Below are 144,179 nucleotides of genomic sequence, written 5' to 3' on the forward strand. Positions count from 1 at the left end.
TGCCCGGTTGGAGGCTCAGTGGCGCAACCAAGCGGTCGGTCTGCTCTGTCAGACCCTGCAGCAGTTCGTGGGCCGTGTGCCTCTTATCTCCTAAGCTGAGTAGTTTCAGCACGGCCTGCTGTTGCTTGCCCACCGCTGTGCTGCCACGCCGCGCGACACCGACTGCTGGCGACGTGCTGCTGCTGCTGACACATCTTGATTGCGAGACAGAGGTTGCGTTGGAGGAGGAGGAGGGTGGTTTAGTGGAGGAAGCATACACCGCCGCAGATACCACCACCGAGCTGTGCCCTGCAATTCTGGGGGTGGGTAGGACGTGAGCGGTCCCAGGCTCTGACTCTGTCCCAGCCTCCACTAAATTCACCCAATGTGCCGTCAGGGAGATATAGTGGCCGTGCCCGCCTGTGCTTGTCCACGTGTCCGTTGTTAAGTGGACCTTTGCAGTAACCGCGTTGGTGAGGGCGCGTACAATGTTGCGGGAGACGTGGTCGTGCAGGGCTGGGACGGCACATCGGGAAAAATAGTGGCGACTGGGAACTGAGTAGCGTGGGGCCGCCGCCGCCATCATGCTTTTGAAGGACTCCGTTTCCACAACCCTATACGGCAGCATCTCCAGGCTGATAAATTTGGCTATGTGCACGTTTAACGCTTGAGCGTGCGGGTGCGTGGCGGCGTACTTGCGCTTGCGCTCAAACACTTGCGCTAGCGACGGCTGGACGGTGCGCTGAGAGACATTGGTGGATGGGGCCGAGGACAGCGGAGGTGAGGGTGTGGGTTCAGGCCAGGAGACGGTAGTGCCTGTGTCCTCAGAGCGGGGTTGGATCTCAGTGGCAGGTTGGGGCACAGGGGGAGAAGCAGCGGTGCCAACCGGAGGCGGTGAACGGCCTTCGTCCCACCTTGTGGGGTGCTTGGCCATCATATGTCTGCGCATGCTGGTGGTGGTGAGGCTGGTGGTGGTGGCTCCCCGGCTGATCTTGGCACGACAAAGGTTGCACACCACTGTTCGTCGGTCGTCTGCACTCTCAGTGAAAAACTGCCAGACCTTTGAGCACCTCGGCCTCTGCAGGGTGGCATGGCGTGAGGGGCCGCTTTGGGAAACAGTTGGTGGATTATTCGGTCTGGCCCTGCCTCTACCCCTGGACAGCGCACTGCCTCTTGCAACCTGCCCTGCTGCTGCCCTTGCCTCCCCCTCTGAAGACCTGTCCTCAGTAGGCGTAGCAAACCAGGTGGGGTCAGTCACCTCATTGTCCTGCTGCTCTTCCTCAGAATCCTCGGTGCGCTCCTCCCTCGGACTTAATGCCCTTACTACTACCTCACTGATAGACAACTGTGTCTCATCGTCATCGGCCTCCTCACCCACTGAAAGGTCTTGAGACAGTTGCCGGAAGTCCCCAGCCTCATCCCCCGGACCCCGGGAACTTTGCAATGGTTGGGCATCAGTCACGATAAACTCCTCTGGTGGGAGAGGAACCACTGCTGCCCAATCTGAGCAGGGGCCCGAGAACAGTTCCTGGGAGTCTGCCCGCTCCTCAGAATGTCTCATTTTTATGGAGTGAGGAGGCTGGGAGGAAGGAGGAGCAGCAGCCAGAGGATTCTGAGTTGCAGCAGTGGACGGCGCAGAACTGTGGGTGGACGATAGGTTGCTGGAAGCACTTTCTGCCATCCATGACAGGACCTGCTCACACTGCTCATTTTCTAATAAAGGTCTACCGCGTGGACCCATTAAATGTGCTATGAATGTGGGGACGCCAGAAACGTGCCTCTCTCCTAATCCCGCAGCAGTCGGCTGCGATACACCTGGATCAGGAGCTCGGCCTGTGCCCACACCCGGACTAGGGCCTCCGCGTCCTCGGCCGCGCCCACGTCATCTAGGCCTACCCCTACCCCTCAGCATGCTGTATTACCAGTAATGCAGAAACAGAACGCTGTAATTAAATGTGCCGCTTATTGGCCTGTGGTTGGAGGCTGAGTTCGCTTACGGAACGCCAGGAAATAATTTGGCGCAAGCCTGCTGTAACACTTAGCTGGCTGCGTATGATTTTGTAGAACTACTACACCCAGCACACACGGACCCAGAACACTGAGCACAGTGACAGGCAGGCCAAATAGATTTTTTGCCCAATATTTTTTAGAAAAGGCCCACTGCGTATATTCAATCAATAATATATGTCTTCTGTCCCTGCCTCCACAATTCTGTCCCCGGAGTGTGTCACAGAACTGCAGAGTGTTGCACTGTTATTAACTGCAACAGAGCGGTGATTTCAGAGCCAGGAAATAATTTGGCGCAAGCCTGCTGTAACACTTAGCTGGCTGCGTATGATTTTGTAGAACTACTACACCCAGCACACACGGACCCAGAACACTGAGCACAGTGACAGGCAGGCCAAATAGATTTTTTGCCCAATATTTTTTAGAAAAGGCCCACTGCGTATATTCAATCAATAATATATGTCTTCTGTCCCTGCCTCCACAATTCTGTCCCTGGAGTGTGTCACAGAACTGCAGAGTGTTGCACTGTTATTAACTGCAACAGAGCGGTGATTTCAGAGCCAGGAAATAATTTGGCGCAAGCCTGCTGTAACACTTAGCTGGCTGCATATGATTTTGTAGAACTACTACACCCAGCACACACGGACCCAGAACACTGAGCACAGTGACAAGCAGGCCAAATAGATTTTTTGCCCAATATTTTTTAGAAAAGGCCCACTGCCTATATTCAATCAATAATATATGTCTTCTGTCCCTGCCTCCACAATTCTGTCCCTGGAGTGTGTCACAGAACTGCAGAGTGTTGCACTGTTATTAACTGCAACAGAGCCGTGATTTCAGAGCCAGGAAATAATTTGGTGCAAGCCTGCTGTAACACTTAGCTGGCTGCGTATGATTTTGTAGAACTACTACACCCAGCACACACGGACCCAGAACACTGAGCACAGTGACAGGCAGGCCAAATAGATTTTTTGCCCAATATTTTTTAGAAAAGGCCCACTGCGTATATTCAATCAATAATATATGTCTTCTGTCCCTGCCTCCACAATTCTGTCCCTGGAGTATTACTGCAGGGCGCAATGCTCTGCACGGCCGATATACCAAAAAAAAAAAAAGGGCAACACTGCAAAAAGCAGCCTCCACACTACTACACACGGTTAGATGTGGCCCTAAGAAGGACCGTTGGGGTTCTTGAAGCCTATAATAACTCCTAACACTCTCCCTATAGCAACTCCAGCAGGACAGCACTTTCCCTCAGCTATGTCACAACGCATCTGTGGCGAGCCGCGGGAGGGGCCGATTTTTATACTCGGGTGACACCTGATCTCGCCAGCCACTCACTGCAGGGGGGTGGTAAAGGGCTTGAACGTCGCAGGGGGGAAGTTGTAATGCCTCCCCTGTCTTTCAATTGGCCAGAAAAGCGCGCTAACGTCTCAGAGATGAAAGTGAAAGTAACCCGAACATCGCGTGGTGCTTGTTACGAGTAACGAGCATCTCGAACACGCTAATACTCGAACAAGTATCAAGCTCGGACGAGTACGTTCGCTCATCTCTAATAAGGACTCTTTCACACTAGGAAATTCGCGCAAAACAATCACAATTATTAGGAAATTCGCGCAAAACAATCACAATTATTAGAACCAATGGTTTCCTATGGAAACACTTAGATGAAGGAATTTTAACTGCACCAAAAACTGGCACCTAAAAAGATAGGACATCAGTGACTGAAATCCATGCAACTCAAATTCCCGGCTGGGTGAAAAGCTAGGACCTGACCTATCTTTGGTGCGCGATGTGCAGGAGTTTCCATACACTACTACGGGACAAAAAGAAAGGGGGAGGGAGTTCTGCCACACTGCAAAACCCAGAAGCATGATTTAAATGTCCCGCTGTATGCTTCTGTTAGTCCCTGCTGGATGAGAGGACTCTTCCCGTGGGTACCCTTCATCTCCGTGGCGCTGGAGCGATTTCTCAGCAGCGAGAAGACAGGGAGTCCCTGGAGAACCCCCCTCATCGCTGGGGACTCCCTTGATCTCCATGAGGCTGGATGGATCTTCCCTTAGCAGGGAGAGAGGGATTTCCCTGCAGCGGAGATGGAGGGATTTCCCTGAAGCTTGGGATATCCCTCCAGCTCCCCTGCAGGAGAATCCCTCTCTCCCCGCTAGGGGGGTATCTCTCCAGCTCCACTGCAGGGGAATACCTCCATCCCCATTGAGATGAAGAGAGTCCTCAGCGATGAAGGAAAGCCCCGCAAGGCTTTCCTTTATCTCTCTGTCCCCTCTCGGAACAGCAGCACATTTTTTCAGCGACACGCAGCTCCCGATCATGTGAATGGGCAATTTCACTGCTAATTAAGCTTGGGATTTAATAGTGGAAAATCATCCATTCATGCGATTTTCTTGTAAGTTAGCCACAATCATTTGCGCGGTTAACTCCTGTGTGATTTTCGCACCCATGTGAATGAGTCCTAAATGTCACACTGCCCTATTCTGCCAAATGTGGGCAAAGTACTTAACCCCACTCATGTAGTTCCTGGATAATACCATCATACAAGATTCCATTAAGCCTTCCATGCCTTCCCCAATGAAAAACATAGTAACATAGTATGTAAGGCTGAAAAAAGGGGATATGTCCATCCAGTCTATTACCTCCCAATGTTGATCCAGAAGAAGGTAAAAAAACAATGAGGTAGAAGCCAATTGTCCCCATTTAAGGGAAAAAATTCCTTCCTGACTCCAATCTGGCAATTGGAATAATCACCGGATCACTGACTCTTCTGAAGCCATTAATGATTATAACATATAATAGAAGATATTTTTCACATATTTTTAAAGAGTTACCTTAGAACAGAAAAAGCCTCTGGTATTTCATCTTAAAGAGTATCTGCACTTGAATTTTTTCCTAATATGCAGATAATAGACTATTATAAGTGTTTTTGCAATAGGTTTTTTTAAGCCTATTCTGCACACTTTTTGTACAAAATCCCTCTGCAGCTTGTGCTGAAAAATCCATCTTCAGCTAGCTACTGTACATGCATAACTAAAAGGGCGCTCCAGCTGTGCCTGTACTGCTCTCTCTAGTGCAGGCACAGCTGTTCCATATAAGTTTATATTTTATTGCTTTTTACAAACATACTTGCTCCTGCCTGTGCCCCATGATCTGTTCTCCAACACTGGCAGGGTCTCAAAGCGTCAGATGTATAGTATTGTATGTCACAACCTGATGCACTGACAAACTAATAATGCATCAAGTCTGGCGGAGAACGGGCGCATTGTGGAGGGGAGAAGCTGCCTGCAGCACAGAATAGCTTCTGTCTATGCAGCGTCAGGGTATGGAAAAGTGACGACAGAAGACTAATAAACACAGTATTACGGAACAGATACAGGCAGGTACAGGCAGGAGCAAGTATGTTTGTAAAAATCAATAAAATATACAGCAGGTTTTATTAATGTGCTGCTATATGGAACAGCTGTGCCCGCACTGGAGAAACAGGACGGGCACAGCTGGAGCGCCCTCTTCAGCTATGCAGTTAGCTGAAGACAGAATTATCAGCACCCTCTTCATCTAGCTGCATAGCTGAAGAAGGGTTTTAGATGAAAAATGTACAGAATAGGCTGATAAAACATATTGCAGAAATGCTTAGAATTGCTTATTCTGCAGATATTTGGAAAAAAAACACTTTAAAGTGCAGTTACTCTTCAACTGTATGCACTTGAATGGGGCCTACCCTTCTGTAACCACAGGTTGCTCCCTATGAAACCTCGTAGGTCCTGCAGCCCAAACTTAAAGAGGTTGACCCACTTGTAGCTGTTTTCAGACAGCTCGGTACATGGTGCAGTGGCCCAGTATCAAACCCGACCGCCGCACAATGCATGGAGCTGTCTGAAAACAGCTACAAGTGGGACTGTGCTCAGGATTAGAATAAAGTTTTTTTTTCCCCTGGTGATGAGGACCCCCAGGCCAGTAGTCCTCAGGCAGTACTTCTCTAGACTTATCGAGGGGGAGACCGCAGAGCACACCAGTTTTTCCTTTCAGAGCAGCACCAACTTTTGAAGAAGCGCCAGTCCGCCAATCTCGAGTATGTGGAAGAGCTGATTACTGTATGCTTCTAAATCTCTCTTCCGTTGCATTTCACAATCAGGGCTCCTTCGCATGGATGTATTTGCACACGTAAAATTTAAGTGCGCAGTACACAGAGAATAAAACGCATCAATGACAATGGGTTCCTACACATTTCCAGAAACATTTGCGTGAGAACTGCTCTATTTTTGTGCACATTTGCATACCAAAGGTTCCCAATGGTCTATGGGTGGTGTGTAAATGTGCTTACAGATGTGTAGTATGCTGCGCAATTTAGTATAAAAAAGCCTACAGGCTTTCTCTTGCACCACACTTAGACTCCTTTGCGTGACCTTTGGTGGATGATTTTGGTATCCTTAGATTTGTGAAATCCTCACCATCGCCATAAAATCATAAAATTTGAGTTTAATACATGTAGTGACTTGTCCGACCAGGTCGAATTCCTATGTTAAGTCTAGCAGCGCCGTTGTGCTTCAGCCATCAGCGCCGCTAGGGACAGTCAAGCATTGCTAAGTGACATTCATATCAAGTGCTTACCAGTCTGACTGCAGCCATGTCCCCAAAATATGGAAGACCAAGCTGTGGACGGTGAAGAGTTCAAGCCGAATCCGCGGCTCGACAGTTCTTAAAATATTTACAACTATTTTACAGACATTTTATGTTCGTGTAGCGAATATCGGGTCAATCTAGTTCCATGAATAAAAGAACACATTTGGAACTCATTAGGTGAAATAGACATTTAAATAGAGGCGCGTCTGCCGCATGAAAATTAAGATGCCCTGCATGCACTAAAAGTACAGTAAACTATGCCGATACACATGTAAAAATTCCTTGTACATAGCGCAAATACATTGCACTGAGGCATGCGCAAAAACAAAAACATCGTATGAAAGACCTGAGGGTCTATTTAGATCTGACAATTTTTCATTTGAACGAGAGGACAATGTCTGAGTTCACTCAGGCAGCCTGTTTATACATCAGTGACAGAACCAAACAGGGACTGTAACGATGGGCCAGCGCTCCCCTCCCCTATTTCATCCCTTAAGGGCGGTCACACACGACCGGATTTGAATTGTGAAATACACAACTGTCACCTGTGCACTCATAACAAAGATAGAACATTCGCATATCCGCTTAGATGAGAGGATAGAGATGGCAATGCTATTCCTTGAATGGCCGAGAGCTGCCTGTGCTTGGCTGAGCGCCTCAGCCAATCAGAAGCAGCTCTTTCAGCAGGCAAATATTTTAATTCCCCGTCTGCTGAAAGAACTTCAGTGCAGAGCCGGGGACAGCGGAGACAAGATGCGGCTGAGCCCCGGCAGCTGAAGAAAGGTGAGTATGATTTTTTTTTTTTAAATACCAGTTTGGGTTATTTTTCAGGGAAGGGCTTATATTTAAAGCTCTTCCCTGAAAAACAATAAAGGGGTGTCGGCAGCTGGATCCTCTACTGCAGCTGTCATCTGTGACAGCTGCGCTAGGGAATTCTTCATTCCCCACGAGGATGAAGAAAACATCTGTCGCATGTGGCAGATGTGTTCTTCATCCCCGCGGGGGACACGGTAGCCCAACCAAAATACTGGTCTGTAGTAGGGCCGGTAAAAAAAAATACTGGCACCGGCCTGGCCGGAAAAATACCGGCCAGGCCGGTGAATTACCAGCTGGGTGGCAACCCTACCTGCGGCGCATCAGCAATTGACATTACGGATAGGCCGCAGATACATCATCGCCTAGTGATGGTGCAGGAAATACAAATACAAATATTTAAAAAAAAAAACATCTCTACTACGCATGACCGATGGCGAGCGTCCGTGGTCATCTGCAGTAAAGAAATTACAGGTACGCGGGGTCACCGGCTGCGGTCAGAGTTGGATTCTGCAACCGATTCCCACATGCGGAATCTGACCCGTCCATGTAAGACTGGCCTTAGTGTTTGCATGCCAGATGTCTAGCCAATCTATAGAGATGGTAAATGTATGTACAATATATGTCCTTGTGTGTAGTATAGATGTATAACGTATGTATATTTGTGTAATGTGCACAGTCTGACACAGATTGTAATAACACCTCTGTTAAATCAAAATTTTTATTTTGTGTATACATGGAATATCAAACTACCTGCACTACACATATACGTATGTGAACAGACAGAGTGGACTGCTGCAGCAATTACAGCAGGGGGCATGATATTACATACACACACAAACACTACATATATACTCTGTTTCCCTGAAAATAAGACCTTCACCGGAAATGAGCCCTAGCAGGATTTTTCAGGATGTTTGAAATATACACTCTACTCCAAAACTAAGCCCATAGTACCTATACAAAAAACAACGATGTAAAAGCCAATTTTCCTCATTTTAGGGAAAACAAATTCCTTCCCGACTCTAATGTGTCAATCAAAATAGAACCTGGATCAACAATCCTTCTGAAGTAATCAGTGACTATAATATGTAACATTGATACATGCAAGAAAGGCATCCAATCCCCACTTGAACACTCTTAGCAAGTTCACAATCCCCACTTCCTCAGGTAGAGAGTTCCAATAGTCTCACTGCTCTTACAGTAAAGAACCCCCTTCTATGTAGGTGTAGAAACATTCTTTCCTCTAGACATAAAGGGTGCCCCCTTGTTACAGTCCTGGGTATAAACAGATGATGGGAGAGATCTCTGCATTGTCCCCTGATATATTTATACATAGTTATTAGGTCGCCCCTCAGTCATCTTTTTTCTAAACTGAATAACCCCAATTTTGATAACCTTTAGGAGTATTGTGATCTGCCCATTCAATTTGATTCTTTAGTTGCCTTTGAACCCTCTCAAGCTCTGATATGTCCTTCATGGTGCCGTACACAATATTCCATGTGTGGTCTGACCAGTGACTTGTAAAGAGGAAGAACAATGTTCTCGTTATGTGTCTCTATACCTCTTTTGATGCACCCCATGATCCTATTTGCCTTGGCAGCAGCTGCGTGACATTAGTTGCTCCAGTAATGTTTACAGTCCTTTTCCATGTCAGTTTTATCCAGATCTTCTTGTAACATATACTGTCCTCTCTTGTGTTAATTTCTTTAAATAGTTTCGTATCATATGCAAATATTGCTATTTCACTGTACAATGCCTCTACAACAGTGTTCCTCAACTCCAGTCCTCAGGGACCACCAACAGGTCATGTTTTCAGGATATCCTATAGTAGGAACACCTGTGGCAATGTGTGAGGACTGACGGTAATTACATCACTTCTGCAATACTGAGAAAATCCGGAAAACATGACCTGTTGGCGGTCTCTGAGGACTGGAGTTGGGGAACACTGCTCTACAAGGTCATTAAAACATATATTAAAAGAATAGGACCCAGTACCGCCCACTGTGGTACCCCACTAGTAACAGTGACCCAATCAGAGTATGTACCATATGTAAAGCCCTTTCTAATGCTAAGCCAGTGTTACGAGCGTGTGGGCAACCTAAGCACGGGAGCCCACACGATCGTACCTAAAACGGGGAAGAGAATGGATGGGATGGACGTACACAGGTAGCACAAGGGTCACACAGGATTCACACAGGTTTCAGGCAACTGACCCTGTACTCCGCGGGAGGATGGCAGTGGCCCTACCTAAGCGGGGAACGTTGCCCCAATAAGGGCAGCCCAGCGGTCTTCGGATCTGGGCCCTAGCTGATCCTAGGAACCACCCCACAGAACAGGAGACATACACATGCTACATGACAGAGACAGAACCACAGGATACACAGCATACAGCAGCCACAATGCAACCACTAGAACAGATGAGCTGAATATAAATACCACGTATTGGTTGACATTTTGTACAAAACATGGAAGCTAGTGGGCCACTTCATGGCTCCTGGTTATACCGCTAGTCCCTACACTAACCAGGAGTCCAGCAGAACCGGACAGAGTTCACACAGAAAGCTGCAACAGGACAGGACACAAATAGCAGGTCACGCACAAACTAAAAACAAAACTGACAGAATTTAAACATACAAATGGACATGAACCAGCAAGACAGATCACTCAGCAAAGCTTTCAACAGGACAGAACAGAGCACTGGACACACAGCCAGCTGCATCAGGAACATGACAGAGTACAGGGCACACAGCCAGACAGACTTCACTCAGAGATCACATGCACACAGATGAAACTCACAGCAAGTCTATGTGTCCTCATACCAGGGGGAATAGACAGTGAACTACACAAGCTCACATAGGGAACAGTGTCCAGTTACACCAAGTGACACCCAGAATAAGACATAAGACCTTTGGAGGCTGCACCTGTACAGGGGGAAGGAAAAGGGGGCTGCATGTACTGCAGACTAGGACTACAGGTAGGTGTCCAAACAATCTTGGGGAAGCAGAGAGACAATAGACCTACTTGCAAACACAGATCAGAGTGGGAACAAGCTGACCATGACTGATACAAGTTACAGAACACAGAAGTAACATGAGTGCTCACCTGGTGACCCAGCCAGACTGACCAGGAGCTGGGTTTATATGTGAGCACAGATCCAAGAGATTGGCTAGCAGGAAGTAGCACACCCAGCCAGCTCAATTAACCCTCAACCACCTGACTGTGCTTGTAGGAGTACATAGTACCACAGATCCCAGCAGCACACGTAACAGTCAGTTACTTATCCACATATATTCTTGGCAGACCAAGCCTTCTCATTTCATATACCAACCTTTTATGTGGTACAGTATCAAAAGCTTTGGAAACATCAAGGTATAACATCTTTTTACTATTTATATAGTCAAAGAACAGTTTAGGGTTAATTTTAAGGCCCATTTAGACGGGACAAGTGTCGGTCATCATTTGCCTGACACTCGTCCCCGCACATACTAGCTCTCGTGCATCCACTCATAGCGAGGTGCAAGGAGGAAAATTCTCTCCTCTCTCTCCCCCACCCCTCTCCATTAACTTAACATAGCGGCTCATCCATGCAGCATAAACAATGGGCGATGAGCTGATCACTCAGTGTAAACAGTAGCCATTCAGTATTGAATGGCTGCTATGTTAAGTCGACCCAGTTCTCCAGGAATCCAAATCCCTCCTTCCTGTACCAACTTTTGAGCCACTTGTTTACCTCCCTAATCTTTCGCTGCCTTCCTGGTGTGGCATGTTGTAGAAGTAGTATTTCAGAACATAGTACTTTGAAGTCCTCACCTTAAGCTTAAGGCCTACGACCTTATACCTGCCTCTAACTTTATAATTGGTGCCAATGTGCACTATCACCATTGGGTCCTGTCTAGTTCCCCCTAGTAAACTATCAAATCAATCCGTGATGTGTCACACCGGAGCACAAGTAAGACAACATGACCTTCAATGATCCCTGGCTTTGTGACAGGGTGCCCTGTATGTCACCCTAATAATTGACTCCCCTACTACCAGAACCTGTCTATCCTGCCCTGCGCTCCTATTCCCCTCCTTACTGGAGAAGTAATCCCCTTGGCAGTCAGAGGCTATGTCATGCTGCAGCAGCGCAAACCCTGTAATGGCATTCCCCTCATCTGCTTACTTCGTAAACTTGTTGGGGTGTGCTGGATCAGGAGAAGCCTCCTTGGGACTCTACAGCTGTTCAAGGAGTTCATATGTGGCACAAGATGTACACTTGATGGAAATGTCAATCATGGCGCACATTCTAAATGAGGATTGTACAGATAGGTTAGATAAAATTATTTTTTGCAAGTGAACATTTAAATAGATGGGCAGTAAATATAAGTGACTTTTCTTACATCCCTGAATCTAAAGTCACTAATCTCAAGTCAAACACTTAAAAACAGCACACTTTAAAATACAGCTCCCATCTTCATCGAAGGTAATGAAAAACTAACATAAAATATATCCTTTATTAAATATATAAAAATTCTGCGAAGTATAAGTATATATAAAGTGACCAATTGTCACTAATCCTCACAATACTATTCATAATTCATCACTCAATGATAACTGAACTGTGCAGGCCCAGAGTATCTGTATGGACTCAGGGAGATGGTCCTGCTGCTGGACCCAATCTCGCAGATATCCTATCCAACGGTTAGACCATACACCTTCCTTAGATATTAGTACTCATTTGAGACATGATAATAGCTCCTAAAGGGACTCCACTTGAATCATTGAGCCTCTTTAAATTGACATAATCTATGAATTGTTCACCCTGACATCTAATTCAAATAGCTGTATGGGCAGCTCTATTGTAGACTCAATATTAATAGGAAGTGATATCTAGATCTAAATTACACCTAGTTAAGGATTACTCATAATTAGAGATGAGCGAGCACCAAAATGCTCGGGTGCTCGTTACTCGAGTCGAACTTTCAGTGATGCTCGAGAGTTCGTTTCGAGTAACGAACCCCATTGAAGTCAATGGGCGACTCGAGCATTTTTGTATATGACTGGTGCTCCGCTAAGGTTTTCATTTGTGAAAATCTTAGCAAATCACCAAAGTCATGTAAAAAACACAGAAATGGATAGGGCAGGCGAGGAGCAACATTCAGGGCTGCATTTCGGGCTCAGAGGTCTCACTATTAAGCCACAATAGTGGCAAGAGTGAGACCTCCCCCCCCCCCCCCCCGCACTGTCAGCATAAAGATCGTTCTCCTCTGCCACAGCTGTAACAGCTATGGCAGAGAAGAACGATGTTAGCCCATTGAATTCAATGGAGGCGGCAATACAGCCGGCTCCATTGAAAGCAATGGGCTGCCGGCGAGCGCGGGATGAATTTTCGGGAAGGGCTTAAAAATATAAGCCTTTACCTGAAAAAGAAAGATTTTAGTGTAAAAAAGAATAAAAATGCAGGCATTCTCTTCAATGGAGCCACTGCTGCTGCCGGCGACTCCATTGAAGACAATGGTCCACTGGCACACCTGAATTCTTTTTCAGGGAAGGACTTTACATATAAGCCATTCCCTGGAAATGAATTAAAAGTGATTTAAAAAACAAAAAAAATAGATACCTCCCTTCAGCTGCCGGGGAACAGCGCGTGTTCTCCTGCTGTCCCCTGCACCGTGGTGCTGAACTGCTGTCATTCAGCTGAGAGCTGCGCTGAGCCAATCAGAGGCAACACTCACCCATTCATGAATTCATGAATGGGTGTGAGTGAGATCTGCCTCTGATTGGCTCAGCTGAGCCAATCAGGGGCATGTCTGACTCACACCCCCTTCACACCCACTGCAGGCCAGCCGCGCTGAACTCCGTCTGCCGGGACAAGGTGAGTATATATATATTTTTTATTTTTACACATTTCTGGATGAATTGCAGGGAAGGGCTTATATATTTAAGCCCTTCCCGACAATTTATCCCGCGATCGCCGGCAGCCCATTGCTTTCAATGGAGCCGGCTGTATTGCCGGCTCCATTGAATTTAATGGTCAGTGCTCGTTTAATCGAGACGAGTACCGCGTGGTGCTCGTCTCGGGTAACGAGCATCTCGAGCACCCTAATACTCGAACGAGCATCAAGCTCGGACGAGTATGCTCGCTCATCTCTACTCATAATATGTCTTCCATATGCGTATAACTGTGCTTTTATTAATATGGTAGGTCTACTGCACAAGATTGTATGTAGATACAGGAGGCCTTTTACTTATGAGCTAGGGAGACCAAAGTTATCAATATCTATGGAAGTAGAGTTAGATCATAGGGAATAATCATAAAAACAAAAAAGCCCCCGCGCTCGCAGACTCCTGGAGTCTGCGAGCGCAGGGGCTTTTTTTTGTTTTTATGGTGTTTTTGTTTTTATGGTGCTTCATGTCACAGTCGATCCAAAGGCTGTTAACCCACTGACGACTCTCCGGTGATCCGGATTCAAGACCCAGGGAGGGCTGATAGGCGATCGTGGATAAAGGGTGCCGGTGGGCTCTCGAGGCAGGGAGTTCCACTGGGCACCAGGTGAGTACATTTTGTATTCACGAATGCTGAAACCATCCTGATATAGTAGGCGCTGATCTTGTTTTCTATGTCATAGAGAATAATGAAATTCCCATGCGCTCATATTCAATGACCTACTCTCCCTTATTTAGATGCCATCATCTATGTCATATTTATCTGACGCCGAATCAAAGAATGCTCTTCATAGATGTCTAATGAAAATAAAGGATGTATATATATATATATATATATATATATATATATATATATATATATATATTTATTTATTTGCTTATCCCTAATCTGAAAGCCTGCTAGAAGGGAGAAATTCACACAACCCTGACGTGTCCTCTGTCAAGGGTGGCATCTAAAAATTAACGTGATTGTCCGAAATTCCAAAGTATCTCTCATAATGGATGATCAAATAAAGAGCAACATGCCATGCTCTATCAGAGACATATGTATCACAATATATCCAATCAAAGGGATAAACTGCCACTATTATTTAACATGACAGGCAGAGAGAGCCTATAAAGGTCACTCCCACAGGTTATATTTTATGCTAGCTTTTCATTTCCTTCGGTGATTTCAGTTTTTTCTGGGATTTTTTTCCGCCAACGGTGACAGCTTCCATACTAAACTCACACAGTTATTTTGCTTGCTGTATATAGCTCTTATATTACCCCTATTCCTCCTCTGTTTGGAAAGGACACAGGAAGATCCACAGATGCAATTTATCACACCCTGATTGGGTAACCCCACCCTTAATTTATCAGACCTGTTTTTAAATGTAACACTGTATAGCAATATATCCCCTCCATATACCCCCTCAGTACAATGCATTTAATCTCTAAGAAGAAAAAAAGAAACAATATAGCTACAATGTATAAACTAAAAGATTACTATGACTTGATATAAAACACAAATAGATAAATGCAAATAAAATAGGGAGAATTGCACTCAGCAATGTCAACTATTCTCAAGTCGCACACTTAAGAAACAGCACACTTTAGAATACTGCTCGCACACTCGCTTTTGTTTACTTTATATAACTCTGTTCTGTAATATTTCTGCTCCTCCTCTGTCTGGAAAGAGCTCATTAAAGAGTACAACACTCTGAATTCAGACTGTGAAGGAAAAAAATATCCATCATGTTACAGGGCCTGGTAAAACCCCTTTACACTGAAAAAGCACCACTCTTGACCATGTCTGGTATTGCAGTTCATCCCCAGCATAGACAATGGGGCAATGCCACATACAGCTTATTGACAAGAGAAGTGCTACCGTATTTCTGGGGGGGGGGGGAGGTTACAGCTTTCGTCCGTCCTGTTATGCCCTTTTATTAACACTACACTTGGTCAAAGTTGTACAATCAGCATGGATTAAAAAAACAGTAACAGATGACTAAGCTTTCAAATATTCTTAAAGTGCAAATACTGATCATAAATCAGAGCAGCCCAGAGCACCTGCGCTTAACCAGCTCCTTCCAGCCTCTGATCACTTTCTGGTCACTTTCTGATTTCCTAAACAAAATATGGACCTCTGATTGTGATAATAAAATATCACCTAACTGTCTCTGCTTTCAATTCTTGCTCTCTGCTACCACCTTGCTTATCCTTAATGCTGCAAAATGAAGACTTACAAGTGAATTAAAGGACACTGACTAGTTTTCAATATATCAAGTGTGATTGGGCATCTAGCATTTGGAGATGCACATCTGGAATAAACTTTCAATAATTGTTTAATTTTAAAATATCTGTTAACTGGAAGGCTGATAGAAGGAAGAAACTCCAGAGAGGATCTTATTGATAGAAGTAGATGCTAATTCACTCTAAATTAATCAGCAACACACAACTTACATGTATAGCATCCATAACTCACTATTAAAATGATCTAACCAGCATTATTACAAAATATGCACTTCTTAATCCATGCTCCCATATTACTAGACCAAGTACAAAGAGCTGCCAACTTTCTCCAAAAATCTGACACTACTCCCAGATCAACTTCCACATTTCCTCAAGTCACTGGATATCTTATCCATCACTGAAGGGACAGGTTCCCAAAATGTTTCACTCTGCAAACGAGAACGCACAGCAGGTAACCCATTACTCTTGCCAGGAATATGCTTTGCCCTAATTACTCCCAAGGGCATAATTAAAAAAGGCTGGGTTTCAATGCAAAGTTTGGAATGACCCCTAAGCATGAATATTTACCAGTCCTATGCAAAAACGTAAGTAGAGTTCGGTTAAGGACACACTTTTCTGCCAAGTCACGTTTAGCAAAAAAGAAGAGGCCACTAAGTGTGTACTTACCCTTACAGGTTTAGGAATACTGTAAAAAACAGCTAAGCACCAATTTGTTATCCCCAATCAGACGCTTAAATTCATTCAGACCCCAGACCAGACCCCAAAATTATATTGCATACTGTATATACAAGGTGCAAATATTATCACTCTTTATATTACCTCTATGGTATCATTAAACAACTTCACCAATATATTATATAAGCCAAATAATACCAACACACCATGATCACATGATCAGTACCACATAGTAATGGAGTAATACCACCACTAAATAAAGACCACTACAAAGATCACTATTACCAATAATGACATTATTGCAGCGTCCAGGATCAGGTCATGGATTAAGGAGTCAGCGGGGAACAAGATGATGGGTCACAATGGCTTTGCTGTCTCCTTCCGTTACCTCCTGACGCAGCCTGGCCCAGCTACATGCAGGCATAAAAGTTAGCGGTCTTGCTAACAGAAAGAATAACTTAACTGTTCACGTGACGCCAGTGCCTTTGTGGAGAATTGAATCATCAGAGTCCAAAAATCAAAGTGTAGTTTGAACCGGAGGCAGATGGTTCTTATTCCATATTTTCAACTTTTATTTTCCAAGTGTAAACTGCGACAGTCTAAAGTACAACACTTCTGGCACATGTTTCCCAATAAAGTCTTCATTACACTTGCATTAGCCATACACTCCTTCCCCGTAATACAGTCGTCATCAGTCACTGTTATCTGATGGGAATTCTTGGGAGAGCGTTGCTGACACGGAGGGGAAAACATGAACAGTCTCTCACCACTCATTACGCCGCTTCCTCGCTGAACTAGCAGCATCTATGAGGCAGTCACTCATACCAGGCTTGTACTCCAATATGAAGCAGCAAAGTCGGTACCATTTCCCTACTTCATAGTTAAGCAGGGAGTGTGCAATGTTCACCGCTGACTCCTTTTCCCAAAGCTGATTCTCACTGAAGGTCCCCGAAGGGGATGCATCCCACGGCTCTATGGAATGCACCTGGGCTTACCCCAAATGGAAGCTTCAGAGCCCCAGCCCCAGCATCTCTTCCACACATCTTCCTTTACCAACTACATCTCTCTTGCTCGGATTCCCACCAAACAAGAGAACAGGCTTCCTGTGTCTACCTATCTTCCTCACTGCATCCCCCACAAGTGCTGGGACCCCCAGCAATCATTTTTTATATCAGTAAGTGACATGATGTTTAACTTCACAACTCACACACACAGTCAGCCAGGTAGGAGGCCCAAAGGGTGAGGGTCTAGTAGTCCTGAATCAGTTAAGGTCCAGGAAGAAAATTCACTGATGAAGGAGGAGATGCAGAACCAAACAGGCAGAGTAAAGGTGAACTCACATCACTGCTCTGGGACTCAAGTGGAAAAGGAGTGTCTGTTCTGCAGGGTGGAGTTAGGACCTCCACACAGTATACTACAGTCCAATGTAAATAGCATCACTATTCTCCCTTCAGTGCCATCCACTATACAGTTGCATGTAAATAACATCACTCCTGTCCCTGTAGTCCCTTCTAACATATAGTCCCATGAAAAGCATCATTCCACTTTCTTTATCCACTTCCAAAACAGTCCCATATCACTCCCATCCCTTCAGTCCTCTCCAACACAATTCATTTAAATAGCATCACTCCTTTCCAGCATATAGTACTATTTGCAGTACATCAGTCCTCTCCATCATACATTCCATCAGTACTTCACTCCCCTCCGCTGCATACACATATAAACAGGCTCTGAGCTGTTCTTAAATCTAACTTCACATCCACATCAGCAGCAGGAGAAACTGGGCCGCCCAGTCTCTGAGCAGCAGCCCAAACAGCTAATTGCTGTTGCAGAAACTGGAGCCCAGAACACAGCTCATCTTATAGTAAGCTAAAACAAGTGACTGCTGCTAACAGAGACATTCAGTTTGCTGGCTCTGGTGTCTGCAGTACCAATTGGCTGCTTTGGACAGTATTCTTCCTTGTCTATTGTGTGCTGGCCAAGGCCCCACCCCTGCTTTCCCTGGTGATACCACCTGGGGCACATGCCCCGCCTGCTTCCCGTCCCCCAGCTACACCCCTGGGAACAGCCCTTTAAGCAAGTTACTCCAATTTAAACACGTTAAAGTAAGATATTCCAATAATTTTCCTGCTTGTTCTTTCATTACAGAAATTATTATTAAAAAAATTCCTTTTTAATTCATGCCTAACAGAAGTCTTTTATTCTTAAACCTGCTACCCAACAACTGCAAGGCCACAAGCACAGGAAATTATTCAGTAACACTAGATTTATATTTGCACCTGCAACCAGCCATAGATTATGACATGATTGGCACCCGTGATGATCAAAATACACTCTTAATCCTAAACATCCTTCCTTGGGTGTGTGCATAAGTATCACTATTTCTCGTTATTATATGACCTATAGCTTGCATTTATCATCAGTTTGGTTTGGAGTCTGTATTTTTGAGGGGGCTGCTCTGGGGTCTATTTGAGTTTAGGAGGACTGGTGTGTTGTCTATATTTATTTTGGGGTGTGATGAAGGAGCTCATATTCTATTTAAGATTCAAATGACATCTATCGAGGGCATGTCCTATATAAATGGTTGGGACATAAATACCAAAAATGTTGTTCTTTATATTCTTCCCTTTAGAATTGCCTCAATGTCTCTTCTCAAAAGTGGTATACAAAGAGATTTAATTTAATCTTACAGTAAAGTTCATTGACGTTAAATGGCAGCTCAAACACGAAAGTTAGTGTCTATATTAGGGAAAACTAGCTTCACCTGCCAAACCAGTCTTTATAGCACACATTAGAAGGAAGGGCCAAAAACTCTAAAGTCAGTTTTAGAAACACGTTACACAGCAATAGGCTATATGAGACTGATAGAAGATTGGAGGCAAAAATAATAAACAGGTAGGACTTTATGATCTAAATGTTAAATACTGTTGTCATACTACGGTATTTATGGGAATCTGTCACATCAAACATAAAGTCGCTGAGCAGCACTTTACAGACCAGGGGGAGCAGAGCAGATTGACAATTAGCTTGGTGGGAAAAGTTTCAATCTAAGAGTACAGGCACACGGGCAATTAAAAAGTTACGCCCAAGAATCTCGGGTGCAATTCACTTCGGACAACACTTGGACATCCGATGTGCTGAACACCACATAGCAAGTAAAGCGTGTGGTTACTGTGGCTCAGTCATAATGTGTGATAGCACCCTTATGGTTTATAGCTCCCGGATTCAGTGCAATCAGCAGCAGACCCTCATTTATGGACTGGGTTGTTCCGATAGGACAACCTCTTTAATTAGCCAGTAACTCCGTAGACCTCAGCTTTTAAATTGGCGTATACTTTTTAGAATTTTCTGATACTCTTTCTCTAGTGAGTCTGGCTAAAGTTTATGTTTAACTTGTCTGTATTATATTTCCTGAAGTTCTTTTCTTGGTTTTACAAAATAGTTTTCTGCTCCCTCTTCTACTACAGATCACATACTGAATTCATTTATTTAGAAATGTTCTGCCAAGATTTATTTCCTTCAACTGGGAGAGATTAATTTATTGGCAGCAGAATTACTTGCATAATAAAAGTCACATCCCAATAATCTGGTGTTTTGTAAAGTTTAAAGAATACAATTGTTATGAAACATTTTTTGCTTAAAGCTTTGATTTTTGGAACAGTTATGGTTATCTAGCATTACACTAATAATCATTAACAGGTAAAGCTCCATTTAGGTGCACAAAGCTTGTGACCTTAGAAAACCCCAAACTGAGATGAAGGAAAGACTTTGATTCCTATAGTTTTCTCTCACCTTCATTAATTACAGGGTTCGAAAACATGGCTGACTTCGCCAAGTGACGGCACTGTCTATGGCTAATGTCTGCTTTGGCACAGATATCAATGTCACAACCAGCAGCCAGAAATTGCTTTACATTTCTAAAATACATTCTGATCATTTTCTTTTGAGTTTATCGATTTTTCACATGGTCATGAAAATACATAGTCAGTCTTCATCGATCTGTATTCCATGATGCACTTTAAGGGTTAATTCACACATAGCAGAATTTGTGAAGATTTTCTGCAGTAGAAAATCCCTGGCAAAAACTGCATCAAAAACCAAGTCAAATTCCACATCTTTAATTGAAAGAGACTCTGTTGAGGATCCATATTAAAAGCCATGTCAAAATCTGCACCAAATGGTGTGGATTTTGACACAGATTTTGGTGCAGATGCATACCAAAATCCACTACGTGTGATCATGTGAAAAATATAAATATAATGCATACAGAAAGTTTCACATTTTTTTCCCCATCATTCTGCATCCAATACCCCTTGTTGACAAAGTGGAAACAGAATAATAGAAATATTTGTAAATGTTTTAAAAACGACGAACTAACATTTTGCATTGACACAAGTATTCACACCCGGCACTCAGTACTTAGTTGAAGCACCTTTGACAGTGATTACAGCCTCCAGTCTATTTGGGTATGATGCCTCAAGGTTTGCACCTGGATCTGGGGATTTTCTGCCATTCTTCTTCATAGATCCTTTCAAGCCCTGTCAGGCTGGATGGGGGCCATATGTGGACAGCTATTTTCAGGTCTCTTCAGGGATGTTCGATTGGGTTCAAGTCAGGGCTCTGGTTGGGCCATTCAAGGACATTCACAGAGTTGCCCCCAAGCCACTCACTCCTGTGTTATATATAAACAGTACAAAATCTTAATCCCCAGTATTATGCCAAACAGCCAAGCTCCAAAGAGGGGAGTGCACAGAGAACAACACTAAGCTGGGTTCTCAGGAATGCAATATGGAAAAGACAATGTATATAGCTCCAGCACTTCTCATAAAGGAAGAAATCTTTATTAGACTATGTCCATAAAAAAGTAAAAACCCTCACATGTGAGAACAGGGACCTATGCATTTCAGGAAAAAAAGCCTTAATCATAGCATATAGCCTGTACAGAAGCAAATAATTTATAGGTAACAGGATGTGACATATCAAATGCACGACCACCTCTACTAATGAATAATTAATGAGGAAATGAAGCACATAAAAAAGAATATTAGTTATTCCAAACATCTTGCAAAAAATATGAAGGCCACTTTGCTCTTTGGATCTTTCAGTGCAGCAGAAATGTTTTTGCAGCCTTCTCCAGATCTGTGCCCCCACACAATCGTGTCTCTGAGTTCTATAAGCAGTTCTTTCCTCCTCATGGCTTAGTTTTGGCTCTGATATGCATTGTGAGCTGTGAGACTTTACATAGACAGGGGAGTGTCTTTTAAAATAATATCCAATCAACAGAATTTACTAAAGGTGGACTCCAATCAAGATGTAGAAACATCTCAAAGATAATTAAGAGAAATGGGAAGCTCCAAGAACTTGATTTCAAATGTCATACCAAGGGGTTTGTTCTGTTAAGGCTAAATGTTAGTTTTTCCTTTTGTTTAAAAAAAAGTTTTCTAACATTCTGTTTTCACTTTTATTCAAATTTATTTTTTAATTTGCACAAGACCACAAAATAATAAAATGTAAAAAAAGTGAAAAGGTCTCACGACTTTCTGAATGCTATAAATATAGCGTTACAAGGACAATTCAAACTGCTTTACTATTGAATTCAATGTATATGCAGTATATAGTGAGCTCTGAGTGGGCATGGCTTGGGCTGAAGTAACCCTTAGTATTCAGAGCAGAATCTAAAATCCAGTATATGATTTGTCAATTTTATTGCCATGTTTTAATCAACATTGGCAGAATGTCTGTACAAGTTACCCCCTGCTCAGAGTTTCCAGACATGTTGTGCTGCCCTGAAAACTGCAATCTATTCAAACAAATTTCAGCTTCAAATTAGAGGACTAGAAAAATTAGAGGACTTTTGGATGAATATACTAAACAATATGCAACCACTTGGTCTAAATGAAAACCTGCAAAATAGTTAAGCTTGTACAGAGAACACATTCTTCATGATGCATGGAATATTACATGTCTACATGCAAGCCTATATGTATACTTGTCACTTGGAATAAAGTTTTTATTCATGTGGCTGGAGCCTCTTATTATGGTGTCAAGTTTTGTCAAACATGATAAAAGGGCTGGTGTTTATATCCATCATGATCCTTGGGCCAATTCTCCATCCCTATGATTGGTAATAATGCATCTTCTCTGAAGAGGAGAGGACAGGTTCTCACTACCCACTAACAGAGGGGGCTTCACCAACCAAGGCTGGGTGGTGTCTCTTCAAGGGCCCATTGAAGCCCCATAAACAGCTTCCTTAGTATGTATGCCGTTGGCTTTGAGCTAAAAGAGGTCCTGCCTTGTCCTCTGATCATCCTGGCTGGCTGTATAGCTTTTCCCCACCAGCTCTATTGCATCTCTTCTTTCCACTGTGTCTTAGTGAACAGTGAGTGATACAGGTACCAGGATACGAAGTAGACAATTGTGTTATAACTAGAGATGAGCGAGCGTACACGGAAAAGCACTACTCGCTCGAGTAATTAGCTTTATCCGAGTATCGCTGTGCTCGGGTCTGAAGATTCGGGTGCCGGCACGGAGCGGGGAGCTGCAGGGGAGAGCGGGGAGGAACGGAGGGGAGATCTTTCTCTCCCTCTCTCCCGCCCGCTCTCCCTTGCTCCCCGCTGCGACTCACCTGTCAGCCGCAGCGGCACCCGAAACTTCAGGGACAAGCACAGCGATACTTGGATAAAGCAAATTACTCGAGCGAGTAGTGCTTTTCCGAGTACGCTCGCTCATCTCTAGTTCTAACAATTGAAATTTTTATTACAACTTATGAATAAGCTGCAAACAGTTATTAATTAAGATATCAATATTGCACAGCAGGAGTAGAACAAACTGTGCTTTCTTAGCAATCGGTAAACCAGTAATTTTGTGGCTTGTCAAACATAGTCCGTAGATAACCAGAAAAGTGTCTGCAACTAGCAAAGTATTTAAAGCAAAGTTCCCAATGGTCTCAGGCTAGTTTATAGTATTCTCAGTACCTCCACAGAAAGTTCAAGCCAAGCATTTCCTAGTATTCCACAAAATAGCATTATACGACCAGCCGGCCTGTGTAGGCGCTAACAGTCACTACATGTGTTCACACATTCGGCTTACCTCACTTATGACTTTTCCAAAGCTTGATAAAGGCGCTTTGAGCGCAGAAACGCGTTGCAAAAAAAGCCATTGGCAACTTTATTTTAAGTTTGCTGGATTTTCTGTTCATTCATTGTCTTTTTGCCTATTTTACCCCTGTTGGTGGGGATATTAAACGGTGTGGTATCATCATTTTGGAGCACAAGAGATTTTTTTACTTCTTTTACAATTCATTATCCTCCTTTGGGACTTGATCCATGATAAGCAAGTCCAGTGTCAAGCGTTCTGCTTGAAAAAGGCCAAAGCAGTGGCCGAAACGTCGCTGGTCTTCTTTTAATGGAGGAATAAAGGTTTGAAAGCTATTTTGAAAACTCATCTGATGCTGCCTGGTCTACGCTTTGTAATTCTGATGACTATGAGGTTGTGATCCGGACCTAACTGGGCTGCTGCATCCATTTGCTCCTCGCTGCTGGACTGGACTGTATCCATGTGAGTGCTGCAGTTGATTTTCTCTGTTTAAGCGTTCTCTTACTGTCACAGATGGTCATAACTTGGCAAACATATCTTGGTGACGGCCCCTGGTATAGCCTCTCTGCAGCATCCAGCCGTCTGCCAGCAGCGACTCTCTCTCAGTGCTCAAATACTGAGTATATTCTGGTGCCTCATGCACCCAACTTTCTTGAATCTAGCCCATCTTGTTCTTCACTCCACTCTTCTATGTCTCCGGAGTGGCGGGCTTATAACTGCTGATGTGGCCGCTCATTGGGTTGGCTGGAGAGGCTAGTCAAGTGAGAAGGGTAAGTCTAAAGAGGACTTGCCATGTCCTCTGATCTTCATGGCCAGCTGCATAGCATACACACACAAATACTCCCCCCCCCCCCCATGACCTAGGGTACCGTTACACTGAGCAACTATCATTCATCTAGTTGCTCAGAAAAGTCGCTGAAGTGTATAAATTACAGTATAAAGGTACATTTAGTTCCAGCATTTGTAATAATTCGAGTGAGCAGTCTCCTTCATTCATTGTTAAAAGAAAAGCAATATAATATCTCTATGGGATATTTATCACTTCTGACCTGTGGAGGGTACTTGAGCACTTTAACTGAATGAGTTACACATTTTGCGGCTTCCACACAGTTGTAGGGGAGCAACTATAAGTCTACAAATTGGTCATCTATAACAGTTGCATTAGCAGTTGAGAGACCCATGAATATTGTAGCAGTGAGTCACTATAAGTGTATCATGATTTTGAGTGAAATTACCCTTTATATATAGAAAACGTTTAGAGTTAAAACTACTTTTATTGTAGCCATAAAACAGAAGTGGCTTCATAAAAACATTTAATCCAGTTAATAAATGATGTTACAACCCAGCAAACACCTCTTGTCCAATTTCCTAATTTTACTTTAATATGTAAACTATAAACTAAAATGAGGGTTTAGCATCTGAGCAATGCTATAAATCAGTAAATCTATATTAGTCTAGGGTCATCTTTCTGTAACTGGTTACAAGTGTTTGTAATGAAAATGTAAAATGTCTTCCGCTCCTTTTATATAGGGAGCTTCGGGACTCCTATTCTCAGGATCAGTGGTGGTTCTGGCAATTGGAACTCCACCGATCAGAATGTTATCCCCTACCTGTGGATAGGGACTAACTGACAGGGTGTGGACAAAAATATGAAAATGCCTATGAAATGCATGGGATTTTAATCATTAGCACTGAGCTACCCTTTTGACCCCTGCTTGGCTGAGAGCTTTCCTGCCAAATTTGTGTTTACTTCACCTCTTGCCCTGCTCCAGGTAGTTTTGGCAGCCAGCTGGTAACAGCAGCAGAGTGGCTCAAAACCCTGACCAATGGAATCTTGTTCCTCGGGCAGATGCTCTCTTCTGCCCGGCAGCATCTGTGTCATATTACCTCCACTTAAAACCAGTCTTTACGTGTGTTATTTAAATATGATTTGTAATCCCACGTAACATAAGGCATGCATTTCATATGGTGTTTCCATATTTTTGTCCACCCCTTGTATGTAACTTAAATACAGGAATGATTAAATCCCAGTCATTGTGCTGTATATTATTTTGCTGCTTTAGGCCAATTTTTTATAATTTGACCCCCCCTCCGCTCAAGCAATCTTAAAATGCTGGCAATCTCATTCCGGAGCATGGCAGTACAATAAGCATCCAACTAGAAAAGGTTCATATATATATAGTTCTGTTCACACCTGCATTTGGCTTTTATTTCCAATTTAAAAAAAATTGTGTTGTTGCTTATATTGATTAGCACAATGTCGAAAAGAAGCTTCTGTTGCATTATATGGTGTTGGAGATAGAGAGTTCCAGATGTGGGGGGGAAGGTTGCCAAACCGATTCTTTGCCCCGGGTGAAAGAAAGCCTAGCTACGCCTATGCAATACCGCCACTCTCTAAGCTGTGTGTTATTATTCACTAGGAAAGGCTGACAATCATGAACTAGTACTGGCATTAGCATAAAGCAGATGACACAAATACTGCTTCATCTGCCAGGAGAACACATTTGTTTTGTACATTAAAACCTTTGGACTGGAAGAAAGCAAATACACATTTTCAAACGCTATGTAGTTGTCTCTGCAAAATAAGTACTACAGTATACCTGCACAAAAAAGGATCTACTGTTGCTAAAACGTGAAATGGGAAGAGTCCAACTAGAAGAATTTGTAGCAGGATACCTTGGAGGTAGGTGAAAATATGCTGTTTTTCTGTGATTTGCTTCAGGACTACTGCTGCATGAGTGAGCATAGAGCACAGCGAAGCAGACGGAAGCATTTACATATTCCTGACACTACATGTAATTCTAGAACTCGGAGAAACTTCAGTAACTTTCAAAACATTACTAAAAGGTTTAAAGGAGATATTAAGAACTGAATAGGGACAAGTAGCTTCAGCGTAGAGGGTGGATACATTTTGTAATGTTTGCTACATGTCCATTTAACCACAATCTTGTGGACAAAACTGTGTTGATGTCTGTCTATTGGCAGAAGCAGTATCAGGGGTAATCAGCTCACCTGTCAGCTGTTCTAGCTCGGAGTAACTTTGGAGTTTTTAGGTTGCCATAGTAAAATATAAGCAAAACGTCCAGCATGGAATTCTCCTAAAACTTCATCAAGTTTTTATTTGTAATCCAAAAAATAAAATATCACATATAAAAGATATGCCCCTGGAATGTTACTACCCTACACATTTTACATATGCTTTATACTCATTATATGAGGAAGGAACATATCTAAAACAATGGTATTGAGAAGCTACAATGTTTTGAGTAGGAAATATCTCCCTAAAGCGATACTGTACAGAGGCACCATAAGGCAGTACAAGCAGTGCCTACAGTACTATCACACATATATCTATATGCTTCCATATAGGCTCATAAAACATGCGAATAAGTGCTAAAACGTAGAACTATTGCTCTATCCAGAATCGCCCTCTACTTGTTATTGCCCACTCCTGAACAGCCCCCTACTTTTGAAACCAGTGAGTACTAAATATTTCTATCTCTTATAGGGGCTTCTAGTGTTATTGTGGGACACCCCTTGGATACTGTAAAGGTATTTGAATTATGCTTTATATGTACAGTATTTTAATGCTGCTTTTAATTATATAATCAGTCCCCTTGTGTTGCAAAAAGGAGTTTGCAAACTACAAACATATTTAGAAACGCGACGAATAAACATACATTGGTAAAGAACATACAAAATGAGTTCTTTGTATCAACTAGTACAACTAAAGGCGTATCCTGTACCATCCAATCAGGGTACTGCTTTCATTTAATTGGTATGGGAGGTATCTCTGCTGTCTATGACCACCTATATTCATAAATATTAGTTTAAGAGGGATCATCCCAGTGAACCAGAACCAGACATTGCACTTATTTGCACTAATTGCAGATTTTCTGGTACTATAAGGGAGTAGATCACAGCAGTGCTATCTTCTTGTATAACCTCACACCAGTTACATACTGTTGTTCAATCAGTTCAATCATCTCAGTTCAGTTATACAAATGAACATTTGGTTTCTATCTGTAGGGGCAGATAGGCTATGGGTGGCGGAGGAATACATGGCACAGTAAAGTTTAATGTTTAACTATTTTATTTATGCAGTTTTAATTGCATAGATTGCAGCTTATAGGGGTTGTTCAGTTGCAAACTATTAATGGATCTATCCATAAGGGTACCTTTACACGTAGCGATAAATTGTTTGCTGGACAAATAATGGCACAGTTTGCTCAGACGGTCAGTTTAAACACAAAGATAACTTGCTTAATGTTTTTTTACAGGATTGTTCAGTCATTCAATTCTCTGTAGCAGTGAATAAGAATGACTGAATGATCAGTGTTTAAACCAAACGATTATCGAACGAGTTGGCTGACCGGGTGCTTTTACACCGTAGGAATATGCCCATCTGATCTGATGCATCAGATCGTAGCGTATATTGGCCAGCAGTGAAAACAGCGGCTGATATATGCTCGTGTGAATAAAGCCTCATTTATACTTCTCTCCTCTCCTGGCAATGTCTGTTCCTCTGTTTGCTGTATGTATTATGCTGTACTGTTTATTCGTGTAATCATATACTTGCTATGCATAGGTCACAAGATTATAAAAAGAGCTTGCAACTGTTTCTTCTAGGAGGTCTGTAAGCAGGGTAGTCTGCTGATTTTATTTATTTTTTGTACCTACATTTTTGAACATAAGAATGTTATACAATAATAATTCAATGTTACAATTAGAGATGAGCGAGCACCAAAATGCTCGGGTGCTCGTTACTCGGGACGAAATTTTCGCAATGCTCGAGGGTTCGTTTCGAGTAACGAACCCCATTGAAGTCAATGGGCGACCCGAGCATTTTTGTATATCGCCGATGCTCGCTAAGGTTTTCGTTTGTGAAAATCTGGGCAATTCAAGAAAGTGATGGGAACGACACAGCAACGGATAGGGCAGGCGAGGGGCAACATGTTGGGCTGCATCTCAAGTTCCCAGGTCCCACTATTAAGCTACAATAGCGGCAAGAGTGCCCCCCCCCCCTGTCAGCGTAAAGATCGTTCTCCTCTGCCATAGCTGTAACAGCTGTGGCAGAGAAGAACGATGTTTGCCCATTGAATTCAATGGAGCCAGCAATACAGCAGGTTCCACTGAAAGCAATGGGCTGCCGGCGATCGCAGGATGAATTGTCGGGAAGGGCTTAAATATATAAGCCCTTCCCTGCAATTCATCCAGAAATGTGTTACAATAAAAATATATACCGGCGTATAAGGCGACGGGGCGTATAAGACGACCCCCCAACTGTCACCTTATACGCCGGGAATACAGTGGAGCAAAGAATAAAAATCATTACTCACTTCTTCTGACGTTCTGCGGTGCTGCTGCAGGCTGTCGCTCCCTCCTGGTTCCCGGCAGAGCATTGCTTTCTGGACGCAGGGCTTGAAATCCCCGCCTCCAGAAACACAGCCAATCACAGCCATTCAATGACGTCATTGTCATTGGCTGTGATTGACTGAAGGCACGTGTGTTTCTGGAGGCTGGGATTTAAAGCCCTTCGTAGAGAAATCAATGCTCTGCCGGGAACCAGGAGGGAGCGACAGCCTGCAGCAGCACCGCAGAACGTCAGAAGAAGTGAGTAATGATTTTTATTCTTTGCTCCACTGTATTGCCGGCGTATAAGGTGACAGTTGGGGGGTCGTCTTATACGCCCCGTCGCCTTATACGCCGGTATATATTTTTATTGTAACACATTTCTGGATGAATTGCTGTATTGCTGGCTCCATTGAATTCAATGGGCAAACATCGTTCTTCTCTGCCACAGCTGTTACAGCTGTGGCAGAGAAGAATGATTTGTCTTCTATATGTTCTCAATCGGGTCGGCGCTGCTGCCGCCGGCCCCATTGAGCGCATATAGAGAAGAGAACAGAAATCGCAGATCGCACATAGGTGCGATCTGCGATTTCTATGGCCTTAAGAAGGACCGTTGGGGTTCTTGAAACCTAAAATACTCCTAACACTCTCCCTATAGCAGCTCCGTCACCAACAGCACTTTCCCTGAACTAATGTCAGAATGCATCTGTGGCGAGCCGCGGGAGGGGCAGATTTTAATACTCGGGTGACACCTAATCTCGCCAGCCACTCACTGCAGGGGGGTGGTATAGGGCTTGAACGTTGCAGGGGGAAGTTGTAATGCCTTCCCTGTCTTTCTATTGGCCAGAAAAGCGCGCAAATTTCTCAGGGAAGAAAATGAAAGTAACCCGAACACCGCGTGGTGCTCGTTACGAGTAACGAGCATCTCGAACACCCTAATACTCGAACGAGTATCAAGCTCGGACGAGTATGCTCGCTCATCTCTAGTTACAATAATAAAGAGTATCATAATGTCAATATTGTATATACATTTCCATCAAAATGCTCTTAAAATATTTTAACTTTATTCAACTTCTAGGGGGAAGGGGGTTGGGAGAGGGTAGAAGGAGGGGGCACAGGAGAGTGGGGGGGTAGGGAGGATTGGGATTCCGGGTGAGACTCCTACTCAAGGAAAGATGATTTGCCCAGACACACTACTTGGTTGCTAGTGATCTCCAGCATAAGAGGCCTAGGGATGAGTCCCAACAATAAAGGGGGGATGCTCAAATCATATTATTGGTCAACGTCTATGGGTCGAGAACAAATCTGCCAGGGATTCCACATGGTATTGAATTTTCCATGTGTTCTTGAAGCCCAGCTTTGGATTTCATTCACCTTAGCTATCCATTGGGTGACCAATGAAGGGGGATCAATAATAATAATAATCTTTATTTGTATAGCACTGACTTATTGCACAGCGCTGTCAAGCATGGGAGAAACACAGATAATACAACAATTACATGTGATATACAATCAGTTTGAAATAAACAGGGTAGGTGTGATAACAGGAGGTACAAGAATGGGGGGGCTTGAAGCATGGGGGAACACAGGCAATATGAGAATTACATGTGGAAATCAATTAGAAAGCAAATGGAATGGGGGTGGTAAGGAGGTTCAGGGGTAGAGGTCGTGTGCGATAGGCAGGGTGGAAGGTGTGGGGAGCCATAGGGAGGGGCAGGGGGACTACATCAGGGGTTTGGTGTGCCTCCCTGAAGAGGTGAGTTTTTAAGGCGCATCTGAAATTTCGTGCATTGGGAGTTGTCCGGATGCCTTGGGGTAGAGCATTCCAGAGGATCGGTGTTGCTCTGGTGAAGTCCTGTAGATGAGCATGTGAGATTCATATTAGAGGGGTGTTTAGTCCAAGTGTGTTAGCGGATCATAGTGTGAGAGCTGGGTGGTGTATAGAGAGGAGCGAGGCGATGTACGGTGGTGCGGCACCATGGAGAGCTTTGTGGGTGAGGGTGAGGAGTTTAAATTTAGTTCTGCAGTGGATGGGCAGCCAGTGAAGTGACTGGCATAGTGCAGAGGCATCTGAGAAATGGCTGGATAAAAAAATGAGCCTAGCTGCCGCATTTAGTATGCATTGGAGTGGAGCGAGTCTGGTGCGGGAAGGCCAATGAATAGCAAGTTGCAGTAGTCAAGTCGGGCGTGGATGAGGGTGGCCATGAGTGTCTTTAGCGTTTCCATGGTGAGGAACAGCCGGATTTTAGCAATATTTCTGAGGTGCATGTGGCATGTTTAGCCACCATTATGAGGTGGGTAATTAGGTTAGACCTTGAAGGTTTACACTCAGGTGAAGGTCTGGACAAGATCACACTATCTAAATGTACTTCCAGCTATATTTTTTATTGTTTTTTTCCATTTGATCCCAAAATGATCTCAACACTGAATATGTCCACCAGATGTGAATCAGGGATCCCACATGTTCACCGCAGCGCCAGCATAAATTAGTTTCAGAGAGTTTATAGGTAAATAACTACTCAGGTGATTTGTACTATTTGTAAGTAATTTATAGTGGTTTTCTTGAAGTCTGACGCATTTAAATGACCATGTGAGGAGCCTAAAATCACTTTCACTTCTCTATTAGATAGTTTGATATTAAGCTCCTTTTCCCATGAAGCAATGAACGCTGGTCTGGGTACCGTCTGTGATGTGATAAATTTCTTTTTAACAAGAGATAACTTTCTACTGGAATTGCAGCAAGCTAAAATAATACGTTCAAGCTCAGAGGATGGGCGAGAGGAAAGGAGCCCTTTAATAAAGTGCTTGAGACTTTTGGTTAGGTGGAGATTTAGTAGGGCGTTGGGAGGGGAGATTTCTGCTTGAGATAACAGATTCTGTAGTAATTGCCTGCTCTCTCTTTTCCCAGATCTGTAAATATGGTTGATGCCATGTTTCTGAGCCCATCCGAAGCATGTGATTCACGGAATCCTTTAATTTTGATATTTCGCCTCCGACTCCTATTCTCTTGATCCTCTATTAATACCACTGTTCTATCGATTTGGTCTCTTTGCCTTATTATGCGGTCTAATAGATCATTGGTTTGAGAGATGATATTTGAGTATCAATTCTCCAGCACCCCCACTCTGTCGCCTATGGGCTATATTTCTGTTTTATATCGTTTAGCTCTGAGAGGACAGGTCGTATTGCTTGTGCAAGAGCCTTTTTAAGGAATTCTTTGGATATGCTTGATCTCTGAGCATTACTTCGCTCCATTTCCGTATCACTGTCTAAGTCTGAGTCTGCGGGAACGTCTCTCTCGTTTGTAAGTGACATATTCTTTTTGAAGGCTCCTGCTGGAGAGTGGGCAGGCCTCTTTTTTTAAGAAGTGTTGCTTGTCAGCTTGATTTTTAGTAGCTGATTGTTATCCAAAGACTGGGTTAGCTTTTTCTTTTCCTAATTTGACTATCATCTTACTTGAAATCTACTGTAACCACTGCGTAGGGCATAAGTATGTTGTGTCCAGAGCATAATATCGATGTAACCCAAGTCACTTCTAAGAATTACTGTTTCTAATAGAATGGACTTAGGTCTCTGTGTGAATTAGTTCTTTGTATTCCCGTATGGCGTATTTTGAGGAATAATTTTCTAAGTATGTTCAAGCAGGAGGGGAACGGGGTATGGGGGTTTGTGACCAGTCACCAGCCAGGGGGACAGTTCTCTTGCCAATTTAGGTGAAGTCAGGCCTCAATGAGTAGTTTAATTATGTCTACCGTTTGTGAAGATATTTGTAAATTGGGTACTGGAAAGTGTATTTAAGTTGAATCAGGCTTGATTAGAAATTAGGTACTGTCTCTACACTGCCAATTTGCAGCTGCTAGATAGTAATGATTGAGCACAGTGAGGTGGACTTAGGCTGCAGCCTCAGAGTTTTTGTGTCAGGCTTCCCTCTTCTGTGCTATAGATCCTGCTTCTCTGGAGCTAGAGTGGAGTCTTGGGTACTAGGGCAGAGGGGGTTAACTTGCTGGGTCTCCAGCCCTCGCTTCGCTGTGTGCAGCTCTGAGGTGATTCCCTCCCCATTGTTATTTTCAGCAAGCGAATAGCCACTGCAGCGTCTGACCCCTTCGCCTTAGTGGACAAGTTCAGTGGGTTTTGGGATCCCGGGCAGGATGCACGGCGCTCCACTGGCAGATGTAATTACCGCTAGTCCTCTGTCTCTGTCACACCGCTCGGAGACTGGAAGTGTCAGCTCGCCGGGCCAGGCGGCTAGGAAAGCCCGCAGCTTCAGATGGCGAGTAGACTGCAACTCTCTGGGACTGCCTCAGGGCACCAGCAGTCTCTCTGCTCGTTTCTCTCCTCACCAACTACCTCAGGCAGCTGCTGATTGCAGTCAGATGTCAATCAGATATTGAAAATAGGGATTATTTGTGTGGGTCCCTAGGAGATGATCCACCTTGCGTCTTCTCTCCTCTGGTGCTAGGCCACACCCCACTGATTTTAGATGGTCTGGTCTGGAATCTAATTTTTATTGGGCTTGAGTCTGTATATTTTAGGAAGTCTGGTTTGGGGTTAGTCATTTTTTGGAGGTCTTGTCTGTAAATTTCATCCGGATGCAGTCTGGGGTGTGTAATTTTAGCAGGTCTAGTCTGGAGTCTAGAGTCTTTGGGGGCTCTGTATACATTGCACTTCTGGTACACATGGGTAGCTTGACTGAGTGTCTTCTATGCTCCCAGGTTGCCCATGTCATAATAGTGTTCTTGTCAAAACCAGATATCTTAGGAGAAATGACATAGATCTAGTGACACGCAGGTGACAATGTCTGGTTTGAGGCAGCCATAATGTGAGCACATTGTAGCATTTGCATTACAACCACAATATCCAGACCTCCTTCTTTCTTCTGAACCAAATTTAGAACATCATAGCGTTGTAAAGCAAACATGATTGCTGAAGTGCAACAATTGAAGTATTAAAGGGACAAATCAAAATTATATTTTAGCAGAGTGATACTGTACTACTACTGAATGTTTTAGTGTTAAGATATTTAACCCTTCACTGCATGAATTTCCAAAAAACATGACACAAATTATATTCTATATAATCTGCAATTGACCAACTATAACATCTAGTGGCTGCTCTGAGAACCATGTAGTAATACCATGGAGGGTCTCATATATGTTACACCATGCAGTAGAGAGGCAGAACCATTCCGTTTAGGAAATATATGGAAATATGTGTAGTGTATCATATTTGATACAAAATGCAGTGAAGGGTTAAAGGGGTTGTCCAGTTATAAATCTACTTTTTAAAATTAGAGCTAAATGCCTTAAAATAATAAAACAAATAGTACTTACCTGTCCTCAGCCCCAGCAATCCAGTGCTGTAGACCCACAATGTTCCCTTACAATGGAAGTCAGGTGACCACTGCCTGCCAATCAGAGGCTACAGCTTCGCCTCCCATTCTTCTGTCATCAGTGCTCACATCCTGGGCTCCATGATGCCAAGAGCTCAGAACAGTGACGCTGCAGCTTTTGATTGGTAAGCAGCAGGCACCTGACTTTTGCTGTCAACAGAGACCTGGAAAATTGCAGCGCAGTAGCGCTGGATTGCCAGGGTTGAGGACGGGTAAGTACTGTTTGCTTTTTTGTTTCAAGCAATTTGGCTCTAATTTAAAAAAAAAAGAATTTGTAACCCAATATCCCCTTTAAGGCTCTATTCACTTCAGCTTCATAACTTTAATTCTTAATAGAGACAGCTTTGATGAATACTTTTTGAAATGGATCCTAAGGAAAACTAACAGATCCAATTGAAATACTATGGGTCCTTCAGGTTTCCATCTTTTACAGCAGAAGTAGTGCTGCCAAAAAGAAATAGAAATCTGACTGAACAGAGATGAGCACTAATGTGAATACAACTTAGGACTGTCTTCTAAGAGCAAACAGTGGCTTATATATACTGTAAGAACCAGAGATGAGCCATGGATGAGAGCACAATAACCCCTAATCCACTATTTTCACAGGCCCGATTACAAGCTGGCCAAGGATATGGATCTACATTTAACTGTATTTTCACAATTTACAGAAATGAAAATGTGAGTAAGATCGGAAAATTATAACAATATATGTTTAACAAATATCAGCTAAAGCAATAAAAAGGGAAATTATTGTCACTAGCCTTTTGTTTTTGTCTGCTCCTTCCCTGTTCATACTGTATCTGCTTAGTCTTCTTTAATAATTCAGCTTTGTTCTGCTTGGTTTTCTTGTCTTTGAGTCCTAGTGTCCTCTCCTTGTTGTCATGGACAGCGGTGTCTGGTGTGAGGGTCAGTACCATGGATAGATAAAGACTTAGGGAAAGCTAGCATTAGGGTCAGGGTTTGTTAAGGTTATTTTTCTTCCCATTACCCATCTACTCCATTATCTGAGTATCATCTTCATCCAATTACCATCACCATTCTATTCACGTCATCTTTTGGTGAGTTCATAGTTGGTGCTGATATGATCTTCAAATATTTGTTCCTTCAACTGTATGGTTGTTACATAATTTTCCTCTACTGTAAGTTTTGGGTTTATCTGACTATCAGGAGACATCATTAGTATCCAGAAAGGTCAACTGTCATCTAGTTTCCAGCCAGAGTTACACTTGCATGGAGATCAAGTCCAAAACCTTTATTAAAGTAATATTGCAAGATGCATGTAACAAGTTAGTAGAGATCGGTTATTGATCCAGAGATTGCTCTGCTATTCTGAGGGTTGGAGGTTCATGTGCCTTAAGTGCTAGTGTGAAGAGAGAAGGTGAGGAGACTTATAAGGCCATCCATGCTCCTCTGGGTAATATGCAAATAGGGAAGATGGACCATTACCTCTGCAGCGCCACCTATTGGATGGCAGAATTCCTTCAAATCAATGCTTGACCCTTTATACAGGTCTGTAGAGCAATGTTTGGGAATTGAAAACCAAGACAGAATCTGGATGTGTTACTGATAGCATTCAGGGATTCTTCACACAAATGGACACATGGGCAAATTGGAAGGCACAAATTTGCACACAAATCAGACAATAGAAACCATTGATTTCAATGCATTCGTCCTAAACCTCCATTTTTGTGCGTGCATTTCATGTGCGTTGGAAAAAAAACACACCATGCTCTATTTTAGTGCACATTTGCACACCAAAGGTTCCCTGGGAAAGTCTATGAGAGGTGCGCAAATGCAAAATCAATACGCTGTGCAATTCCGTGAAAAAATAACACATCTGTACCTCAGTAGGCTAAATAGCCTCTTTAATCATGGCGAGAGTGTGTCCCGAGCCCATGTGAACACGCCCTGTGAACACAAAAAGTATAATAAAATGCGCCGGTATGCACGCAAATGCACCTCATAAATAGCACAAATGCATTGCGTTGAAGAATCCCTCAGAGTGAATAAACCAAAAAGGGCTCATACACACGGGCATAAGTTTGATGGACAAATACGCAGTGAATATGCTGGCCAATTCACTTCTATGGTCTACTTTGTTATATGCACCAAAATAGGACACACTGCATATTTTTTCACACAGCTAAAAATCATGTGAAAAATACGCACACGTGAATAAACCCAACTAAGTCACCAAAAATATATATATGCATTAGTAACCCCAACTCACGGAAAAGCAACAAGTGCTCATAGGTAATGCCTATCGGAGATGAACCAAGTCCTCAGATATCTGTATCATGTAAGTGCTAAAGACAGAAGAAAGAAAACAGACACGGGGACTCCCAGACTGAAGTCAAATCTTTATTGGTAATCAATGCCCAACATATTTTTGGGAGAACTGCTTCATTGTTCTGCACATCTGATGAAGGGGTTGTCCTCGAAACGTGTTATGGTTAGACGCTGATTACCAATATAAATTTGACTTCACTTCAGTTTTTGAGAGCTCATGACTGGTCTTTTCTTTAGTCTTTAGACCTGTTGTGTAATGACCTTGTAAGGCTGATGTGTGACCTTTCGGAATATCATGGACAACTTATTTAATTGTACAACAACTGCTTGGGTAAAACGCTAATTTGTATTAGAATTATACATTCTTGTTTGACTTATTTTTAAATTGTGCCTACTTTTTACCACTTTACACTTGTTCCTAATTATTCAAATTACTTGCATTTTCTTCTGCCAGATTGCCGGATTCTTTAAAGGATTGTCCTTCCCTTTGGCTAGTATTGCAATTTACAACTCGGTAGTGTTTGGCATCTTCAGCCATGCCCACAGATTTATTAGTCAATATCGAAATACAAGCCAAAGACATCCTCCTGACCTTATAGACTTGACTTTTGCAAGCATGTTAGCTGGATGTGTTTCGGTGGGGATTGGTGGGCCTGTTGACCTGGTGAAGATAAAACTGCAAATGCAAACCCAATCTGCTACCTCAGGTAGGAAATGCATTTTTGCATGTTTTATTATAATAGTTAGCTTTACTAACCTGTATATCACTGCACAGATGATTTTATTGATTTTCAAGGAAAAATGATTTTTAGGTTTGTATCAATGTAGCTGCACAACGTGCACTGTGATGTTGGCTGCTTTATGCATTTCCTCTTTCAAGACATGCTTTCAAACCTTGATACATTACCAATCTTTCTATCAATACGTTGCTAGAGCAGAATTGGAATTGGAGTAACCTCAATTCATATGAATGGTTCCCAACAATATGTTATCACTGGGGGTAGAGGCCAAATGTACATTTCATCTGCTGATGCTCAGTATACTGGCTCCCAATCTGGCTGATAGAGGGGGATCATGCACGGGCCCATTCTCTGATACATTTCCCTCACATCTTCATTGACCATATATTACCATTAATAAATTACATTTGTGATTGTAAACAGCATAAAACATACTACCGTATATACAACTAAACAAAACTGTCTATGTAGTAGAATGACACTTCTGTAGTAGTGATATACAGTAAAAGCTTTCCTGTAAAGATAATGTCCACCAGCAGAGGGCAGTAGGAACATTGCAGAATATAGAATAAGAAAGTCCCTTAGTAAAATGTAAGAGAGACCAAGTAATCTTCTAGATATGATACCTTTTCATGGCTAGCAAAAAGACATGATGTCATAGAAGGCTTTCAATTTTAGGCTTAGGGTTCTTCTTCAGGCTTAATGGAATAGATTCAAAGAACTATATATATATATATATATATATATATATATATATATATATATATAATGTTTGTTACTGTGTTAGAGCAAAATGTGATTGTTGTAGATATGATACCAACGCAGGGTTCTTCTTCAGGCTTAAATCACTTAAACCTGAAGAAGAACTCGGAAGCTCGCATTAACATCATGTATTTTTGGTAGCCATTAAAAGGTATCATACCTACAAGATTAGGTGGCTTCTCTTGCTGGGAACAATCACATTATATAGATATATGAAAAGGCACAGACATGGTGTAATTAATTTGCACTTCAAACAACACCAGACAGGATGAAAAGAGGAGTAAGTACTTAATTAGTCTATTGATAAGGAGTGTGAAAGTTTATGGTCTCTGAATTAGTGTTAGGGGTCACCAGGCTAGAATGTTATGTCTGGTATAGATTTCTCATATTCTCCAATATTCTCCAATGATGCATGAAGCCACTTGCAGTGTCGATTCCTGTTTTGAGATTGTCAAAGATGGTTATTAAGTTATACTCCGAAATTCTTAAATGACATTGAGATTTTTAAATCAGGGCTACCATCCTACCTCAATTGATGACCAAATCACCAGAGCCTCCAGGATACTCAGAAATCAACTGCTCCAATACACGAAGAAGGAAGACCTGTCTGCTGCATTTGACACTGTCGACCATGACCTCCTTCTCCCTATGCTCTGCCTCCAATACCATCTTTACGCTGACGACGCCCAACTATACACCTCCTCTTGTGACATCTCTGAACCATTCCTCCAAAATATCACCGACTGTCTGTCCGCTGTCTCTATGACTATGTCCTCCCCTTTTTCTCAAACTTAATCTCTCTAAAACTGACCTCCTCGTCTTTCCACCTTCCAACCAACCTCCCCTCAGCATCTCCATTCCAGTGTCTGGCACCATCATAACCCCCAAACAGCATGTCCGTTGCCTTGGGGGTCACACTGAACTTTGACCTCTTCTTTACCCTCCATATTCAATCTCTGGCCCAAACTTGCCACATCCACCACAGAAATATTGCTAAAATACAGCCGTTCCTCACCACGGAAACACTAAAGACACTTGAGGTCGTCCTCATCCACTCGCGACTTGACTACTGCAAAGTTCAGCAAAAAAGAGGTTTGCCTTCAGAGGTATGGAAAACTTTCGCCCTTATTAATAGTGCCTCCGCATTCAATAAAAAAAGGCGAAAGTTTTCCATACCTCTGAAGGCGAACCGCTTTTTTGCTGAACTTTTCATATGAATTTCATGGAGGACTGCACGACTTGCCAACAAGGTTGGATACACAGCCGAAGTATAACGATCGGGTGAAAACAAGAGAGGATGAGCACAAATGTTTTTTTGTCTTCAGCTCTTGACTTCTGCAACTCGCCACTCATCGGCCTCCCCTGCACCAGACTCGCTCCACTTCAATCCATACTAAATGTGACAGCTAGGCTCATTTTTCTATCCAGCCGTTACTCACATGCCAACACACTTTGCCAGTAAATGCATTGGCTGCCCATCCACTGCAGAACTAAATTTAAACTTCTCAAGCTCACCCACAAAGCTCTGCATGGCGCTGCGCCACCATACATCACTTCCCTCCTGTCAGTACACCACCCAGCCTGCTCGCTCCAATCCGCTAACACTCTCAGGCTAAATACTCCTGTAATACGAACCTCACATGCTCGCCTCCAGGACTTCACCAGAGCAGCGCCAATCCTCTGGAACACTCTACCCCAAGGCATCCGGACAATTCTCGATGCACGAAATTTCAGATGTGCCTTAAAAACGCACCTCTTCAGGGAAGTCTACCATATACCCTGGCCTAGTCCCCCACCCCTCCCTATGGCTCCCCACACCTTCCACCCTGCCTATCGCATATGACCTCTACCCCTGCACCTCCTTACCGCCCCACCCCGTTTGCCTTCAAATAACAGATTTCCACATAAAATTCCCCTATTGCCTGTGTTCCCATTGCCTCACTTTTCCCCACTCCATTTGTTTCAAACTGAACGTACCTTACATTGTAATTGTTGTGTTGTTTTGCATTTATTTACCTGAAAGCGCCTTTAGAATAAGTTGGCGCTATACAAAAAAAAAATTATTATTATTATTACTAAGGAACAACGCAAAACAACTCCATCATACCCTACACAAGGATAACCGTCTGAAAACCATATTTCTGGATCCTCCCCTTCTATGTTACAGGCAACCACCAAATTTGAGAAACTTTATAATCAGGAGTGCATTGCCCTCTGACACAAAAAAGGAACTTATCCCTGTAAGGTAAGGAGCTACAAGACCTGCTTACATATACTTACTGTGGACTGGATACAAATCCTCAACACACAGCAGGACTATAAGAACCTAGGGACATTCACATGTTCCATGTCCAATGTTGTGTACCTGGTCCACTGCAGTAAATGTACTGTTGGGGGCCTTTATGTTGGAGAAACAAGACAAAAAGTGAAAGACAGGATGATAAAAAGAAGGAAGAAAGGAAGGAAGGAAGGAAGGAAGGAAAGGAAGGAAGGAAGGAAGGAAGGAAGGAAGGAAGGAAGGGAAGGAAGGAAAAGAAAGGAAAGGAAAGGAAGGAAGGAAGGAAGGAAGGAAGGAAAAGAAAGGAAAGGAAAGGAAGGAAGGAAGGAAGGAAGGAAGGAAGGAAGGAAGGAAGGAAGGAAGGAAGGGAAGGAAGAAAGGAAAGGAAGGAAGGAAGGAAGGAAGGGAAAGGAAAGGAAAGGAAGGAAGGGAAGGAAGAAAGGAAAGAAGGAAGGAAGGAAAGGGAAGGAAGGAAGGAAAGGAAGGAAGGAAGAAAGGGAAGGAAGGAAGGAAAGAAAGAAAGGAAAAGAAAGGAAGGAAGAAAGGAAAGAAAGAAAGGAAAGAAAGAAAGAAAGAAAGAAAGGAAAAGAAAAGGAAGGAAGGGAAGGAAAGGATTACCTGTGACCAAGCACATTTCTAGCCACGGACACCTTTTGATGTACACCTTGTTCCATATCGAACGATTAAAACATTATACTGAAACCCTCTGGATGGTAAAACTCTTTCGTTGGCCTGCAGTTGTATTGGGAGGTCTCTAGGAATGAGACCTCCTCTGCTAGTAAGTGCTCCTCATCATGTATAGTGTACTTTACCCTACGAGCATCTGACCCTCCTATTTTTATCCTTCACTGCTTATATTAAAAGGCAACTTCAAATCTCAATGTCATAGAAGAAATTCGGAGTACAAGTTTATAAACATCTTGGGCAGTCTCAAGACAGGAATCAACATTGCAAGTGGTTTCATGCATCATTGGAGAATATGAGAAATCTACAGCAGAGATAACACACCAGCCTGGTGACCCCCTAACACCAATTTAGAGACCATACAACTTTCACATTCCTTATCAGAGGACTAATTACTTGCTTTTTTTTAGCCAATTAAAGGTATCATATCTACAAGATTACTTGGTTTCTCTTACTGAGTACAATCACATATTGATCAACAGACTAACACGGTACTAAACTTTTTTCTTAGTCCCATAGTAAAAACTATGCGCACCCCGTCCGCACAAAACTGCTCACTGAACTGCGCAATTTCATGGTGGTATTTGATAACACCAGGGTCTAATTATGCTGCACATCCATTTCAGCTAAGGTGCAGGTGTGTGCAGCGCCAATGTGAACAGTCCCATCATGCACAAAAGGTACAATAAAGAGCGCTGATACACTCGTGAAAGCATAGCATTCCCTTCACAACACATATAGGTCACACCCTTGCGAGCATATATACGGCTACGCTCGTCTGAAGGAGCCCTTAGTGGCCTACTTACCTACTACCTACCTAGGGTACTTTTAGATGAGCTGACTTATTGTTTGAATGCGCAAATTATGCCAGAGTTCGCTCTTGTGTATCCAGTCAGATACATGGTTGGCTCATTCATACAAGAATCATTCCGAATCATTCGGTCTTTTACATTTTCACCGTAAACTGAGTGCTCTGGAACCAATAGGGTTAAAGATTTACAAACTCTGCTGATGGGAAGAATTATTTGGCTCTTTAACCCTTTCCAATCCACTGTCTGACCTCTGAAGACATTATGATTTAAGGCTGTAAGACATCTGTCAGGGTTCTCTTACTGTATATTGCCAGCCTCTCTGCTGTCGGAGCCTATCCAATGTGTCACCTCATGCAGTACTGGCTTTAGCCAGCATATAGCGCCGTTGTATAACAGCAGAAAAAGAGTAAGCCCATAGGAAGACCAGGATACAAATTGGTTTGGAAAGGGTTAAAGGAGATGTCCCGCGCCGAAACGCGTTTTTTTTTTTTTCAACCCCCCCCCCCCGTTCGGCGCGAGACAACCCCGATGCAGGGAAGTAAAGGAAGCTTACCGGAGCGCTTACCTTAATCCCCGCGCTCCGGTGACTTCAATACTTACCGCTGAAGATGGCCGCCGGGATCCTCTGTCTTCGTGGACCGCAGCTCTTCTGTGCGGTCCACTGCCGATTCCAGCCTCCTGATTGGCTGGAATCGGCACGTGACGGGGCGGAGCTACACGGAGCCGCTCTCTGGCACGAGCGGCTCCATAGAAGACTGCTGAAGACCCGGACTGCGCAAGCGCGGCTAATTTGGCCATCGGAGGCCAAAAATTAGTCGGCACCATGGAGACGAGGACGCCAGCAACGGAGCAGGTAAGTAAAAAACTTTTTATAACTTCTGTATGGCTCATAATTAATGCACAATGTATATTACAAAGTGCATTATTATGGCCATACAGAAGTGTATAGACCCACTTGCTGCCTCGGGACAACCCCTTTAATCCCTATTAATACACTCATTGTCAAAAGATTCAAGCGCCTAGAAGGAGTTGTTAGAATGGAATGAAACCTTCTCTGTGTGATTGTAATGTTGATAAAAGTAAGTGACTACAATATCAGAGCAAAAGGATTATAAATTGCGTAAAACAACACTTGAAGAGAGGCTCTAGTACCCTCTTGTACTGCATCTAGCTTGGATACAAGATGTGATACGGCAAGCATGGAGGCTCTAGTACCCTGTTAAACCGTCTCTAGCTTGGATACAATATGTGATACGGGCAGGCAGGGAGGCTCTAGTACGCTTTCGTACCACCTCTACCTTGGATACAAGATGTCATACAAGCAGGTATAGAGGCTCTAGTACCCTGTTGTATTTCCTCTAGCTTGGATAAAAGATGTGATACAGGTGGTCATGGAGGCTTTAGTACTGTATTGCACCTCCTCTAGCTTGGATACAAGATGTGATACGGGCAGGCAGGGAGGCTCTAGTACACTGTCATATCACCTCTAGATTGGATACAAGATGTGATACGGGCATACATAGAGGCTCAATTACCCTGCTGTACCACCTTTAGCTTGGATACAAGATGTGATACGGGAGGCAGGGGGCTCTAGTACCCTGTTGTACCGCCTGTAGCTTGGATAGAACATGTAATACAAGCAAGCATGAAGGCTCTAGTACCCTGTTGTACTGCTTCTAGCTTGGATACAAGAATTGATATGGATGGGCATGGAGGCTCTACTACCCTGTTGTACTGCCTCAAGTTTGGATGTAAGATGTGATACGGGTGGGCAAGGAGGCTCTAGTACCCTGTTGTACCACCTCTAGCTTAGATGCAAGATGTGATATGGGCGGGCATGGAGGCTCTAGTACCCTGTTGTACTGTCTCTAGCTGGGATGTAAGATGTGATATGGGCAGGCATGGAGGCTCTAGTATCCTGTTGTACTGCCCTATTTCTTGGATGTAAGATGTGGAGGTATAGTACCATGTTGTATACAAAATGTGATACGTACAGGTATGGAGACTCTAGTACCCTGTGGCACCTCCTCTAGCTTGTATAGAAGATGTGATATGGGCAGACATAGAGGCTCAAGTTCCCTGTTATACCACCTCTAGCTTGAATACAAGATGTAATACAGGCAGCCAGGGGGCTCTTGTACCCTGTTGTACTGTCTCTAGCTTGGATACAAGATGTGATACAGGCAGGCATGAAGGCTCTAGTACCCTGTTGTACCACCTCTATCTTGAATACAAGATGTGATACAGGCAGGCATGAAGGCTCTAGTACCCTGTTGGGCTGCCTCTATCTTGGATGTAAGATGTGATACGGGTGGGCATGGAGGCTCTAGTACCCTGTTTTACAGCCTCTAGCTTGGATACAAGATGTGATGCGGGCACGCATAATGACCTTAGTACCCTGTTCTCTACCATTTCTAGCTTGAATACAAGATATGATGCGGGTGGGTATGAAGGCTCTACTACCCTGTTGTATTGCCTTTAGCTTGAATACAAGATGTGATGCTGGCAGGCATGAAGGCTCTAGTACCCTGTTGTACCACCTCTAGCTTGAATACAAGATATGATGCGGGTGGGCATGGAGGCTCTAATACCCTGTTTTATTGCCTCTAGCTTGAATACAAGATATGATTTGGGCAGGCATGGAATCTGAATCAACCAAGCATTTGGAAATGGTTCCGACCATCACAGGGACCTGCAACGATGGTGGCACCTGTTTTTGGATGGTGGACAATGAAAACACTTGGAGCTGCTTCTGCTTGTCGGACAATCAGACACTCCTCTCCACTGGTGGTCTGTCAAGGGCGTACTGAAACCTTATCTGCATGCCCTCATGCATCAACTAGTCCCAACATCTCCTAACAGTCTGGTCAGAACAACCCAGGTGGCGAGCAGTTTGTTCAAATGACCATCCAGCTTCTTGCATTCCAATAATGCACCTCCTCTGTTAACTCTATTAATTGAGTGAAATCTCTTTGATTGCATCATAGAGGCATGTAGTGGTCAACAAGCTCTACACAAGTGGAAAAAAAGGTCCACCACACACAAGTAGCCTCTGAGAGCTTTTTATAGGTCAAGATTGAAACCACTTTTAGCATCCAAGGTGGCAAGGCCGTTCATCTAATCACACCACAACTCTAATCATTTACATATCTGCCTGAGATGTACCTGCATGCCGAGTTTTGCAGCAAAACAACAACTTCTAGGGGCTTTCTTTTTTTTTTACGAGTGTATGTTGTGTTATTTCTTTCCAGAGCGTACAGCTGAGAAGGAACATTGGCGTCCACCAGATCATTTACTGGGGTTACAATGGCAAGATTAGATAGATAGATAGATAGATAGATAGATAGATAGATAGATAGATAGATAGATAGATAGATAGATGCTGTAACAATGTTATAAAGTATCAGTAATTTATTATTATATGTATTGACAATGACAATAATCATTTGGATTATCTGATATGTTACAGATGTCGTGTCACTGACTCACAGCACAACCCTGCGTCACTATCAAACAACCTACAAAGGTCCAATACATTGTGTGAACTGCATACTGAGGAAAGAAGGACTTTTGGGGATGTACCGTGGATCAGGAGCGATGATTCTGAGGGACATTCCAGGATATTGCTTGTATTTTATACCCTACATATATTTAAGTGAATGGCTGAAATTAGAGTGTCACACAACGCCAAGTGCTTTGTCCGTGTGGTTGGCAGGTGGCATTGCAGGTATGTAACAACTATATGAGCTGAATGAATGTATGAATATTGTTACATCTAAACAAAGGGGAAAAATTACTTTGAATTATAAATGGATTGATACAGTTTTTAATGCTGGGAAAACTAGTAATAAAAAAAAAACTTATTGTATAATTTACAACATGGAATAAATGCCCAGGTTACAAAGGTTTTGGAATGCATATAATATATGCTAAAAGAAATTCCGTCCCAGGACCGCGACTGCAATATATATTCTTTTTTTACCTCCTAGACAACCTGTATAAACAACACATTAAATAATAATAGGGGAGGGGGGGAGTATAGTGCACTAGCTCTACTAAGCCTTCCCCCCCCCCCCCCCACCTCCCTTTGCCGGCAGCCGTCAAGGGGAGGAGGGGGAAGGGAAGGGGGAGGAAGTTTAGCAGAGTATAACTCTCTCCTCCGGGTCAACGGTATTCCGGGCTCCATACATATGCTACAGCCCAGCCGTCTGCATGGGCGAGGAAACAGGAGATGTAGCTCCGAGTTGGTCATGGCTGCCTCTCATTCATGCGATTTTCGGCTGCGATTTGGGCGTCCCAAAATCGCAATGCCTGTGTAAAAGAGCCGTTAAACAGATGAGAGTATGTCACAATACGCTCACTGCTGCTAATTTTTTTTGCGCAATAAGTGGATGTATTTCGCATGCGTGTCAGCGCAAATACTGTGAAGTGAGACCACTATTTGCAGTGGGACCACTGGAGGTAGTCGAGTTGAGGAGCTCGTCTGTCATTTCTCATAGGGGCAACACTTACACACAGCCTTCTTCTTCGGATCCTCTACTGTGGAGCTTTGATTTTCTGCCTCCTAACTTGAGTAATAAAGAGCAACAGACTGATATAAATTCTGCCAGAAGTGCAACTAGGATCTAAAAACGATCTAAAAAGCTGCGTTCTCCACTAAAGCATGACCTTTATTGGTGTATTTAAAAATTCGAATGAAAATCACAGAATGTCCCACTATTTCTGATTAATATCACTAGGTGGCAGCAAAAGGAAAAGTGCAGGAAGAAAACATGCCTCTCCAAAATCAATACTAGCGTAGTGGACTGGTCTAATAAGAAACTACATCTCGGGCATTACTAGTCACAGTTAATGGGTCAAGGGTAAAGATGAGCGAACGTACTCGTCCGAGCTTGATACTCGTTCGAGTATTAGCGTGTTCGAGATGCTCGTTACTCGTAACGAGTACCACGCGATGTTCGAGTTACTTTCACTTTCATCTCTGAGAAGTTAGCGCGCTTTTCTGGCCAATTGAAAGACAGGGAAGGCATTACAACTTCCCCCTGCAACGTTCAAGCATTCCAATACACCCACAAAATGTCGGTGGCCAGCAGGGTACAAGAGTTAAACTTTAAGATTAGAGATGAGCGAACGTACTCGTCCGAGCTTGATATTCGTGCGAATATTAGGGTGTTCGGGATGCTCGCTACTCTTAACGAGCACCACGCGGTGTTCCGGTTACTTTCAGTTTCCTCTCTGAGACGTTAGCGTGCTTTTCTGGCCAATTGAAAGACAGGGAAGGCATTACAACTTCCCCCTGCGACGTTCAAGCCCTATACCACCCCCCTGCAGTGAGTGGCTGGCGAGATCAGGTGTCACCCGAGTATAAAAATCGGCCCCTCCCGCGGCTCGCCACAGATGCGTTGTGACATAGCTGAGGGAAAGTGCTATCGTGTTGGAGCTGCTGTAGGGAGAGTGTTAGGAGTTAGTGTAGGCTTCAAGAACCCCAACGGTCCTTCTTAGGGCCACATCTAACCGTGTGCAGTAGTGTGGAGGCTGCTTTTTGCAGTGTTGCACTTTTTTTGGAATATCGGCCGTGCAGAGCATTGCGCCCTGCAGTAATACTCCAGGGACAGAATTGTGTAGGCAGGGCCAGAAGACATATATTATTGATTGAATATACGCAGTGGTCATTTTCCAAAAAATATTGGGCAAAAAATCTATTTGGCCTGCCTGTCACTGTGCTCAGTGTTCTGGGTCTGTGTGTGCTGGGTGTAGTAGTTCTACAAATAAATACGCAGCCAGCTAAGTGTTACAGCAGGCGTGCGCCAAATTATTTCCTGGCTCTGAAATCACCGCTCTGTTGCAGTTAATAACAGTGCAACACTCTGCAGTTCTGTGACACACTCCAGGGACAGAATTGTGTAGGCAGGGCCAGAAGATATATATTATTGATTGAATATACGCAGTGGTCCTTTTCCAAAAAATATTGGGCAAAAAATCTATTTGGCCTGCCTGTCACTGTGCTCAGTGTTCTGGGTCTGTGTATGCTGGGTGTAGTAGTTCTACAACAAAATCATACGCAGCCAGCTAAGTGTTACAGCAGGCTTGCGCCAAATTATTTCCTGGCGTTCCGTAAGCGAAGTCAGCCTCCAACCACAGGCCAATAAGCGGCACATTTAATTACAGCGTTCTGTTTCTGCGTTAGTGGTAATACAGCATGCTGAGGGGTAGGGGTAGGCCTAGAGGACGTGGGCGCAGCCGAGGACGCGGAGGCCCTAGTCCGGGTGTGGGCACAGGCCGAGCTCCTGATCCAGGTGTATCGCAGCTGACTGCTGCAGGATTAGGAGAGAGGCACGTTTCTGGCGTCCCCACATTCATAGCACATTTAATGGGTCCACGCGGTAGACCTTTATTAGAAAATGAGCAGTGTGAGCAGGTCCTGTCGTGGATGGCAGAAAGTGCTTCCAGCAACCTATCGTCCACCGACAGTTCTGCGCCGTCCACTGCTGCAACTCAGAATCCTCTGGCTGCTGCTCCTCCTTCCTCCCAGCCTCCTCACTCCATGAAAATGAGACATTCTGAGGAGCGGGCAGACTCCCAGGAACTGTTCTCGGGCCCCTGCTCAGATTGGGCAGCAGTGGTTCCTCTCCCACCATAGGAGTTTATCGTGACTGATGCCCAACCATTGCAAAGTTCCCGGGGTCCGGGGGATGAGGCTGGGGACTTCCGGCAACTGTCTCAAGACCTTTCAGTGGGTGAGGAGGCCGATGACGATGAGACACAGTTGTCTATCAGTGAGGTGGTAATAAGGGCATTAAGTCCGAGGGAGGAGCGCACCGAGGATTCTGAGGAAGAGCAGCAGGACAATGAGGTGACTGACCCCAACTGGTTTGCTACGCCTACTGAGGACAGGTCTTCAGAGGGGTAGGTAAGGGCAGCAGCAGGGCAGGTTGCAAGAGGCAGTGCGGTGTCCAAGGGTAGAGGCAGGGCCAGACAGAATAATCCACCAACTGTTTCCCAAAGCGCCCCCTCGCGCCATGCCACCCTGCAGAGGCCGAGGTGCTCAAAGGTCTGGCAGTTTTTCACTGAGAGTGCAGACGACCGACGAACAGTGGTGTGCAACCTTTGTCGCGCCAAGATCAGCCGGGGAGCCACCACCAACAGCCTCACCACCACCAGCATGCGCAGACATATGATGGCCAAGCACCCCACAAGGTGGGACGAAGGCCGTTCACCACCTCCGGTTTGCACCGCTGCCTCTCCCCCTGTGCCCCAACCTGCCACTGAGATCCAACCCTGCTCTGAGGACACAGGCACTACCGTCTCCTGGCCTGCACCCACACCCTCACCTCCGCTGTCCTCGGCCCCATCCACCAATGTCTCTCAGCGCACCGTCCAGCCGTCGCTAGCGCAAGTGTTTGAGCGCAAGCGCAAGTACGCCGCCACACACCCGCACGCTCAAGCGTTAAACGTGCACGTAGCCAAATTTATCAGCCTGGAGATGCTGCCGTATAGGGTTGTGGAAACGGAGGCTTTCAAAGGTATGATGGCGGCGGCGGCCCTGCGCTACTCAGTTCCCAGTCGCCACTATTTTTCCCGATGTGCTGTCCCAGCCCTGCACGACCACGTCTCCCGCAACATTGTACGCGCCCTCACCAACGCGGTTACTGCCAAGGTCCACTTAACAACGGACACGTGGACAAGCACAGGCGGGCAGGGCCACTATATCTCCCTGACGGCACATTGGGTGAATTTAGTGGAGGCTGGGACAGAGTCAGAGCCTGGGACCGCTCACGTCCTACCCACCCTCAGAATTGCGGGCCACAGCTCGGTGGTGGTATGTTCGGCGGTGTATGCTTCCTCCACTAAAGCACCACCCTCCTCCTCCTCCTCCAACGCAACCTCTGGCTCGCAATAAAGATGTGTCAGCAGCAGCAGCACGTCGCCAGCAGTCGGTGTCGCGCGGTGTGGCAGCACAGCGGTGGGCAAGCGTCAGCAGGTCGTGCTGAAACTACTCAGCTTAGGAGAGAAGAGGCACACGGCCCACGAACTGCTGCAGGGTCTGACAGAGCAGACCGACCGCTGGCTTGCGCCGCTGAGCCTCCAACCGGGCATGGTCGTGTGTGACAACGGCCGTAACCTGGTGGCGGCTCTGCAGCTCGGCAGCCTCACGCACATGCCATGCCTGGCCCACGTCTTTAATTTGGTGGTTCAGCGCTTTCTGAAAAGCTACCAACGCTTGTCAGACCTGCTCGGAAAGGTGTGCCGGCTCTGCGCACATTTCCGCAAGTCCCACACGGACGCTGCCACCCTGCGCACCCTGCAACATCGGTTTAATCTGCCAGTGCACCGACTGCTGTGCGACGTGCCCACACAGTGGAACTCTACGCTCCACATGTTGGCCAGGCTCTATGAGCAGCGTAGAGCTATAGTGGAATACCAACTCCAACATGGGCGACGCAGTGGGAGTCAGCCTCCTCAATTATTTTCAGAAGAGTGGGCCTGGTTGGCAGACATCTGCCAGGTCCTTGGAAAGTTTGAGGAGTCTACCCAGGTGGTGAGCGGCGATGCTGCAATCATTAGCGTCACCATTCCTCTGCTATGCCTCTTGAGAAGTTCCCTGCAAAGCATAAAGGCAGACGCTTTGCGCTCGGAAACAGAGCCGGGGGAAGACAGTATGTCGCTGGATAGTCAGAGCACCCTCCTGTCTATATCTCAGCGCGTTCAGGAGGAGGAGGAGGAGCATGAGGAGGATGAGGAGGAGGGGGAAGAGACAGCTTGGCCCACTGCTGACGGTACCCATGCTGCTTGCCTGTCATCATTTCAGCGTGTATGGCCTGAGGAGGAGGAGGATCCTGAAAGTGATCTTCCTAGTGCGGACAGCCATGTGTTGCGTACAGGTACCCTGGCACACATGGCTGACTTCATGTTAGGATGCCTTTCTCGTGACCCTCGCGTTACATGCATTCTGGCCACTACGGATTACTGGGTGCACACACTGCTTGACCCACGGTATAAGGAGAACCTTTCCATTCTCATACCCGAAGAGGAAAGGGGTTCGAGAGTGTTGCTATACCACAGGACCCTGGCGGACAAACTGATGGTAAAATTCCCATACGACAGCGCTAGTGGCCGAAGGCGCAGTTCCGAGGGCCAGGTAGCAGGGGAGGCGCGGAGATCAGGCAGCATGTACAGCACAGGCAGGGCAACACTCTTTAAGACCCTTGACAGCTTTATGGCTCCCCAGCAAGACTGTGTCACTGCTCCCCAGTCACGGCTGAGTCGGCGGGAGCACTGTAAAAGGATGGTGAGGGAGTACGTAGCCGATCGCACGACAGTCCTCCGTGACGCCTCTGCCCCCTACAACTACTGGGTGTCGAAGCTGGACACGTGGCCTGAACTCGCGCTGTATGCCCTGGAGGTGCTTGCTTGTCCTGCGGCTAGCGTCTTGTCAGAGAGGGTGTTTAGTGCGGCTGGGGGAATCATCACAGATAAGCGTACCCGCCTGTCAACTGACAGTGCTGACAGGCTAACACTCATCAAGATGAACAAAGCCTGGATTTCCCCAGGCTTCTCTTCTCCACCAGCGGACAGCAGCGATACCTAAGCAATACGTAGGCTGCACCCGCGGATGGAAGCATCGTTCTGTATCCCCATCAAAAACGGGGACCTTTTCCCTTCATCAATCTGTGTATAATATTCCTCCTCCTCCTCCTGCTCCTCCTCCTGAAACCTCACATAATCACGCCGAACGGGCAATTTTTCTTAGGCCCACAAGGCTCAGTCATATAATTTTTCTAAACAATTTTTATACGTTTCAATGCTCAGTAAAGCGTTGAAACTTTCACCTCAACCAATTTTTATTTTAACTGGGCTTCCTCCTGGCCTAGTTACCAATTAAGCCATATTAACCAAAGCGATTAATGGGTTTCGCCTGCCCTCTTGGTTGGGCATGGGCAATTTTTCTGATGTACATTAGTACTGTTGATACAGCAATTTTTGTGGGCCCTCGCCTACAGTGTAATCAAATTAATTTTTAGCCCACCTGCATTACAGCTGACGTTACATCAGCTGTGTTGGGCACTGCAATGGGATGTATTTATGTACCGCCGGTGGGTTCCAGGGAGCCACCCATGCTGTGGGTCAAAAGGGAGTTGTAAATGCATCTGTGTCCACTTCTAAAGAACCCCAGTCTGACTGGGGCATGCAGTGTGGGCCGAAGCCCACCTGCCTTAAACATGACATTATTACCTCAGCTGTGATGGGCAATGCAATGGGATATTTTTATGTACCGCCGGTGGGTTGCAGGGAGCCACCCATGCTGTGGGTCCACAGGGAGTTGTAAATGCATCTGTGTCCACTTCTAAAGAACCCCAGTCTGACTGGGGCATGCAGTGTGGGCCGAAGCCCACCTGCATTAAACATGACATTATTACCTCAGCTGTGATGGGCAATGCAATGGGATATTTTTATGTACCGCCGGTGGGTTGCAGGGAGCCACCCATGCTGTGGGTCCACAGGGAGTTGTAAATGCATCTGTGTCCACTTCTAAAGAACCCCAGTCTGACTGGGGCATGCAGTGTGGGCCGAAGCCCACCTGCATTAAGCACAACGTTACCTCAGCTGTGATGGGCAATGCAATGGGATACATTAATGTACAGCCGGTGGGTTCCAGGGAGCCACCCATGCTGTGGGTGCACACGGAATTCCCATTGCGGAGTTGTACCTGCCTGTGACTATTTATAAAAAACCGCGGTCTGACTGGGGCATGCAGACACCTTGACAGAATGAATAGTGTGTGGCACATAGGTTCCCCATTGCTATGCCCACGTGTGCAGCTCCAGATGGAGGTGGCACAGGATTGTATTTCTCATTGCTTCTGTACAGCATTGTGGGCTGTCGCCCCGCCCCTTTTAAAGAGGGTCGCTGCCTAGCCGTGCCAACCCTCTGCAGTGTGTGCCTGCGGTTCCTCTGGCTGACGCACTTATAAATAGACATGAGTGTGGCGTGGCATGAGGGCAGCTGAAGGCTGCGCAGGGACACTTTGGTGTGCGCTGTGGACACTGGGTCGTGCGGGGGGGGTTGGGCAGCATGTAACCCAGGAGAAGTGGCAGCGGAGTGTCATGCAGGCAGTGATTGTGCTTTGTTGGAGGTAGTGTGGTGCTTAGCTAAGGTATCCATTGCTAATGAGGGCTTTTCAGAAAAAGTTGTTGGGGGGGGGGCCGACTCTTGCCGCTATTGTGGCTTAATAGTGGGACCTGTGAACTTGAGATGCAGCCCAACATGTAGCCCCTCGCCTGCCCTATCCGTTTCTGTGTCGTTCCCATCACTTTCTTGAATTGCCCAGGTTTTCACAAATGAAAACCTTAGCGAGCATCGGCGATATACAAAAATGCTCGGGTCGCCCATTGACTTCAATGGGGTTCGTTACTCGAAACGAACCCTCGAGCATCGCGAAAAGTTCGTCTCGAGTAACGAGCACCCGAGCATTTTGGTGCTCGCTCATCTCTAGTCAAGGGCAATTATTATCTTGCCTATCAGCTTGTTAACCCCTACCACCATCCAATATGTATAACTGGGTAGACCAACTTCGTTGGGTGTAGGAGCCTCCTGGCTTGAGGAACTGAATGGATAAAGTTATGAGACCTATTCTATGCAGGTCCCTTATCAGCCTCTGCATATATCTGTGGCTTTGGATTATTATACATTATTGTTTTGTTGCATTTTTTGACAAGGTTCACAGCAAGCAATATGCAGTAAGCTCTATGACACAGATATATGCAGGAGTGCATCGTTAATGGCTTGAGCGTGCGCTGTCAGGCTACAGTAGTGTTGAGTTATGAAGATTGTACCAATGCTAGTTTTGGGATTATAGGCCTGCTGAGTGTTTTGGGTGGGATGGGGGGTGGAGATATTCACAGCCTTCTTACCTCATGTGCCTTGGAGCAGATGCATGGTCTATCGCTATTGAAGGCATGCCATTAGCCAAACTGGATGCATACATAGAAAAATACATTTTTATTGCACATTTTGCAAGCATTTGTTTCACACAAGCCTGGGACTGGATCCTACGCAGAAGAAAGGAGCGAAAGGCTTAGAGCTCAATGTCTAGAGGAAAGAAGGTTTCTACAGCGACATAGAAGGGGGTTCTTTTCTGTAAGAGCAGTCAGACTGTGGGACTCTCTGCCTGAGGCCACAGTGATGGTGAATTTGATAAAGGAGTACAAGAGGAGCCTGGACGCCTTTCTTGAGTGTTACAATATTACATGTTATAGTCACTGATTACTTCAGAAGGGTCGGTGATCCGGGGATTATTCTGATTGCCAGATTGGCGCTAGGAAGGAATTAGGGCTGAGGGCTTAAACACATGGCCGTGATTTCATCCCATTATGCGGAACAAAACAAAACCATTGATTTCAATGGTTTCATTTTCATCAGCGGGATTCTTGCCCATTAATAGTGCAAGTGAGAAATGATAGGACTATTAACTATGTGCAGGAAAGATCGGGCAGGACCTATTTTCCCACCTTTTTTTAATTTTTTGTTTCAAACTCCTGTGCTACTGAATTTGAATGGCCCGCCAAGAAAAAAAAAAAAACATTCATGCACAACTACGCTCCGTAGTTGCACATACTGCTATCTGAAGCCTCCCTCACTATTTGCACAACATATTACGCACGTAATTTTCATTTGCATAATATGCAGTGAATAGAATCCAATTCGTTCACATGTGCGTATTTTTTTACATGATGTTTGGTCGCATAAAAAAAAAAAATATTACGCACTGAAATAGGGCATTGAAGTGAAAGGGCCAGAGCAAATACGCAGGGAGCCTGCATATTCACTGTATATTTGTGCAGTGAATCAATGGGCCCTTCTACGTTTTTGTGTGTGTGAATACACTGCATATTTATGTACACAAAAATGGCAAGAAAAATTCAATATGCAGCGTATTATTGTGACCGAAACAGGCGTATTCCCATGTGAAGTGCTCTAAGGCTCTGACCACATTTCTGTTCTCCTGTTCCATCATGGAACAGAAGAATGAAAGTTAAACTGTCTGCCAGATTTGTCAAAATGATGGAAATCAGTGGATTTGACAGAATTCACTAGCTGTAATGGTAATTAATTAGAGATGAGCGAGTATACTCGCTAAGGCACTACTTGCTCGAGTAATGTGCCTTAGCCGAGTATCTCCCCGCTCGTCTCTAAAGATTCGGGGGCCGCCGCAGCTGACAGGTGAGTTGCGGCGGGGAGCGGGGCAGAGTGGGCAGGAGAGAGGGAGAGAGAGATCTCCCCTCCGTTCCTCCCTGCTCTCCCCCGCAGCTCCCGGCCCCGCGGCGGCACCCGAATCTTTCGGGACGAGCGGGGAGATACTCGGCTAAGGCACATTACTCGAGCGAGTAGTGCCTTAGCGAGTATACTCGCTCATCCCTATAATTAATGAATTGCATAAATAATGGGATATTTCAGTTTAGCAACTAAGCGTTATTGTCAATATAATTAAATATTAATTAGTAGAGATGAGCGAGCATACTCGTCCGAGCTTGATGCTCGTTTGAGTATTAGGGTGCTCGAGATGCTTGTTACTCGAGACGAGCACCACGCGGTACTTGTCTCGATTAAACGAGCACTGACCATTGAATTCAATAGAGCCGGCAATACAGCCGGCTCCATTGAAAGCAATGGGCTGCCGGCGAGCGCGGGATGAATTTTCGGGAAGGGATAAAAATATAAGCCCTTACCTGAAAATAATCCTAAAATGTGTAAAAACAAAAAAATATATATATACTCACCCGGTCCCGGCAGACGGAGTCCAGCCGCAGCCGGCCAGCAGTTCTCCTGAACTGCTGTGAGTAGTATTCAGCAGCCGGGGATTTAAAATCCCCGCCTGCTGAATGAGCTGCCTCTGATTGGTCACAGCCTCACCAATCAGAGGCAGCTCTCACTCACCCATTCATGAATTCATGAATGGCTGAGTGAGTGCTGCCTCTGATTGGCTCAGCGCAGGGACCAATCAGAGGCAGCTCTCAGGAGAACGATCTTTATGCTGACAGTGCGGGGGGAGGTCTCACTCTTGCCACTATTGTGGCTTAATAGTGAGACCTCGGAGCCCGAAATGCAGCCCTGCATGTTGCTCCTCGCCTGCCCTATCCATTTCTGTGTTTTTTACATGACTTTGGTGATTTGCTAAGATTTTCACAAATGAAAACCTTAGCGGAGCACCAGTCATATACAAAAATGCTCGAGTCGCCCATTGACTTCAATGGGGTTCGTTACTCGAAACGAACTCTCGAGCATCACTGAAAATTCGACTCGAGTAACGAGCACTCGAGCATTTTGGTGCTCGCTCATCTCTATTAATTAGCTTTACCATATACTTTCCATAATTTACCACACTGTTCAATACCTCTGCTTGCAGTCACTTAAAGGGAATAACAGTGCTCTGTTTTCCAAAGTCTGGGGCATGTACCATGCACGCATGTGCAGATGAACTGTCCTTTTTGAAGGCATTGGATGACAGCATTGTGCATGCGTGGGACTTGGCAGAGACATGGATGATGCCTACTGCGTCATCCACGTCTGAGGAGACAAGAGGGGCGGACTTGGGGGACGAACAGGCTGCTAGCAGAGACGGTCCAACCTGTCCATGGACCACTCAGCCTCATTTACATGCGACACAAAAGAACGTTGAATTACAATTACAGCCAAAAATACTGCATATTGGAAAATTGCATAACTTTTCATTGTACGAAAATATTGTACATTGTTGCATCACTCCAAGCCAAGATCCTGAACACTGGCAAGAGTTGATAGAGAAATATATTGGAAAATTCTAAAACTTTTTATCATTCAGAGAATAACATTTATTTGCCGATACTGGAAACATGCAAAATCTGCACTAATATTACGGTACATTATGTAGAGGTTAGGCCTCACTTAGAAAGTTGGTTTCATAGACCTATTTTACATGCAAAAGTAGCTTTAAAAATCCTTAGTTTTTAACTAAGGTATCAGTCCAGGTAGCCTAAAAATACAAAATTAAAAGTAAAAAAAAAAGAAGTATGTTTCATCTGTGGTGTTAAGTGCCTGCATTGTGTATGTGCTTCATGTAATGTTCAGCTCTTTCAGGTGGGAATGCTGCATGTCTTGTCTTCCTGCAGTTGGTTAACCACATAAGGGAGTGCCTGTCTGTGCAGGTCAATATTGAGACTCACACAGAACACTTTCACTATGAACTTTCTCCTATATTGTTCTATTTTGCATTAGCTTTAATGAATAACAATTTGACTACAATGGTCTGGTTGAAAGGAAAGTTCACCCAATCTGACATGGATTTGAAAGCAGTTCAGATATACAGTATTATGAGGCCACATTTGTTCAAATCTTAAGAAAGAAGTGCTCAAAGCAATGTTAAGTGTTTTCATGTATTCCTACATAACTTTGTGATTTTAAATGGGAAGATGGAACAATACCTCTGCAGCACCACCTATTAGAAGGCAGCATTCCTGCAAGTCAATGTTAGGCTTTTTTAACAAGCCTTGTAATAATGACTGGGAATTGTGAGCCAAAGCCATAATGTTCTACAGAAGGAGACGATAACCATGCACAGACAGCTGTTTCGGGGTGATAAGACCTAGAAGGTGTGTGAGGAGACATATAAAGCTATCCATGCTTATATGCAAATGGGAGGATGGAACGCTAACTTTGCAGCGCCACCTTTTGGAAGACAGCATTTCTGCAAGCTAACGTTAGACTTTTTAAACAAGTCTTGTAATAATGACTGGGAACTGTAAGCCAGAGCCAGAATCCATACACTCCATACACAGACAGCTCTTTCGGAATGATTGACCCTCATCACTGTGCAGTAGGTTTCTGGCTTGGCTAGTGAGAAGGCTTTAGATGTGGGTCCGGAAGAGTACTAAGAGGAGCATGGGTGGCCTTATAAGTCTTCTCACACACCTTCTAGGTGCTCTCCTAAAGGGGTGCTGTCATTAAAAAAGAAAAATTCTATACTTACCTATTCCTCCACCGTCAGTCTACTTACCAGATCTTCACCTCCCCCATCTTCTCATATCTCTTGCAGTCCAGGGGGAGCCACTTCTCCTTCAGCTGCCTGATTCTTCTCCTTCCTGTGAGGTTACTACACTGCCGGCAGTCTTCTGCCTGCCTGGTAATGTATGTTACGTCACAGCTCACAGGCCAGCAAGAAGACTTCCTATTTACTGCAGAGATTGCTCATGCGAGCTGTCTCTGAAATAGATTACAATTCCTTCCTAGGCAGTGACCGCTACAGCACAGGGATGTGACCTTCACTGACCCAGCCGGAAGGAATGTCAGGAATGCAGCCTTAATAATGAGACGGCCAGCATGCAGTCAGGTGACCCTGGGGCACTGCAGAAGCTCAGCCAGGAGAAGATGTGGTAAGGAGAGTGGGGGGTGGGGAAATAAGAGAGTATAGATTTTTTTTTTTTAATGACAAAACCTTTTTTAAGGAGAAACGATACCCTTTCTGACCTACATTTATAGGCCTCTCACTAGCCGAGCCAGAAACCTACCACACATTGATGAGGGGAAATCACCCCAAAACAACTGTCTATCTATGGATTTCTGGCGTGGCTTACAATTCCAAGTCATTGTTACTACACTTTTTTAAAAGGTCTGACATTGACTTGTGGGAATACTACTTTCCAATAGATAGCGCTGCAGAAGTATTGTTCCATCTTCACATTTGCATATTTCCCAGAGCAGCATGGATGGTCTTATAAGTCTCCTCACACCTTCTAGGTACTTTCCTTAAGGAGAAACGATTCCCATCCTGACTTTTGTTATTTCAATTTATGTAAAGATGAGGACTTATTTAAAGGGGTTATCTGGTTACCAGACGACATCCCTTTAATAGATCTGCCTGCAGTAAAATAAGAAACTGAGCAGTGATTACTCCTTTGCTTGCTTCAGGATCCAGCACTGCAGCTCCACTCTGGCCTTGGCGTTTGATGTGACAGTTGTCATCACAGGAAGTCAGGTGACCACTGCAGCCAATCAGAGGCTGCAGTGTGACATTCGGAAACTCTTGGTATCATAGTGCTCAGGTTGTGAGCGTTGATGTAAGCAGAACAAGTGGTGATGTTCCGGCCTCTGATTGGCTGCAACCTGACTTCCTGTGATGTCACCTGTCACAACAAATGCCAGAACAACAGTGGGGCTGCAGCACTGAATCCCAGAGGTAGCGAAGAGGTGAGTACTGCTCAGTTTATTATTTTACTACAGGCAGTCATTTTAAAGGGATGTTGTCCAGTAAGCAGTCAACTCTTTTAAAGGGAATTTAGAACTATGCCTTGGATATTTAATTTAATTTCTAATATATTTTCACCTTTTGGGCTAGAAGCTCTTTGTACTGTAGATGTTCAGAAATCTCCCTAAAAGGTTTTGAATACTGCTCTTCAAGAGCCTCCTGTGGCACAGAGTGTAAGCTCTCACCTACAACCTGGAGGTTGCAAGTTCAATCCCTGCACAGTTCAGGTAGTTGACTCTGTCTTCCATCCTTCTGAGGTTGGTAAATTGAGAACCCAGCTTGGTGGAGGGTAATAATATATAATAATTACCTGAAAGCACTGCAGAATAAGTTGGTGCTATACAAATAACAAGATTTATTTATTCGGAATGGCTAAGTAATTCTGTCATATAGTGACTGAATAATATTTATTTTTTTAGCATGTTTGAAGGATTTTTTTTAACAAATGTATGAATTGACTCTAGCACAAGTGAGAGGAATTTCCTAAACCTCCTTATGCTTTGATCCAACACCATTTGCATAAAGCTGTTATACCAAAGAGCAGATTTCTTAGACAGATCTCTGCCTTCTTGCTTGGTTGTAGAGAGGTCAATGTTGCATCCCTCGTGGTCTAGGATAGTGGAGGGGTTCACACAGGCATTCCTGGTAATAGACCACCAGGTGCTGAGTGCTTTACTCACCTCCCCAGACTTGAGCAATGTTTTCTGTATCCTGTCTCTCATAGGAAACTGAACATAATGGGTTCAAGTTTCCATTCCTATCCTGGTTATACTGTAGAACTTAGTCCAGGGCAGAAGTACAAAGGACTGTGCGGCTGTCATATAATGCTATGATGGGGTGGAGTACTTCATAAGTTCATTGTCTGATCACTAAGGATGCCTTCACATACTTCGTATTCATCTATAACTAACTTTTTCTTTCTTATACTTTTCTGCCACCAACATATAAATTATGTAGTCTAGTCCAATTTGATTGTATGTAATCTCTAAACTTTCAGGTGCTATTTCCTGGGGCACGGCTACTCCAATGGATGTAGTAAAGAGTCGTCTTCAAGCAGACAGCCTCTATAATAGAAAATACAGAGGAGTCAAAGACTGCATTACACAAAGTTACTGCAATGAAGGTATACAGGTAAACAATATGACGATATATATCTATATATATATATATATATACACATATATATACAGTATATATCGAATATATTCCAATTTTATCTTATCAGTCGTGCCCGACTCTTGGATACTCAGTAGGCCAGTCTTCTGGTGCTTCTTTATTCTCTACGGCTGCTTTCAACTGCCTGATGTCCATTCCCATGTCTTCTTTATGGTTTCAGCCAACGTGTCTTTCCTGTTTCCTTTTACCACTGAACATTCCAAGTAGTATATATATATATATATATATATATATATATATATATACATATTCTCATTAGTTGGGCCATTTTAATGTGAGCGTGTTATGAGCACATTCATGCGCCTGTAATATGGACATTTGTCTTAGTCCGACTGCAGGGTTTACTGACTCAAATCTATGATGGTGACAGTTCAGGTCAGTAAATCTCATTGTCGGGCCTTTGCACACTTCCATATTACGGACACATGAATGCATTCATAATATGAACGAATAAAATCCCTTAAACTAAATTTAGATTGCTCCAAACAGCAGATGGAATTGCAGTGATAATATCAGTGAATGGGTATTGAAGCACTACATTAATGGGGTTCACTAGGGCCATCAATAAAGGAGTTGATCTCCTATGGTTATGAATGCAAGTATGCCTGTTTCTCCATATAAGCCCTTCTACATCACCTTAATAACCCGTATGCTGGTAATGGATATATTTGCATAGGATGCAAACCACAAGGCTGGCCCATGTCAGGTTAGTATAGAAACAGCCCATTAGAGAACGGCAAGAAGTAGGTGCAAACCTTTCCCTCTGGTAGATGCTGCTTTCTCTTTTAAAGAAAATAGTGTTTAAAGAGGATTCTTTATTCCTCTTGTGCTGATCCTGAGTTACATCCTGTATTATAGCCCAGAGATGCATTTATAAAGTATCCATGAAAAACTGACGGATTTTCATCCGTATTTGTCTGTTTTGCAACCATATACATTGTGTGTCCAGTTTTCACTTGCATGTTGTATTTGTACGTCATCCATTTTTCTCAATACATCACGGGTGTCAGCTGTTTCTTACAGCTGACACCCGGGGGCAACAGCCGCGATAAGCCGCTCAGCCAATTGGGGCTGTTAACGCTTTAAATGCCGCTGTCAATTTTGACAATGAGATCACAGGGAGCTATGTAGGTGTCATGGCAGCCCGGGCCTTGGGGCTGTCTTGGCATTATGCCTACTAAGCCATCCCCGTGGTGTGAATTGATAGGCTACCTGTCAGATTGCAGTATGATGTAATGCTTTGGCATTACATCATACTGCAGGAGTGATCAAAGCATCGCATGTTGTGGTTCCCTAGGAGGCCTAAAAGAAAATGTAAAAATAAGAACAATAAAGTTTAACGTATTAATAAAAAAAATGCAATACAAGTTTACAATAAAAGAATCAAAATAATAAAACAAAAATACATATTTGGTATGGCTGCATCCGTAAAAGTCTGATCTATCCAAGTAATGCATTATTTCCCCGCACGGTTAACGTCGTCCAAAAAAAAACAAAAGAACGCCAGAATCGCGCTTTTTGGTCAACTTGTCTCCAAGAAAAAAATGTAATAAAAAGCGATCATAAAGTCATATGCATTCACAAATGGTACCAACAGAAACTACATGTACCACACAAAATGAGCCCTCACACAACTACGTCAACAAAAAAATAAAAAATTTATTGCGCACAGAAGATGGAGACAGAAAATAATTTTTAAAAATGAAATATATTTTAAAAAAATGCAAATAGTACAGCAAAAAAAAAAACTATATAAGTTTGGTATCGTAGTAATCGTACTGACTCATAGAATAAAGTTATCAAGTCATTTTGCTTGCAGTTTCTGCGCCGTAGAAACAAGACGCACTATAGGTGGCAGAATGTCGTTTTTTTTTCCATATCTCTCCACTTAGAATTTTTAAAAAGTTTTTCAGTACATTATATGGTAAATTAAATAGTACCATTGAAAAATACAACTTGTCCCGCAAAAAACAAGTCTTCATACAGCAATGTCGATGGATAAATAAAGGAGTTACAACTTTTTAAAAGGGGGGAGGAAAAAACAGAAAAGCTCTGTCACTAAGGGGTTAACATGGATCGACAGTCCGCATGTCAGGATAGGCCTCATGAGTGTAATAAGTCCATGTGCTGTCTGTATGCAGTCAATATAATGCCACAGAGCATTCCAGCAAGTACAGTATATAACATAGCTAGTGGAATAATTCATGAAAGACTTGATTTGAAACATCTCATTGGTGTAATTACTTGTGTATACAACCACCTTATTTTTATAATAAACAACATTTACATTTGTTCTTATTACTTTTTTAGTGGCCTACTACACTAGGGAGGCAAAACCCAATGGCGAGAAGGCTTCCCATTTTTAAGTTTGTTCGGGGCCAAGATGTTTTTGAGTATTCGGGCCGTCCTAAACATAAACTTTGGTATAGGCAGAATGTTGTTGCATAAATAAGTTTTAGAGGAAGTATATACCCCAATGTTGTGTAGTCTTTTTTCTTGAAGGGATTCTATTTCCTGCTTTTTTTTGTAAGCTTCATTAATCAAACAGTGTGGATATACCTTTTGTTACAATCAGTTTTTTGTGAGGAATCTTTGGTTTTGAAAATCTTCATCTTTTGGGCCATTATTCTTACCCAGTGAAATTGGCCAGAATGGGTGTAAACTTTCCAATTCTTAAAATGGGCACTTTTCTAATATAGCAGGTTGTTGCTATCAACCTTTTAAAAAATGTTTTGATAATAATTTTATTGTGTTCCTGGCTCAAAGTTACATCCAGATAATCAATGGAGGAGTCACAGTCATGGGTAGTGAATACGAGGTGCCAGTTGTTCTTACTGAGATATGTAGTGAAATCCTAGAATTCAGCAGATGATGCATCCCATATGATGATCAAGTCAACAATATATCATTTGTACAGAAAGATGTCACGTGACCACTGGTGTTGAGATAGTATATATTAATTTTCAAATTCACTGACCTATAAGTTCGTAAACCTGGGCATGAAACTTGTGCCCATCGCTGTGCCCTTCGTCTGTTTGACTAGTTGTGAGTCAAATGAAACATAATTTTTCAGAATGAATCTAATACCATCAGTAATGAACTATTTCTGCAAGTGTGGTATGGAATGATCATTCTCCAATATAGATGCAATAATGTAGCAGATAAGATTCACATAGTTTTGTTTTCGAAGGATCTGCGGTCAATTTTATTGACATTGGAAAGTTTGGAGGAAACTATGGTAAAAAGGTTTCTATGTGTTTACCCTTGTGATGCACAGGGTAGAATACTGTTCACAATGTACCGTATGCTCCCACAATGCATCGCCCCCTATCTAGTTTTATTCATTTTACTTTTACTTCTGTTTACTTGCATTGAGCACTAACCACTGATCAAAACTATCATACTGACCATCTTTGATTATATTATGCCTTTAAAAGAAATGCATTTATTATTACCTCTTCTTACTATTTATTATTTTGAAAAGAAGTGTATTTATTGGCTTTAGGGCGCCCACCCACTGGCGTTTGCGATTTTCGCGCGTGAAAAACGCAGCGTTTTTTGCTGCGTTTTCGCGGCGTTTTCGCGGCTTTTCCATTAATTTCCATTGACTTTCATGGGTGCATTAGGAGAAAAATAAGGACACATATGCAACTGACAGTTCCTATGTTAAAAAACGCAACGCAACGCAAAACGCCAGTGGACAGGAGTACATTCAATTCTAATTGCTCTGCAGGAAAAACGCAAAACGCAAAGAAAAAAAAATCGCCAGTGGGTGGGCGCCCTTACTCTAATTTTGTATCAATTTCTCTAATAGTATAGTTTTAAATTGATGCACTCATTCTTTCACTGTTATGTTTTATGCTTTTTTTCATTTTATAAATGTATCAATTTTTTTATTTAATCAGTATATGAAATTCACAAATATTAAGACAACACATCCGCTTTTACATTAATGAAATTCTATTCTTAATGTCATTATTTTTTAGACATTTATTTTTGGTGTAATTATTAATTATCAACATTTACTATTAATTCAAATATTCGTCTCATCTATTGCTCAAATGTTCCATTAAGGTGAATTTTGGTTGATATCGTGTTTTAAACATTTCCCCCTTTCTTCATTTCCCCATCCACTCACTTGCATAAGGGCCATGTACACATTGTACAAAATTCGTTCAAACAACCAAAAATGTGTGATAATTGTTATACCTAAATGCAAAATCACAGTTCATTCATCATCAACTTTCGTTTGTTGCTCACTATCAGTCAGCATAAAAACCATCGCTGGGTCACTGACTTATCACTGAGTGTAAATGCTCCCCTATTTGGATTGCATTACTAGTAGCAGTTGCTGTAACCTTTCCTTCTTTTTCGACACTGTTATTCACTCACCTTCTCATAAAACAGTGTGCCCCCGGCTAAGCTGAGGAGCTGGGTTTTTTTGCCTTGAAATGCATTCTTTGTGCTGTATACTAATCAATAAAAGAGAAGTTAGACTTTCTCAATTTGCCTCAAATTGTAAGATTCAAAAATTTGCACTGCACTTTTTTTGCCTCCTTCTTCCAGTTACTCTAAATACTTCCTCTCCTAGCGGATGTGGCACATCCTCAGGATTGGCAGCACTTCAGTGATCCCCCAACTTGACACTTTGTGAAGCCAATAAGGCTCTATATATTCTACACAGGGGTAGTTCCACACACTTTTTCTCTATACTCTGCCTATCATGCAGTGGGACAGTTAGTTTCTTCTGTTAGATTACTTTTGGGCAAAACAAGAGAGAAAAGCTCTTAAAGGGGTTGTCCCGCGAAACAAAGTGGGTCTATACACTTCTGTATGGCCATATTAATGCACTTTGTAATGTACATTGTGCATTAATTATGAGCCATACAGAAGTTATAAGAAATTTTTCACTTACCTGTTCCGTTGCTAGCGTCCTCGTTTCCATGGAGCCGTCTAATTTTCAGCGTCTAATCGCCAAATTAGACGCGCTTGCGCAGTCCGGGTCTTCTTCTTTTCTCAATGGGGCTCCATGTAGCTCCGCCCCGTCACGTGCCGATTCCAGCCAATCAGGAGGCTGCAATCGGCAATGGACCGCACAGAAGCCCTGCGGTCCACCGAGGGAGAAGATCCCGGCGGCCATCTTCAGCAGGTAAGTAAGAAGTCACCGGAGCGCGGGGATTCAGGTAAGTGCTGTCCGGTGTTCTTGTTTAACCCCTGCATCGGGGTTGTCTCGCGCCGAACGGGGGGGCTGTTGAAAAAAAAAAAACCTGTTTCGGCGCGGGACAACCCCTTTAATAGTGCAGGGGACCTTAACACTGTACTGAAGCAAACAATAGAAAAGTGTCCGCCTGAGAAGAGATGGGTGCACTCACATGTAACATGTCCAAGAGCCTGTAAGCACCTGCAGTCTCTTTGGGGAGAACAGACACTGCCACCTTCAACTTGAATGCCAGAACCAGTAGCAAAAAAGAAGATGTAGTGGTGCTGCTGCCAATCAAGGATGGAAGCCAAGGCCTTGATGTATAGGAAGCATATTATTGAACAGGCACTATATTTCCTTGATAACAAAATTGCACCTCCAATACTATGGGAGGTCACTGATTCTGTTGTTCCTTAGTCATTACAGTAATGGCTGCATAGTCTAACCAAGTAATAGCTTTAATGATAGAATCCCTAAAAGCCATTGGACGTTCTCAGTGTACAATCAATACTAATATTATAAATGGTAAAGTAATTCCGTCTCTCTGTCTGTCTGTTACCTTTTCACGGCTAGACCGCTGAAATCATTTCAATGAAATTTGGCAGGGAGATAGCTGGCATCTTGAGGAAGGACATGGGCTACGTTTTATCCTGAAAATGTATAGAGTTCTCTAGACAGATTTATTAGGTGATGCACAGGCGTACCTCCGCTCCGCCGCCGGCACCACAGAGGGGCAGGGGTGCACATCATAAGCTAGGCCTCCCCAAACGGGCAGACACGTGAGGGCAGGCGTCGTTGCCGCATGTATGCCTTTATTAAGTGCGACGGATGGGACGGGGATGCATATCATAAGCTATGGCTGCACAAACGGGCAGACATCATTGCCGCATGTATGTGATTATTAAGTGCGCAGAGGGGAAGGGGGTGCACATCATAAGCCAGGCCTCCCCAAATGGGCAGACGTATGAGGGCAGACATCATTGCCGCACGTATGCAATTATTAAGCTAGCATTGATACCTGGCGTTGCCCAGGATTAAAACTTGAATGAAAAACACATTAACATGGTTTGAGAGTTTTTAAAGAAAATGTGTGTTGCCCATAGCAACCAATCACACTGCAGCTTTAATTTTACCGCAGCAGTATAACAAATAGCAACCATCGCAGTGCAATGCAGTGTAAATGGGCCTTAAGAAATGAAAGCCGAGCTCTTGCAACCTATCACAGCGCACCTTTTATTTTACCTCAACATTATAAGAAATAGCAGCCAATCACAGCGCGGCTTTCATTTTACCTCAGCAGTATAACACATGAAAGCTGGGCTGTATGACACAAACAGACAGATTTTGCCTTACAACTTGGATGAAAGACACATTAACATGGATTGAGATCTAAAAGAATATCTGTGTTGCTCATAGCAACCAATCACGGCACAGCTTTTATTTTACCTCAGCAGTACAACTAATAACAACCAATCACAGCACAGCTTTTATTTTACCTCAGCAGTATAATATATAGCAACCAATCACAGCACTGCTTTTATTTTACCTCAGCAGTATAATATATAGCAGCCAGTAATACAGGCATTTTATAAGGGAAGTGTCAATGGTAATTGGCTGGATTCTCCAGAAAACTGCACGTGCGGCATGTCTGGACAGTCTATGACATTGTATGTTGAATCTGGTTTCCATTTACAATGGCCTGGAAGAGCCCATTGTATATTGAAAATATTGTATCCTGAGGCCATTGTGGTTTGAGGGATCCCTGCAGTCGGCTCCTGTTGGGTGTATATTCGGTGCTGTATTTGGTATTTGAACTTGCTTAACTTTTCTAACCCTATGATAATTCCTGGTGTCTGTATGGAGGAATATCCAAGGTACGAGATGTATCCAAAACTAAATGTAGTCCTTATTTATCTCATTCTTTAAAAATGCAAAGCAAAACACATTCTAGCCATGCATGGCCGTTGTCAATCAGACATCCAGTAAATACAAGTATAGGAAGCACATGTTGACCTGATCTTCCACTCCTTTTGCTTTTCTTTGGCGTGTCCTTGACTTTCTATGAGTAATAAAACATCTATAAAACAAGTTTAAGACACATTTAATCATTCTGGGTGTTTTATATAGTGCAGTTAATGAGTGTCACTTGCCCCTCCCTCTGATGACATTACTCTTAGTTTGATTGCACATAGAAAGGATTTCTCTACAAACTATTCCCATATGGTGTCATGTTGTCATAGTCACTGATCACGTCTCCGGCCCATCAGCTGTTTTCTACATCATTGAGGTCCACCCATAGATTGTCTGAAGGTTGTCAGGTGTTGATTTGTGCAAAATTTGCACCCATTTTCTGCACAACGAAGTTGACTAAGGCCCAATGTCCAAGGGCGGATCCGATTTGCGGAAGATCCCCAAATCAAACTGCCCATAGGAATACATAAGCGTCTGCAAGTGAAATAAAGCATGCGGATTTGGTCCGCATAAATCCGCAGTGGAGAGAAGAGAAGACCCGCAGAAGACCCAGACAGGTATGTAGAAATCCCGCAGTGTCCACAGCCGCACGCAGGGTTGGATTCCGTTGTAGGCTTCCACATGAGGAATCCAATCTGCCCATGAACATGAGGCCTTAAAATTGAAGACCTTGATAACAGCAATTCCTTAGTTATCATGCCCACTTTTCAAATTTGTTACTTTTGAAAATTGTTAGATGATGAGAAAAGTCAATTTTTGGCATGAATATGTGAATTGCCACTTTTTCAGCACGGTTTACTTGAAAAAATGACTAAACGGCTTTGAAGGAGTTGTACCAGTTCTAGCTATTGATGACTTATCCTCAGGATAGGTCATCAATAGAGATGAGTGAGCGTACTCGGTAAGGCAAACTACTCGAGCGAGTAGTGCCTAATGCGACTACCTGCCCGCTCGTCTCAAAAGATTCGGGTGCCGGCTGGGGCGGGGTGCGGCGGGGGAGAGCTGGGAGGAACAGGGCAGACCACGCTGATCTACTATAGTGACCTTTCCTGAGAATAGGTCTTCAACAGTTGTAATTGGGACCAGTCCTTTAATAAAATGTGTTTCCTTGAGTCTGTAATAGATAATGGGGCATTGCAGTTGTGAAGTCTTTAGGGTTATGAATGCAACTCTTTAACTATAATACAGGCTGTTACTCAGAATCAGAGCAAAATAAGTAATGGAATGTGTTCAACTTTTTCTATAGATTCATTCTATATATACATGGCAATAAAAAGTAAGCAAGCCCTTTGTTATTACCTGGATTTCTGTATTCATTGGTAGCTCAAGTCCCCTGGTGCAAGCACCGAGTCATGACTGACTCCTTGGGTAATGTCACATTGTGGCATTTTCTAGGCAGACTGTTTTGTGGGGTGGTTTGCCATTGCCTTCCCCAATCATCTTTAGGCTGGGTACTCATTTTACCGACCTCAGAAGGATGGAAGGCTGAGTCAACCTTGAGCCGGCTACCTGAACCACACGGGGATTGAACCTGCAACACTCAGGTCGTGAGTGAGAACTTAGGACTGCATTCTGCTGCCTTAACACTCTGCGACACACTTATTGATAACTAATAAAATAATGCTTTTACACAGGTACAAACATCACTAATGAATGGAGATGGGTCAGGCCAGGGATCATTCCGGCCCACTTGCCTCCATTCACAGTAAACAGGCAGTCGTTCATAAGTGAACTGCCTGTTTACACTGAACGATGCGTTGATATATCTGTACCTCTGTATTTTAATAGGTAGGAGTCCCTGTCATCAATAAATGTCGCATTATCCTGTATTTTGCACACAAACCTCATTGAACTTTGTATATATTGTTGTGCATGTTTGTAGAGTTTAGCTCCAACCTCTAAGGTTTTTCCTCATGATTCCACTACCCTGTTATCTTACTTCTTCAGGCCTCACTTCTAATTCCTGAAATGTTTTATGTAGTGTTCGCCACACATTGAACATATATGAACTGGAAAATCTTAGGGCACAGATTGTCTTTTCTTGTAAAACGTCTTGAGTGATTCACATAATAGAAAGTTTTCGCACCCTGTACCATGTAAGGCGTGATAAGATCATGTTAAATCACAAGTCTCTTATCAGATGTAAGCAAAAGTTACATGTGGTTCAAAATGTTCAATCAAAGTGTTTGACTTGTACATTTCTTTTTTATCATGCATGTAGTTGTACAAAAAAAATCCCTTATTTATCAATTCTCCACCGATACATAATTCTGACTGATTCATTTTTATGGAAATTACGTCACTAATTTCTGTTCGTGCCATTACAACCATTTTAGATTTGCTTCTAGATTTCCTTTTGGCTCTACAATAGTGATTATGTTTTAGCCTAGTGTTGCGTTGAGACTTTTGATCACTCTTAAACAAAAAATTGCTCTGATATTGCTGTCCATAGGAATTAGTTGAAAATCTCTGGAAAATGACTTAAAAATCATCACCATTAGGCTGTATCCACACAGGTTCCAAAATCTCGCTACAATGTGAAGCCCATGGTTTCCAATGGGTTCTTTCAGGCTACAAAACATCGCTCATGTGAAAGAACCCATTGGAAAGCATGAGCTTCACGTACATGCGTTTTGTAGCCCGTGCGAAAGGGGCCTTAAGCAAATCATCAGCATTTTCTTGTTATTATCGTTACTCAATTGGATTTCTGACCAAATTGACAAAGTACTAGCTGACAGTTGTCTGCTTCACATGATTGATTGTTGGTAGCACACCTCCTCCTTCTATGTAAACAGTTGTTGCACTCAGCGTTGTATGGCAGCTCCTCTCAATCTCTCTCAGTACTCCTTACTAGTGGCTTGGGTGAATTGGGCCCAGGGCAGATGTCAGGCCATCGCTCAGCCTCTTCCATCTTGGGGATCCTTATAAGATGAGGCACAATTTCTCCTACTCAATAAAAGTTCTTTTTTATCTCCAGACAGGCTTCTCCACTGCTTGCAAAGCATCCTTGCAAACACATAGACATAGTACGATCACATGACATACAACATGATACATTTCTCAGACATAACCCAGACAATAACCCATTCAATGCTGCAGAGGTGCAATACCAACAGGCTTTACACTCATCCAGCTCGTAGCTCCAATCTGGCGGCAGCCACTCCTGAGTCTGTGTCTACTGACCTCTTACCTTGGTGCAGATATTAGCGGTCACAGACTCTGCAGGCGGGGTGAGCAGAACTCCTCTAAAGAGGTTATCCAGGCAGAGCCCACCAGAATACACAGGGTTAGAGCAGAGGCACTGCTCTGACCCCTGTGTAGTAGGTTGGCACTTGTAATTGCAGGTTCAGCTGTATTGAAATAATGGGAGCTGTGCTTGTAATTGCAAGCTGGGGTCCGATTCATTTAAATGAGAGCTGTGCCTTCAATTACAAATGCCAGCCACTACAACGGGTTCAGAGCAGTGCCTCCACTCCAACCCCGGTGTATTCTGGCAAGGTCTGCCTGGATAGCCCCTTTAACCCCTTAGTGACGAAGCCTGTTTGCGCCTTAGTGACGGAGCCAAATTTTGGAAATCTGACATGCGTCGTTCAACGTAGCATAACTCCGTAAAGGCTTTACATATCCAAGTGATTCTGACATTGTTTTTTCGCCACATGTTGTACTTCATTTTGGTTGTAAAAAGAGACCGATATAATTTGTGTATATTTATTAAAAGTACCAATATTGGAAAAATTTTGAAAAAATTGTCATTTTTTCAAATTTTCAACTGTAATATCTCAAATATGTCCAAACATACTGTACAAATTTTTGATAAGATAAATATTTCCATCTGTTTACTTTATTCTGAATGCACACTTGAAAAACTTTTGTGTTTTTTTTAACCATTTATAGGACGTACAAATTTAACATTACTTTTCAGCATTTTGAGGAACACTTTGTTTTCCTGCACCAAGCCAAGTTTGCAAAGGCTCATGAGTGTCAGAATAATAGAAAACCCCCCCAAATGACCCCATTTTAAAAACTACACCCCTTAATGTATTCACTGAGGGGTGTCAGGAGTATTTTGACCCTACCAGTTTTTCTTCAGGAATTAATTCAATTTAGAGGAGAAAAAATAAAATTTCATAGTTTTGCAAATATGTCATTTTAAAGACATATTTTTTTCCTATATTGCGCATGAAAATGAGGATTTACACCCCAAAATGGATACCCCCGTTTCTCCCGTGTTCAGAAACATACCCATTGTGGCCCTAATCTTATGTCTGGATGCACAACGGGACCCAAAATGAAAGGAGTAGTCGGTGTCTTTCAGAACATAAATTTTGCTTGAAGGCGTTTTAGGCCCATAGCACATTTGTAGAGCTCTTGAGCGGCCAAAACCAAAGAGAACCCCCACAAGTGACCCCATTTTGAAAACTAGACCCCTTAACGAATTTATCTAGGGGTGTACTGCCCATTTTGACCCCACAGTTTTTGAATGAATTCAAGCAAAGCAAAAGGAAAAAAATGTGATTTTCGTTTTTTTGGCAATTCTGTCGTTTTAAAAACTGCTTTTTTGGTACAGCACACACATGAATGAAGCCTTGCACCCCAAAATGGATACCCCTGTTTGTCCCGTGTTCAGAGACATACCCATTGTGGGCCTAATCTTATGTCTGGATGCACAACGGGGCCCAAAATGAAAGAAGTAGTCGGTGGCTTTCAGAACAGAAATTTAGCATGAAGGTGATTTAGGCCCCATTGCCCACTTGTAGAGCCCTTGAGCGGCCAAAACGACAGAGAACCCCCACAAATGACCCCATTTTGAAAACTAGACCCCTTAACGAATTAATCTAGGGGTGTACTGTGTATTTTTACCCTACAATTTTTGAATAAATCTAAGCAAAGCAGTAGGAAAAAAAATACAATTTTCATTTTTTTGGCATTTTTATCAATTTAAAAACAGTTTTTTTTGTACAGCACACATAGGATTGAAGACTTTCACCCCAAAATGGATACCCCTGTTTGTCCCGTGTTCAGAACCATACCCATTGTGGCCCTAATCTACTTAAAGGACACATGGCTAGGCCTATAATGGAAGGAGCACCCGTTTGATTTCAGGGTACAAAAGGATAAATTCCAGGCCCCATTGCCCACTTGTAGAGCCATTGAGTGTCCAAAACTATAAAGAACCCCCTCAAATGACCCCATTTTAAAAACTAGACCCCTTAATGAATTCATCTAGGGGTGTACTGTGTATTTTGACCCCACAGTATTTGAATAAATCTAAGCAAAGCAGAAAAAAAAATGACGATTTTCATTTTTTTGGCAATTTTGTCAATTTAAAAACTGTTTTTTTTTGTACAGTTTACATAGGAATGAAGATATTCACCCCAAAATGGGTACCCCTGTTTGTCCCGTGTTCAAAAACATACCCATTGTGGCCCTAATCTACTTATAGGACACATGGTTAGGCCTGTAATGCAGGGAACACCCGTTGGATTTCAGGGCACAACTGAATAAATTCCAGGCCCCATTGTTCATTTGTACGGAATAAAAATTGACTCCCTAAAAATATCCCCCCCCCCTCCGCGCCCTTTTCGGCGTTCCCCAAATCTTAGATAAAAGTAATAATGTGAACTGTGTGGTATTTCCGAAGACAGGGGTAATTACGGAGGCTGGTTGGGATGGGCCCATGGGGCAATAAAACAGTGTATCCCCCCTCCTCTCATGCTTTTTGGGGGTCATTTCTTGACCTCAGTGGTGGGTATAGGGTGTAAAAAGTGGCGCTCTGTGAGTCTCCCTAAGCTTGATGAGGTGCGGCGGTCTCGCACAGAAGACGCTCGACAAGCTGCTCTTGGGCTGCAGGAAGGCGAATGTTCCCGGGGCTTCTTGTAAATTACGTATTACAGGTAGCGGTCTGAATAACGCCGGGCTCACACGGCCGTAGGTGGAATCCACTTGCAGAGGCCTGCAGCGGATCCCAGCTGTGAGCCCGGCTGTGACCCTGCGTACGGCCACGTAATGTACTGCGCATAACTGCCTACTCACGCAGGCGGTCATGCGCAGTACTTTTTATAAATTTGTATTTCCCGCACAGTCACTTAGCGATGACACGGGTACCCGCAGCCCGTATACAATGTAGTTGCGTATGGGCTGCGGGTATATCCGCGACCATGGAGCACAATAGGCTCTATGCTGCGGATAGTCGCGGTAAAATAGAACCTGCTGCGTTCTCTTTTCTGCGAGTGGATTACACAATTCCGACCTGCTAATGTGAGCGGAATTGTATAATCCAATGCGATTGATCCATGTATTTCCGCGGATCAGATGCATGCGGAATCCGTAATTCCTATCCGGTCATGTGAGACCGACCTAAGGTAGATCGCTACCTTTTTATCACATGATCGGGGACCACTCAACGAGGCCACCCGTCACTGCTCCAGGCTCTCAGCGACCGTTGGTCGCTGGGAGCAAGGAGGTTTCAAATTTCCTGTGCTCTCCGACTCCTGCGCATGTGTTCGCTGTTTTGCCGGCGGTCGCATGTGCAGAATCCGGGAAAGTTCACGGAGGAAGATCGCGTCGGGGTGCAAATACGGAGGCCTCTGGTAAAAAGTTTCATCTCCTCTCACCGATCGCATCGTTGAGGGGAGATGAAGCTTCACCTTTTTTTTACTTTTACGTGACCGCCATTATCCATTGGATAACGGCGAACACGTGACGAGGAACCGCTCACTGCGGCCCCCCGTGAAATCTCCAGGCTCTCGGCTAAGTTTTGTAGCCAGGAGCAGGGAGATTTTAAATTATCCTGGCAATCCACGGCTTTTGTGCATGTGTCCGCCATCTTGGCGACGGGCGCGTGCGCAGAAGCTGGGCTAAGGTCCGCGGATAAATCCACGGGCCTTAGGTACGTCATTTCATCCTCCCTCACGGATATGATCCATGGGGGGAGATGAAACGCAAGCTTTTTTAACTTTTTTTTCACTTTTTAAAACTTTTTTTTGTACTTTTACACTTTTTTTTTTCACTTTTTACACTTTTTTTTTACTTTACATGATCACTGTCATCCATTGGATGACAGTGATCATGTCCCCAGTCACATCCCTCTGCTCTTGGCTACACATGGCAGCCAAGAGCAGAGGGATTTTAAATTTCCCGGGGCTCGAGCCCATCTGTGCACGCGCCCGATGTCAATCATCGGGCGCGCATGCGCAGACAGGGATTCGGGTCCCGGGACATCGGGGAGGACTTAGGTGAGTATTTTCACCTCCCTTCATGGATCCGATCCATGAGGGGAGGTGAAACTGACTTTTTTAAAAAACTTTTTTAACTTTTTCGCGATCGCCGCTATCCAATAGCAGCGATCGCGGGCCCGGTACCTTCAGGAGCCGGGAGCCAGGAGATTTCAAATTTGCCGGGGCTCCCGGGCTTCTGCGCATGCGCCTGACGTCATCGCCTGGCGCGCATGCGCAGAAGACCGCCGGCGGGTCCGGGAGGACCCGAACTCCGGGGGACACCGCCGACAAGCCAGCTTAATATCTAACTTTTTACGCACTTTTCTTTACTTTTTTGCGATCGGCGCTATTCATTTTATAGCGCCGATCGCAATGCCGGGGGGGACTGCCCGCATCCTGGGATGACAGCTCCATGCTGTCGGCTACCTGCGGGCACTGACAGCATGGAGCTGTCACGTCCTCAGGCAAGTGGGCATCAATCCAAAGAGGATGCATAAAACTACGTCCTCTAGGATTAAAGCCCACTTACTGAGGACGTAGTTTCCCGATGGGGCAGTCGTTAAGGGGTTAAGGTTTAATGCATGGCTGTCAGGCCATATAAAATGAGGCATCAGGCCGGATTCAGGCCTTGTGTTTGACGTGTGTGCTTTAGAGTGTACTTTATATTGACTGTGAGCTCATATCTAATAACTAATGATAATTTGTAAATGTTATATTTTACAGGTATTTTTCAAGGGAATCACAGTAAATGCCATACGTGGCTTTCCAATGAGTGCTGCAATGTTTTTAACCTATGAACTGTCATTACGAGCTATGAAGACAAGCAAGGAATCAAATTAAACTAATTCCCAGCCAAATTCTACACTATTATTTAGGTTTTAAATATATATATATACTTTTACATAAGTCATAATAATAACATAACTTTTTAATCAATGCCAAGCAATGCAAATGATTGAAGGTCATATGCCACATATATATCATTGAAGGAGAATGATTAATGATTACTCCACTTAATAATAGCAGCGTGAAAGCTCTTTGGTACGTTACTACTCACCACAAAGATAAAAGATAGCGAAGAGGAAAAGAAGTCTTTGAGTTGTTGCGTCACATAAATGAGGTCAAGATTCTAATCAAACTCCTGCTACTGGTACCATCAGATATCAGAAGTGTTCTATGCCATTGTTCCATCTCATTGTGCACTACAAAGGTTGTGAAATGTGTGGGATTATACCTTTGCATTAATTGTTTTTACCTCATATTTGATGGTTGAAAGAGGATGCTGTGAATGTTTCACAAATGTTAGATACTCCACTAATTGCAGAAATTGTTTGTTGCTGGTTATTGTATTTACGTCGATCATGTATATATTCATCAGAGATGACTAATGAAATGCTTACTTGTTAATAAAATGTTATATATACATTATAAATAGTCTGGTTTAGTAACTTTAAGGGGTTTTCCAGAAGGAACATATTGATGGCCTATTCTTAAAACAGTCCATTTTTATTTATCATGGGGTATGATCCCGGATCCCTAACACCAACCAGCAGAATGAAGAGGTTGCAGCCTTAAGAATAGCTATGTGATTGGACCCCCAGGAATGGCCATGGGTGTTTTAATCTTAGAATGCACCTTATAGGACACCTTCACACAGCAGTAAACGCTGCAGAATTTCCACAGCATTTATAGTACAAGTAATGTAGAGGAGATTTCGGAAATCTCCTTCATATGGTGTAGAAAATTTCCGCAATGAAACCACTGTGTTTTTAAAAAAATGCTGCAGATTCTAAATCTACAGCATCCACAGAATTGTGCAGCTGATCTGCAATTAAAAAAGTGCCCCAATCCGCACCATTTAGGTGTGGATTTGGCTACCATGGATTTCCTGTGGAATTGTTGTAGGTATGCCATTGTGGAATGCCCGAAGTGATTTAGCAATGTCTAAAGGTGCCTTAAGAAAGTCATGGTTAAATAGATTAACTGAAAAGAAGGCTAATTTGTGCAGCCGGTAAGTGATAAGAAAATACTTTTTTAAAACTTTTGTAATAAAACATATAGGAACAAAGTTAAAAAACACAGAGGTAAACATGGGAGAGGGGAGCCAGTAGTAGTATAGGGGTATTGTTTTATCCTTTAAGCAACCTGTGACAGATATACAGGAGGTGGACAAAAATATGGAAACATTATATGAAATGCATGGGATTTTAATCATTAGCACTGAGCTGCCCTTTTGACCCCAAATTTCCAGCTTTCCCACTAAATTTGTGTTTACTTCACCTCTTTCCCTGCTCTGAGTTGTTTTGGGAGCCAGCTGGTAACAGCAGCTGAATGGCTCCAACCCCTGAGCAATGGAACCTTGTTGCTTCGGCCAATGTTCACTTCTGCCTAGCAGCATCTGTGTCATATTACCTGCACTTGTTACATGGGATTAAAAATCATATTTCAATAAGACGTGAAGACCGATTCTAAGGCATGCATTTCATGCAGTGTTTCCATATTTTTGTTCACTGCTTGTATCGGTAGCTGTCAGGTGTTTAATCATGTTCAGCAATACATATATCTACCTCCTGGAACTCATCTGTATTAGCCTGAAAGATCGTGGTTGGAGCATACAGCCATTCCTTGCTGCAACTGCTGGGATCAGGGATAGGAGCTACCTCTCTTTGTGAAACACCCTAAATGCTGCAGTCAACCAAATACTGTGGAATCGAAGGGCTTATACATCTGTATACATCTATAGTATATAGCCATCAGCTCATAACCGCCCCACGACAAGATGGCAGGTTGTCGATGGGCTACCATATGAGTCGGGGGTCTAGCAAAGGCCAAAAGGTTTACCATACAGTAAGTTTCTGCCTATTAGGTCATGCCAGAAGCATGGCTTAATGGATTACCCATCAGCACTGACAAGGGACAATGATTTTTTGTGACCAACTGATGTCGCGTAATGTCGCCTAGTGGAATAAAAAATGTTACAGATGGAAGTGCACTGACCTGTAGAATATAAGATGGCATATTAGTTATACTGCACAGAGCATGGAAGCATGGCATTAAACAAAACCTAAAAAATAGTGCATTTGCTGTTTTTTTTTCCTATTCCCCTACCAAAATATAATGTTAAAAGAGGTACCCATAAATTATAGATACCACAAAGATAGTGCTAATAAAAACTAAAACTTCTCCCATAAAAGAAAAACAAGCCCACATATGGCTACATCAACAGAAAGATAAAAAGTTATGGCTTTTGGAAATGCGAAAACATAAAAATGAATCATGTTAGCGAACACAATTGCTTAGTAGTTACATGTTATGTATTCTCACAACAATATCATATACTCGTATAATCTTATGCAGAGGAGGCTTAAGTAGACCACTCTATTGATCAAGGTTACATTGGGACCAGGGATCCAAGGTTTTCCTATAGAAGTTGTGAGTTTAATTTGTCCAATTCGTGAGTTCTTCAAATCTGCGTAACTCATTTACTTTCATAAGCCATTGGTTCACTGAGGGTGAGTTTGGTTGTAGCCATATGAGGGGAAGCAGGGACTTCGCAGCCATAATCAAATGAGTAATGAGATTATTTTTGAGGGGGTTACTTCTTTTGGTTTTGAAGGTGCTGTCTAACCTTGCTTTCTCTACATAGTGCTTTTGAAGGCGTGGCTTTCTCCATTTTGAACATGTACTCCTTTCTATTTGTCGAAGGCTGCTTTTAATTAGAGCATAGTTTAACATGGATCCTACGTGACCTTAGTTGGAGGATTTTGGCCCACAGAGAGATAACATAGTAACATAGTATATAAGGCTGCCAGATGTTGGCAGACACATGAGATGGTGGAGTTGTTCCGAAAAGGAGGTGGAGGTTCTGGGGTCACAGAGTGCCGGCCTCTAAGCTATGAAATTTATGAGCAATTCCATTTTCAAATGATTGAGGATGCTCCCAAAAGGTAACTCTCCTAAGAAATATCAAAAATGTCTGCCTGCAATTACGAGTGGCTGCAGAAAATGGATGTTCCCCACACATGTTTGTTTAGAGTTCATGCGCATTTCTGAGCCCCATAGACTGCTATGGGGCCTTTGTTGCGCAATTCCACACAAAAATAGAGGATGTCAAGTATTTTCGCCACCAACGGAAATGCGCACGGGACAACGGGTTATACTGACATATACCAGCCCAGTGTAGGCCAATAGGACACTCTTGTGCACACAATTTAGTGAAAGGAAGCCCCATGGCTTTAAGCTTTTACCTACTGAATCCAAAACAAGGCAGCAACTGTGTGAATCCACTGTTCCAATTTTTAAACATTGGCAGATAAAAGGTTAATGTATGTACAATTTTCCAACATATACTGTATGTCAAACATAGGGCTCAGAAGCAACATGGCCCCAGAACCCTAGTAGAAAGATGCAGCACCTGGTATACAGTGCCAAATTCAGAATGATAAAAGAAACTATTTCGAAAGATGCTTAGACAAACTTTGAGGGACAGCGCTCTGAAGATAATGGAGAATTCTAATATTGTTGTTCTGAAAAAATAAAAAACTTTTCCCTATAGGGACTCACCTGGTGTTTGCGGCCCAACCCAATGATATCAGACTAACCGCAAACCCTGATAACACCCCAGTTGCCAGTTGATATTTCTTCATGCCTTATATACAACGTACATCCACCGTAGATGGAGAGCAGCCGGGCCATCACCTGTATATATACAGTGGATATAAAAAGCCTACACACCCTTGTTAAAATGCCATTTTTTGTCATGTTAAAAAGTCCAACACAGATCAATAATTGTTGCACAATTCCATTGGAAAACAAATCTTAGGGCGCCCACCCACTGGCGTTTTTTTTCCCTGCGAAATTCGCAGCATTTTTTTCTCTGCAGGGGTCTATGGGACTTGTAATGTTAAAATCGCGATCGCGCAAAATCGCAATTTACCGCGAAATCGCGATTTTGCGCGATCGCGATTTTAACATTACAAGTCCCATAGACCCCTGCAGAGAAAAAAATGCTGCGAATTTCGCAGGGAAAAAAAACGCCAGTGGGTGGGCGCCCTTATGGTGGAAAATAAATCCGAAATGATTCATCTTTGTTGAATTTTTTAACATGACAAAAAAACTGGAATTTTGATGCAGTTAGAAAAATGGGCAGCACCTCAGAACATGGTAAAGAATGTTGTACAAAAATGGGGCTCACCTGGTGTACGCAGCCTGCTGGCTGACAGGCTGCTACACCGCTGGTCCAGGTTCGCTTGTAAAACACTGGTGGCCTTCCACTTCACCTTTGATCCCTGTCGGTGTCTTCAATGACTGGGAGAGCGTCTGGGATATGTCCGAGGTACAAGAGTGTCTTGGCCACAGAGCCAGGAAGAGAATAAAGTTTAAAAGAATCCTATACTCTAGTTGTGTGTTGAAAGAGACAGGGTGAAAGTAATAGAAAGAGAACTTACTTTGTTGAGGGTTTCGTTGCCACAGCAAACCTCCTCACAAATTCAAGGTGGCCTTTCACAATCAATGGTCCTGGTGTCTTCCTTATCCAATTATTATTACATTCTTGGTAGTACAATAGGACAGAATACAAGCTGCACAGCCAGTGCCACACGTTTCGGAGGTCTTTACCACATACCTGCCACCTTTCTAGAACTTGTCGCCAGTTAAAGTGGTTCTTATATACACATGCATATACAAAATGGCCGCCAGACTGGAAGTTTGCTGGCAGCTGAAAGAAGATGGGTGCCAAACTGTGTGTGTGTTGCCAACTAAAGTTTGTTTTGGTGAAAAAAAGGTGTGATGTGCTCACATATTAATTCTACAATTGGTTCCACAAGGCGGCAAGAGTGGTATTGAGTATGACGATTACTGAAAGGGCAGTTTTATAGCAGAATACCAAAATATGTATTGCATTAACAGTACATCTCATGAATAAAATGAGAGAAATAGAAATTGGGATAAAAAGAGTTTGTGCTGATCAGAATAAAATATAACTAGAGATGAGCGAATATACTCGTTTCGAGTAATTACTTCCGTACTCGGGTGAAAAGATTCGGGGGGTGTCGGGGGGCGGGGGGAGGCGTGGTGGAGCGGGGGTTAGCAGCAAGGAACAGGGGGGAGCCCTTTCTCTCTCCCTCTCCCCCCCCCCCCCACTCCCCGCTGCAACCCCCCACTCACCCAAGGGGCCCCCCGAATCTTTTCGCCCGAGTACGGAAGTACTCGAAAACCGTGGCGCTAGGGCGAAGAAGGGGTGTGGCCGAGTTGGTTCGCTCATCTCTAAATATAACAGATTACAACAATAAAGTGTATGGCATATAGCATTAGATATAGGATTAACAACACAGTAAGAGATAAAGTGATAATAATTATATGCATTTATATAACAGTAAAATGAGGCCAAAAGCAATTATTTTTCTTCCTTCCAGCACAATAAAAATATCAAATAATGTGAACAAAAACAATTGAAAACATAAGATGAATTACCGTATATACCGGCGTATAAGACGACTTTTGAACCCCGAAAAATCTGCTCTGCAGTCGGGGGTCGTCTTATACGCCGGTAATACAAAAAAAAAAAAGTGTAAAAAAAAAAAAAGTATTACTCACCTCCCACGGCGTTCTGTCGCGCTCCGGCAGGATGTCGCTCGCTCCGGCAGGCTGTCGCTCGCTCCTCGTCCCCGCCGCAGCATAGCTTTCTGAATGCGGGGCTTGAAATCCCCGCTTCCAGAAAGCTAATACACACGCCGGCAGCCATGACATCATTGAATGGCTGTGATTGGCTAAAGCACACGTGGCTTCAGCCAATCACACTATTCAATGACATCATTGAATGGCTGTGATTGGCTGAAGGCGCACGTGTTAGCAATCACACCCATTCAATGATGTCATTGAATAGTGTGATTGGCTGAAGCCACGTGTGCTTTAGCCAATCACAGCCATTCAAAGATGTCATGGCTGCCGGCGTGTGTATTAGCTTTCTGGAAGTGGGGATTTCAAGCCCCGCATTCAGAAAGCTATGCTGCGGCAGGGACGAGGAGCGAGCGACAGCCTGCCGGAGCGAGCGACATCCTGCCGGAGCGCGACAGAACATCGTGGGAGGTGAGTAATGAATTTTTTTTTTTTCTCCACTGTATACCGGCGTATAAGGTGACAGTTGGGGGGTCGTCTTATACGCCCCGTCGCCTTATACGCCGGTATATACGGTAAATAAAACAAAATAAAACAAAAATGAAAGGAATATGACTAGAGATGAGCGAGCACCAAAATGCTCGGGTGCTCGTTACTCAAGTCGAACTTCCCGCGATGCTCGAGGGTTCGTTTCGAGTAACGAACCCCATTGAAGTCAATGGGCGACTCGAGCATTTTTGTATATCGCCGATGCTCGCTAAGGTTTTCATTTGTGAAAACCTGGGAAATTCAAGAAAGTGATGGGAACGACACAGAAACGGATAGGGCAGGCGAGGGGCTACATGTAGGGCTGCATCTCAAGTTCCCAGGTCCCACTATTAAGCCACAATAGTGGCAAGAGTGAGACCCCCCCCCTCACTGTCAGCATAAGAGAAGAACGATGTTAGCCCATTGAATTCAATATAAGCCCTTCCCTGCAATTCATCCAGAAATGTGTAAAAATAAAAAAAATATTTCTGGATGAATTGCAGGGAAGGGCTTATATATTTAAGCCCCTCCCGACAATTCATCCCGCGATCGCCGGCAGCCCAATGCTTTCAATGGAGTCGGCTGTATTGCCGGCTCCATTGAATTCAATGGGCTAACATCGTTCTGCCGGGACAAGGTGAGTATATATATATATATATTTTTTTTTTTTACACATTTCTGGATGAATTGCAGGGAAGGGCTTTTATATTTAAGACCTTCCCGACAATTCATCCCGCGCTCGCCGGCAGCCCATTGCTTTCAATGGAGCCGGCTGTATTGCCGGCTCCATTGAATTCAATGGTCAGTGGTCGTTTAATCGAGACGAGTACCGCGTGGTGCTCGTCTCGAGTAACGAGCATCTCGAGCACCCTAATACTCGAACGAGCATCAAGCTCGGACGAGTATGCTCGCTCATCTCTAAATATGACTAAAAGTGGTGTATGTTTGTTAAAATGAATAATAATAATCTGTATTATTATTAATTGTTAAAAATAATAATTAGGACAGTTTCTGTTAAAAAGTGTAATAAAAAGCCTAACATGTGTGGCTAAAAATCATAATAAATAAATTATGTACATAAAAGAATATAAAATATGTATATCGTTAAAAAGTAACAATTAGAAAAATTAGATTAAAAAGTGACATGTAAAAAATAGCATAAAAAGTCGGGGTGGGTTTAAAAATGTTGTTCATATTTTTTTTTATTTAGTCCCTTGCGTGATAGGGTTTCCAAATGGAAGATCCAAAATATCTGGTTGGTACATAGTTTGTTGAATTTTCCGCACAGAATTTTTTCCAGGGGGCTTAAGCGCAAAAGGGAGGCATCTCTATAGTGGTGCTGCAAAAAGTGCTGGGATACACTACGGTTTGCAAACCCATGGAAATGTTAGAATAGTGTGTATTCAGCCGTGTTCGTAGTGTATTTGCGGTTCAGCTTACATATTTGAGCCAGCACGGCCATTCGTAGAGGTGGATACCATATCTCATTTCGCAGTGGAACAGGATTTTAATAGTGTAAGTCCAATGTTCACTTTCAATGTGAAATTCTTTCCTACTATGACAAATAAAAATTTGACAATATTTACAATTACATATGCCTCACTTGTATGTGCTCCTTCATTTGGGAATGTTTTTTCTGTAAAAAAGAGTAGTAAATAAGGTCCTCCAGGTAGGTTCCTCCATACTGTCCTTTTTTACTGCTTTCTGTTGGGGACATTCAAGGTAGTTTTCTTGCGGTACCTTCATCATGCCTAAATCTATTGACCCTTCAGAGTATCCTTTTTCTTTTATAGTATATTGTATATTCATAGTAAGCAGTATATTGAGTTAAAATGCAAGTAACTATTGGCATCGACTAATTTAAAATGTGTTTTAGTATGAATATGAGCCCCTGGTGTAAAAAGTTCAAGATTAGAGATGAGCGAGCACCAAAATGCTCGGGTGCTCGTTACTGGAGACAAACTTTTCGCGATGCTCGAGGGTTCATTTCGAGTAACGAACCCCATTGAAGTCAATTGGCGACCCGAGCATTTTTGTATATCGCCGATGCTCGCTAAGGTTTTCATTTGTGAAAATCTGCAAAACCCAAGAAAGTGCTGGAAACGACACAGAAACGGATAGGGCAGGCAGGGACAACATGCTGGGCTGCATTTCAGGTTCCCAAGTCCCACTATTCAGCCACAATAGCGGCAAGAGTGGGCCCCCCCCTACCAATTTTTACTTCGAATAAACCCTCATTAGCAAGGCACACCTTAGCTAAGCACGACACACCACACTACCTCCAACTAAGCACAAGCACTGCCTGCAGGACACACCGCTGCCTCTTCTCCTGGGTTACATGCTGCCCAACCCCCCTCCCCCCTCCCGCACAACCCAGTGTCCACAGCGCACACCAAAGTGTCCCTGCGCAGCCTTCAGCTGCCCTCATGCCACACGCTGGCCTCACAGCCACACCACCCTCATGTCTATTTCTAAGTGCGTCTGCCATGAGGAGGAACCGCAGGCACACACTGCAGAGGGTTGGCAGGGCCAGGCAGCGACCCTCTTTAAAAGGGGCGGGGCGATAGCCCACAATGCTGTACAGAAGCAATGAGAACTCCAATCCTGTGCCACCTCCATCAGGAGCTGCAAACGTGGGCATAGCAATGGGGAATCCATGTGCCACACAGTATTCATTCTGTCAAGGTGTCGCATAGCTCAATCCACACTGCAAGGGGAAAGCCGTCAGCGCTCTGCCCTCTACCCAAGTCAGTCAGTGCCTTTGTGCCAGACAGGTCAAACACCGCGATGGGAACTAAGTTTGCACCACCAGCATAGGGGGGGGGGGGCCTAGGAAGCCCAAGACATGAACCAAAAATTGATCTGAGAGGCAAAACATGGCAGACTTGCACCGTGCCCACGGCATAGGCCTCGGCCCCCAGCTTCAGCAATCCTAGGCAGGAAGCGGACTTTCACTGCACCAAGGACATAGGCCTCTGCACAAACCCTCAGCAATCGCATGCCTACAGCGGACTCCTATGCTAGCGTAGCTCTGCACGTCTCATTAGCGCTGTATTGCTCCTGTAGTTTGTCCCAATGCAGTGCCCCGGATAGTAGAGCTAACGTCAGATTAAATACAGGTGGGCTTCGGCCCACACTGCATTCTCCAGTCAGACCGGGGTTTTTAATACATAGACACAGGCAGGTACAACTCACTAATGTGAAGTCCATGTGGACCGACAGCATGGGTGGCTCCCTGGAACCCACCGGCGGTACATAAATATATCCCATTGCAGTGCCCAGCACAGCTGAGGTAACGTCAGGTTTAATGCAGGTGGGCTTCGGCCCACACTGCATGCCCCAGTCAGACTGGGGTTCTTTATAAGTAGACACATGCAGTTACAACTCCGTGTGGACCGACAGCATAGCTGGGTCCCAGGAACCCACCGGTGGTACATAAATATATCCCATTGCATTGCCCAGCACAGCTAAGGTTACGTCCGATTAAATGCAGGTGGGCTTCGGCCCCCACTGCATGCCCCAGTCTGACCGGGGTTTTTAATACATAGACACTGGCAGGTACAAATCCCTAATGTGAAGTCCCTGTAGACCCACAGCATGGGTGACTCCCTGGAACCCACTGGCGGTACATAAATAAATCCCATTGCAGTGACCTGCTCAGCAGAGCTAACGTCACATACAATACAGGTGTGCTTCGGCCCACAGTGCATGACCCAGTCAGACTGGTAATATATACCTTAACAGTAACCGCGTTGGTGGGAATGTGGTGGCGACTGCGGACCTAGTAGCGCGGTTTTATTTAGTTGGTTTTCGGAATGTGGCCAGGATTAAGTGGGCCGTGGCGGGGGGATGGTGGGGGGGCTCTCTTGTTGTGTCGGTAAAGGTGAAATTCTTGGACTGCCACCAGAAGGACCAATGCAAAGGTATTTGCCAAGAATGTTTTCATTGTTGGAGGAGGAGGGGGATGTTTTTCAGGAACTCCGTGTCCTCTCCACGTGTCCGTGGTTATATGCACCTTTACAGTAACCGCGTTGGTGGGAAATGGCCTCGCCACCATCATGTCTTTGGGAAGCCTCTGTTTCCACACCCCAGTGACATAGCATTAGCAGCGGTATAGGCAGAGCCCAGAATTAGTAACATTTCAGCGGTAGCATTAGGGACAGGCCCCAGTAACATATCACTAGCAGCATTATAGGGGGAGCACAGTATTAGTTCCATTTCAGTAGTAGTAGCAGTCCGGACAGGCCCCAGTAACAATTCCGAAGCAGCAGTATAGGGGGAGCACAGTATTAGTTCCCTTTCAGTAGTAGTAGCAGTCAAGACAGGCCACAGTAACAATTCCGAAGCAGGGGCGGAGTCTGACCGGCGATGTAGACGGCCGCAACTCTGAGCAGCTCCCGGAGAACCCTGTTAAATATCCTGCCAGCGGGACCCAGAGCGGCTGAAAACAGCCACAAATACAGCGACAGCTCAGCGGAGACCACCGGAGTAGAAGCGGGCACCCGACAAATAGATGGCGCGCGGCAAAGAGAAGGGGAAGACAGAAGAAGCCGGCGGCCGGCAGAAACAAGATGGCGCCGGAGGGAGAGAGCCGCGGACACTTATACCGCGCCCCAGCACAGGCAACGTGGAGGCAGCGCGGAGGCTAGCAAGGTATGCCAGAGAAGAGGGAGACAGTAAAGAAGAAGAAACAAGCCCGGGGCAGCGGAGGAGGGATACAGAGGAGCGGGGGAGCCCACACATAAGCAGACAGATGGCGGGAACAGGAGGGAAGGAAGAAGCCACACACCAGGAAGACAGAGCAAGGGAGAGAGGGGATAAAGCAACCAAAATAACAGACACCAGTTATGCAAAAAGCAAACAAGTCAGCAGCACACAAAAACCTGAAAATAAAAGACAAGACACAGTGCCCAGAATGAGAAACCCTAACAGCAGGGAAACAAACAGTGCAAACACAGATAAATACTGCCCGCAAGATGATGCAAGCATTATAAATGAAACAGAACAAGATGCACAAGATGACATATGCAATACCAGCGTACCTGGAGACGGGGCGCAAGAAGGCATAAACAATGCAAGAGCATGCAGTAAAAGTACACCAGACAAGACAAAGAGTACAAGTGCCATTGACAACCGCATGCAAAACAGCACAAGCCATACAAGTACATCTGTTAGCTATGCACAAGATATTATAAACAACGCAGGTGACCCTAACATAAATAACCAAGAACCAAAAGATGCAAGAGACGTCAGAGAACCCACACTGAAAGACATCTTTGGAGAAATCACCAAATGTAATGCATCGCTGAGTAATCTTAACACGCAAATGGGTGCGATGCAAACGAATGTAAACCTGCTACGTCACGATGTGCAAAAAATAGCAGAGCGTCTGACAGAAACCGAACAACGAATAAGCGATGTGGAAGACGCAATACAGCCAATGCAACGAGATATGGAGAAAAACCTGCAAGATATACAATATCTACAGAACAAAGTAGACGACCTAGAAAATAGGTCAAGAAGGAACAACGTGCGGATTGTGGGCCTCCCAGAAAAAGCAGAAGGACGAAACCCAGCAGAATTCATGGAAACATGGCTGACTGAACTATTCGGAAGAAATACCCTCACCACGATGTTCGCAATCGAAAGAGCCCATCGTGTCCCCACGCGGCCCCTCCCCCCAGGGGCTCCCCCAAGACCAATGATCATGAAAATACTACACTACAGAGATCGAGACATCATACTCCAAAAAGCCCGCGAGAAGGGCGAAATCCAATTTAATGGCGCTAAAGTCTCCTTCTTCCCAGATTTTTCTACGGAAATTCAAAAGAAACGCGCAACATTTATAGAAATAAAGCGACAGCTGCGAAATCTACAAGTGCCATACGCGATGTTATACCCCGCCAAATTGAGGGTGGTGGCACTGGGCGCAACACACTTCTTCGAAAACCCAAAGGAAGTCAGCACCTGGATAGACCACAACGAAATGGAAATTCGGAAGGAAAAAACACCACGCAAATCACCGCGAAGAGACAATACTTAAAGAAATGTTTAATCCAAGGGACCCCAAATTTTTGAGAGGAGCTTCTGGGACGACAGGACACATCGTTCAGCAGAATGAAGGACTGGTACCCCGATCCGAGTAGAAGACAACGGATCAGTGAGTTATATGTTGGGGATGTTCGTTGTTTGGTCTCTCTCTCGTATGTTGGGGAAATGTTAAATAATATACAGGTAGAAGAGGTAATGATAGGCGGTAGAAACATAGGACAGGGGGGGGGTAAGGGGAAAGAATGCTAACATAAATGTACAGATGATCAGAATACTGGAAATAACAGAAATATGTAAGGTAAAAAAAGGTACATGTAAATACTGGAGATGGAGAAGGAGAATGGGTAAAACTGTATGCATATATGTGGGGAGGGATACGGGTGTAATGTTGATACACAGATATGGATCCTCCCAGTGCGGCTCACTCACAGACATAAAAAAGAACAGCAAACACCAGAAAATAAAAACCCTGAGGAAGGTAAAGAGCAAGAACAATGAGTAGGAAAGTCAGGATTGTTTCGTGGAATGTGCGGGGCATGAGTGACCAGACGAAACGCTCGGCAATATTACAGGTAATTAAGGAGCAGGGCCCAGCAATTATATGCCTACAGGAAACGCACTTGTCTAAAGAAACCATAGATACACTCAAAGTGGGGGGAATGGGACAAAACTTCCACTCTACACATACAAGATACTCCAGGGGGGTCAGCATAGTAGTGCACAAAAACATACCGTTTAAATGCCTCGCGCGAAAAATAGACCCAGAGGGCCGATTCATATGCCTACACTGTAGGATATACAATTACACATGTATCCTGGCCTCGGTATACATCCCGCCCCCATATAACAACACAGTAATGCGGCAAATAGTAGGATTTACAAATGACATACCAGATGCCCCAATCTTAATAATAGGCGACTTTAACTCGGTACTTAACCCCGCACAGGATAGACTAAGGACAGAAAATATAAATGAGGAAAGGAACCTAACATCACTGGGCCGATTGTTAAACGAAATATCATTAATAGACATATGGCGAACACGACACCCCACAAATAAACAATATTCATGTTATTCGTCCACACATCAATCCCTATCCAGGATAGACCTAGCAATAGGGAATACTAGACTATACAGTGACATAACCGCAATAGAATACCTGCCGAGGGTTATTTCGGATCATTCCATACTACGCCTAGATCTACAACATAGCAACGCCGCCAACTACACCCAGAGACGGTGGAAATTAAACCCGCACTGGCTAAATATATTAAATAAAGAAAATGGGAAAATAGCCCTAGCGGAATATTTTGAACTAAATAAAGGCACTACAAGTGTGACGGTCAGCTGGGAGGCCATGAAAGCATACATGAGGGGGGTCTATATACAGCAGATCACACAGGCAAAAAAGGGACACAGAGAGAGAGGGCAGAAACTACAGGTAAAAATGAAGGAAACGGAAGAAAATCACATAAAAGAGAATACCATAACAACACTTAACATATGGAAAGAAGCCCAAGAGGCCCTTAATAAATATACACTAGAAGCAGCGGCCACCAAAAATGGGTTCAGGAAGCAGGCATACTATGAGGAAGGAGAAAGAACAGGGCACATGTTGGCAGTTATAGCCCGAGCACAAACTAGCCCCACATACATTATTGAATTGAAAAACGTACAAGGCGAAATTGTTAGGGATACAGCATCCATAAGAGAGACAGCGCGGGAATATTACTCCTCCTTATACTCCTCAAAGCTGGATAAACCAACAGAACAAATTGAGGAATATCTGGCAGGGATAGCAACAAGGAGATTGACGGAAGAACAGAGAGAATTCTTAGATGCACCAATAGACTTGGAGGAACTACAGGAGGCAGTGAAGGATATGCAAAGCAACAAGGCTCCAGGGGAGGACGGTTTCCCCATAGAATTCTATAAACAATACGCAGATATTCTATTGCCGCACCTATTAGAGACAATGGAGGAGGCAGAACAGAAAGGGGAACTACCCAAAACAATGAGAAAGGCCAAAATAACAATTCTATTAAAACCAGAGAAGGACCCCCTGTTGATGGACTCATATAGGCCAATATCGCTGCTGAACGCAGACGTTAAAATAATAGCTAAAGTCCTAGCTAATAGACTATCTAGAGTGGCCCCCGCCCTGGTGCACCCGGATCAGAGCGGGTTTATACCAGCAAGATCAACAGCAACAAACATCCGCAGAGTATTCCTAAACTTACAAATACCAGTAGACAACACCGGAGATAGAATCCTATGTTCATTAGACGCGGCCAAGGCGTTTGATAGCGTCGAATGGCAATACTTATGGAAAGTATTAGAAAAAATGGGATGCGGCGCAACATTTGTGAGACGGGTAAAACTTTTATACACTGGAGTGGAGGCGGATGTACTCATTAACGGGGGGTCCTCAGAGACATTTCCATTATACAGAGGGACAAGACAGGGGTGCCCATTGTCACCTCTCTTGTTCGCACTAGCAATAGAGCCCCTAGCGTGCAAAATAAGAACACACCAGGGAATAACGGGGTTTCAAAGAGAAAACACAGAGGAGAAAATCGCCCTGTACGCAGATGACATGCTGCTGTTCCTGGGGGATGGTGGAGGGTCCCTAGAGACTGCCATGCAAACAATAAAAGAGTTTGGGACTTTCTCGGGACTATCCATCAACTGGAATAAATCGGAAATACTCCCAATAGATAACCCCGAGATGCAAATCACTAACAGAGAAATAACCCTGAAATGCACACCAACAATTAAATACCTGGGAGTTAAAATCACCAGAAAAGTTAGCGAATATGCAAAAATAAATTTAGACCCACTCATGGAAAAGTGGAAACAAAAGTTACACATATGGCGCAAATTACCCATGACAATTATTGGAAGAGCGAATCTCATAAAAATGATATGGATGCCACAACTGCTATATCTAACACATAATGCCCCCCACTGGATAACACAAAAGTTTTTTTATAAAGTCAGGGGACTATTCAGGGAACTCATATGGGGGGGGGGAGACGCCTAGGATTAAACTGGAATTGCTATATAATTCCAAAGAAAAGGGCGGGCTGGCCCTACCCAATCCGTTTGCGTATTTCATGGCCTCCCAGCTACAACACCTTAGGGGGTGGGAGACGGAAGAGGTACAGGAAGCCAGTTTCAGGATCCTTAAAGACTTCTTTGATGGGTCACATTTGTTTGAAACTCTGGAATGTGGAACATTTAAAAGAGACGGCCAGAACACCCCCACACTATTACTTATACACAAAGTATGGTGGAAGGCCAGAGATATGCTTGGTATAACAGGCTGTACACAACACACCCCCATATGGAACAATCCAAACCTACCAGAGATTAACAAGCTACAAGGCTTCCAGGGATGGAAAAACAGGGGAATTAGAAGGATGGGACAGATACTGGAGGGGGGAGAGCTGAAAACACTTGAACAGCTAAGACAGAACTACGACATCCCTAATAGGGATTTTTACAAATATTTACAGCTTAGGCATGCTGTACAAGTAGAAAAGAGCATGGCAGAAATAACAGTGTCAACAAACGCAGTGGCGGGTATAATAGGAAAGGCGACCACTACAGCAGGGAAAATATCTATATTATATTCCTATATACAGGACACGGTCAATGCACACAACCCGATACTAACAAAAGCAAAATGGGAAGCAGACATAGGTCCCATTGAGGAGTCGCACTGGGAGGAGATCCTACAAATGACACCCAAACTATCTCTAAGCGAAGCACACAGAATATCACAAATATTCCTAATACATAGAGTTTACCGTACTCCGGCCTTTCTGCATAACATAGGTATGAGAACCTCCCCAATATGTGTAAGGTGTAAGGCCCACACGGCGGACCTAATCCACATGCTATGGAGATGCCCAAAACTGCACAGATACTGGGCGGAAGTCCGGGATGCAATAAACGCAGCATTCGGCATAGACATGGATTTCACACCATATGTGTGTATCCTAGGATATACGCATGACCTCGTGTTAGATGATAATGAAAAACTGGCGGTATCCAGACTATTATATATTGCTAGAAAGACAATAGCTCAACACTGGCTAGATGAAGAGCCGCCTACACTAGGGGAATTCAAAAATAAGGTTAACCAAATCCTACCATGGGAAAAAAGTATATATACTAAACGCAAGACCAGCCAAAAATACTATGATATATGGCTGAGATGGATACACGCCCAGAGCCAGACGAGGAATGATGGAACCAATATATGAGAGGTGGGGGGGTGAGCCGTGTGGGTCGGCACCAAGGGGTTGGGGATCTGACCCGGGAGAGGAGAAGAGGTAAATAAGACACAGTAAAATAGACATATGCCATATATAACGTTTATTGAACAAAATAGAGCTGCTCACAAGACTAGTATACTGGAAAAACAAACTAGAAAGAATTGAGAGGACAGGGTAAGATAATATAAAGGGGAGAAGGAGAGACCAGACAACGGGCAATGATATACTGCTACCCCTTGTAAGTAGCAAAAACAATCACTGAACCAATAAGATGACAAGAAAAAGAAGACAAAAGAAGACAAGCGGCACGAAGAAGGAAGAACAAAGGACGACACTAGAAACTGTTAATACCACCTAAGATAGACTGAGGAGATACAGAGACCTGTCATTTAAAGGACTAAATGTTGAGAGAGAGAGACTTTAGGGGGGGTGGGGGGGGGTGGGGGGTGAGACTGGGGGGGGGGGGGGAATAGGGGTAACAGTTATAAGTACAAAAATGCTATAAAGACATGTAAAAGATGAAAAGTTGAATAAAAATATTTTCAATCAAAAAAAACAATTCCGAAGCAGCAGTATAGGGGGAGCACAGTATTAGTTCCATTTCAGTAGTAGTAGCAGTCAAGACAGGCCACAGTAACATTCCCGTTGCAGCACTTTAGGGAGATAACAGTCTCTTTCACATTTCAGTAGTTGCAGTATAGACAAGGCCCCAGTTACATTTATGTAGCAAAAGTGTAGGCCAACCCCACACACCTTGCTGTAGCATGAGTGCAGGCGAAGCCCATAAAAATTACTAGGATTACACTGTAGGCGAGGGCCCAAAAAAATTGGTGTACCAACAGTACTAATGTACCTCAGAAAAATTGCCCATGCCCATCCAAGAGGGCAGGTGAAACCCATTAATCGCTTTGGTTAATGTGGCTTAATTGGTAACTAGGCCTGGAGGCAGCCCAGTTAAAATAAAAATTGGTTCAGGTGCAAGTTTCAACGCTTTAATGAGAATTGAAACGTATAAACATTGTTTACAAAAGTCATATGACTGAGCCTTGTGGGCCTAAGAAAAATTGCCCGTTCGGCGTGATTACGTGATGTTTCAGGAGGAGGAGCAGGAGGAGGAGGAGGAATATTATACACAGATGGATGAAGCTAAAAGGTCCCCGTTTTTTATGGTGATAGAGAACGATGCTTCCATCCCCGGGTGCAGCCTACGTATTGTTTAGGTACCGCTGCTGTCCGCTGATGGAGAAGAGAAGTCTGGGGAAATCCAGGCTTTGTTCATCTTTATGAGTGTAAGCCTGTCGGCACTGTCAGTTGACAGGCGGGTACGCTTATCCGTGATGATTCCCCCAGCTGCACTAAACACCCTCTCTGACAAGATGCTAGCCGCAGGACAAGCAAGCACCTCCAGGGCATACAGCGCGAGTTCAGGCCACGTGTCCAGCTTCAACACCCAGTAGTTGGAGGGTGCAGAGGCGTCATGGAGGACGGTCGAGCGATCGGCTACGTACTCCCTCACCATCCTTTTACAGTGCTCCCGCCGACTCCGCCTTGACTGGGGAGCGGTGACACAGTCTTGCTGGAGAGCCATAAAGCTGGCAAAGGCCTTGGAGAGTGTTCCCCTGCCTGCGCTGTACATGCTGCCTGATCTCTGCGCCTCCCCTGCTACCTGGCCCTCGGAACTGCGCCTTCTGCCACTAGCGCTGTCGGATGGGAATTTTACCATCAGTTTGTCCACCAGGGTACTGTGGTATAGCATTACTCTCGAACCCCTTTCCTCTTTGGGTATGAGAGTGGAAAGGTTCTCCTTATACCGTGGGTCGAGCAGTGTGTACACCTAGTAATCTGTAGTGGCCAGAATGCGTGTAACGTGAGGGTCACGAGAAAGGCATCCTAACATGAAGTCAGCCATGTGTGCCAGGGTACCTGTACGCAACACATGGCTGTCCTCACTAGGAAGATCACTTTCAGGATCCTCCTCTTCCTCCTCAGGCCATACACGCTGAAAGGATGACAGGCAAGCAGCATGGGTACCCTCAGCAGTGGGCCAAGCTGTCTCTTCCCCCTCCTCCTCATGCTCCTCCCCCTCCTCCTCCTCCACCTCAACGCGCTGAGATATAGACAGGAGGGTGCTCTGACTATCCAGCGACATACTGTCTTCCCCAGCCTCCTTTTCTGAGCGCAAAGCGTCTGCCTTTATGCTTTGCAGGGAACTTCTCAAGAGGCATAGCAGAGGAATGGTGACGCTAATGATTGCAGCATCGCCGCTCACCATCTGGGTAGACACCTCAAAGTTTCCAAGGACCTGGCAGATGTCTGCCAACCAGGCCCACTCTTCTGTAAAGAATTGAGGAGGCTGACTCCCACTACGCCGCTCATGTTGGAGTTGGTATTCCACTATAGCTCTACGCTGCTCATAGAGCCTGGCCAACATGTGGAGCGTAGAGTTCCACCATGTGGGCACGTCGCACAGCAGTCGGTGCACTGGCAGATTAAACCGATGTTGCAGTGTCCGCAGTGTGGCAGCGTCTGTGTTGGACTTGCGGAAATGTGCGCTGAGCTGGCGCACCTTTCCGAGCAGGTCTGACAAGCGTGGGTAGCTTTTCAGAAAGCGCTGAACCACCAAATTAAAGACGTGGGCCAGGCATGGCACGTGCATGAGGCTGCCGAGATGCAGAGCCGCCACCAGGTTACGGCCGTTGTCACACACGACCATGCCCGGTTGGAGGCTCAGCGGCGAAAGCCAGCGGTCGGTCTGCTCTGTCAGACCCTGCAGCAGTTCGTGGGCCGTGTGCCTCTTCTCTCCTAAGCTGAGTAGTTTCAGCACGGCCTGCTGGCGCTTGCCCACCGCTGTGCTGCCACCCCGCGCGACACCGAGTGGTGGCGACGTGCTGCTGCTGACACATCTTGATTGCGAGACAGAGGTTGCGTAGGAGGAGGAGGAGGAGGAGGGTGGTTTAGTGGAGGAAGCATACACCGCCGCAGATACCACCACCGAGCTGGGGCCCACAATTCTGGGGGTGGGTAGGACGTGAGCGGTCCCAGGCTCTGACTCGGTCCCAGCCTCCACTAAATTCACCCAATGTGCCGTCAGGGAGATATAGTGGCCCTGCCCGCCTGTGCTTGTCCACGTGTCCGTTGTTAAGTGGACCTTGGCAGTAACCGCGTTGGTGAGTGCGCGTACAATGTTGCGGGAGACGTGGTCGTGCAGGGCTGGGACGGCACATCGGGAAAAGTAGTGGCGACTGGGAACCGAGTAGCGCGGGGCCGCCGCCGCCATCATGTTTTTGAAAGCCTCCGTTTCCACAAGCCTATACGGCAGCATCTCCAGGCTGATCAATTTGGCTATGTGCACGTTTAACGCTTGAGCGTGCGGGTGCGTGGTGGCGTACTTGCGCTTGCGCTCAAACAGTTGCGCTAGCGACGGCTGGACGCTGCGCTGAGAGACATTGCTGGATGGGGCCGAGGACAGCGGAGGTGAGCGTGTGGGTGCAGGCCGGGAGATGGTCGTGCCTGTGTCCTGAGAGGGGGGTTGGATCTCAGTGGCAGGTTGGGGCACAGGGGGAGAGGCAGTGGTGCAAACCGGAGGTGGTGAACGGCCTTCGTCCCACCTTGTGGGGTGCTTGGCCATCATATGCCTGCGCATGCTGGTGGTGGTGAGGCTGGTGGTGGTGGCTCCCCGGCTGATCTTGGCGCGACAAACCTTGCACACCACAGTTCGTCGGTCGTCTGCACTCACAGTGAAAAACTGCCACACCTTTGAGCACCTCGGCCTCTGCAGGGTGGCATGGCGCGAGGGGGCGCTTTGGGAAACAGTTGGTGGATTATTCGGTCTGGCCCTGCCTCTATCCCTGGCCACCGCACTGCCTCTTCCAACCTGCCCTGCTGCTGCACTTGCCTCCCCCTCTGAAGACCTGTCCTCAGTAGGCTTAGCAAACCAGGTGGGGTCAGTCACCTCATCGTCCAGCTGCTCTTCCTCCGAATCCTCTGTGCGCTCCTCCCTCGGACTTACTGCCCTTACTACTACCTCACTGATAGACAACTGTGTCTCATCGTCATCGTCCTCCTCACCCACTGAAAGCTCTTGAGACAGTTGCCGGAAGTCCCCAGCCTCATCCCCAGGACCCCGGGAACTTTCCAAAGGTTGGGCATCGGTCACAATAAACTCCTCTGGTGGGAGAGGAACCATTGCTGCCCAATCTCGGCAGGGGCCCGAGAACAGTTCCTGGGAGTCTGCCTGCTCCTCAGAATGTGTCATTTTCATGGAGTGAGGAGGGTGGGAGGAAGGAGGAGCAGCAGCCAGAGGATTCAGAGTTGCAGCTGTGGACAGCCTAGAGGACTGTGTGGTCGATAGATTGCTGGATGCACTTTCTGCCATCCACGACAGGACCTGCTCACACTGCTCATTTTCTAATAAAGGTCTACCGCATGAACCCATTAATTGTGAGATGAATCTGGGGACCCCAGAAACTTGCCTCTCTCCTAATCCCGCAGCAGTCGGCTGCGATACACCTGGACCAGGAGCTCGGCCTGTGCCCACACCCTGACTTGGGCCTCTGCGTCCTTGCCCCCGTCCACGTCCTCTAGGCCTACCCCTACCCCTCAGCATGGTGTATTACGAGATTAGCAGAAACAGAACGCTGTAATTAAATGTGCCGCTTATTGGCCTGTGGTTGGAGGCTGACTTCGCGTACGTAACGCACTGCAGAGACAGGCAACAATTATGCGCAAGGCTGGGTATTGATTCAACAACTACTACCCCCAGCAGAGACGCAGTAAACTGAAGGCAGTGACAGGCAGGCCTAATATTCTATTTTTTGGAAGTTTTTGGGAACAACCACACTGCCTGTGATATACACTGTATTTCGATTTCCCTGTTGGAGGCTGACTTTGCGTACGTAACGCACTGCAGAGGCAGGAAACAATTATGCGCAAGGCTGGGTATTAATTCAACAACTACTCCCCCTAGCAGAGACGCAGTAAACTGAAGGCAGTGACAGGCAGGCCAAATACAGTATTTTTTGGAAGTTTTTGGGAGCACCCACACTGCCTGTGATATACACTGTATTTCGATTTCCCTGTTGGAGGCTGACTTCGTGTACGTAACGCACTGCAGAGGCAGGAAACAATTATGCGCAAGGCTGGGTATTAATTCAACAACTACTACCCCCAGCAGAGACGCAGTAAACTGAAGGCAGTGACAGGCAGGCCAAATACAGTATTATTTGGAAGTTTTGGGGAAAAACCCACTGCCTATATAGCCAGTATACCTCTTTCCCTGCCTCACCAGTACTGCCCCTATACTCTGTAAAATGACTGCAGACTGAGGACGCTATGGTCTGCACGCCCGATATACAAAAAAAAATAAATTGTGCAACACTGCTAAAAGCAGCCTCAACAGTACTGCACAAGGTCAGATGTGGCCCTAAGAAGGACCGCAGGGGTTCTTGAAGACTAAAATAACACCTAACACTCTCCCTATAGCAGCATCAGCAGCACTTTCCCTGATCTATGTCAGCATGCATCTGTGGCGAGCCGCGGGCGGGGCAGATTTAAATACTCGGGTGTCATCTGATCTCCCCAGCCACTCACTGCAGGGGGGTGGTATAGGGCTGGAACGTCACAGGAGGAAGTTGTAATGCTTTCCCTGTCTTTCTATTGGCCAGAAAAGCGCGCAAATTTCTCAGAGATGAAAGTGAAAGTAACTCGAACATCGCGTGGTGCTCGTCTCGAGTAGCGAGCATCTCGAACACCCTAATACTCGAACGAGTATCAAGCTCGGACGAGTATGCTCGCTCATCCCTATTCAAGATCTAAAAACAGCATTTTTTCAGGATTAATATTTCATAAACACTCCAGGTCCCATACGTTGTTGTTAAGATTAAAAATGAATTTTCGTAGGTCTACTTCTGGGCCATCCCATATAATCAGGACAGCATCAATAAAACGTTTATCAAACTTAATGTGTAGATCCTGAATTCTTTCTTCCTCAAATAAGCCCATATATGGTGAAAATTTTTCTCCTCATTGCCATCCTCTTGTTCTGTAACTTAAAACGGCTGTTGTATGTAATATACTTATTGGTCAATATAAAATGAATGGCATCTACAATAAAATCTTTTTGGAGTCCTTCCACAGGATGTCTCCTGAAAGGCTTGAAAGGTGTCCCGGGAGGTAAGTAACAAAGCTCTGTAGTTGACAGTCCATATATTCAGAGAGGTTGCTCGTAATAGATCTGACCCCAGCTATAATGGGGCGGTTAGTTCCTGAGGGATTTGTGAATCTTGGGTTGGAAAAAAAAGGTATGGGTTTCTAGAGTATTTATGTATATAATATCGCTTTCAGTTTCGGTGAGGCAATTCCTAGCAAGAGCATCCTTGATAAAGCTGAAACATGACCTCTTGGTGTCCATTGTGGTGTTCCCCTGTAATTTTACGTAATACTCTGCAACCCTCAATATCCTTTGTGCTTCCACATCATAAAAGTTGCTACTTATGATGACAACTGCTCCACCTTTATCTGCATTCTTAAAAAACACAGGTCAACTTGTAACTTAACCAAACGTCAGGAGATTACATTAGACAACCTGCCCAAAAATAATAAAATTGTCATTAAAGGGGTTCTGTCATTAGAAAAAAAATCAATACTTATTTATTCTTCCCTAGGCAGCCTTCTTACCACATCTTCTCCTGGCTACTCCAGTCCCCCGGGTCATGTCACCTCCAGCCGGTCGGATCCTCTTCTTCTAGTGTATTCTCGGCATTCTGCTTCCTGCAGGTCAATGTACACTACGTCACTAGTGACATAGCGTTCACTGAATAGCAGGTAAAATGACAAATCGTATGCCGGGCTATTGCTAAGACTTTGCATGTGCACTGTCTCGCCACTAGCGTTCATATAGTATTGCCGCGAGATAGCACTCATGCGCAGTTTTGGCAATAGTCTGGCACAGGATTTAGCATTGCCTGCTAGGCAGGAAATGCTACGTCACTAGTGATATAGTGTACATTGACCTGCAGGAAGCAGAATACCAACAATATAAGTAACGTCACAGGAAGAAGAGGATCTGGCCAGCTGGGGTTATATGACCCGGGGTACTGGAGGAGCCAGGAGAACATCTGTGAGAAGATGTGGTAAGAAGACTGCCTGGGGAGGAATAAGTATTGATTTTTTTTTCTAATGAGAGAACACCTTATAATGACAATTTTAATATTTTTGGACAGGTTGCCTAATGTAATCTCCTGAAATTTACGAGATGACCTGTGTTTTTGTATGTCAAAGCTTTGAAGTCATTTATGATCCTGTTATAAAATGTTTCTATGAAGGGTCCCTTATATTTTATTTGGATAGAAAACACTATGCGGTCTCAAATTAGTACATATGGGTTCATGTAGAAGAAACTTGACTTCATTATCTAAACCAGGATGGGGGGAATGTTGTGAGTGCTTTCTGGGTCCTCTATAGCAAAATATCACAGTTTCCTTGTGAAGCTATTTAGGTCTATAAACAGCTGAAAAGGTTTAAGGCCACTCAAAGGACTAACCGATAGAACTTTGCTTAGAGCTTTGATATCTTTTATACAGAGTGGATGTGTTTTCTCTCTTTGCCCCCCCCCCCAAAAAAAATGTATAAAAGTTTTGCAGTACATTATATGTACTCAAAAATGGTGACAATAACAATTGCAGTTTTCCACACACAAAAAAAGTCCTCATATGGTCATGTTGATGTAAAAATAAAAAATGTAAGGCTTTGAAAAGTGGAGAAGAAAATCCTCGAAAAATCATTGCGCCCTATTTTGGCCATGTCACTAAGAGGTTATTACTAGAGTTAAGCGAACGTACTCTGCCGAGCTTGATGCTCGTTCAAGTATTAGCGTACTCGATGGTGCTCGTTACTCGAACGAGCATCAAGCCGTGTTCGACCCCACCCAGTTTTTGGCTCCTCCCTGCTGTGACGTGCCTGTTTTGGCCCCTCCACGCCATGACACAGCGAGCGTGTCAATGGCAAATTTTTTGGCTGGCAGGCAGGGAGAGAGAGAGAGAACACGAAGAAAAAAAAAAAAACTCGGGACCCGGTGTCCCACATACAAAAATGCTCGAGTCTCCCATTGTAGTCAATGGGTATCGTTACTCGAGTAGAGCTCTCGAATTTCATGAAAAGCTCGACTCGAATAACGTGGACCCAAGCATTTGGGTGCTCGCTCATCTCTAGTTATTACACTTTAGTTAATATATTTGTGTGGACTTTACTGTATTTATAGGTTGTATGTCATTTCAGTACATGTCAGATCAAGAGGAAAGCTAAGAAAGGACATCTGTACCTGTGCTCTCATTAGAGATATATGCATATTGTGATTGAAGTCCTCTACACTTAGTTACTTTGTCAAAGAGACATTATTAGGGCTTTTATCCAATGCCCTATTATTACTTCATTCACATAGCAAATATCTTTGGTTGCTTTTGGATAGCTAGTTATTTTCAGATAACCAGTTCATGAATCTTCTCCAGATTCTATGTAACACTATCGATATTCTATAACGAGGCCTTTTGTTGAATTCTTGAACATCTTGACTTTTGAGTAGCCTAATAAATATCTTCTAGTTAACTCTTGTTTACAAATGTTAATATTTCCTTTTTGGGATAACTGAAATCTTATCAAGCTTCTCATTATGTTACTGTGCTGAAGTACTCTACATATCCTTTTTCCAACTGTAAAATGTATTAATGCAACTTCAAAGCCCAGGTAATTTCCATATAATACATCACCTTACAGTATGAGAAAACAGCCAGCTTACACATTAATGGAAAAACCACTTAGCATGGACTTTCCTGAATAACGTACAACTGGGGAGAGGGGAAGGCTATAATAGTTTCTTCTTGAAAAATTATGATTCAATCTACAAGTTTCCATTACATCTAGACTGTGAATATTCAGGTTATTGTGTTTGGAGAAAATACTTTACAGTTCTCCCCTAAATTATAATTTACCCTTTAATTGCTATTCTTACTTTCTTATTTTCCTCCTTTTATCAATATCATTTTTTCATCATAAGTTGTTAAACTCTACTAGTCTCTTCTTCATTGTCGACTCAATATCTAGAAGTGTGACGTAGTTCTACTTTATCCATGACTGCTATATTGAAAGTTTGTAAGAGCAGGCTTGTCAACTCAGTGGTCATAAAATGTAGCTACTAGAGATGAGCGAACGTACTCGTTTAGGGCGATTTCGCAATTGAACATCGCTTTTTTTGAGTAACTGACTACTCGAGCGAAAAGATTCGGGGGGCGCCGGGGGGCGGGGGCGGCGTGGTGGAGCGGGGAATAGCAGTGGGCAACAGGGGGGAGCTCTCTCTCTCCCCCCCACTCCCCTCCGCAGCCCCCCGAATCTTTTCGCTCGAGTAGTCAGTTACTCGAAAAAAGCGATGCTCGATTGCGAAATTGCCCTAAACGAGTACGTTTGCTCATCTTTAGTAGCTACCAATGAGTAAAGGAGGTTAAGAAGACTCATTGAGCTTCAAAGTTCTTATTTTCATGGCTCTCTGTATGACCACACATAGAGTCCCTTATGGCTCTGTACTAATGAGTTGTCATTAGTATGCTTTACAGGGAAGGGGTTATATTAAAAGCCTGTTCACAAAAATCACTGCAGGGCTTGCCGGCAGCCCATTGCTTTCAATGGAGCCCGCTGTAGCGCCGGCTCCATTGAATTCAATGGGAGAACATCACGATCCTCTGCTACAGCTGTGACAGCTGTGGCAGAGGATTTTTTCATTTCCACGGGGAGGCCCATTGTCACTGGACACTGTGACAGCCACTGAGGTGGATAATGGACAGCGCACTTTATGTGCGGAAAAACACGGCCAAGTGCGGTTTTTTTCTGCATGCTGCCCGCTTCGGTCTTGCAAATTTTTGTGTATTATGAGCACAAAAATTTTGCACGTTAAAACACTCGTGTGACTGAGCCCTCAAATGTAAGCCTAAGCTATGCTTTAAATGGGGATTAGTTTAGCTTGTATGTCCCAAGCATGTAGTGACTCAGTTCCCACCTACTGCTGTCTGCACTAATGTAGGTTTCCAGCTGACGAGCTGATGCACTGTTAAGCCAGTTTCATATGGGAGTATGCGTATTTCTACACGCATAAGCACCCTGTTTTTGTGGAACAAATGATGCTTTTTGGTACTTTACTGTATTTTTATGCATGCCAAAAAAACCACTGATGCTCCCAGCATTTGAAATGGCTAATTAGTCTGCGTTCAACATATGTTCTGTTTCCTGCGCAATTACGCAGTGTTTTACATATTTCCAAGCGTATTGCATGCGTATTTGTGCATCCTCATTGACTTTTATGTGGACTTTTGGAGGAAAAAGGGGCATGCTGCTTTTTTTTGTGTGACTGAAATGTGCAGGAAAATTTGCGCTTGTGAACGAACCCATTGAATCAATGGATTCTATTCTCTGCACATTGAGCACACAAATTTTGCATGCACAAATATGGCCATGTTAAGCCAGCTTATGGTTGCATTTACATGGGTAATTTTCTCGCACGATTTCTGTGTGATGCTAAATGCACAGAAATCGCATGGAAAAGAATGCATTGTTCTTAATAGGTCTATTTACATGTGTGATGTTTCTCTTGCAGCCAGAGAAGAATTGCAGCATGTCATATATGTTAAGTGATTCTGTTGAAAAATTGACCATTCTTCCCTACGGAAGCAGAAGAAAAAAACTGCATCATGCTCACATGTGCAAAGCGATGTGTTTTTGCTCCTGTAGGGAATAATGAGTGTTTTTAATGTATATGAAAATCGCAAGTGCAGCGAGGTGAGTGCGATATTGGTCCAATTTTCTCTGACTCATATTGCACTTACATTTATATATGTATACTAGCTTACCCGTCGCGCGTTGCTGCGACCTCAGAAGAATGGAAATTCAAGAAAACTCGTTATGATAACATTGAATTTACATTGTGTCATTTTTATTGAAACTTATTCATTTTCATATGGAAAAGATTTCAAAGTGTCGTTTTAATTCAATTTATTTATTCCAGTGCTTGTGGATCCGTCTGGTGCGTACAGGAATAAATCAGAAGGTTTTCCGAGGCGTGAGCTAGCCACATGCAGTTGTCCATGTGAGAAGCACAGATTCTCCAAATCTATCCCACACACTTGCAGCGATTGTCCTTGTGCTTTGTTGATGGTCATTCTAAAAGCGAGTCGCACCGGAAACTGTAAACGTTTGTATTCAAATGGCATATCTGTTGGGATCATTGGAATACGTGGCAACAGTATATCCTCCCCCTTGAATTTCCTATTCAGAATTGTAGCTTCGATGACATTGTTCATCATCTTTTTCACCGAAAGTCTTGTACCGTTGCAAAGTTGTGGTGGATTGATGTTTCGGAGAATGATAGGCACACCAATTTTCACTGTTAAAATGTGCGGTGGCATACCTAGAAAATCGGGTGAATTCAAGAATTCCATAGGCTAATTAACAACTTCATTTTGATTCATCACTGTATCGATGGACTTTTACGTTGTCGCTTTACCTGGTATTCCATTTTGAATGTTGAACTTGCTGGCATTGACATCATTGTTTGTAGCTGCTAATATAACACATGCACTGAGCCACTGATGATTATTGTAATTCCGGGCGATATTTGGGAAAACCTTTTGAATCAATTTGACTTTGGTAGATGTCATCTTACCAAAGTTTGTTGGCAATGTGGTACATAGTGTAGATCTGTCGATTGCCATCTTCCCATTCCCAATATCCAGAAATTGTTTGGCGAAACGTTCGGTGGATGCATCATTTTGTAGTTGAACACGCATATTGGTTTTCAAAGTCAATTTCTTTACATATCGCCATAGAACTGATGATTTGAGACATGCATTAAAGGGGTTGTGTTAAGAAAATTGTAGATCAATGTATCAGTTAATTATTCTATATTGCATTATAGACTAGGAATATATAGCAGTGAAGGGGTTAAATGAAACTCTTCTATAGGCCTGCATGTCTTCTGAGGAAGAAAGATTAGAAGATAAGACAGTCTACTAAATCACTCATGTATGTTTATAGAATAACATATACAGGGAGAAGTAGACTGTATGGTGCCTTCCCAGGCCTTCCTTTCTCCTGAATTTATGACGGTCTTATTGTATGTAATAGATACACTTAAGGAGGTGTAACTTATGTTAATCATTTTTTGTTTTAGCCTATCATGTATTATTATTAATCTTGGAGGTATATACTTTTGCTGTGATGTCATTTATAGTATAAGAACCAAATACGCCTTAGAATAAATTAGAAATCATCTGATACAGCACAGGCTGGTGTGATGTGTTTCTCCTGGGCCCAGACTTCTGCACGGGATCTGGGATCGTCTTCTCTTTGATAAACACATAAATTCTCCTTACATTTTTGGTCCTTCGAGCCGGAATCACTCACTGCAGAGGGAGAGGACAGCCTGGCTGTGAAAAGGTGGGTCTGAAGTACTCTCCGATCATTAAAAGACCTCCGTCTTGCTTAGACGTCATTAGAGGCCAGTCGGGCATCCTGTCTGAAACAGTGACGTTTTTCCGAACTAGATGGAGAATTTAGAAGCCTCCCAGATAACGTGTAGTAAGTATAACAATGGTTAAACTTCTCTTCTCTCTTCTTCTTCTTCTGTATACTTTAGTGTTAGTAGAATTTACAATGTGTATTGTAAATGGGAGGCAAGTATAGACGAAGGGACAATAGCAGTAGTCTATGTGAAATGTGTAAGGTAAATGAGAAGTATAGACGAATGGGTTGCCAAAGGGGCAATAGCAGTAGTCTATGTGAGACCATAGCCATTGTGAGAAGGCTACAGGAAAGAATTAACTCCGTGCGACACGTAAAAAGTGGTTAGATGACGTCATGGGACACAGGGGTGTCCAGGAACTTTACTTCTTATCTTTCTATTACTTTCTCTTTTATATTGTCTTATAGAGTAACTAAGAATATGAAGAGGGCGGCCGCCTACTAACATAATGTACTATTTGTATTGCTGTCTTATATTGCATGAAGCGAATGTGTGAGTGATTGAGATGAGTGGAATAAATAAATAAATTAAAAGTCCTAGTTGTAAAGAATTATGTGATAAAATACGGACAAAATCAGCTAAAAGATCAGCAGAAATACGGATTATCCGCTGCTGAAGTCTGGTTAAAAGAAGTCCCAAACTGTCACGCCCATATAAAAAAAGACCCCCGACAGTTTGATGAACAATTCAAAGGGTTAATGAGGAGTTCCAATTGAATGAAAAATAGAGAGAGCAGATAGAATAATTCTATGGCCAGATTGGAGTTCTGTAGAAGGAAATTAGAATGGGAGGGGAGGAGATGGTGGACCCCTTCCATAGTATAATCAGAAGGAAATAGGAGGTTATATAATGAGGTACATGGTTACCCTGAGGATGGGATCCTTGCAGGATGTTTTTCAGAATATGCAAAACATGCAGAAAAGTGTTACAAAGAAAAGGGTGAGAAAGTGAGGTTTTTTATATGGGGAGAAGAATGTGATATGATGGTTCAAGAAAGTCAGAGAGGTCATTGGACAGCGAGAGGATGTGAAAGCAGAGACAGAGGAAGAAGCAGAGGTGGGATGCAGCTCGGGGATTTAAATGTGTGTTTGAATAATGGAAGTCTAGTGATTTTGCCCGAGAGTGCCCTGAGAAACAATGTTCTCAGCCACCTTGGGGAAAAATGACTAGGAGGGGTCGATGTACAACACTTGGAGGATCTCATGGCAATTTCTACTGCCTGATATAGATCTCCAGGTGAATGGGCGGATGATTACTTTCCTGGTGGGCTCAGGAGCCACCAGGACATTAATACATCCCAATATGTAGCGAATGTTAAATGTAGTAATAGTCATACCCTGGTAAGAGGGGTTAATGGCCGGACCCACAGGGAATCCCTCTCTGAACCCGTTATAACAGACCTAGAGACAAATTAGCCTGTGAAATGTCAGATTATATAGTCTTGAATATGTCCAGTAAATATGTTGAGATGAGATCTTATGATAAGATTAGGTATACCTTCACCAGAGTACCTCAGGGCTGCTGTGAATCTCCAACAATTGTCTCCCAGGCTATGTCAATACACTTAGCGCAGTTCCAGCCTCTTAGAGGTAGTCAGCTACTACTGTATGTTGGTAGCCAGCAGCAGACAGTGGAGAGAATTGTGGGGGGACACAGTCGCACTCTTGAGGTCTCTTTATGAGCAAGGCCATAAAGTAAACATGTAGAAACTCCAATACGGTCAGCAAACGGTTAAATATTTGGGGTATAACCTGTAAGATGAAGGTAGGCAAGCAATTCTGGAGGTCCCAAAACTATGAGCAAATGATGTCCTCTTTGGGAATGACAATGTTACGTGTGCTGCTGAGATATGTTGTTCTATTGTGTTCCCAGCAGCACAGCACTCACAGGGTTAATGATTGAGCTGGCTGGGTGTGGTACTGTCTGCTAGCCAATCCCCTGGTCAGTCTGTATGGCCCCTCAGGTGAGCAGTCATGAATGCTTGTCTGGTGAGGGTTGCAGTGTGATCAGGTTCATGTCTGTTTGTACGTTTATATTCTGTCAGTTTCGTGTTAGCTTGCTGTGTGTCCTGCTAGCTGTGTCCTGTCCTGTTGCAGCGTGCGGTGTGAACTCTGTCCGGTTCTGCTGGACTCCTGGTTAGTGTAGGGACTAGCAGTATAACCAGGAGCCATGAAGTGGCCTGCTAGTTTCAAAATATTGTACAACATGTCAACTAATACCTGGTATTTATATTCAGCTTCCAATCTGTTACTAGTGGTTGTATGTTGTATGTGGTATATTCTGGGTCTGTCATGTGGCATGTGAATGCGTCCTGTTCTGGTGCGTGGCTCCTAGGATCAGCTAGGGCCCAGATCCGAAGACCGCTGGGCTGCCCTTATTAGGGCAATGTCCCCGCTTAGGTAGGGCCACTGTCATCCTCCCTTGTAGCACAGGGTCAGTTGCCTGAAACCGGTGTGAGTCCCGTGTGACCCTGGTGATACCCGTGTGCGTCCCCTTTGGTCATGATCATGTGGGTTCCGTGCTTTGCCTGCCCACACGATCGTAACAGACAAACTTCTGCAGCTCCTGGATCCCAAATTCTGCATCTCTGACAGCGCTTCTTACCAGACTCTGGTGGGCACATCAGTCTGGGGGGCTGCTGAACTACAGCAAGCCCTTTGTGCTAACTGTTGACTCAGGGGAAGGATATATGACCTCTGTGTTAACTCAGGAACACGGTGGGAAACAGACCGCTGGCATACTACTCTGCAGACTAGATCCAGTGGCCGAGCGCTCCCACCCTGCGTACAAGTGGTAGTCAGACCTTCTGCCACTATAGTGCTGTTCCCCCACACACTGAGTACCGCACGCAGTTAGTTATACTCATATCTTAGTCCTCCTAGACCTCGCCCTGCAGGACACTACTGCTCACAGCCACACCTGACAACCTAGGGATCTACTACGCTCCATCCATCTGCCTTACTGCCTATTTCTTCAGACGGTCCTCCATACAACTGTCTAGGAGAGATGGCACATGAGGTGTTACTCAGACCAGATCTGCAGGATGTATCTCTTGTAGATGCTGAATACACTCTTGTAGATGGACTGTACATCTCTGTTAAAAAAAAAAAAAAAAAGCTATCTTACCTAAATTGTTCTTCAGATGTGCAGCTGTTTTGAGCCATGGCCTGTGTCATGTCTCAACAGGGGGGATGGTGGCACTCATATGGACAGTGTTCACAGCCTAGGGGTTTACAAACTACTCTAAAAAAAATTTTTTGTCTTGTATTATTTGTGCTAAACAATGCAGAAGGGAGTATAAGACCAGGAGGGGGCGCCGTCCTACACATGGGGAATGCTGGGAGAGCTCTGAGTGTAACTTCTATAGAAGGAGTGACGAGCGCCATACTGGTAGATCTGCTTTCTGACCTACTGACTGCAATCCCTGCTAGCCATCATAAACCGCTCCTGCAGTCACACCGTTTCTGCCGTCACACGGCTAAATGTCTGACCATTGTCTATGTGTATAGCATCTCTCACTCTCTACTCCGCCATACTGTGCACATCTCCACCCCGCCATACAGTGCACATCTCCACCCCGCCATACTGTGCACATCTCCAGCCCCTTTACCTCCTGTACCCCCCATTACCTGTAGTATGTAAGCTCGTTGGAGCCGGACCCGCACCCCTATTGTTCGCATCGCCTGATTACTATGTAACCGCGGTTCTGTAATGTTTGTATTGTCTTTCTGTATCCCCTGTCTATGTAAGCGCTGCCGGATATGTTGGCGCTATATACAAAGATTATTATAGATGTGTGTCAGATGAGGGACTTGTTGGCATTGCACACAAAGGGGTAAGGCGTGGCTAGATGCTTGCCTGGCTTGATCGTACTCCTAGTCAGGCCACGTCCCTGGCGGCCATCTTAGTGCCAGTCATGGCCTGCGGCCATTTTAGTACCTGCTGTAAGACCTTCAGCCGCCGCCCAGGCGCCATCTTGGCTCCTTACATCCCATAGCTGTACCTTCTACCTGGCATCCCAATGCTTGCACTTGTAGTACACAACACCAGTGATTAGTGCCTTCTCTGAACTGCATAGGAATAGTCAGCAGCCTCCATCACTGTCCTCTGTGTGCTGATGATATGTTGTCTACCTGAGGTGTGTGCTATAAGATGGGGTCAGTATGATACTGCGGGATATTTAGTCGTAGCAGAGGAATATGTAAGGTCTCCTTCAGATAAGTGTCAGGTAGTGAGGGGACAGGTTGCTATGGGTGACGGTAGTGAGGGGACAGGTTGCTATGGGTGATGGTAGGGAGGTGACAGGTTGCTATGGGTGACGGTGTTGCTGACAAGGACCAGGGATAGTAGGCAGCAGGACAGAAGGGATGATTACATGATGCAGACAGTCCAGGGATCAGACAGTGAAGGAATGAAGGTTTACAGTAGTATTAGATGAAGATGACAGACAACGGCCTGAGTGCTGCTCTGTGTGGTGGGGTCAGCTCACAAATGGTTACATCCTCTGTTACATGGGAATGCTTCTTTCACCCTCACCCCCACCTTTCAGCTTTAGAGTTCAGTGAGAAAAAGGGAGGGGGGAGTGTGACTGACTAGCCATGCTCTGCTTGCTTGATATGAATAGACCTGTAATGAAGATGATCAGGAATGAAGTTTAGTATAAACCTGTGTGAATAGGGAATGTCCATTCTTGCTGTTATTTGTGTACATGTCCATTCTGTGATTGGTTTGCAGTGATTTTGGTTGTTAAATGGTGTTTTCAATGTGATAATGTCATTAAGAGAAAAATAATAATGAAGTTGTTGATAATGTGAGAGCTGAGTGTCCCTATTACGGGGAACTATGCCAAGTATACTGCAGTTAGCTGTAGGAGGCAGACACAGCTAAAGCTTTGTTCATCTTACTCCATCACCTCTCCCTGATAAGAGAAATTCCTGAGGGGGGGTTGTTAAGGTTGGAGGATCAAGCGACTGCAGATGATCGGAGTAGTAGTAGTTGTGTAAATCTTAATGTTATGCAGTAAATATGGTGTATAGAGAATGTTAATAATAATTATAGGAGATAGGAAGACTTGACCCCACGATAGATAAAAGTTAATGACAAGTCTTCAAGCTGTGATGAACGTAAAATGTGTGATTAAGCTTCTTAACTGTACCTACCCCCCACAGATAAGTGATCCATGTTATACATTGAGTTAGCTGTTTCCACCTGTGAGCAGGGACCAAATACCTGCTGTTGCCTCTGATCCTGGGGTTAGACTTGCTTCGCGCTACCTGGTAATGGGACCAAGGCAGACTACGGGAGACTGCCCGAGGGATACTGGGCGGAGAGGAGAACCGTAAGGGCACGCTGTCTCTGGGATATGGCCTGAGCTACAGAGAGCACGCACAGACGTGTGATGGTTGTGTGGTGACCGGGCCTAGAACAGGTGCCAGGTAGAGCCCCTAACGGGATTGTGCTTGGTACAACTGATAATGCCTGTGTACCTAAAGACCTCCGAGGGCAACAGCAAGGGCCGTATCTGGAGAACTAGGAACACCTCTCCCAAAGGTTCCTCTGACCCATCGGGGTCCCAAGGGGGGTACCGGACGAGTATGGGACGAGAAATCGGATGGCTGCAGGGGGTTTGAGTCTCTTCTTGTATGGTGGGTAACAGTGAATAAAGATGTAGACTGGATTATATAAATATTATAACCAACAGAGATTTGTTAATTATACAAGAGATGCAATCAAGGGCCTAGAGGAACAACTAGGACATACCTTACACTTATCGTATGGTAAAATAGAATGGCTCTTGTTATGTTACTAGCAGAGTTTGTAAAATGATTGGAGGATATTGTTGTACTATCATTCCTAATAACACTGCACCAGATGATACCTGAGCACTGGAAGGGTTAAATGCATAATAAAATGAACTAGCTGATAACTCTGGAATAGACGATCCATTCACAGACTGGTTGGAAAACTTGTTCGGACATTGGTCACAAGTCATATACTCCACATTAGTCTCTATGTCAGTATTTGCCTCCATTCTAGTACTCTGCGGTTGCTGCTGTATCCGAGGACTGTTACAAAACCTTATTATTAATACTTCCATCACCAAAACTATGTTTCAAAATATACAAGATGACGAAGAACAAGATGGCTTACTGGGTCAGGTGACCACCTCTGTCTGACAAGTGATGGGTAAAAGTTCTACGAAGAAAGCGCCATTTTACTTTGATGATTTTGAAGTGTGACATTTTGATTCCAGTGCGTTCTGATTGTACCGGAGGATTGCTCTAAATAACTGATGGACACTTCGATAAGTAAGATTTTATATCATGATGGACAATCATTTATATATGAGGAAAGGAACATCAATCTCATAATAAATCAAGGCCAAGCTTCTCTTGGGGGGCGGGCCTAATTTTGGGTACAATTGGTGGAAAGACTTCATATATATATATGCATCAATGTAATACTTTTATATGAAATATTTTTATATGAAATAATTACATACTTAGTTTTGAAGTGTAAACCCGGATCTTCTGGCAATAAAGTTTTGGGCCTGATGAAGCCAGGGGGTCTGTGGTAGAGTTATTTTATATGTGTATTTACTATTATACTGTGTTGATGTATTGATCTAAAGTGGGGAATGTTAAGAAAATTGTAGATCAATGTATCAGTTAATTATTCTATATTGCATTATAGACTAGGAATATATAGCAGTGAAGGGGTTAAATGAAACTCTTCTATAGGCCTGCATGTCTTCTGAGGAAGAAAGATTAGAAGATAAGACAGTCTACTAAATCACTCATGTATGTTTATAGAATAACATATACAGGGAGAAGTAGACTGTATGGTGCCTTCCCAGGCCTTCCTTTCTCCTGAATTTATGACGGTCTTATTGTATGTAATAGATACACTTAAGGAGGTGTAACTTATGTTAATCATTTTTTGTTTTAGCCTATCATGTATTATTATTAATCTTGGAGGTATATACTTTTGCTGTGATGTCATTTATAGTATAAGAACCAAATACGCCTTAGAATAAATTAGAAATCATCTGATACAGCACAGGCTGGTGTGATGTGTTTCTCCTGGGCCCAGACTTCTGCACGGGATCTGGGATCGTCTTCTCTTTGATAAACACATAAATTCTCCTTACAGGTTGTCTCGCGAAAGCAAGTGGGGTTATACACTTCTGTATGGCCATATTAATGCACTTTGTAATATACATCGTGCATTAAATATGAGCCATACAGAAGTTATTCACTTACCTGCTCCGTTGCTGGCGTCCCCGTCTCCATGGCTCCGTCTAATTTCGCTGGCTTCTTCCTTTTTTAGACGCGCTTGCGCTGTGCGGTCTTCTGCCTGGTGAATGGGGCCGCTCGTGCCGTAGAGCTGCTCACTGCGTCGTCATCGTAGCTCCGCCCCGTCACGTGTGCCGATTCCAGCCAATCAGGAGGCTGGAATCGGCAATGGAACGCAAGGAAGGAGAAGAAAATCCACGGTGCACCATGGGAGAAGACCCGCGGTCCACCGTGGGAGAAGACCAGCGGCGCCATCTTTAAAAGAAGAATAGAAGAAGCTGCAGAACGCTGATGCAGGTAAGTGCAATGTGCTTTTTAAAAACTAACCTATGCTTTCTTTTTAACAGGGCAGAATGCGGGGGTAAGTGAAAAAAAAAATTTCGCGCTTTCGCCGCGAGACAACCCCTTTAAGTTTATCAGTGGGTGTTGAACGTGGTATAACTGGCAGAGTTTGTTCTGGAACCAATTTGGGAAGATTCTTTTCAACAAATGTACTCAAATCGACATCGAAGTGCGTTTCACGTTGCAAATCACAATCATAAGCGTCATTTGCAGATCGATTCGGGGCACACATTCCTAACTGCACCAATCCTTTGTTAGCGATTGCCAAACATATATCCCAGATTCTCGTTATTCGTTTGTTTGAGAAGAACGGGCTTGAGCAGTGCGGACTCAATGGGCTTCCAATCTTAATTCTCATTGCTCGTTAGTTTGAGAAGAACGAGCTTGAGCAGTTTGTATTTGAACAGCTTCTAATCTGTTTGTATTCGAACAGCTACGACACACGGGCCACCTATCATAGTATAGATGTACTATGCCAGAAACCTTTGCGGGAGTGTACTCAATAACTTCCCAAAGTTTCATGGTGATCGGATGAATGGTGCAGTAATTAGAGATGAGCGAACACACTCGTCCGAGCTTGCTACTCACTCGAGTATTAGGCTACTCAAGATGCTCGGTACTCGAGTCGAACACCACGCCGTACTTGAGTCACTTTCATTTCCCTTCCCCGCATGTTTAGCGCCATTTTGTAGCCAATAAACATGCGGGGAAGGCACTACCAATTCCTGCTGTGGCGTGCCAGCCCTCTGCCTGCCAACAGCAGTGAGTGGCTGGCAGGATCAGGTGACCACCGTGTACTTAAACTGGTCCCGCCCGCGGCCCGCCTCAGATGCATACTGGCAGAGGTTAGGGAAAGTGCTGATGCTGATATAGGGAAAGTGTTAGAGTAGGATCCTGTCTTTAAGAACCCCAACGGTCCTTCTTAGGGCTACTCCTCATTGTGTGCATTACAGTTATGGCTGACTGGGAGCAGTAGTGAACCCTTTTTTTAAAGCATCTAGGCCTGTGCAGAGGATTACAGCTATAGCATTCTCAGTGTGCAGTGCATTAGGCAGGGGTCTCATCGCTAAACACAGTACTCTAATATTTCCTGGACCACTGCTAACCATTTCAGTTATACCGTTCTATGTCTGCAGTGCATGAGGCAGAGGTTAGGGAAAGCGCTGCTGCTGATATAGGGAAAGTGTTAGAGTAGGATCCTGTCTTCAAAAACCCCAACAGTCTTTCTTTGGGCTACTCCTCATTGTGTGCATTACAGTTGCGGCTGGCTGGGAGCAGTAGTGCACCTTTTTTTTTCTTAAAGCATCTAGGCCTGTGCAGAGCATTACAGCTATAGCATTCTCAGTGTGCAGTGCATTAGGCAGGGGTATCATCGCTAAACACAGTACTCTAATATTTCCTGGGCCACTGCTAACCATTTCACTTATACCGTTCTATGCCTGCAGTGCATTAGGCAGAGGTCTCATCGCTAAACAGTACTCTAATATTTCCTGGACCACTGCAAACCATTTCAGTTATACTGTTCTATGTCTGCAGTGCATTAAAAGCAGAGGTCTCTTTGCTAAACAGTACTCTAATATTTCCTGGGACACTGCAAATTATTTCACTTATACCGTTCTATGTTTGCAGTCCATTAGGCAGAGGTCTCTTTGCTAAACAGTACTCTAATATTTCCTGGGCCACTGCAAAACATTTCACTTATACCGTTCTATGTCTGCAGTGCATTAGGCAGAGGTCTCTTTAGTAAACAGTACTGTAAGATACCCTTTCCTTGGGTGTGGTGAAGTTATCGCAGTTATTAGCACTGTGCACTGGCTGTATAGTTTTCAGCCCCTGTGCAGAGCATCTCACAATACCCTTTCCTTGGGTGCGGTGAAGTAGCCGCAGTTATTCGCACTATCCACTGGCTGTATAGCTTTCTGCCCCTGTGCAGAGTTTCTCACAATACCTTTTCCTTAGGTACAGTGAAGTAGCCGTAGTTATTAGCACTGTCCACTGGCTTTATAGTTTTCTGCCCCTGTGCAGAGCATCTCACAATACCCTTTCCTTGGGTGTGGTGAAGTAGCCGCAGTTATTCGAACTATCCACTGGCTGTATAGCTTTCTGCCCCTGTGCAGAGCATCTCACAATACCCTTTCCTTGGGGGGGTTGAGGTAGCCGCAGTTACCAGCATTATCCACTGGCTTTAGAGTTTTCTACCACTCCATACAGCCTCTCTTATCTACAAGTCTCTGTGAGCGGTAAATGGCCCCTAGGTATTAGCACAAGACAGTGGTTTAATTTTTTCAAGTCACAGCATAGAGCCTCCGCTATCTACAAGTCTCTGTGTGCGGTGAATTAGCCATAGTTGTCAGTGCTGTACAGTGCAGTAATTTATTTGGGCCCTGCTCTATCCTTAATCCGGCATGATGAAGAGTAGGGGTAAGCGTCGAGGACGTGGACGCGGACGGGGGCGTCCAAGTGAGGGTGTGGGCACAGGCCGAGTTCCTGAATCACAGCCGGCTGCTAAGGGATTAGGAGAGAGGCAAGTTTCTAGGCTCCCCAGCTTCATATCACAATTTGCAGGTCCGCGTGGTAGACCTTTATTACAAGCAGAGCAGTGCGAGCAGGTCCTGTTGTGGATGGCAGATAATGCATCCAGCAATGTATCAAACCCCGAGTCTTCTGCGCAGTCCACTACTCCCGGCCTAGGGACTGCACCTCTAAATACTCTGGCTGCTCCTCCTTCCTCCCAGCCTCGTCACTACAGGAAAATGACAGATTCTGAGCAGGCCGATTCCCAGGAACTGTTCTCGGGTCCCTGCCCTGAGTGGGAAAAAACGGTTCCTCTCTCACCTGAGGAGTTTGCTATGACCAATCCCCTACCTTTGGAAAGTTCCCAGAGTCCGGGTGATGAGGCTGGGGACTTCCGGCAACTGTCTCAAGAGCTTTTTGTGGATTAGGATGATGAGACATAGTTGTCTGTCAGTGAGGTAGTAGTAAGGGCAGTAAGTCCGAGGGAGGAGCGCACAGAGGATTTGGAGGAAGAGCTGCTGGACGATGAGGTGACTGACCCCACCTGGCTTGCTAAGCCTACTGATGACAGGGCTTCAGAGGGGGAGGCAAGTGCAGCAGCAGGACAGGTTGGAAGAGGCAGTGGGGTAGCCAGGGGAAGAGGCAGGCCCAGTGCCAAGAATCCCCCAACTGTTTCCCACAGCACCCCCTCGCAGCAAGCCTCTGTGCAGAGGGCTAGGTGTTCAAAGGTGTGGATGTTTTTCAGTGAGAGCGCGGACGACCGACGAACAGTGGTGTGCAACCTGTGCCACACCAAGATCAGCCGGGGAGCCACCACTACCAGCTTCACCACCACCAGCATGCGCAGGCATATGATGGCCAAGCACCCCACAAGGTCGGATGAAGGCTATTCACCGCCTGTGGGTCACACCACTGCCTCTTCCCCTGTGCCACAACCTGCCACACAGATCCAATCCCCCTCCCAGGACGCAGGCACAAGCGCCTCCCGGCCTGCACCCACACCCTCACTTCCAGGGTCCTCCACTCCATCCAGCAATGTCTCGCAGCGCAGCGTTCAGCTGTTGCTAACACAAGTGTTGGAGCAAAAGCAGAAATACGCTGCCACCCACCCGCATGTACAAGCTTTAAACGTGCACATTGCCAAATTAATCAGCCTGGAGATGCTGCCGTACATTCTCGTGGAAACGGAGGCTTTCAAAAACATGATGGCGGCGGCAGTCCTGCGCTACTCGGTCCCCAGTCGCCACGATGTTTCCCGGTGTGCCTTCACCGCCCTACACAAGCACGTCTCCCGCAACATAAACCGTGCCCTCACCAACGCGGTTACAGGGAAGGTCCACTTAACGACAGACACATGGACAAGCACTGGCGGGCAGGGCCACTATATCTCCCTGACAGCACATTGGGTGAACTTGGTGGAGGCTGGGACCGAGTTAGAGCCTGGGACCGCTCACGTGCTACCCACGCCAAGAATAGTGGGTCTTACCTCGGTGCTGGTATCTGCGGTGTTTTATGCCACCTCCTCCAACCCCCCCCCCCCCCCTCCCTCCTCCTTCTCTGTCACCTCTACCTCTCAATTAAGAAGTATGAGCCGGTAGCACGCGGTGCGGCAGCACAGCGGTGGGCAAGCGTCAGCAAGCCGTGCTGAAACTAATTGGCTTAAGTGACAAGAGGCACAAGGCCCCCGAGCTGTTACAGGGTCTGACAGAGCAGACCGACCTCTGGCTTTTGCCGCTGAGCCTCCAACCAGGCATGGTCGTGTGTGACAATGGCTGTAACCTGGTGGCAGCTCTGCAGCTTGGCAGCCTTACACACGTGCCATGCCTGGCCCACATCTTCAATCTGGTGGTTCAGCGGTTTCTGAAAAACTACCCCCACTTGTCTGACCTGCTCAGCAAGGTGCGCCGGGTCTGTGCACATTTCCGCAAGTCCACCACGGATGCTGCCACCCTGAGGACACTGCAACGTTGGTTTCAGCTGCCAGAGCGCCTACTGGGCGAAAACGTGTGTAAGTGGGTAAAAAATTGGCTCAACGATAGAAAGCAGAGGGTGGTAATAAATGGTTCGTACTCTGATTGGACCACAGTCGCTAGCGGGGTGCCACAGGGTTCAGTATTAGGCCCCACTCTGTTCAACATATTTATTAATGACCTGATAGAGGGGCTGCACAGCAAAATATCAATATTTGCAGATGACACAAAATTATACAATATAATTAATGCAACGGAGGACAATGTGCGGCTACAAACGGACCTGGATAAGATGGGGGCTTGGGCAGAAAAATGGCAAATGAAGTTCAATGTTGAAAAATGTAAGACTATGCACATGGGCAGGAGGAACGGATGTCACAAATATTCACTTAATGGGGTACCGCTGGGGAAAAGTGATATGGAAAAGGATCTAGGGGTATTAGTGGATAATAGACTAAACTGGAGTAACCAATGCCAGTCAGCTGCTGCAAAGGCAAATAAAGTCTTGGGGTGCATTAAAAGAGGTATAGGGGCGAAGGACGAGAACATTATCCTTCCACTATATAAGGCACTTGTCAGGCCTCACATGGAATACTGCGTACAATTCTGGACACCGGTGCTCAGGAAAGATGTCACAGTGCTTGAAGGGGTTCAAAGAAGGGCAACTAAACTAATACATGGAATGACGGGACTGGAATACCCAGAGAGGCTATCCAAATTGGGACTATTTACTCTAGAAAAAAGAAGGTTAACAGGCGACCAAATAACCATGTATAAGTACATGAGGGGACAACACATGGATCTCTCCCGTGATCTGTTTACACCCAGGACCACAAAGGTAACAAGAGGACATCCGCTACGATTAGAGGAAAGTAGGTTTCATCACCAACATAGAAAGGGGTTCTTTACTGTAAGAGCAGTTAGACTGTGGAACTCTCTACCGGAGGAAGTGGTGATGGCAAAATCGATAGAGGAGTTTAAAAGGGGACTTGATGTCTTTCTGGAGAAGAAGTATATTACAGGATATAAATATTAGGTTAAGTGTCAATCCGGGTATACAGGCAGGTAGGAACTATTAGGGGTTGATCCAGGGAACAGTCTGATTGCCATTAGGGAGTCGGGAAGGAATTTTTCCCCCAAAAGGGCTAATTGGCTTCTGGCCTTGGGGTTTTTTGCCTTCCTCTGGATCAACACAGTAGGATAGACAGGCTGGACTAGATGGACAATGTCTTCATTCGGCCTTACATACTATGTTACTATGTTACTGCTGTGCGACGTTCCCACGGGCTGGAATTCTACGCTGCACATGTTGGCCAGGTTGTACAAGCAGCGTAGAGCAATTGTGGAATATCAGCAACATGGGTGGCGGAGTGGTAGTCAGCCTCTGCAGTTCTTTACAGAGGACTGGGCATGGATGGCAGACATCTGCCAGGTCTTCCCAAACTTTGAGGAGTCTACCCAAATGGTAAGCAGCGATGTGGCCATCATAAGCATTACCATCCCGCTGCTTTGCCTGCTGAGAAGTTCGCTGCTGAGCATAAAGGCCGACGCTTTGCGGTTAAAACAGGAGACAGGGAATGACAGTATGCCGCTTGATAGCCAGACCACCCTCACGTCTATATCTCAGCGCATTTTGGAGGAGGAGGCGGAGGAGGGGGAGGAGAAGGGGGAAGAGACTACTGGCCACACTGCAGAGGGTACCAATGCTGCTTGCCTCTCATCTGTTCAGCGTGTATGGGCTGAAGAGGAGGAGGAGGATCCTGAAAGTCATCCTCATAGTGAGGACAGCGATGTGTTGCGTACTGGGACACTGGCACACATGGCTGACTTTATGTTAGGCTGCCTTTCCCCTGACCCTCGCGTTGGACGCATTCTGGCCAACACAGATTACTGGGTGTACACCCTTCTAGACCCACGGTATAAGTAGAACCTTTCCACTCTCATTCCCGAAGAGGAAAGGGATACAAGAGTGATGCAATACCACAGGGCCCTGGTGGAAAACATGATGCTAAAGTTCCCATCTGACAGTGCTAGTGGCAGAAGATGCAGTTCAGAGGGCCAACTAGCAGAGGAGGCGCCGGGATCAGGCAGCATGTCCAGCGCAGGCAGGGGAACACTCTCCAAGGCCTTTGCCAGTTTTATGGCTCCCCAGTAAGACTGTGTCACAACTCCCCAATCAAGGCTGAGTCGAAGGGAGCAATGTAAAAATATGCTGAGGGAGTGCATAGCCGATCATACCACTGTCCTTCGTAATGCCTCTGCTCCATACAACTTTTGGGTGTCAAAGCTAGACACGTGGCACAAACTTGCACTGTACGCCCTGGAGGTGCTGGCCTGGCCTGTCGCTAGTGCCTTGTCAGAGAGAGTGTTCAGTGGATAAGCGTACCAACCGGTCAACTGCCAGTGTCGACATGCTTACACTCACAAAGATGAACAAAGGCTGGATTTCCCGAGACTTCTCTTCTCCACCGGTGGAAAGCAGCGGATCCTAAAGATTCTTTTAGCTGCAACCAGAGAAATATGCATCCTCTCTCTAACCTCCAAAAAGGGGAGAAGTAGCTTGGTCTATCCCTTTCGGATCTAACTCCTCCTTCTCCTCCTAAAACAGCATGTCATCAGGCTGAACCGCCAATTTTTCTGCGGGCCAAAAGGCTCTGTTAAATCCAATGTTTTCGGAGAGCTGCCTCCAGGTTCTGTTACAAATAAAGCAACAACGAGCTGTATCTTTAAAAAATGTTTAGTGCTTTTACCTGCCCTCGGGGTTAGGCAATTTTTCAGGGGTACACTTGTACTCTTGGTACACCAATTTTTCAGGCCCTTGCCTATACTCTTAGGCAACTAATTGTTCTGTCCTTTGCCTATACTCTTGGCAAACAATTTTTTTCAGGTACTCTTGGTACACCAATGTTTGAGGGGTTCACCTATACTCTTGCAACAGAAAAGTTTTAGGGGTTTGCCTATACTCTTGCTACAGAAATGTTTCAGGGGTTTGCCTATACACTTGCTATTAAAGAGTTTGAGGGGTTCACCTATACTCTTGCAATGAAAAAATTTCAGGGATTCGCCTATACACTTGCTACTAAAAGGTTTGAGGGGTTCACCTTTTCCTTTGCTACAGAACAGTTTCAGTGGTTCGCCTATACTCTTACTACAGAAATATTTCAGGGGTCCACCTATACACTTGCTACTGAAAGGTTTGAGGGGTTCGCCTATACTTTTGCTACATAAAAAGCTTCAGGGGTTCGCCTATACTCTTGCTACTGAAAGGTTCAAGGGTTAGGCGGACCCCTGAAACATTTCTGTAGCAAGAGTATAGGCGGACCCCTGAAGGATTTCTGTAGCAAGCGTATAGGCGAACCCCTCAAACCTTTCAGTAGCAAGTGTATAGGCGGACCCCTAAAACATTTCTGTAGCAAGAGTATAGGCGAACCCCTGAAGCATTTTTTGTAGCAAAAGTATAGGTGAACCCCTCAAACCTTTCAGTAGCAAGTGTATAGGCGGACCCCTGAAACATTTCTGTAGCAAGAGTATAGGTGAACCTATACTTCTTTATAGGTTTATAGGCGAACCCCTGAAACCTTTCAGTAGCAAGTGTATAGGCGGACCCCTGAAACATTTCTGTAGCAAGAGTATAGGTGAACCTATACTTCTTCTATATTTCTTTATGTGTAATACTGTCTTTGAGTTTCATGGGCTCACCTATGCTGTGGGTGCACAAAGACTTCTCATTGCGGTGTTTTACTTGTCTGGCACAATACACTGAATGACTAGGGCAGAAGTGTGGGCCGAGATCCTTTACGGGGTAAAACTCTGTTTGGCACTCTGATTTCTTCATGTCTAATTCCGTCTTTGAGTTTCATGGGCTCGCCTATGCTGTGGGTGCACAATGACTTCCCATTGCGGTGTTTTACCTGTCTGGCACAAATACACTGACTGACTTGGGGAGGGTGCAGACGGCTTTCCCATTGCGGTGTTTTAGCTATCTGGCACAAATACACTGAATGACTAGGGCAGAAATGTGGGCCAAGGTTCTTGGCGGGGTGAAACTCTGCCATGTTTGGGCACTCTGATTTCTTCATATTTAATACTGTCCCTGGGTTGCAGGGGCTTGCCTATGCTGTGGGTGGACAAAGACTTCCCATTGCAGTGTTTTACCTGTCTGGCACAAATACACTGACTGACTTGGGTAGAGGGCACACAGACTTCCCATTGCGGTGTTTTACCTATCTGGCACAAATACACTGACTGACTAGGGCAGAAGTGTGGGCCAAGGTCCTTGGTGGGGTGAAACTCTGCCATGTTTGGGCACTCTGATTTCTTCATATTTAATACTATCTTTGGGTTGCAGGGGCTTGCCTATGCTGTGGGTGCACTAAGATTTCCCATTGCGGTGTTTTAGCTATCTTGCATATATACACTGAATGATTTGGGTAGGGTGCTAACTGCTTTCCCATTTCATTGTTCACTCTCTGACACCTACACCTAATGAAGTGTGTGGGGACACATGGATTTCCCATAGCTATGTAACTCACGGCACCTTGGGTCACACAAGGTGGAGGCTGGGACCGAGCCTGACCCTGGGGCCCACTCACGTGCTTCCCACACAGAGTGTTGCGGGTCCTACCTCGGTCATGGTTTCTCGGGCTTATTATGTTACCTCCTCCTCCTGCTTGGGGTCTGGGGATCAGCGCTGGGCGACATGTATTATCTCTCGTGCTACAAATTACCACAGTTATCCGAGATACTGGATTGGAGCATTCACAGGAAGCTTTAGTGATTTAATGAGAGTTTCACAGGGTCACTGTACACCTGTGGTGGCTACTATTGCGACACCTCCTGCTTCAAACCAATCTTTGGTGTTAGTATGCGCTGCTGCATTGTGGAGATGTGTAGAAGTACTGGCACCTAAGTCCCCTTTACGCCCACGTTTAGGGCTCCTGAAAATTTTGTGACGGAGGTGGTGCGGGATTGGAATTATGATTGTACGTCAATTTATCATCAATTCTCATCAGCATTGTGGGCTATCGCCCACACTTTCAAAGAGGGTCGCTGCCTGGCCCTGCCAAGCCTCTGCAGTGTGTGTCTCCGGTTCTTCCTCATCGCAGACGCATTCATAAATCGACATGAGCGTGGTGTGGCATGAGGGCAGCTGAACGCTATGCAGGGAAAATTGTGTGTGCGCTGTGGACACACGCTCATCCTGGGGGGATTGGACAGCAATGCCAGCATGTAACCCAGGAGAAGAGGTAGCGGTGTCACCCGCAGGCAGTGATTGTCCTTGGTGGCAGCTGGTGTGGTGCTTAGCTAAGATGTGCCAGCACGTGTGCCTTGCTGCTTATGGTCTGTCCCAAGTAAATTGTTAGGGGGGGGACCGCCAGGCCCTTGCCACCAATGTGGCTTCATAGTGCGACCTGGGAACCTCAGATGCACCCATGCATGCTGCCCCTGCCGTTTCCTATCCGTTTCTGTGGTGTTTCCATGACTTTCTGATGTTTTCAGGTGTTTCACACAACCTCTCCCATGCGGAGCATTGGTCCCATACAAAAATGCTCGTGTTTCCTATTAACTTCAATGAGGTTCGTTACTCGAAACGAGCTCTCGAGCATTACGAAAAGTTCGACTCGAGTACCGAGCACTCGAGCATTTTGGTGCTCGCTCATCTCTAGTAGTAATGCATAAAGGACAAACAGAAATACAGACTGACATATATTTATTTATATATATACAGTATATATATATTGTGTGTGTATATATGTATTTCTATGGAGAGAGATCAATACTGCAACTCTCAGTAGTTTTGAATGGTAGATGATGCCAACAGTGTTGTCCCTTGTTCTCAAAGTCAATATTCAAGGCTGTAAAAGCAAAACCTTTGGAAGGTGTGAGCACTGGGTAGGAGCCCAAAAAAACCTTCTTGCTCCTGTTCTCCAGTTCCACCAACAGTCTGGTTCCAATATTCTCCTGGACTTTTCTTGGTAGCAACAAATGCTACAACGCTAAAAAAAAATCTAAACTTGTTGTCTTTATTCTGTGGGTCAGTACAATTATAGTGATACCAAATTTACAGTTTTCTGCTTATACCGTAATACTTAAAAAAAAAATGTAACACCTTTAAAAATAAAAATGCTTTCTGTTGCCAAATTTTGACTCTCATAACTTTTTTATATTTCCATCGATGGGGCTGTGTGAGGGCTCATTTTTTCAGGGAACATATGCCATAGTAAGATAGACTGTAAGTCTGAAGCATATTTTCCTCCTAAAAGGGAAAAAAATTCTTTCCCGACTCCAACCAGACAGTCAGAATAGTCTCTGGATCAACAACCCGTCTGAAGTAATCAGTGACTATAACATGTAATGTTGTTACACATAAGAGCTCCTGTGCACGGACGATAGTTCATTGCGTTATCCACGGCAATAATCTGGCTGCAGATAACGCAGTGAACGCTTTCAATAGCGCTGCTATGGAAAGCGCAGGCCGGACGTCCACGAGCAGAGAATCATAGCGATTCTCTGCTCGAAGGATTCAAACCACAGCATGCTGCCGTGATTTGCTGCAATTCTCAGCGGTGAGCCTATCTGTCAGATAGGCTCAGCGCGGAGAACTAACAGCTCTTCCACCTGCTCCCCCGCGGCGGAATATCGCTAGTGATATTCTGTCACGGCCGTGGACAGGGGGCCTAAGGAAGGTGTCCAGGCCCCTCTTGAACTCTTTTAGTGAGTTTGCCATCCCCACGTCCTCAGGCAGAGAGTTCCATAGTCTCACTGCTCTTACAGTAAAGAACCACCTTCTATGTCGGCATAGAAACATTCTTTCCTCTAGACATAGAGGGCGCCCCCTTGTTACAGTCACAGTCCTGGGTATAAATAGATCAAGGGAGAAATATCCATATTGTCCCTGACATAGTTATTAGATTGCCCCTCTATTGTCTTTTTTTCTAACTAATAACCCCAATTTTGATAACCTCTCTGGGTACTGTAGTCCACCCATTCCATTTATTACTTTATTTGCCTGCCTTTGAACCCATTCAAACTCTGAGAGTCCTTTTTTAGTACCGGTGCCCAAAATATTCCATGTGCGGTCTGACCAGTGACCTAAAAAGAAGAACAATGTTCTAATCCTGTGCCCCTAGACCTCTTTTAATGCACCCCATGATCCTATTTCCCTTGACAGCCGCTACCTGACATTGACTGCTCCAGTTAAAGGGGTTGTCCCGCGCCGAAACGGGTTTTTTTTTTTTTTCAATAGCCCCCCCGTTCGGCGCGAGACAAACCCGATGCAGGGGTTTAAAAAAAAAACGGATAGTACTTACCCGAATCCCCGCGCTCCGGTGACTTCTTACTTACCTTGCGAAGATGGCCGCCGGGATCTTCACCCTCGGTGGACCGCAGGTCTTCTGTGCGGTCCATTGCCGATTCTAGCCTCCTGATTGGCTGGAATCGGCACACGTGACGGGGCGGAGCTACGAGGAGCAGCTCTCTGGCACGAGCGGCCCAATTCAGAAGGGAGAAGACCGGACTGTGCAAGCGCGTCTAATCGGGCGATTAGACGCTGAAGATTAGACGGCACCATGGAGACGGGGACGCTAGCAACGGAACAGGTAAGTGAATAACTTCTGTATGGCTCATAATTAATGCACAATGTACATTACAAAGTGCATTAATATGGCCATACAGAAGTGTATACCTCAACTTTGTTTCGCGGGACAACCCCTTTAAGTTTACAGTTAACTTATATACAGTTGTTTCCAGTAATTTACCATGTAATGGTGACATGTATTTCCTCTGCCCATGTGCATAACCTTACATTTATCAGTGTTAAACCTCATTTGCCACTTTTGATGACTTTTTGATCGCTTTTGTTCTATGTTCTAAAAATACGTATAATACACATAATATTTTTATAGTAGAGGACATTACGAACGCAGCAATACGTAATATATTTCTTATGTCCCCTGATTGCGAATGTTAGCGTTACAAGCTTTGCTACATATTAACAAAGTTGTCCGCAATCTGACAGGCAGTCTATTAAGCCATGCCATAGACATGGCTTGATAGGTACTCTGCAATGCCAGCCCTGGGGCCTTTCAGAAGTCCCTGGTTGCCATGGCAATCGCACGGCAACCCGCAATCTTATCACGGGGGGCAGTCTGGGATCCCGAACAGCAGTCGGGATATTTAAATCCCCTGCATTGAAAGGTTCGCATTTAAAGGGTTAACGGCTTATCGGAGCTGTTTCGGGTGGGTGTCGACTGTAAGAAGCAGCTGGCACCTGCATTGTATGGCACAGGATCTACCCTGATCTCCCTCCATACAAACCCCAGTATGGACATATGAGCAAATGCACTTACAAACAGCCTCCTGGAACAGAACCTATTGGTAAGTAGGGGACTATCTGTATATTAATCTTTTATTTATTTTTATTCCCTCTCTATCCATACCAACAACATTTGCAATTGATTGGATGACTACTTTAGGGCTCCTTCCCACGGATGGATTTCCGCCACGTAATGCGCGGCGAAACTCCGCCGTGTTGCCCGCAGCTATTAGGTTCTATTGAACCTAATAGCTCAATGATCACGGTACAAAATTCCATCGCGGAATTCCGCACCGTGAAATCACCCGACCTCACCCGCAGCATGCTCTATTTGCCACGGGTGTACGAGCGGACGGCTTCCACTGCAGTCAATGAAAGCCGTCCGTCATGCTATCTTCCGCTGTAGCACACAGCGGAAGATAGCGTGAAACCGCTTCCCTGCCCACCACCAGCCGCGTCATGTGACGCTGTGGGCATGTCATATGACACGGCCGGCACTTCACGCGCTCTATTGCGCATGCGCGCCAAAGCGTCATGTGGGACGGAAGACTCCGGATTCGGAGGTAAGTATTGGGGTCTCTGGGGGGCGCCGTGTGCAGCTGTGTGGGACTGTGTAGCTTAGATATCGTATTAGGAGTAGAGAGGACGTGAAACATGCTGGATACAGAGTTAGCTACTTGATAACAAACTTGGTTAAAATGTAATAACTTCTACAAGATAACATTTCCTTAACAAAAAAACAAGGAACCTAGGCCGATGTAGTGTAAATTCTGGGGACCTGCAGTGTTCTCAATATAAAAATGAATGGGTCTTGGACATTTGACAATTACTACCTGTTGTTACAACATAAAGTTAACACAACCAGCAACCAATCATTCATAGAAAATAAATGTTTTTGAAACCAACTTAATTCTCTATTTTTGATATTCTTCTAATCTTCCCACTTGTAAAAAATTATTTGTGACTCACAAACATATGACTTGTTGGAAAATCAAAGCTCATGTATTCGATCAACTTTCATTATGATGGAAGGAGGTTAATGAGAATGATGAATAATGTGTCTTTTGTTGTTATGTTCAAAGGTAGTAAAGATTGTGTAGATTAGTATTATTAACACTGACATGATTGATAGAAAATGTTGCTCGGAACATGTCTTCATGGTATAAACACTTATATTTCAATGATTTGTTGAGTTTGCTTTTTGTTTCTTTAGTGTGATTATAGCTAAAGTTCTGTTCACACCAAAAGAATATTCTCATATAGCTCTAATAATGCATCTCTATGTTGTGGAATACCGCTCACTAGAGTCACTAGTTTATTTATGGCCGATTGGCATCATTACGTCCTTCAGCAAAATTCAAAATAATAATCATTGAATGGGAGTATCACTCTGTTTCTATACATACACACTAGAGATGAGCGAACGTACTCGTAATGAGTACTTACGCACCCGAGTACCGCCATTTTCGAGTACTTCAGTACTCGCGCGTAAAGATTCGGGGGGCGCCAGGGGGCGGGGAGAGGCGCGGTGGTGCGGGGGGTAGCAGCGGGGAACAGGGGGGAGCCCTCTCTCTCTCCCTCTCCCCCCCACTCCCCGCCACAACCGCCCGCGCCGCCACGGCGCCCCCCGAATTTTTTCGCCCGAGTACGGAAGTACTCGAAAATCGCGGTACTCGGGCGAAAAAGGGGCGGGGCCGAGCACGTTCGCTCATCTCTAATACACACTCTTCACTATACAGAGTAGTCCAGAGGTATGGAGACACCTGAGAAAAATGGAAAACGGTGGTTGGGAATGCCATCCTGTGTGTAGCATGTTGCTGAGAGGAAGGGGGCAATCTGAGAGGGGCAATGTCCAACATGGCAGCCTCTTTGAAAGCTGCCATATTGGAAGCAGGTCAATACTTTCAAATGGGAAGGAGTACATGTGACATGTATCTGAAAATTAGACGAGAAATCCAAATACCTGCTTAAATATGACATACTTTTATACTTGCCAAAGATATTATCAATTTTTTTGGTGACTTGGAACACGTACCTTGGGACCATGTGAGGGATTGTAAGAACTAAAGTACCTCCATCTTGTCTTTTCATAATCACAGTTAAAGGAAAATACTAGCATGATTTTGACTAACACTCACATGATGATCTCAGCATAAGGATAAAATACTAATCTTGTGACCATGAGCAATGTACAGCTGGTATCTTGTTCACTGGACATTGGTTTCAGTGAAACTTAATCATAAGCAGTTTTGCCTCAGTTACTGTAATCTCTAAAAATATATAGGAAATTCCAGATGGTCAAGAATGCACGTACGCTGTCTTGCATAACGCCTTCATATCTTTGAAATGGTATAAAAGACTGGAGGTTCCGCAAATAAAATCAGTAAACTTGCACACAGCCTGTTGCCATGTCGCATTAATTTTCTCCAAGCCGGCTTGATACTCTGCTAATTTGGCAATCGGTAACATATTGAAAGAAAACCTCTAGCTTTTCTCCAACAGACCACCTGGAACAACAAGTCCTACTTGCGATTGGATGTTTAACATTTGCAGATTAATTCTATTGGATATATTAATACATGCAGCGAAATATTGTCTTCAACTACTAACCTTTACATAGTCAACAAATGGCTTTTAGGACAAAGTAAGTCTTGTTTGGTCAAAATGTGATAATTCTCAGTAATCTTGTAGATATGATACAATTTAATAGCTAAGAAAAAAAATTATGTTACAGCGAACTTTCAAATGTATATAGGATTTTTCATCAGGCATTCTCAAACCGCGTTTTCGTGCAATGCAACAGAAAGGAAGGCTCCGTAGAGAAACATGCGCTATAAAACCTCCCAAGTCGTGGGCATATCGCGGAACCCGGAATGTTTTTGACTCGCAATGTCGCATGCTACAAAACACCGCAAATGTGAAGAAACTCATAGGAAAGCATTGGCTTCACATACATGCGATTTGTAGCATTGTCGCAACGTGAGAAAATTGCGCAACTTTGTCGTCTGTGTGAAACAGGCCTAATATTGAGTTAATCTGTTGAAAAAAGAAGCTGATAAATTTTCATATAACCAATTTTCATTAACAGCATTCATTATTTATTCCAAAGTAGGTAGGGTGGAGTGTTTCCTGTAGTCTATGATTTTTCAGTCTGGTAGCTATTATGTTATGTGCAGTCACCAATTTGTGAGTTATTGAAAATATGAGTGAATTGAGAGTTAGGCTACATTCACATCTGCATTCGGAGTCTCCATTCAGAGGTTCTGTCATAGTTACAGCATGAAATTCCAGACAAAAAATAAGAATAATAATCTTTATTTGCAGAGTGCCAACTTATTCCGCAGCGCTTTCAAGGCATATAGGGAACACAAACAATATGAAAATTACAGAAATTACAAAAGTTACATGTGGTACTTAATTATTTGAAGACAGAGGGGGAGGGGTGATACAGAATGTACAGGGGCAGGCGATGGAGCAAGGAGGAACACAGCAATGCAACAATAACATGTGATATACAGTTTTTTGGGACACAAACAGGGTGCAGGAGGTGCGGGGCAGGAAGTATACATAATAGGCAAAATTAGAAAGCCATAGTGAGAGGCAGGGGGTATATTGTGGGCATGGGGGACTAGATCAAGTAGTTTGGTATGGCTCTATGAGTGGTATGAAGAGGTGCATCTTTAAGGTGCGTCTGAAGTTCCACATGTCGGGGATTATCCGGATGTTTTGGGGTAGAGTGTTTCAGAAGAACTGTGCTGCTCTAGAGAAGTCCTGGAGGCGAGTATATGTGGTTTGTTCTATATAAAGAACTTTCTTGTCCAGTACAATGACAGAGAAACCAAACAGACCAATGGGGTCCTTTCTTTACCATTGTGTTCCATTTGGCCAGGGGATTCCTCTTTCTTGATAACATAACGGAGCAGGAAAATAGAATTCCTGAACGAAGATTTAAAAATAGCCGAAGACTTTGGCTCACAGCTACACAGGGTCTGCAGACCATTTACCTTCAGAGCAGACCCAGTCAGGACCTTGGTACCATGACTCTATATTGCCATTGCCCGCCACTGACATCACCTCAGGCTGTGACTGTATAACACTGGTTGCTTCAGTTATTTCTGCAGAGTTAATAAAAGCAAAGTTTCAGCTAAGATGTGGTCATTTGGTTTCTCATTTCTACCCGGTGGTCTATTGCTAGACATCCCATGAACAGAGGCCATTATCAACAGTGCAAGGTTCACCTTACTGAAAAATGTGTCTAACAGACCCCTAATGTGTGTGACCACAGAAGCCCTGATGACCACATGTGATGAACATTTGCAGTAAATATAGCCATATGTTTTCTGACGGTAATGTATTGGACAACATAGGGTTCATCTCAACGTCCATATTTATGAAACCCCTGTACCTCTATTAGATATGTGACATAAAAGGGGTCCTCTGGGCCACCATATAAAGTGCTTACTGTGTGTAATTAAATATTGCTCAATTAGAACAAATTATTATATATTATGAATGCTGTATATTTCTGTCATCACTATTGTTGAACTTTAGCCTTAGTTTGAATAATATGTGTGGTTCTTATTTCACTGTACATGATGTTATCTTGTTGGATGCCTAAAGTAGCAATATTTCCTCTGCGTAATAGATAATAATGTCGTACTTCTGTCAAACCTTCCAGGAATTGGACTAAAAAGACAACTTGTTATATGCATGTAAACACCTGGCTGTAGTTTTCCCACCTACTATTTTATTTCTGAAATTCCCAAGACTCATATTGCAGTTCTGTAGCTGATTACATTTACACGCCTCCACTACAATTATCTAACATGACACATAAGACCTGGAGAAATACCAAGATCAGTTCATAGTAGAAGGTAAATGCATATGGTTATCTGGTTAGCACAATATGGATTGATTATCTCGTGGAGGAATCATTGAAGGGCTGGTGAGTTAAAGGGGTTTTCTAGAGAGAATACTACTGATGACCTATCCTCAAAGTAGGTCATTAATAGTTGATCTGCTGGGGACCGTCACTTGAGACCCCGACCGATCAACTGAGCGGGCGCATGCTGTCAGCGACGCAAATAGACGGAGGTCAGAGCTGAAGCAGCTAAAGTCTCCACGCCGACCTCTGTGCAAATGGCCGGCACTTGTAACTGCAGTCATGGCTTGCGTTGATTTTAATGAGATCTGTGTCTGCAGTTACAAGTGCCGGCCATTACACATAGATCAGAGCAAAGGGTTTCCGCTCCGACCTCTGTGTATTTGCACTGCTGACAGCATGCGCCCACTCAGCTGATTGGTCGGGGTCCCGAGCAATCAGCTGAGCATAAGAATAGCTCCTCAGTAGTGTTCTTCCTGGAAAACCCCTTTAAGCTGGCCATAAACATTAGACTGTTATCAGCCAAATTATCCCCTCCACATATATATACAGGTTTGGGTTGGCATCCACTGGTTCTCATGAGGGAGAGGGGAGTAAAACTCCTTTGGCAATGGCGTATCTCAGCTGGAAAAAAAAGTATTCGGCATTTTAAAATCCAACCATTGGATCCTTCATAAGAAGTGGGCTCTGGAGCTGAGCCATAGTAAAGGTGCCATGGTTAAAGCTTAGGACACATCTAAACAGCCAGCTGAAGAGGGTGGCATTCCATTGCCATATCAGCCCCCTTCTAATCACAGAGCACCAATGGGTTAGCATAGCAGCCCAGGGCCTAGTGAAGGCTCTAAGGGCTGCCGTGAATGAATGTGAATTTAGCCCTGCTTATGATTGGGCTTAATAAGCAGCAATCAAAATGACTATATACTGCAATACTGTAGTATTGCAGGATATTGTACAAACAATCAAGTGATCATAAATTAAAATTCATTATTGGGACAAAAAAAAATATTTGAAAGGGTATAACAAAATGTTTAAAAATATTTTTAAAAATATTACAAAATTTTAAAAAAACAACTTTTTTTATTTTTCCCATAGTAAAAAAAAACTATTCGGTATTGTCGTGGTCATAAGGGTCCAAGACATTAAAATACTGCACTTTTTATAGTGCACAGTGAACACCATTACAAAAAAAAGTGAGAGTGCTTGAGGGTTTTCTTGTTACCTTCTCTCCCCAAACAATGTTATAAAAAGTGAGCAAAAGGATGTACTGCACATAACCCAAAATGACACTAATAAAAACTGCAATTTGTCCCTCAAAAAATAAGCCATCTCGCAGCCTAAACAATAAAATGTTATGGGTCTAAGAATATGACAAAGGAAAGCTATTTTTGCTTAGTAAAGTTTCTTTTGCATTCTACAAAATCTATGTGTATTTGTCCTGGTGAGATATGTGATGCTAGGTTCCTGACGTGGGGCCGTCCTTACTGGAACGATTACTCCACTTATAGGCACGTTTGCCCTCTTGGTGTAGACTAGGATCAGAGGTTTCCCTGTTGTTGGTATAACAATGTATTTGTAAATTGTATACTTGTCACGTGTTTTGTATATCTAAGTGATGTCTATTTATGTCCAGATACTCTTCAGTTAGGGGCTATGTACGATCCCGCAGGAAAGATGAATAAGCCCTGTGAGTGAATGTAGCAATACGGAAAGGTAACAATAATAATTTGAGTGAGATACAGACAGAGACGTAACTTAAAGCTCCTGGGCCCCGATGCAAAACTTGTAACAGGGCCCCCAACTATAATACTTTACTCATAGTACTGGGTTCCCTATATGGAGAAGAGAGGCCTTATGGGCAACCTCTATAGTTACGCTTCTAGATACAGACAAGAAGAAACAAAATGACTGTAACTGAAATTTGGCATCAACAAACACAGAAAGTGATATTCATATAAAAGAGAAAGTGTGAAAAGAGGCCAGATGTTGGCTGTGAGTAAGTAGACACCTCATTTCTATTCATACAATCCTTTTTAATGTTTTATTTTTTTTCAGTCTTCTCATGTAGCGTTTTTCCAACAACATGCTCTAGATTTTGCATTTTTTCTGCCATTTTGATCCCATAAACCATACCGCAAATGCCAGGTTTTACTTGTACTGTAATTTTTCATGTAGTTTTCATGCTGTTTGCTTTTTTTAAAAAAATTCTCCCCTACATTTTCAGGCTTTTGATGCATTTATTTATTTATTTATTTATTTAAACCACACCAGCATGGGAATTTTAAAAAAAAGAGAAATATATTACATCAATACCTATGCCAGTTTAGGTAGTATGCATTGAAAAATGACATTCATCTTATTTATACATATGCCCTTGGGTATAGATAAAATTTATAACCACCTTTAGATAGGCTAATTCTAATTAATATTTCCTATTCAGTGCACTGTTAAAAGACTTCATTGGTTTGGGTATTTTTAATTTTAGTAGTTTTAGCACGTTACTGAACACACCCCTAAAATATAACTTTTATTATAACTGTCTAAAATATCAAATAAGGGCTGATAAATACCAAATAAATACAAAAGTATTGAAATATACCACTAGACGGACGGGGGTATTGGTATGGAGACAACCCCTGAGCCTCTAGTCACAAAGAAACGAGACTGAAGAGTGTATGATGACCGGTAGAGAGTAAGAAAGGAAGAGAGAGTTTGCCGGGAGCAGGATCTCACAGATAACTGAGACTGTGGATTGTCTGGATTATCCCAAGAAGTTCTCCCTGTCACACCAATACCAAACGGGTATTACCGACTGTTCCTGGTATGCTCAGAAAGTTATCCCTCTGCATGGACTATTTTATTCTTGCTTTAAGAATTCACTGCAGAGCATGGAACGGTAGCATCACAAGTGACAAAGGACTGTAAGGTTACTGCCAGTTACCCTTTCCTTTTGACCTCCCCTAGTAGTAACTTGGACGGGTCCTGAGCTACCCTCAGGAAAGGAGATGGTAGAGCCTCTATGACAGAAACCTTTATCTACCCTGCCATCTCCTTGGCTGTGGGCCTGTTCCTCAGATGCTGCAACCTCTTTTAGTTGCTAGAGTTAGTAGCTGAGGCACGAGACGTGGGGTCGCCTATATCGAGGCGATAACCTTGCCTTTAGGCAGGGTGGTTGTTGTCCTAGTAGTCAGGAGGAAGTTGTCCCTTCCTCCTTTTGTTTAGATTATATGATATTTTACTTAATTCTGCAGTCTGTTCCTTGTGTGAATACAACCTTACTTTCGTCCTGGGCGTGGAGCATCTCACATCAATTTTATATTTTTCTGTTGGATAATACAGAATGTAACAAAAAAGGATTGTATAGCTCCTTTTACATGGAATGATTATCATTCAGAAAATCGTTTAAATGAGTGTAACTTAACTATATGGCTGGGTTCACACGGGGTGTAATTGCCGCGGAATTTCTGTACAGACTTTCGGTACGGAAATTCTGCCTGCGACTTTATTACGGGAATTAGCCAGCAAAATGGAAGAGATTTGCAAAAATCTCGTCCACACGCTGTGGTCGATCCAATGCTGCGCTGAAATTGACATTCCCCTGCAGAATTCAAAGACATGGCATGTCAATTCTTTCCCCTTTTCCACAGCGGCCTCTCTCCTTTCTATGGGGAGAGATTGCTGCAGTGGAATGCAGGCGGCGAAGACCGTGGGTTTTGAAGCTGCATTTCTCGCGTGGAAACCTTGCGATATTTCCATGCGGTTATTCCGTGAGATTTCCGCAGGATTTCAGTCCAGTGTGAACCCAGCCTAATTGTTCAGTTTAGCGACGAACGAGAATTGTGAGCTTTGCGCTTGTCGATCAGTTTCAGCGGACATGAAAACCAGTGTTGGCTCGGGCACTTCTCGTGCAGTTTAAACACTGATCATACAATGTTTCACATAGGGAGTTCAAAGACTGAATCATAAGTGCACGCGAAATGCATGATTCGCAGCGAGAATCATGCAGTCGAAACAGTCTGCCCGAGCGCAAACAAGCTGGTGAGATTCTCGTTCCGAGTTAAAGGGGCATATGCCTCTGTGTGAAACTGGATATATAGAGAGGTAATGAATGGTATACTAAGGTGCTGGGAAAAGTGAAAAAAAAAAAAGTGTGCCACTCACCTGTGGGTCACAAAAAGGCGCGCGGACAGTCCAGAATCCGCTGAAATAGTGAAAAATGACGGAAGAAATCCAAGGGCAAAATAATTTCGGCCATGAGGTAAAATCCTTAATACTTTATTGTGGGGTGATCATTAAAATATGTAGAGACATACAAAGATGCTATGAGTAAGACCTGTTCAGTTGAAACGTGCTAGCGGTTGCTAGCAGTTGTTTGTATGCCCCTACATAATTTAATCATTACCCCCCAATAAAGTATTAAAGATTTTACATCGTCGCCGGATTACTTTGTCCCTGGATTTCTTCCTTCATTTTTCACAATAAGGTGCTACAGCTATCACATTAAAGCAAGGTACAACTAGGAGGTTGCCCGTACCCCACTCAAGACAGTTCTTCTCAATTATTAAAGGGGTTGTCCCGCGCCAAAACGGGTTGTTTTTTTTTCAATAGCCCCCCCGTTCGGCGCGAGAAAAACCCGATGCATGTGTTGAAAAAAAAAACCGAATAGTACTTACCCGAATCCCCGCGCTCCGGTGACTTCTTACTTACCTTGCGAAGATGGCCGCCGGGATCTTCACCCTAGGTGGACCGCAGGTCTTCTGTGCTGTCCATTGCCGATTCCAGTCTCCTGATTGGCTGGAATCGGCACACGTGATGGGGCGGAGCTACGAGGAGCAGCTCTCCAGCACGAGCAGCCCCATTCAACACAGAGAAGACCGGACTGCGCAAGCGCGTCTAACCGGGCGATTAGACGCTGAAAATTAGACGGCACCATGGAGACGAGGACGCTAGCAACGGAGCAGGTAAGTGAATAACTTCTGTATGGCTCATAATTAATGCACAATGTACATTACAAAGTGCATTAATATGTCCATACAGAAGTGTATAACCCCAACTTTGTTTCGCGGGACAACCCCTTTAACTAAACTAAATTAGTATCCAAACTTATTCATTATAATTCTAAGCATTTTCACTAATTTCTTAGAATGGAAACAACACAATTAAGAATACAAATAAATGAGATAAAAAATACCACATAGTTGAAATATTTTCATGACCTGTTTCCTGTCTTGATTTTTTTTTTCCTACAAAGTCCATTACATGCGTATTGAGGATGGGAATTTTCCTGGTCAGAATGATGCCTGTGCTATGACTAAAATTACAATCTACTATAGAAACTTTTCTACAAACTTTCAGCTAAATACGGTTTTCCCCTTTGGGCAGTAATGAAGCTCTAGGCGATGCGCTTATGTTTTCCAGAGATAAGGCATCTTATTCCCACACAAAACCAAGATTCATCATCATACATTTAGGAATTGTGGGCCAGGTTATGCAAATCAGATCATATAGAGAATTTAAGCAGATCTTACCATGGAGGGAGCCATCACTTGTGTACATCTTCAAAGTAAAGATGCTGGCTTACATCTTACTGATCTGTGCACTGTCTGGTTCGCAAAGGACATCAGTCCAGGGCAGAGCAGTATGTAGGCTGGGAGAAGCCATGCATGCGAAAATACTACAAGAAAGGGTAAAAAATGACATTTATCTGTATTTTATATTCACTAATTTTAAGGAAAAATGTTACAAAAAAATTTAAAAAGTGAACATTTTTTAAGTTTAATGTCTGATATGTTTTTTTTTTCAGTTTGGAAATGAATCTGCACATAATAAAACATTCCTTGTAAGTATATAACAAAGACTATTTTTAACTTTTCTCCAACAAATTGCTATCAATCTTGAGAGAACAGAATGAAATGGCTTCTGAGCAGAAAAAGTTATATCAGAACAGGCAAAACTTGTTGTCTAACATTTTATGCGCCTTGTTTTCAGTGATTTCTCATGTTACTGATGATAGCAGTGATGTATCTAAAGGCTTTATGGGCCATAGTGCAAAACTATAGCTTGCCCCTCCCCCACCCATTTTATATATATATATATATATATTAGGGTGGCCCTTATTTTTCAACTTTCTAAAACCTTAGCTCCCCCCTATCTTGTTTCAATAAACAGAAAACGATCTGTGCAAAATTTTAGCTCAATCGGACAACTGCCCTATTGAGCCTGAAATTTTCACCCAGAGATAAATTTTTTCAGATAATTTTTTTTTTGTTATGTTATTTATAATCACTTGTAAGAACTAGTAATGGAAATAAATGCGAGTTTTCAATAAGTTAATTAGCATTGCTATTGCTAAGTTAAGCCGGTGCTACAATGTGATTTGCACACTGCAGAATAACGCTGCATGCAGTAACGTCGCTATTAATGGCGGCATTACTTTTAACATGGTCTCCTATGTATAACGCTGTGCACCTTTGGTCTGTGTTACACATAGAGAATGTTATCACTGCACTTAATGAGGTAAAGCTCATTAAGGCTGCGGTCCTGAGCCAATCACAGCAATCTCTTGCTGGAGGCAGGGTGTTCAATCCACATTACCAGGAAGAGAATGCTCTGTCACCGCTGAGGATGACACGGAAGATTGCTGGAGCACCTGGAAAGCAGCGAGTGTGACCGGGACGGCGCCTGCAAGGTAAGTATTAAGACACCCCCCAAAAATAAGATACTGTGCCTCTTTTGGAGCAAAAATTAATATAGTGTCTTATTTTCGGGGAAACACGGTATATCTACATGATGTCATATAAGTCTAATAGGTGGGGGTCCCAACTCTGGGATCCACACCCTATCTTGAATTGGCTCCCGTTGCCCCCAGCCAAGCTGTATGCAGTGACTGGGCATGCTCAGAACTTACATAACCAACTAAGAGGGCTTTGCTACACTGTTTCTGTAACTTCCATAGAAGTCAATGGGGGTTCCGCAAATAGCATAGCTCAGCAAGCTACTCTATTTCTGTAACTCAGGAGCTGCAGAAACAGCATAGCTCGCTGTAATACACAGTTTGTATAACTTCCATTGATTTCTATGGGAGTCAGAGAAACAGCTGTTTCTGGCATCCCCAGTACCTGATAATCAAGGGTGTTCCTATTTTGGTCTATAGGATTCACCCTAAAAGTCTGAGAGGTGTGGGTTCCACATTTGTGATCCGCACCTATCATAATTTAATCCCCATTGCTCCCAGCCCAGTTATATGCAGTAGCTGGGGCTGGTCGGGTCTTCTAGAAACAGCCAAACAGGCTTCACCACACTGTTTCCTTAACTTCCCTAGAAGTCAGTGAGAGTTATACAAACAATGTAGTGCAGCTGTTTCTGTCCTACTGGCCATCTCATATACAGTGGTGTTCCCATCGCTGCCCTGATTGGCTGTGCTGGGAACACCCCATAAAAGAAACCCAATTATATAAACTCAACGAGGATCATTTAATGGGCATGAAAATTATTATCATTATTTGCAGCAGTCACGCCTTAACATATCATGTGGTGCCCTCGGGGCTAGTCGTTTTTCTGTCTCAGGTCTTGGTTTGCATTGCAGCCTGTATGCAAATCTCATAGCAAACAAGCTAACAATATTCTAGTGATTCAAGGTCTAGATGTTTGTGGCTGCACTGTCAATGTGTTCAGCGACAGGAAGTTTACTGTGTAGAAGAAACCTTCTTGGGCGATTTATCGTGTATCATCTATAGTTATTACAAGCTCTTCTGCTCAAGCAGCTCATGTTCAACCCTTCACAGTTGTAAAACTTAGAGATTCATCTAACGTGGTTTTCCAGGACTTTTCAGAAAATTGTTAATGAAACACTAACCAATGTGGTACTCGCCCGTAAAATATCTCTCTGCTCCATGCAGCTGCTTTAGTCCTACAACCTGCGGCAGCGGTCATGTGCCGGTCATGATTCATGTAACCGCTGCAACTAGCTACTGGCTTCATTGGTAATGATGCTATATATGGCAAGTGACCACCATGGCTAGTGAGTCACCTGGATGACGAAGGGTATGTAACAGCTGCAAGAGCTTCCGGGGGACACCAGAGCAGCTGCATTGGAGCTGCAGGACATTTAACGTCTGAGTATCGCATAGTTTATTATTTATTCCATTCTCTGCCATCTTTCTGGCTGCCTGCATCCACCACTAGTGGGAGCTCGAAGGGAATCTGTCAAGTCCACTTGGCTGCCGGGCTGCAGACTGCAGGATATGGTGACAGACATGCTGATTTCAGCAGTCTGTCATTTAGTGGTTTCGCAAATCCTACTTTTGAAACTTTGCAGGAGTGGACTATAGAGGAGACCATTAAGCTCATATGTGTTTATATATTATGCATGCATTATATAAATGCTACATCCACTCTGAAAACTAATAACGGTTCTGTTTTCTTATCAGGCTAACCGCAATCAAGGTGAATTCGTTGATTTTGAAGTTCCTAAAGACGTTAGTATTGATTAATAACTTCCATCCTATAGATTAACTATGAGGATTTGATAAGCATCTGTACTTTCATGTAATGTGGGTCTCCATCTGTACACTCTAATGCGCTTTCAGACAAGAGTATTTAAGCTCCGGACTTGGTCCGGACTGTAATACAGAACTAATAATAATCAAGTTATCTATTCACAAGGCCGTATTATTCACGGCCACTTCTTGCTAAAACGTTTTTTAAACATAGTATGACATGTTTTCCCATATTGCTATTATTTTCTATTGGGTAAATACGGATAAGTATTTTCCCAGTATTTTCCCTAAGGCTCTTGGACCCGGTTGCAACTGCATCCCCTATAGTTACGCTAGTGGTCCAATGTAAATCTCACAGGGACAGTAACATTGTTTATGACTACACATATAACTGGTAAAGGAAGCTATTTTACTGATAACATCTAAATTGAAAATTTCTTATGCAAATTCCTAATTGAGTCTTTAAAGTGGCCAAATGCTGGAGCTTCATTTTAAGGAGTTACATAGTCCTTATTAAGATTATGTACTATGGATGTTAAAAAAATGAAACAAAAACATTTTAAAGGGGGTTTCCTAAAACACATAAAAAATGGAAAACCATCTTATTTTACTCTCCTCACTTATTAGGATTTGTTGCAAAATTATAGTATAATTAAATAGCCTAAAGCTTCTTACTATATCTGGATAGCAGACAGAGCACCATTTTTTGTGTAGAGCTTAATATTTCCTTTGGGCATAACATTCTGCATACCTGCAGCCACCACTAGAGGGAGCTTAGTTCCTCGAATCCTAACCAATGTTAGCTCATAGGCTCCCTCTTGTGGTGGATGCAGTCAGAAAGAAAATTATACTTTAAATTCTTCATAAACAAAAATACATTAGGAAATTAATAAGCACAGAATTTTGGACTTAAAAACAACATTTGAAATTTTTATTATTATTGTCTACTGGATATTTCCATCAGTGCAATAATTATATATATATATATATATATATATATATATATATATATATATATATATATATACCACCACTTTAAAATGCAAGTTCCATTGTACGACATATTAATTATAAGGCTAAATGATGAGCAAGCAGTTAGATCAGTGTTTTCCAACTTCAGTCCTCAGGGAGTTTTCAGGATTTCCTATAGTACGAACACCTGTGGCAATGTCTGAGGTGCCAACAATAATTATATCATGTGTGCAATACTGAGGGAATCCTGAAAACATGACCTGTTGGAGTGCCACAAGAGACTGGAGATGGAAAACACAGATAAGGCTTATCCACACAAACGCATTTGCTCTGCATATTAAGGTGCAATATTTGTGCGCACAATACGCAGTCAATAGAACACATTGATTTCAATGGGCTTAGTTACATGTGCGCAGCACAAAAATAGCACATATTAAACTAATTAAACTTAATTGCTCATTGAAATTAATGGGAGCATGCTTGCATGTTTTCTTGCGTGCACAAATACGTAGGGCATGTGTGCTCAAAAAATACAGTAAAATATCAATGCAAAAATGTAATGCCCATCAAGCGAATACACGTGTAAATATGTTTACACCTAAGGCCTGTGTCACACGGGCGTATTTGTGAACGGAAAATTTGCCCGCACAATACACAATGAATAGAACCCATTGATTTCAATCAGTTCATTCACATAAGCCCATTTTGTTAGTGCTAGAGATGAGCGAACCTACTCGTTTCGAGTAATTACTTGATCGAGCACCGCGATTTTCGAGTACTTCCGTACTGATTCGGGGGGCGCCAGGGGGCGGGGGGAGGCGTGGCGGAGCGGGGGGTAGCAGTGGGGAACAGAGGGGAGCCCTCTCTCTCTCCCCCCCACTCCACGCTGCAACCCCCCACTCACCCACGGCGCCCCCCCCCCCCCCCCGAATCTTTTCACCCGAGTACGGAAGTACTCGAAAATCGCTGCGCTCAGGTGAAAAAGGGGCGTGGCCGAGTAGGTTTGCTCATCTCTAGTTAGTGCATAGAAATACACAGAAAAATAGCACTGCCTTTTAGATCACGGCACGGGTGTGTCCCTCACTGATGTGAACGGTCAGCGTAGAAAGAACAGTAAAGTGCGCCAGTACATTTACAGGGCAAATACATCGCATTATAGCACATCTTTGCACTTATGCACAACACCCTCATAATAGTCAAATGGAAAAAATATTATTATTACCAAAAACCATAATATTTGATGCATCCAGAATCCAATGTATGTCCATCAGAGCTGTAGCTTTACATGCGATAAGAAAAATGCTTCCTACAGCAGGAAATAATAAAAATATCTTGATACATTTGAAGATAACTTTGTAGCTTTGAGGTCTTGCTCCATCACCATGTTAACAATTTTTTTTTCTAGGAAGGAAACTGCAACTTGACTTGCTTCTTAAATGGGGTTAAAAAATATACAGGAAAGACCAATGATAAAGATCTGGAAGCATTTGTCAAGCTTTTCGTGCGTCGAACAAATGGTTGTAACGTAAGTAATTAATTTCCTGGTAGTTCCATCTCCCTTACTTGCATATTACCCAGAGAGGCATGAATGGCCTTTTAAGTTTCCTCACTCACTCACCGTCTAGATGCTCTCCCTAAGGAGAAAAGATAGTAGTTCTGATATGCTACATTGTGAACAGGGAGCAATTGTTGAAAATATGAATGGGAAAATCTGTCTACATCACGCAGGCCAGCAGGCAGGAATCAGAAGAAGGAGATACAAATCTAACTCATTTCAGTTCTATAAAATCTAAAGAATATTATCCATATCTTCCCAAAAATCCAAATATTGTATGACAAACACAAAGGGGCAGATATATTCTTACTCTCTTTAATTAATGCAAATCAGTGATGGAATAATCCTCCACAGTGGAATGGTTGCCTTTATACGAGTCAACATGTGACCTTTTAAGAGGTCTTTCGATATGACTAGGGATGTGACCCACACCAGAACATCCATGTACCTACAACTGTTTGGGTTATTGCCCTTATCAGTATTCAGTAGAATTCTGGTTTGGTTGATGTGCCCTCAACGTGAGATCGGGAAGGGTAATGTTTCTCTGGAGAGACACCATAGGAGAGAGCACCATTAAGGTGTAGGGAATCGTGATGCCCTCTCACCTAACCAATCAGGAATCATACTGCACACTGATTAGGGACAAAAACCCCAAAACAGCTCACATTCCTAGTCATTTTGCAAGCCCTGTTAGCAGGTTGGATATTAATCGTAGGATGGCTGCCTTTCCAATAGGTGACACTGTGGAGGATTATACCATCACTCATTCACATGGATATTTCCATAGCATCTATAAGACTCCCTACACCCTACTTGTGCTTTTTCCCTTAGTCACAATTTTCACACAGGTGGATGTGGATCCACCTTGTAACACACCGGTTTGGTTGTCGGGTAAATGAACTGGCAGCACTTGGGGTACCTCGGTTTTCACGCTTAACCTCACCAAGTGGGATGCTGGCTTTGCTGTGGGGTCCCCAAGCCATTACATGCACAGCTAGTCCCAGTTGTGTGGCTGCTGACGCTGCACTGGGCCAAGGCGCGATACCTGAAGGTCTGAACTGACATGTACTAAATAGACAGGCTTAGGTCAGGGCTGGCAGCACAGGTGCATAAACGAGGTCGAGGCTATTAGTTAGGGCAGACAGCAGACAAGGCAGAGTCCAAAATACAGAACTAAAGACAAGGAGTACAGAGGTCAGGATAGTCAACTACAGGCAAACACAATGCAGATGTTGTTCTTGGTCAGATTTGAACCCAGCACCAGTAATTCCGTCAAAGTTGGGAGTTCCCATGACTTAAATTTTTCAAATGGCCGTCTCAAGCAATTATTTAGTCCACTAGAGAGTAATTGTGTAATTGCTGGTCATAAAATAGAGGAGCCCTCAGTTAGCAAATATATTTCTCAATCAACATGTAGATATAAGATATAACTCAACAAAGGTATGAAATATGAAATATATGTAAAAATATAACTCATCAAGATTGACTTATGAAAATATTGTATTATTAAAAATCATGTATATCTAATGTGATATGTATTTTCTCCATAGGCTAAAAATATTTCATGTTATTCCCCATGTGAGGAAAAGCAAAAAGTGAATGCTAGCAGCTTTTGGGAAAGACTTACTGATGCTTTACAAAATATCTACGACAAACTTGAATCTTCGAAAGCTTAAATGGCGATCTATGTTTTTATTTATTTTTACATTATTTATTTTTCTATGTTAAATATTATATTTTTGTTTTATTAAAACTTTTTTACTTGACTTGACTGACTCCTTTCCATTCTCATAATAGAGTTACAAGTAGAGATGAGCGAGCATACTCGTCCGAGCTTGATGCTCGCTCGAGTATTAGGGTACTCGAGATGCTCGTTACTTGAGATGAGCACCACGCGGTACTCGAGTCAATTCCATTTCCTTCCCTGCAAGTTTTGCGCCATTTTCTGGCTAATAGACATGCAGGGAAGGCATTACAACTTCCTCCTGTGATGTTCCAGCCCTATCCCACCCCCCTGAAGTGAGTGGCTGGTGAGATCAAGTGACCACCGAGTACTTAAAGCGGTCCCGCCAGCGGCTCACCACAGACACACACTGGCAGAGAATAGGGAGAGTGGTGCTGCTGCTATAGGGAGAGTGTTATCGTCTTTAAGAACCCCAAAGGTCCTTCTTAGTGTCAGGGAAAATTCTGCGTACAGCACCAATCAGGCCCACCCCCATGCCCCGCTGCCGGCGGTAAAGAAGAGACACCACACACGGAGGTCTGGTATAGTTCCTCACACAGGGACATGACTGCGCACTTTATTACAGATTACATGGGATCTTATACCCTTTGGTCTCATCACTAGGAATGGGTGATGGGCTCATTGGCTCAAATTCACCGCATAACCATATATGGGAAGTCCGGATTTCCGGCTGAGGCAGTGAAAGTTATATACGTAGTTAAACAGTCGTTATCTAGATATGGCGCTTCTGGGAAAACAGCCAAGTACGCGGCCTTCGTGTTCGGTTCTGTATCATCTCTGAATTTCTGGACACATCTCTCTCGGCCTTGCAAACTTTTGGAATGTCTGATGTAAGGCGACATATAAGTTTATCTCATTTTAACTTTGAAAAGAACTTGCATACAGGTATAAAAGCATAAAAAAAACATATGGCAATATATACATATACCCTCACATTAGGGCCACATCTGACCGTGTGCAGCACTGTTGTGGCTGCTGGGAGCAGATTTGCACAATTTTTTGTTTTTCATCTTGGGCTGTGCAGACTATAGCGTTGTCAGTCTGCAGCCAATTATACAGAGTATAGGGGCAGTACTGGTCAGGCAGGGACAGTGGTAGTGTAGAATCCTGTCAACAAGTACCCCAAAAAAGCTCCTTCTTAGGGCTACCTGTGACCGTGTGCATTACTGTTGTGGCAGCTGGGAGCAGTTTTGCACAATTTTTTGTTTTTCATCTTGGGCTGTGCAGACTATTGCGTTGTCAGTCTGCAGTCAATTATACAGGGTATAGGGGCAGTACTGGTGAGGCAGGGACAGTGGTAGTGTAGAATCCTGTCAACAAGTACCCCCAAAAAGCTCCTTCTTAGGGCTACCTGTGAGCGTGTGCATTTTACTGCGTGGCTGCTGGGAGTTGTCTCACTATTACCCAGCTAGGCCTTTTTGCAGCCTTGCGTATTATTTATTTGGGACTGCAGTGTGCGTTACATAACCGCTGTGAGCCTCCAACTGCAGGGCAATAATTGCATAATTATTCAGACCGCTCTGTGTGTGCCTGCAAATTCACGCACAGCG

The 144,179-nt window shown here is 44.1% G+C and overlaps 1 protein-coding gene and 1 long non-coding RNA gene across 4 annotated transcripts; both read left to right on the forward strand.

Moving 5' to 3' along the window:
- Window positions 1–19,105: 19,105 nt before the first annotated feature.
- On the forward strand, window positions 19,106–76,104 carry SLC25A48 (solute carrier family 25 member 48). 3 transcript variants are annotated; one of them, XM_066591066.1, is made up of 8 exons: window positions 19,106–19,161; window positions 25,782–26,044; window positions 26,870–26,913; window positions 34,709–34,780; window positions 36,846–37,098; window positions 45,137–45,394; window positions 59,943–60,076; window positions 75,233–76,097. In XM_066591066.1, the coding sequence occupies exons 2-8, from the start codon at window positions 25,999–26,001 to the stop codon at window positions 75,347–75,349; spliced, it is 924 nt and encodes a 307-aa protein (XP_066447163.1). In that variant the 5' UTR covers window positions 19,106–19,161; window positions 25,782–25,998; the 3' UTR covers window positions 75,350–76,097. The 3 variants fall into 3 exon arrangements, with proteins under 3 accessions (XP_066447163.1, XP_066447165.1, XP_066447164.1); XM_066591067.1 differs by lacking the exon at window positions 19,106–19,161 and having other exon boundaries at window positions 25,640–26,044; window positions 59,943–60,068; window positions 75,233–76,102; XM_066591068.1 differs by lacking the exons at window positions 19,106–19,161; window positions 59,943–60,076 and having other exon boundaries at window positions 25,614–26,044; window positions 75,233–76,104.
- Window positions 76,105–135,629: 59,525 nt separating this feature from the next.
- LOC136610569 (uncharacterized) lies at window positions 135,630–140,855 on the forward strand. The gene is made up of 3 exons (XR_010790107.1): window positions 135,630–135,699; window positions 138,290–138,337; window positions 140,736–140,855. It is a non-coding gene; the product is annotated as an uncharacterized lncRNA (long non-coding RNA).
- Window positions 140,856–144,179: the final 3,324 nt, after the last annotated feature.

The sequence above is a fragment of the Eleutherodactylus coqui genome, chromosome 2 (assembly GCF_035609145.1).
Source record: "Eleutherodactylus coqui strain aEleCoq1 chromosome 2, aEleCoq1.hap1, whole genome shotgun sequence".
Taxonomy (NCBI): Eukaryota; Metazoa; Chordata; class Amphibia; order Anura; family Eleutherodactylidae; genus Eleutherodactylus; species Eleutherodactylus coqui.

Excerpts from the sequence above, each read along its gene's own strand:
- SLC25A48 (XM_066591066.1), top strand. The coding sequence starts at position 25,999 with ATGGGAAGAGTCCAACTAGAAGAATTTGTAGCAGGATACCTTGGAG. Across the intron at positions 26,045-26,869 it reads TGTAGCAGGATACCTTGGAG|GGGCTTCTAGTGTTATTGTG; the intron begins GTAGGTGAAAAT and ends TATCTCTTATAG. Across the intron at positions 34,781-36,845 it reads CAATTTACAGAAATGAAAAT|ATTGCCGGATTCTTTAAAGG; the intron begins GTGAGTAAGATC and ends TTCTTCTGCCAG.